Consider the following 124,476-nt stretch of genomic DNA (forward strand, 5'->3'; position numbering starts at 1 on the left):
TATTTGTCTGTGCAGAGAGTTATAAATAACTTCATGGAGGCAAGTACTTACGTTTCTAAACCTCGCACGTCAATTCTATCAGATAAAAAACACGCAACATCATCAGCCAGAGTAAATTTCAGAGTAACAGCCTCCAAACTAGCTGAACCTATTGCCAAAAAACTTGAAAAAAAATATGTCCTGATACTGTGGGGAAAATTTTGAAGAAGAGCAAGTATTATACTCGGGTTATACAAGAAAGAAACTATGCATATCCAGAAATAATAATATAAAACGATTTAGCTTTGCAAGGGAGCATATAAATAAACCTATAGAGTTGTAAAAAAGATTTATTTTCTCCCATGAGAGTATATTCTGCATATTTGAAATCAAAGGTAGAAAACTTCTGTGGAGAGAATCATGTACAGCTTATAATAAACAAAACTTAATTCCAGTGGTAAAACATGGTGGTAGAGGCGTGATGGTTTGCGGGTGTAAGGCAAGTAATGGTGCAAAGCTGGTTAAGTCCATGCAACGACACCTAAAAGAGGTTACTAAATGCAGAGGTTCTGACACAAGCTATTAAATTTAAGATTTCTGTGAATTTGATTTGTTTTAATTTAAATATTAAGAAGAAATTGGTTTTGCATATAATTGTTTTTAATTTTTTTTTTAAAGAACAGCAGTTATGTTTTAACTTCATTGTTGTTTTTTTGGTTAAAATGAATCAGAAAACAAAAATAAATTATAATAAAAATTAAATGAGTTATGCGAAATTTAAGAAAAATTTTGTGGGTGAACGCAGACTTTTTCTCCTAAGTGTTTATTGCTTAATTGAGTTTTAACAAGAACATATAAATCAGAACTTATATGCATATAGATATATATATGCATATATATCTATATCCATATAGATATATATGCATATAGATATTTTATTTTATGCCATTAAATAAATTTATTTAAAAAATTAATGTCTTTTCTTTTTAGCTTACCAATCAGATATCGTAAACTAATCAGTATTTGATTGTATCTCTACAAAGTTAATTTAAGCATCTTCAGTATCTTGAGATTGCAATAAATTACTACAAATATTTCTTGATATTCGTAAGATTATAGTGACCCACGAAGCCGCTGCTGTCCACAAAGCTGCCTTGGTATTCAAAGATTTGATGAATTGTCTTCTATTATAAATGAACACTGTAGTTTTTTCCATGAACTTCTTATATTTCATTCCATTTCTGTTTAATTTCAGAAGCGAATTTTAGTTAAGTTTCCTAAAACGTCTCAATTCGGTATGACTTACCTGTAATTACTGGAGAGTTACTGGAGTTACTTTAAATATCTCAAATATTCGAATTTTTTAGTACACACCTCTCTTTAAGGTTAGGAAATGAACAACATCCAGTGCAAAACTTAAAGCTTTCTGTTCTGTTTTTTAATAAATCTTATACAATTCCTATGTCAGAAGTATATTTTTCATACAATGAGCGGATATGTTAATGACGATTGCAATAGCCATTAATCAGTTTCATTTTTTCTATAATTGCAAGAAATTCTCTTGCTTTTACGTCGATTTAACCTTTAACGGTGGCATTTTAAAAAACTAGATTTATTAATCAAATTTGCAATACAGAATGAATGAATTAAATGAATAAATTAAACAAACAGTTCGTTGCAGTAACAAAAATAGACGGAATCTTCGAATGCAAATTTGTGTACATATGTAAGTATCTATAGATGACATTATTTTAATATTTTATTTAATTCATGTCTTTCAAATACATTAAGAACTGCAATCAGCTTTCTTTCTTTTTTTAATTAAAAATGGAGACCAAAAAATATATAATAGAGTAGCGAAGTTGTACCGTAGACTTCCCGCATTTTTGAATTTAAGAAGCTCGGCCTAAGTTTTTCAAGATGTATACAAAAAATGAACCTTCGCCAAAAAGTAAATATCTTACGTACAAAATATTGCAACGAACTGATAACAAAACTGTATCACACCGATCTCAATATCTTTACCATTCCCATTCCTTGAATTAGAGATTATAATATTTTTAAATATATTTATTAATAGTGAATTCAATTTTTTTATATTGCATATAGTAGAAGCTCAAAATTTAGGACTCTCGCAAATTCTACTTTTCCAAACTTTCAATACATTGTATGCACCAATAGTTCTAAAATTAGAATTTTTTGTTCAAATTATTGAATTCTCCAGTCTGTTTTTTTTAAGTTTTCACCATTATTTTCTGAATTATTTACACTGTTATTATAAACTTTTTTATTATTGTAACGAAATAAATTGTTGAACAAAGTTTCCAAAATGCTCATTACCCTAAATTCATCAAAGAATTTTACTATTTTTTTCACACCACTTGCGTGTTATTTTTTTTTTCAATTTGGTTGAGTGAAGTCATGTTTTTTTTTAATAAAACCAAAACAGAGAAGCAAAATTGCTTTCTAGTTGCACTTTTTTGTCAACAAAATCAAAATTGTGACATTAAATTCTTACTTAAACATCTACTATATTTAGGTTGTCTATAAGAGTTCACAATTTGTTCTGCATAATACATATTTTATCTAAATCAATTTCAAGTTTTATAGAATATATCTATAGCAAATAAAATTAGGATAATATTTGAAGAAACAATTTTAAAAACTCAATAATCACGTTATTTTACTTCTGACTTAACAGTTCTTTAAGTGGCGTAATCTTGTATTTATCACTCCATCATCCATATCATATATGACATTTTACAGGTACACTTTACCGCGATCAAACTGTATATTGAATTCCATTACTTTTGCTAATATACCTGAAACTTTGTTGAAGTTTCATATATCGGTACATAAAATCAAACTTCATGGAAAATGTCTTACTTATGTGAAACGAATAATGCATTTATGCGATTTCGAACATTATTTTGCATAATTTTATTCCTGATATTACAATTTATAACCTATTTGTTATACTTAACCCGAAGCTCTAATATTCAATATAATCAATATATTCTTACCTGTTTTTGTGTGATTTGTTTGATTGTCGGTGGACTGGATATTGTGATTGTAGTTGTTTTGTTGGTCAAGTCCTCATTGTTTTTATTACTTTCAATTATTGGCATCTCTATAGTATCTGTATTTCTGACCATCATTCTTATATGAGCAGTGGCAATATCATCTGACGAACTTACATCGTTACTAGCGGCATTATTCGACATTTTACATTCAGTGTATATTTATATCCTACTAAGGTTATGTTTCAATTATAGTCCTGTTTTTTCAGTATGACGATCAATTTTTTCACTATTTATGTTTGAAGTAGTTTAATTACTAGATTCTGCAATGCATATTTCTGAAAATATTAAGTAACTTATTTACATTCAACTTTATTGCAGTTTTCATAACTATAAGAATAGTCCTTTATTCAGTCTAACTTGTCTATATATTTAGTATTAGCATTATGAAGTCTGAAGTCTGTTATCTACTAGTGATTTTCTTATTAGACTTTCCGTTTTCGTTTTCAAAAAGAAGACAATTATTTTGAAAAATGTTTGAAAATAGTTTTAAATAAAAACTAATTCAATCAAATATTGTGTATAAATATGTGCAACGCATTAAGTATTACCTTAAATATCAAAATTTATTTAAATGTAAGATAAATGTTTTTACAATATTTTAATTCCGACCGGGTATTTTTGAAAGTGTAATTCAGGTAATACTTGCTGTTTGGATTTGCAGAAAAACCCTAATCTCTGGCTCACAAGACCCAATGTGAAACGAGAAGTGTTACCGTAACTTAAATACACATTACCACTGTTTATCGTTGACTCATATGGAAATATCATTGGTTTATGATGTCCGAATAACTTAAAAAATCACATATCTATGGATATCATTTTTTATTTCACAATACATTTATTCAGCAATGCTTAAACTTGTCACTTATTATATATATGATTATATATATGAAGCTTATTTTGTGATCCATCGGATCATATATGTGTACATATTAGGAGTATTTGTTATTGATACTGATTGGGACATACGCGAATATATATATATATATCTTATATACGTATTGATGACGATTGATGACGATAAAATAACTAATTGTGTATCATATACTAATATGATATTTTAGATGCTGCAATATACACACACAAGCTGTTAACAATAGCATTTCTTATATTCGCTATATTAAATAAAATTCTATGTATTTTTATTTATGATTATATCAAATTATATAAACTAAACCCATAAGGACTAACTAATGCGCGCTTCCAAAGCCTTTGACTCGAAAATGTTACTTCGATGACACTGCTCTCACAACTGATCACGTATGACTACTGAGATAAATAACAATACAAATCCGTTTAATTTTAATACGCTTAATTTAAAAGTTACTAATCAATTTAACATTTCTGAAACGAGGGTGAATAAATTATTAGGTACGCATTATGAACTAAGCAGATTTTTTTGTACACATGTATGTCATTCAAATTTATTTGAATATAAGTGGAAAATATAAATTTTGTAAGTTTTACATTCTAGTAGTCGTCGGGTCAATTTTATTAGGAACTTTATGAATGATAATGGCGAAAAATTGTGTGTTCCACCGGTACATATGTATTTATATGGGGCAAAATTTTGTCAGCGATGTTAACATAGCATTCTCTAATTCGGAATAATATTATTACGAGTTGAGAAGTACTTAGTCTAAAACTGCATTTTTAATGTAATATGTTAATATTATATAACCCAAAAGCAGTACTATTTCTGTACAAGCAAGAGAAATTAGATTTAAGTGAAATAACTGAACTGTTTAAATCAATTATATTCATGCTGTTTCACTTAATTGAAATAAATAATAAATATTAAATAACAACTGAGCACCCAGCCGTATAGTTTCGGTATGTGTTTCCTGCACACAATTACGCTGAATAACGGTTTTAGGACGATTGTATTTTTCAGAATAAAATCTTAATTAATTTTTAGGTTATAGTCCATTTTTAAATACGCCATTATCCTTTGGCTCTTTTGAAGTCCAATATTTCCTCATTTCAAAAGGGATATTTATGACAATGTGCATATGTATTGATTGCTTTTAAATGCTATAAAATAGTTTCAGATTTAAAAATGTTGCATATTCGTCCGATCTGTCATATTTCTGACGAAGCCATTGTTTCTTTATTGATACATTTTGCGGACTTAGCTTCGGAAAGGCAATTTTTTTGGAAACCTTTAGAAATATTTGAAAGATTCTTTTTTAGATCAATTAACGCTAACAAAATAGTTTTACAGAAGTTGAAACAAATACGTTGATAATATAGCGTCAGAGATATAGATTACCCAGCGAACGCAAGAAAAATTTTGTTTCTTAACAACAGTGATTCCCATAGGGACGGTTTCTAATCAAATTTATATTTATTGATCTTTAGGTAATGAGTTTTGACGCTCATGCATTGTTTACCATTCTCTACTACCATACCAGCAGGTACGTGTTTATTTTGACATTTCTGATCTATATGTGATTTTTTTATTAAGAAAATTAAGTTCTGGCCATCATACTTCTAATGTTATTTCTAGTGACTGGAATTGAACCGAATCATCTCAAACATGAAATACTAGTGAAACAATCTCCATATTAAAGCTGGGCAAACCAAAGACCGTTGGAAAAAGGTATTGGAATCTTTAATTCTAAAACAGATCTCACAAAATATTCATCAGCTTTTTGTGAGATCACATCTCAAATCGCCAATGACCTAAAGCAAAAGTTAAATGTGGCTGCACAATTCTTGTAAGCCTCTGTCTTATAAGGACAGTCGGAATCCTACATATCTATGACTGACTCGGCAGAACGGTGGATTTGTAACTATCTTTTAGGCACATTATCCTTCATCGATTTAAGAGGTATGATGTCGAAAGCTATGTATTGGAAACAAGGAACTTTAAGAGCAGTCTTCTTTCATGAACTCTCCCGAAGTTCAGTCTTATCTTATGTCAACTATCACACTATTCTAGCTACGGGCCAAGACCTTAAAATGTTATGCAACAATATAAACACAAACCTCACTAATGTGGGCTCATTCCTCCGAGATACAAATTTTCACTTATCATCAACAATATTTCTCGCCATCTCTTTTACTTTCTAGATTGAAGAAGTATCCTTAAATCTACCTTTTGACCTATTGCACTAATGTGTGCAGCGAAATCCCCCCTATTGATATATAAGGTTATACGTCGGACTTGGAACGCACCAATTAAAAACTCCTTTCAATGGAAATGTCGAGGCAGCATCAGATAAGGAAACGAACTACTAGTGACAACAAACGCAAACGTTATAAGAAACACGATTTAAAAATATGGACCTGAGTAGGTGCATTTATACAGCTGGTTAATGTCCTCAAGATATATGAGGCTGACATTACCGTCCTGCAGGAAATGCAATGGCCGAGGCAAGGATGCTCTAAACCAGAACATTGTGACATCTACTCCAGCTGCCATGCAACAAAGCACGAATTCGGAACCGGATTTGCGGTAAGCCGAAGGTTAAGAAATTTGGTTTCAACATTTACACCAATAACCGAAAGGCTCGGCAAAATCCGTATTAAACAAAATTTTTCTACGTTACTTTAATTTGTGTGCATGCCCCGACGAAAGATAAAGATGACGACAACAAGGTAACTTTCTATGAACACCATGAACAAACATATGAACGCTGTCTCCATCATGACATCAAAATCGTTGTAGGAGACTTCAACGCAAAGGTAGATAAAGAAGCTATCTTTGGCGCTACTAGCGGAAAGTTCAGCCTTCACACAAAAACTTCTGATAATGGAAAAAGGCTGATTGATTTCACAGCGGTTAGAAACATGGTGGTTAGTAGTACCAGATTCCAGCATCTCAACATACATAAGGCAACATGGCTAAAACACAAGATATAAAGTTGATCTCGTTGTGATAGACGAAAGGCATGCTTCAAGTGACTTGGATGTATGTAATATCTGAAAAGTCTGCATCGACTCGGATCCTTGTCTTGTTGCAGCCAAGATCCACACACGTTTATGTGCGATGAAAAAGTAAGTACGCTTCAAAAAAGCGATTGGCTATCGCCGTAGATAAACAAACAGCTGGTATGACCAAGAGTGTCATGACGCTACTGCAGAGAGAGACGCATATCAGCATACCAAGGCACCCTGCGGTCAGTTGCAACGCACGCTGCTAAAAAACGATTTCGGAAAAATAGAAGGCAGGAGAAGCGCCTTTGCAGGCGAAAAAAGAAAGAAGCAGAAAGGTATAATTACGAGGAGCTTGAAAAGCTGGACGACAAGAATGTGGCTCCAAAATATAAACCCAGCAATCGAAAGCCTGACAAATGGTTATAAACCCAGAGTTAATTCCTACAAAGATCTAAATGGTAATCTGGTGATAGATGTTCAAAGCATGCTTAATATTTGGAGGAATCACTTCTCGAACCTACTAAATGGCAATAGTAGTGATGTGACTGAAAGCGAAGATGATGCCGAATTTGCAATCGTTGACGATGAAATAATAATCCCGCCTTCCGATCATAATGAAGTTAAAACAACAATAATGAAAAGGCCCACAAAAACAAAAAAATCGCACTTTGTGTACTTCTGAATATAGAAGGAGCTTTCGATAATACGAGTTTTGGCTCGATTACGAAGGCTTTATCTAACAGGAATGTTGATTCTGATATTATTTCCTGGGTTGAGGACATGCTTCAATATTTTGGATATACCACGCAGTAGTACGTCCTATTATGACATATGGTTGCCTGGTCTGGTGGCAAAAGGTCACACAGGCTGGATCTATTACTGTTTGCCCGAAACTTCAGAGACTCGCGTGACTCTTAATGACTGGTATACTTGGGTTGACACATCTGCACATTAATATTCAATCTACGGCTGCGTTTAGTGCACTCCGATTGAAACCCCGCATGAATAACGTTTGTCCTGACTATGGTCATGAAATAATATTAAAAGCATTTGGAGCACATAAAATTCCTCAGTGCGATGGAGACTATATAACAAAACTCCATTGTTTTGGCAAAAAATTTGAAGTTTACATTCCTTCACTTCCAACGTGGAAAACGGAGCCCCACAGGTTGACCCAAAAAGTTTGGTTTGGTACACAGAGGGATCAAAAATGGATGGAGGCACACCAGAATTTCGGAGGCAATGGGCAAATGGCCGAGCGTCTTTCAAGCTGAAATTCAAAAAACCATATGGCTCGAGAATTGTTATTTACTTCAACAGCCAAGCTGCTTTCAAAGTTCTGTCCTCTTGGACTTTCAAGTTAAAATGTTATGAATGTTATGAGCTCTCTCTCAACTCTGAATAAGGTTAACCGGGTCACAGAGAAGTTTTGGGAAACGAACAAGCCGATGAGCTAGCCACAACTGCATAAAAAACGGCTTTTACAGGAACTCAATCCCTTTGTGGGATAAACTGGGCCAGTACAAAGCGGATAATCAAGGACAGGGAAAATCACATACGGCTGGAGTACTGGGAAAGCTTACCAGAACTTAATAAAGCAAAGCACTGATATCACCGTACTCCTACAAAGGCAACCTGAAGTTCTCAAAATGTAATTTTAGATTGCAAACGGGTTTCTTTACATGTCATTATGTACTAAAATACCACCTTCATAAACTACAACTATCTGCTAATTCGGACTACAGATTATGCCTCGAAGATGAGGAAACTACCATGCACATTCTTTGTGAATGCCCAGCTTTAATATCGCTCAGAAGAAACTTATTTTATATGGAACTTCTGTCATCAGAACAGATTAAAAACTCTTCTCTAGATTTAGTTCTAGACTTTATTTACAAAGCTGTAAGGGGCTTTGTGTAATCAATAGTGAAACTGGCACAATAGGACTCTTCTGACCGTAGTCCCCCCTATCTGTCGATTTCAAAACTGCTTTTGACACTATGTCTGAATTTGGTATCCCAGTAAAACTTATATGGCTATGTAAAATGACGTTGAGCAACACTACCAGCTCCGTTAGAATTGGGAAGAACCTCTCCGAGCCGTTTGATACCAAACGAAGTTTCAGATAGGATGACTCCTTGTCGTGTGACTAACTTATCCTAATATTGGAAACGATAATTCGAGCAGCAGATTCAACCTGTACTGGCACAATATTCTACAAAAGTGTAATGTTGCTTGCGTATGCCGATGACTGAACATCCGCGTCGTCAGTGCGGCATTTTCTAACTTAGAAAAACAATCACAGCAAATGAGTCTTGCAGTAAATGAAGACAAAAGAAAGTACTTTCTGTCAACAAACAAATCTCCTGAGCATCTTAGGGCCCACGTCACTGTTAACAATTATAAGTTCGAAGTTATAAAAGATTTTGTTTATTTAGAAACCAGTTTAAACACCAAAAATGACGTCAGCCTAGAGATTCAACGAAGAATCACTCTGTCCAATACATGTTACTTTGTTCTAAGTAAGAAATTGAGAAATAAAGCCCTCTCTTGGCAAACAAAATTCACGCTCTACAAATCTCTCATACCTGTCCTGCTGTATGGTGCAGAATCTTGGACACTTTTAAAGCCATTGCTGAGCTTGTACAGTATTTTGTTTGTATCAAGAAGCAATGATAAATTAACACACGAAATTGTTTTAAATCCATTGTTTTGAAAATAACAAAAGTAGCTTTAAATGGTTGTCACTTTTTTCTGACTAATCGAAATGTCATGAAATTTTACACATAGTCGTTTGAAGGTTGGTACCTCAGAAACGTCATATGGATTTGACAATGGTAGCGCCATCTATGTGTCAGTTACACGAGTTAGTGAGTGATGTAATAACTTTAAAATATTGGTGAACGTACCTGAAGGTAAGTATGGATTGAAGGTAAGTATGGGCTGTTTAACTGTCATTCTAAGAGTTTGCAATCCGATTGATGAATCAGTTCGAAGTGTTATAACGGATAAGTGGATAAATAACATTAAGCTAATCGTACAACTAATAAAGAAATATTTGAGTTTTAATGGAACAATAAACTAGTCTAAGCTCCAAGATGCTGCACAATTTAGCAAATGTGAGAAAAAGATTTAAACAGCACGCACTTCGGATTGTAACGACACTTTTTGGTGACGTTCAAAAATATTTAGTTTTTGCTGGGGTATCCTCAGCCGTCGTCCAGAGTCATTACAATGAATTTATATTCGCGGGACGTAGGTGTTTTAAAAAAAAAGAAAGAAAAGGAAACGTTCGTTTACTAGATTGAATTGTATAGTTTATTTACTTTGAAAGACAATATTCCAAAAAAATTATTCCAACGTATGATAAAGTTATTTCAATTACAATGTGATTATAAATAAATTTATAGTTTATTTATTTTGAAAGACAATATTCCAAAAAAAAATTATTCCAACGTATGATAAAGTTATTTCCATTACAATGTGATTATAAATAAATTTATAGTTTATTTACTTTGAAAGACAATATTCCAAAAAAAAATTATTCCAACGTATGATAAAGTTATTTCAATTAAAATGTGATTTTAATTCAATAAAATAAGAACAAGAAATGTGCATCTTCTTTAGCTCAGGCTCCTGTTGTATTTCCTATCGTACTTGTCGATGAGATCTTCACTTGCAGTGGTTTCCCGAATTTCCTCCTCTGTTGCATAAGATCGACTCCTTTTACACTACTGTAAGTTACTTTAATTTTACAATTTAAAATTGGAAAGGAAACTGATTACAAATCTATCCTAGAAGAAGAAAGATATTATACAACTTGATATGTATTATTAAAAGAAGGTATATATATATGTTTCATAGACATATAATTATGGCCGTTGTCGTAACACCAACGCAGGACTTATATATTTCTGATATATGTTTCATAGACATATAATTATGGCCGTTGTCGTAACATCAACGCAGGACTTATATATTTCTGCTATATGTTTCATAGACATATAATTATGGCCGTTGTCGTAACACCAACGCAGGACTTATATATTTCTGCTATATGTTTCATAGACATTTAATTATTATAATTTTTCGGCGTAATACCACCTTGACGAATGTTCATAGACTCGCCTCTGCTTCATAATTTCGCTGTCTCCTACTCTAAATACTCTTACGCCGGAGCTTTCGTCTAGCGTATTTTAAATTCTTCCGTTCGTTTACCTGCTGTGTTTTGCAGCGTAAACCGCTGTGCTTTTATTCTTGGCCGTGTAGCCGCTGTGCTTCTGATCTTGCCGTATTTCGCTTTGACAGCTGCGTATATATACAAAAAACGTGCAACATAATATTAAAAAAATAACAATAAATTATTAAATATAAAAAACAAATAAGGAGAACTCGGCTTTGGTAAAGGGAAGTATTCAACATTTTATTATTATATTTCTTTATAAAATTCTAACAATAAATTTGTTTAATTTTTAGCAAAGGCGTCGCACCGAAACTTGGCCTTGTTTACTGATGCGCACCAAATAAACGATGTTGTTGACGGTGCGTCGATGATGTTTTTTTTAGTGTAACTCGTTCAGTGTAATTTATTAAATATTTCAGTGAAAATTTATTAAATATTTCAGTGTAATATATATTTTTTTTCCTATAAAAAAAATAATAAAAGTTTAAAATAATAACTATTTGCTATTTAAAATTTTTTCCTTTTGTTTAAGTCAAATTTAAGAACTTTGTGTAACTTCAGTATATGTAAGCGGAAATTTAGTAGACAAAATTTCCATCCTTACAGGATTGAGAAAAAATGTTATGTTGTTATCTTATGTTCCTAAAAAGGCAAGTGTGTTTTCGTGGCGTCGAACCTACATAATTAAAATCAATCGAATTCGTCTTCACATGTGCTTCACATTTGTTCAACTTCCATTTGAATATACGCCAGGAATCGATTATCCAGCACATTGTAAAATTGCTTTTGGCGCAGTGGATATTAACACGCGCATAAATGTCGGATTAAAGTATCCGACATCCGTGACGCTTCAGGAAAAAAGGGCTAGCTATGCATTTTAAATGTAAGTCAAAGTCAAAGTAATTTTTCCTAACAACGATAGAGATTTCTACCAATTTCCAACCTACATAAAATCAACAAAAATATTTTACACTTAACAACAGCACAATACAATTTCTACAAAGCCGCAACGCTACTTCTATTTAACACATAATAGAACTTCTAAAATACGTTACTTACTTTACATAATTGAAAACACATGAATAAAAAATTGTTTAATTCATTTTTAATATAATTATTATTAGAATCTTATAAAAACCCACTCCTGCCACACTAGAAGTAATCTGAAATTACATGAAAATAAACATTTAATAAATAGAAAAATATATTTAAATAAATGAATAATATACATAACATACCTCATCCCTTCAGTTTTTATATATGGTATATAACTTTTATTCACGGTTTAATATATATTTTATATTATAATAAATGAATATATATATTTAGATGTATGATTGTTGGTCTTTATTGTCAATATATGTTTTTAAAAGGTATAAATTAAAATAAAAATCGAATTTAGAACTCCACACGTAAACTTAGCTGTAACCACGTTCACTGCCTCGTAACACACACTGCCTCTGACTCTGCTCTACATACACTGATTCTTCTTCACTCGCTGAAGTTTACCTGGGTTACCGTATCTTACTACTGTTTAGAGTTGCCGATTACATATATACTGTATATAGTACATTAAAAACCATCACTGCTGACATTTATTTAATAACACGCATTTGTTAGAATCAAAACAAAATAACAACAGAAGAAACCTCAAAATATTCGCCGCATGATGCCTGATAAGTAAATCACTTTCGCACAGTTACAAATGATTGTGTGTGCGCTACATAAAAAGCTTGTCTAATCAGTAGAAAAATAATGCATTTTGCAGAAAATGAGTGTTTCTTGTATGATCACTCGCTCTATGCGTATATGTCAAAGGTTATATATAATATAAGACAACACTTCTTTTATAGAGCATTTATTTTCTTATAAAGAAAAAATTACGGCTATTATCTGGGATAACGACGATATTAGGTCAAAATGCATAAAGATACTATACAAAATATGTTTATAGCGATTTCTTTGTACAACTGTGGTCTTGCCATATAAATGTTATCTCACTAATTTCGTTTTATCCACAGACAGGAATCCCAACGCAATCACCAAATCCAAAGTGCCAATCTGTACCATCATTCCACCGAAGCCGCATATTAATAACTCATACATTTTTTATATATAATAAAACTTAATTATTTTTTTTTAATAATTAATTTTAATTACTTTTGCATATACCATATTGTAACGTCACGAATTTTCACATTTCGTTATTACACATTACTATTCACATTTCGTATCTTCAGCCTCTTTCCAACGGTCGCTACAATAAATTTGTATTCGCGAGGACAGGGCTTCTCAAAATAAAACTAATGTGTTTAATTTTACAGAGAGATTTATTTAAAATTTCATTATTTCATTAAAATAATATTTTAAAAACAAAAGAAATTAGTTAAACAGAATTAGATATAAGCTTGAGATATAGTATTTAAAAAAAAACAAAAGAAATTTACTAAATTACTAAACGATTAAAAACTAAACGATTAAATATAAACTCAAAATTATTTTCTGGTGCCACGTTGTCACTTTAGGTGATCCCTTTGAAGTTTGGACCTCTGTATGATTACGGTGATTCACTTGCTCAATGTGTAACGACACGGATTCTCCTGCTTCGTTATAATTTACGCTGGGGTATCCTCAGTCTCTTCCAGGGGTCGCTACAATAAATTTATAATCGCGGAGATTTATTCAAAATTTTATTAATTCAATAAAATAGTACCCAATAAAAAGGAATTTAATTAATTATATGAGTTTTAGGTTAATAATGTGTTCAATTCAATGAAATAGAATTAAAAAAAAAAACAAAATAAATTAATTAAACGTGATTAGATGAACTGGAAATTATCTCCTGGTATTCTGCTGTAACTGGAGTTTGTTCCTTTGTATCATTACTTGCTCAAAGCGTACGGAACATATCCTTTGGGGTGCACGATAATCTCTAACCGGTTTCCGTGGTTTGTACCTTTGTATGATTACTTGCTCAATGCGTACCTGTTTGGGACATTAGGGTTAGTGGATACATAAAAAAATATATTTATTTGTTCGTTTTTTTGCGGAATATATATATAATAGTGTCCAAGCGCCTTGACCTAAAACCGCCCTTACGCTTGTTAACTATTGTATATATATTTTAAACAAGTTATACACTTTGGCTTAACATCGCTTTCGTGTCAGATAGTATTTGATTATATTTAATTTATATTTTGGCATACAATGCCACTCAGTGATCATACAAGACACACTACCTTCTTAACAAAATGCGTCGTCTTTTATACTGATCAGACGAGCTCTTTGTGTAACGCACATACAACGTTTTCTATTGTTTGGTGATGATTTGTTTATTTTCCCGTTCCCGTTTTTATACTGTTTTTAAAGTTGTGCGCTCAGCTAATTTTGATCATCTCTTTGCGGCGAATTCTCTCGACGTTTCTGACGTTTGCCTGTTTTGTTTTGATTTTGTAACAAAACGCCGGTGCTTGTATTTATTATTTTAATTATTTATAATAATAATGTGAAATTAAAATTTGCGGGGATAAATTAAGAAGGTATGTATTTATGACTTTACTGATATATTTCTTCATTTAAATTTATATATTTCTTCATGGAAATTTATATAAAAGATATATAAAATTCCAACGTTGGTCAAGTAAAATAAAAAAAAATCTTTAAAGTATGTATCAAATATTTCAAATAAAATCTATTTAATTTATTTATATTTGGTTATAATTTATTTCAGTGAATTCGATTAAAATAAATAACGTGTAGAATGTTTGTTTAAGAAGGGTAAAATTTACTTATGTAAATTTAGCCCTTACAAATGAGTACCTGGTTGGAGAAGAATTGGGTTAGTGAAATATATATTTTGTTTAGAATAGTGTCCATGTGCGTTGACTTAAAACTGCCCTTACGCTCGTTAATAATTTTATATATATTTTGTAATATGTTATACACTTCGACTTAAAACCGCCTTACCTGATGTAATAATCTATATTACTATTTTTTGTTCGATATACAATGCCATCACTGAATTTAATACTTTTGCACAAAAGCTTTATTGTGCATTTCTTGCGGCGAATTATTTTAACGTTTATATTTTCCAAGTGTTTGTTTTGTTTTTTTTATGAATCGCGTTTCAAATCGTTAATAAAATTTTATTTAAATAAATTTATATAAATAATTAATAAATTAACATTTTGTGATGTGCGTGCACAGGTATTTATTATTTTCCAAATTTCCTCCATAATAATTGCATTTAATAAATTCATTTGGAGGAACGTCAGCAAACAAAAATATGCTGTAGGTAAGCGTGTTGGGAGATAATTCCAGGTAAAGTATTTATATCTATGTCGCTGTAAATTTTAATGTACTTCATTTCTTACAGGTAATTCGACAAAAATTAGATGTAGGTTGGAAACTTGCACAAAATTTCCATCTTTACAATATATAATTTAACTTGATTGTGTTTATTATATTTTTTAACTTATTTTTTTTGTATAATATTATTTTAGTACGAGGTAAGCATTTTCAAAACATACGAACATACTATCTTTTTTTTGAGAAGCCCTGTCGCAACCACTGAGTACACCCCAGCAAATTGTAGCGATTTTCTAAGTGCTTACCATACTTTTATTCAACCATATGCTCTATTTGATGCGGACACCCTTTCAGCTTATCGCCACCAGCCCTGAACAATTCCACAGGTATGCCATCTGCGCCTGCCACTTTGTTTTTCTTCACTCGCTGTATAGCAACACGTACTTCGTTATAGCTAGATAGTGGAATTTCAACACCATCATTTTCAAATAGTATTTTGAAGAAATGTTCCTTCCATACTTTCAGTACACTCTGTATCCGTGACCAGATTTCCATTTTCGTCCTTAGAGGTAGATTCTCCAGACTTAAAGCCTTGAGTCAGACAGTTGACCTTTTCATAGAATTGCGGGCATCATTCCTGTTTCCACATATCTTAAATTCCTCTCGATCGCGCCTTTCTTGATCTCATTTCTTCCATCTGAATATGCGCCTCTCTACCATACTCATCTCAGAGTATTTTTCACGACGGTTCTCGTAGCTGCTGAGCGTAGGGTCCTTTTATAGGCGGCGTTCTTCGCAGCAGTAGTTCGGCGACGTGCATTGCCGTACCATTGCTTTCACCGCGGGTGACGTTGGACACCAAAGACATCTTCCGCTGTTGTGCGTAGGTAGTGAGAGATATGTCCCCATTATCTGCCGGCATTATTGGGACGGGAGGGTTGGTTGTTTAATCTGCTGGATTAAACAGCAATTAATTTCCAGCAATTGAACCAAAGACTTCTTATCTCCCGACCTTTGTATTAAAATCCCCGAGAACAATTTTAAAGTTGTGGGCGGGACTGCGGTCATAAATAACCTCGAGTCTCGCGTAGAAAATATCTTTGGTTAAGTCGTCTTTTTCTTTTGTCGGCGCAAGAGCGGGAATTAATGTAATGTTAAAAAATTTTCCCCTGATACGAATTGTAGCAAGCCTATCGTTCACAGGTGTGATTCGCTGGACTGATTTTGATAGTCTCTTGCTTACCATAATCCAAATTCACGCCTATTCGCATGGTAACTGTAGTATACATCACAGTTAGCTCTTTTAGAGCAGGCTACTCCTGTTCATTGTATTTCTTGAATGGCGATGACATCAGCCTTACATTTATTGAGGGCTTCCGCCAGTTAGATAGATGCACCTTCCCTATAGAGGGCCCAGACATGCCAGGTGCTTATCCATAAATCGTAGTCTCTTAAGCGTTTGCATGGATCGTCAACATTCGAGTTCCAGTTTCGAGGCATCCTTACGTCATTCACTGGCGACTGATCTTACGTGACGGATGCCAAACCCTGTGCAGAATGAAAATTTAAAGTCCTGGGGATGAGACTCGCTATACGCACTATTAGTTCATTACTCAGCGTGTGTCAGGTAACTATCGAGTGGTGCCGCGCCGCCCCAACTCCCGTGTGCCCTGAGAGTAATTTATTACTATTTTTTAATGTTTATTTCATTAAACTTAAACATTTCGATAGGATCAACTATTATATTTGTTTTAGTTATAATTACAAGTTTTTCTTAAGGGTTTATGGACTTAACACGTTTTATTTTAACAATATTTCTTAATCTTTATTTCATTACAGTTACACATTTTAAATTAAAATAAATATGATTAGAGATACAATTATTTTTGTTTTAGTTATAATTACAAGTTTTCTTAAGAATTTATGGATTAAACACGCACATCCACTACACTATTCGACGCATTTCGAACAACTCTTTCTTTCAGTGCTTGCACACCCACTGACCGTTTAGCTTTTACTTCAGCCCGGACAATTGGATCACGTTGTGGTGATGCAGCATTTCACCCGCTTTGAACGCCTGTATAGGTCATTAGTTTGACATAAGTCATTGCACATTGGAATTTGGTAAAAGTGCATTGACTTAAGAGTATCAATTATTCCAGCACTGCCATAATCGACGTATTCAGTTTACAGATACAACATATGTAATAAAAAATGTTTCACATTGTACTCACACACATGATTGTAGATGTCAGTGCGCGAGCAGTTTACCATAATTCCATAATTTCACGTTGGATGACTTGACATAAGTCTGTAACGATTAAAATTTTTACAATTTAATTGTTACAACGCCGCAAAAACAAATACAAATTTCCTAGCAAATTTCCTAAACGGAGCGAACACAACACCATCACAGCAACACTCACTTAAAGTTATTAAAGCGAAGGCTCCTTTATGAAAACAATTTGTTAATAAATACAAAAAAAAACTATTAACTAAACCAACTCACCAAAATCAACTACCGCCAGCAACAAAACTTTTACACTGGAGAAGTCCTGAAATCGTATGCAAATTATTGGTTAAAGCGTAAACAAATGTACTTGAATAAGACAATAAGGCATATACCTTGAGCTATCGTTGGGCGTTCGATTTTGCTGGAACTTGTTGAAAATATAAAATAACTTTAAAATAATTTTCTGAATTAATAGAAGGAAATAAACACTTTCACCGGCACGTCACATTGTTAAAGGAAAAGAAACAAATAAGATCAAAACAAAACAACAGAACGAGCTGTCAAATTAAGAAAGCTTTTGTGCAAAGATGTGGAACTGAAACAAAGCTTAGTCAAGAACAACTCCTAACTTGCACATGAATAAGAGCTAGAATTCGCCTTAAAGCGGGATTTTCACTAGTGCATTGCAGTGGGATCAGCTAACGAGCTTCGATCAACGGTCGTTAAACTCTAACGTAGTTACAGCTGATACCGTTGATCGTTGACCGCACCAGGGAGAAGCGGTCTCTTGTTTTGTTATTCTTGGACGCGGTATAGTGCAATATCAATCAGAACTTTGGAAGTGTATTAATTGTTTAATAAAAGAAAAACTCGGAACATTGAAAAATTTATTAATTGTTTTAATAAAAGTGAAACGCAGAACATTTTGAAAATTAGAAATTGTTTTAATAAATGAAAACTCAAAACATTTGGAAATTTATTAATTGTTTAATAAAGATAAAACACAGAATATTTGAAATTTTATTGTTTTAATAAAAGTGAAACCCCAGAACATGTGAAAATTTATTAATTGTTTTTTTAATAAAAGTAAAACTCAGAACATTTGGAAATTTATTAATTGTTTTTTTTTTTGTTTTAATAAAAATAAAACTCAGAACATTTGGAAATTTATTAATTGTTAATAAAAGTAAAACTCACAACATTTGGAAATTTATTAATTGTTAATAAAAGTAAAACTCAGAACATTCGAAAATTTATTAGTTGTTAATAAAAGTAAAACTCAGCATATTTGAAAAATTATTAGTTGTTTTAATAAAAGTAAAACGCAGAACAATTGAAAATTTATTATTTAGCATTTATAACTAAATTTAAATAAATAAAATTAAAATTAAAATATTTCATTGAAAAACAGTAACGTAAACATAAAAATTAGAAACTTTGTAATTATTGTGTCGAATTAATGCTGAAAGTCTTAATGATAACCTCTGTACGAAAAATTGTAAAGCAACTATATTACTTCCTGTGTCATACAAAAGTACAAAGGAAGTTTAAATAAAGATTAATAATTATTTAAAGTGAATGTTTGTTTCATTAAACTACAAGGGGAAAACTGAAATTTAAAAGAAAGACGAAGAAGTTTAGATGCAAACCGAATTGTAATTGCTAGCGGCATTGAAATTTGAAGGAACCTTGAGTGTAGACAACGGCAGTTTTGAGAGATTTAGGTAAGACGCACGTAAACTAGGTAGCTGTGGCGCATAGTATTGAACGACTGAACTGAAGAGTGGTTTAGATAAACAAGATTCAGGGCTTTAACAGTTACTGAATCTGGGTTGCACGGGGTATAACACACGTAGCTTTAACAGTCACGTGTGTCTATACCATAGTGTCGGAATCTGTAGGTGGCTTTTAACAGTAACCTAACGCCTCCGGCCCCTGGGCGCTTTAATAGTGAACAGGGAAGGGCGTGTTAATTGCTACCTACAATTCAGCACACGTAGCTTTAACAGTCACGTGTGTCTGTGTTATATCGTGTCGGCTGTTCGGCGAGTTAGCTTATTTGCAATTCCGAGTACCTTCAGTTCAGTTTATCAACGATTTAGTTTGCTTCGGTTCAGGCGTTAGGAGTAATCAGAAGTGACAGACTCACCAAATAAATTTCTTGTGTGGAATTTGGCTACGGCTGAGTTAAATCCCAGCTTTATACGAACCACAAGAAAGGTTCATTACAAGTCATTTCACGTTGGACTTTCGAAAAAGTACACTCCAGGATTTCCAGGATTTTGAGCTGAGACTGTGGAAACTTTTGTCCGAATGCATGCATGACTCAATGAGTCGGGCATGAATCGAGCCATTTGAATCTTTAAAATAATTTTTCTCAAAAAAAATATCAATATAACAAGAAAAACATCAAAAACAAAATTATTGAAAACGTGTTAAACAAAAACTAACACAAAACCAAGCCTAGAATACAACACAACTCACCACAACACAATACAACATTGCAACACAGCGCAAGACAATAAAGTTTACTTTATTTATTAACTGCTACTTTACTCATTTATTTATTTCAAAATAAAATAAAATATTATATACAAGGTGAGATGAAAAAACTGCAACAAAGTAAAACGCCATAATTTTTTCATTTTTTTTAAATTTTATTGAATGAAAGCAAAAAATGTCGGAAATAACATCAAATTTGAGAATCGGTTTAGATTTGTTCGAATTGGCCACCTTTGGCACGAACTATGGCCTTCAAACGGCCAATGAAACCATCACACGCTGCCCGAAAGTGGCTCTGCGGTATTTTGTCCCATTCTCGGCGAAGCGCTTGCTTGAGATGATCGACACTTTGGTATTTTTTAGTTCCAACCTTGCTTTCCAAAATACCCCAGGCACAATAGTCCAACGGATTGGCATCCGGAGATTTTGGTGGCCATTGTGCGGTGGAAATGAAGCGAGGAACCTCATTTCTTAACCATTCTTGGATGGCGCGTGCTGAGTGCGATGGTGCTGAGTCCTGTTGGAATGTCCAAGGTCTGCGGCCGAAATGTTTGCGTGCCCAGGGCTTCAGAACTCCCTCCAAAATATTTTCGCGATAGATTTGCGCATTTAATTTGACACCACGGTCGATGAATACGAGCGGCGAGCGACCATCGGCTGTTATGGCGGCCCACACCATCACCATGGCCGGCTTTTGAGTTGTGATGGCCAACCGAAGTTGCAAATTTTCAGCTGACCTCTCTGGCAAGTAAACACGATCATTTTGTTTGTTTACAAACTGCTGGATAACGAATGGTTTCTCATCGGAGAAAACCAAATTCGGCAGTTCACCACTTTCGGCCAAGCGAAACAACTCTTTAGCTTTTTCGAGTCTAACTTTTTTTTGCGCATCAGTAAGATCTTGCACTTTTTGGAACTTGAATGGCTTTAGTCCAAGCTCATTTTTCAATATTTGCCGAATGGCATATTGCGATATGTTCAGCTCACGAGCCATTTTTCGTTCACTGCGACGCGGATTTCGTTCAATTCGCTTCTTCACTTTTCGAACCATTTCTGCCGATGTTGCTGTTTTTTTTCGTCCACTTCCTTGACGTCGGGCTACGCTACCAGTACCATGGTAACGAGCGATGGTACGAGACACAAAAGATTTATTCACTTTTAAATGCTGGAGGGCTCTAACGATAGCCACTTGTGGTTTTCCAGCCAAATGCAAAGCAATCACACTATCACGCTTGAATTCCATCACAAATAACTTTTTTTCTGAAAAATTCCCACCAAAATGCTTGTAAACAATATAATGAGCTGTCACTAGAATAAATCTGACAGCTGTGGGACGAGCGGTTTAGAAATGACAGCAGTCTGAAGTTGGTTGCAGTTTTTTCATCTCACCTTGTATATTTACCTCTCTATATTAATTAAACTTAATTTTACTTATATGTATATATATATAATTTAACTTATATATATAGGTGTATATAATTTAACTTAATTTCATTTTATTTTAATAGTATTTACAATAAGTAAATGTTATAGCAAACCTGATATTCGCATACATATCAACAAATGCAAATTCGTAATGCAAATCCTCCAGAAGAAGGCAGAAGACATACGATAAGCATCCAAAACAAACGTATTGCTTATCTGATAATAGACGCATCAAACACGTTGCCCCTGAAAACTACACAAATTGATAAAAGCTTACCAACCATTGTAACGTCCCTCTCACAATAAATAGCACCGAGTTATTGCGTGTCAGCAGTGGCTACAGGCGAGTGAATTATTTGAACGCCAATGGAAAGAAATCGACGGACTAATACCATATGTCGAAACACGCCGCAATGTTCACGGTGATATATATTAACCACTGTAAAGCTGCCCAAAACCTTCTTTAGCAAACATTAGCCAAAAATCATGTGGTTGTAGTCCTAATATCGGAACCATACCATATTATTGAGTCGCAAATCTTGGCGACAGATTCAGAGAGTTGAGCGGTGATGTGGATAATAGGTGGAAAAATTCCCCAGAGTAAGGCGCGATATTCTATGCCAAGATGCAGATACAACAGCAACTGACTCTTGCAAAAAGTAAGAAGTCATGCAAAAAGTAAAAGGACCGCGGTCTCCACAGCCCACATGCCCAATTTTATTGAAGAAAGTTGTTCTGGTACTTTATTCTCCACAGAAAAAAATAACCGATAAGGTATATCATGTCGATTGAAATATCAACATACCACCAGTAAGATTAGAAGAAAACATTGGGTCGTATAAAAGATGGAAAAGCTTCAGGGCCGGATGGATTCCCCAATGTGTTATTCAAGGCTGCGGTACGAGCGAAACCACACATATTCATGGATATATATATCTTCTTTACTGAAGGCATATTTCCAACGTGATGGAAGTTGCAGCAACAGGTATTGTTACTTAAATCCGGAAAACTACTTGTCCAACCACCAGTATATAAGCCACTTTGTATGTTGAACACAATAGAGAAGATTCTCCAACGAATAATAAGCGGACGTCTTCAGGAGTATCTGGAACGTTGAAATGGCCTTTCTGATAAGCAGTACGGTTTCCAGCGGGCAAGGTTAATGGTCGATGCGATTAGAACGGTAACAAATATTGCAAAGGAAGCTACCAGCGGAGGACACACTACAATGAAATACTGTGCAGTCACCACGATAGGCATTAAAAATGCTTTTAATTCAGCAAATGGTCTGAGAAACTCAAAAGTCTAACAATGCCTGAAGATTTGTCAATCGAATACTGTCATACACTGAAAAAGGTAAAAAACGGTATGAGGTTACTGGCGGAGTCTCACAAGGATCAGTTCTTGGACCTACACTATGAAATATTATGAACAATGGAGTCCTGAAAATAAGACTTCCTGATAAGGCGACAATTGTTGGATATGCTGATGACATTGAAGTAGTAGTGGAACACAAAAGGCTTTACCACTTAGAAACAAAATGTAACCACTCAGCAGCAAGAGTACAACAATGGCTTAATAATGCAGGACTGGAGTTGGCGGCTCAAAAAACAGAAGCAGTAATGATAACCGCAAGAAAGCAAAAGAAGAAGATAAATAGAAAAGAAGATTGGTGGGCAAAAAATATTGTCACAAGAAGCCATAAGATACATTGAATTTATGATCGATGCAAAATTGAGTTTCAAACAGCACCGAACTCCTTACGTGACCTCTATGGTCACGGACTCTATTATATTTTATACCGCTCCTATATGGACACCAAATATGTAGATATGGAGCACAAATATGTAGATGCAGTGCGTTACTTGTGTCCTGCTCTTATAGAACAGTCTCCGATGATGCAATCTGTGTTATTGCAGCAAAACTTTCAGTTGACATACATGCACAAGAGTTAAACCGTCCTTATGGCAGGCAAGGCATAACACTTACCTATACACACTGGGCCTATACACTAATTCCCAATATTATAGAATAGGTGTCAAGAAAACATAGATCCATGGGGTCTGGCTTACAAAACTGTCAACACCGAAACTACTGGATAAGGCTCTAAGATATCTACCATCTTCTACCAGCATTCTACATGAAATGTGTTTAAGTGGCTTTGAATGAAAGGCAGTAAAAATCTTTGCAACTCAAATTACCGGCGCCTGCGACTTTGAGAAGATGAAGGAAGAACTGCTGCAGTGATACACCTACAACGATGAAGAATACAAATATACAGTCTAAAAAACGTAGTTAATGGAAATGACAACAAAAAACTGACATTTGAGCTTCTTGCCCTGGACGGTCTCTTGACAAAATACCAAATCGGTGATTCCGTCAGACATCGGGGTGATCTTAGTGAGAAGTCTCACACTGACTGGGTATTTTAGTAAATATACAATGATCTAAAATTGAAAAAATGGTGGTCCAAACATAATTTTCTGGGTACGTACGCCCATAATTATATGCAAGCCACATCAGTATATCTTAAGCACAAAGGAAAAAATTTTAATTTTTCAGCACTTTACTGCCAGCCTCATTTCAATATTACTGAGTCTCAATTTACGGACTACTTCTTAACTCTTGGTGACAGATTTCTTGCAGCCCCAAGTACAAGTATTGAGTTTCATGGCTCTGTAATCCAAAAGGTAAACAGCTTTACAATTTCATTCTAAATAGGAAAAATGCACTTGATGCAATCTCTCCTGAACATCCAACATAGTGGCCTGCCAATAAGAATAAAATATCAGACCTAATATATGTGACCAAAGGCATAACTACAAATTTTATCTCAACATACACAAGTTGCGATTAGTCTTCTGACCATTCTCCAGTTATATTTTGCTTACTTGAGGGTCACAAGTTACACGACTATTCCTATAGTCTAACAAGTCGTAGAACAAACTGGCTGAAATATGAAAATTACATTAGTTCACATGTACACACAAATTATAAGATAAAGTACAAGTCTCATATTGAGGATCCAACCTCGGTTTTAAATTCAATTCTGATTTCAGCAGCAAAAAAAAAATCCACCCCTAAAGACAATAAAAAAGAGTAATATAGAGAATATAGTTTTACAAAAGCGTATGTTGAGGCGTGAATGGCAAAAATGTAAGTCTCACCATTGAAAATGAAGAATGCCCATGAATATTGCGGCCAATAATCTTGTTCAAATAATCAACAGCAACTTAGACTGATCACATCTCACCCAACAAAGTGGAAAGCATCCATGATAATAATTATTCATAAATCAGGCAAAGACACCAGACTTGCCTCTTCATACAGGCTCATAAGCTTATTGCCATGCGTTTCTAAACTCTTTGAAAGAGCACTGCTGGCTTGGTGGATTTGGCTCAAGTACCAAATTTACACCACATAAGCGCCTAATCACTGGATTTAAGTGTTCAGTGTTTAGGATATTTGAATGCAATCGTCGAAATTACTGGATTCAAGTATTCAGTGGGTTTTAAGTTGGTAGAATCAACAGAAGTACTGGATTAAAGTGTTTAGTACTTGCGAAGAGTTGATTCCAACATTTGATCATACATTTGATCAAACATTTTTGGTGACACATTTGATCAAACACTATCAATATATTTGAACCAGAATACGATCAGAAAAAATTCATTCTTAATAAATTGTTATCAATTGTTATCATGTTGGCCGTAAAATTAAGAACGATATCATACCACGTGTAAAAAATAAGGAAGACTTGATTATAAGACTTGATACTTGGAAGACTTGATTGATTATTGATTATAAGCTGAAAATCAATTCATAAGCACCAGAAAGATTGCATCGGACCTAAGAAATGACTGTGGTATAAACGTCTTACATGATACTTTTCGAAGAGTTATTTTAAAGAATCAGTATTCATGTAGAACTTTTGCGTTCATTTCTCAAATTTAATTTTTTGATCTGTCCTTTGACTTCTTATAATCAAGTCTTCCTTCTCTTTCTACACGTGATATGATATTGTACACCGTTCTTAATTTTACGGTCAACATTTCCGAAATTTCTTTGACGGATATTTCTGAGTGAAAGAACTCAAACGCTCTCATAGACTCCCTAACACAAAGTATTGGAAAAGATTCATTCCATGTTGTGCCTCTTCGTAAAGGAAATGTCGATGAAACAAAAATTTCGATCAACTAACAAAAACATCACAGAACAGTTGTAAATATCCTCGAAGAAATGGTAAAAACTTTTATACATATCAACTGAAAAGTGCTAAATGATTAACCGCGGTTATAAGAGAAATAGAACCGAATCGAAACACAGCAAAAATTAAAGAATCGCTCGCAGAAAAAGGGTTTAACCACACCGCTAATTATAAAGGATGTGTAGTATATATTACCGAAAAACAGAGAATGTTTCCAGCATTGCGTCCCCGCTCTCAGTCAATAGTCCCACCACAACCTATACAAACGCGATCTTAACCAAATACTCCATCCGACTCCAACAATACAGGTTCACGAATGTCATATGCAAACGCTGTTAGAGAATTCGCTGGCTCAAACAACGCCCAAAATGAAAGCTCTACTAAGTCACCACCAAATATCGAAAACATAATATAACTGTTTATGGAAAATATGACGCAATCTATGAACACCATGCAAAATATGATGCAGGGAATGATGCAAAATCAAAATATCCTACTTTTAATCCTATCCAAACCATGAATGCAATCAAAATTTGCTTCTGGACTGCTAACGGCTTAAGCCAACATAAAAACAAACTTGTATTTTTTTACAATCGCATCAAATTGACGTCATGCTTATCTCAGAAACCCATTTTAACGAAAAAAACTACTTTAAGATACCTGGTTACATACTCTACGATACAAAACACCCCAGTGGTCGAGCACGAGACGGATCTACTGTTCTCATGAAAAATAGCATTAAACATTTCCCGACTCACAACCTTGAAGCAGAATATATGCAGGCGACAAGCATATGCTTAGAAAAGTACATAAAACCTCTGACTATAACCTCAATTTATTGTCCACCAAGGTATAACATAACGGAACACCAATTTGAAGAATACTTTACAAAGCTAAGACCCAAATTCATAGCGACCGGCGACTTCAATGTCCAACATACATTCTGGGGCTCAAAACTGAATTGGCTAAAATTTTAAAAATATATTAGCTCACATATTAACACCAACACTCCCCTAAAATCAAATGATGAAATAGGCAAGGCCGTACAGGACTTCACAGCTCTACTAAAGCAAGCTGCTCGAATATCAACCCCAATCGCAGTACCCATCAAACCTATAAACTACCACACATCGAACGAAATGGCAATCCTTATACAGGGAGAAACGACAAGTACGACGCCAATGGCAACAACAAGAATTAAAAAACAACTTAAGAATCTGACGAGAGCACTTCAGAGATTACTCAAAGAAAAAAATCGCATAGAACACGAAAATTTTATTTCGCACTTGTCTCAAACGCAAACAACAAACTACTCTTTTTTAAAAGAGGAAACTGGGCTAAAAGCGATAAAGAAAGAGGACTGCTTTTGCAAATCCAAAAGCAGTACTACTTTAACAAAACCTTCTCTAACACAAAACTACAATATGATTACAATATGACAATTTCCTTCAGTAAAAAACCACTAAAAAACGAAATAAAAATTTAAATACCAAAAAGCCCCAGACTAACAGCGAAATAACAGCGAAAATGTTGAAAGAGATCCTACAAATCGCCAAAGACCAGCTAATTTTCATTTATAACGCTATTCTAAGGACTGCACATTTCTGAAACGGCTGGAAGTTATCCAAAATCATAATGATACCAAAGCTTAAGTCACTTCATATCGACCCATATGTCTACTCCCAATTCTCTCAAAATTATTCGAAAAATTTTTTATAAAATAGCTGATGCCTCTTACTCTACCTGATTTTCACAGCAGATATGCCAACCAGTGACTATTTAACAACATCAACATTTGCGGCCACAAAATCTGTCCAAGATCACCTCAACAAACTGCAAAAATGGCTCGATCTCTGGAGAATAAAAGTTAATGAATTGAAAAGTGCACACATAACCTTCACTCTACGACGAGATACCTGCCCTGCCCTTCGTATTAATGTGAAACTAATACCCCAATACAATGACACAAAATACTTAGAAAAGCACTTCGAACGAAGGCTTACCTGGAGAAAGCATATAAAAACCAAAGTAACTCAATTAAAACTCAAGCAACAAGAACTAAACTGGCTGATAAACAAAAATTCTAAATTTAATCTTACCCGTAAAAACAAAACCCATATGGACCTACGGAATTGAACTCTGGAGCTCTGCTTCAAAATCAAACTCAGGAACCACTAAAACCCACTTGCCCACTAAAACCCAAAGCATATCCAAAGCACTGGAACCCAGCGACTTACACGAAACTATATAAACCCGGCTATTCAAGAATAATGCCCGACATGGAACCGAAATTAGACGAAGCTTTGGCTAATTATATATATTTTTCTCTTCTAATACAGCAATTAGCAGCGATAATTTATTGTTAGCTCTAAATTGATTTTTCAAGATCCAACAAAAAGTAAAATAAAATTCAAAAAAAAACTAAAATATAGGCACGTCATTTTTAACTTCAATCGGAGTGTATATCCAACAATTTTACTAAATGAATTTTCCAAACCACATGCAGCTAATATACCGTACTTAGTTATTCACCTAAGTAGGTGACTAACCAAACTTAGATAGGCTTGGTTAGTCATTAATAACAGATACTTCCCTGTACCCAAAGTATAAAGTACTCTTGTATAATAGCATCATAAAACCAATATGGACTTAAAATATCCCCCTATTTGATAATGGTAGTCCTTCAAATATTGAAATTAAATTATTCAAAGAGGTCAGTCAAAAATACTGAGAACAATCACAGGTGCCCAATTATATATTAGAAATGAAAGTATCCACCGAGATCTACAAATACCCTTAGCTAAAGCAGAATTTGACAATATAAGAAAAAAATACAATAAAAAGTTAACAAAATATGTTAATTCCACGGAGATTCTACCAAAGAATCTCGCCATTAATTATAATTCAATAGCTTCAGGAAAAACCGCATTGATTTGACCGAGCAGCAATTTCATTATTATAAGGGTCAATCTCGGAAACTACAAACCTCTTGCAAGGACTATATATGAAAATGAAATGGCTGAATGATGTTGTGTACCGTATCCAGCTGCTAAATAAAAGTAGTGCATCTGAAGAGACTTTCTCCGTACAGTTCCAAACGAAGTATGACGGGCAGTATGACGAACTTGGTTGAAAGATTAATTACATAAAAATACAGGGCAACCCTGACGCGAAGAAAGAAAAAGAAACATCAGAAATAAAACTGCAAAAAGATGTAAAATGATAGCTTTTGTACATAAGCGTGATCTTGAAATTTAGTACAACGAACCAAAATAATAAAGATGAATTTTAAATGACAAATTTGTAACAATACAATAAACACTATTACGAAAATGGCCGACACCCGCGCATAACCTCACTCATCAACTATTTTTTCGGAACTAACTGCAATATTCAGTCCCATGAATTAAAACGTTGTAAACAAACACCGCACATACTCTTCTTTTAACAATAATTTAAAACAGAACAATGTAGTTTGAAATTTCAAATATAAAACCCGTTCAATATAATAGGTAAATGCAACAAAATTGACACTATTTTAAGTATAATAAATTTTTGTTGTTCAATATTTAAATAAATTTGTCTAACGAAATATATTAAATAAATTATGCTCTATTGTGTGCTTAAAGTGAATGAGACGTCCTATTTAATTTTTTTTCTGCTTATATGTCAATTTGTTAAACTAAATTACTATTAGGCCTTTCCTTTTGTAAGCATATCACAAAAGAACAACTGCTTATTTTAAAAATAACATATGAAACAACAACACTGATGGCTTATTTAGGCCAACCTTATTGAAATCGTTTAACTAATAATCAGGCGAAATCGCATGGTTGCCAACACTAAATATTAATCTATTATGAACGATTCTTGGAATTTCCAGTAAACTGTCAACGAATGATTTCGTTAAATATTCGTATTTCCTGTCGTCATTGTTCGTAACAAATACGTTACTTTTTCTATTTATTATATTACTGTTGAAAGGCATGAAAATTCATATTTTATTCAGAATCATGTAAAAAAAAATTATTACTACCAATAATTGCAAAGAATTATTATTCATTTTCGAAATTTCAACTTTAAATTTTATTACTATTAGTATTAGTATTATTTTAGTGTTATTTTATATTACTAAGGCCATGTGCGAGTTCGAGTAAATTGAGGGAAATTGTAAATTATGTCGATATGGCAGCGAATATTGGTATTTACCAGAATTTCGAGTAAGGTAAATTAGATAAAAATTAGGCAAATTAGGTGTTACCATTGCGAAAATTTTATAAGATGTTTAATAAATAAATACATAAACTTGAAAACTTTTAACAAAGAATTAAGGAGTAAGTGCAATAAATAAATATTTACCTAAGTGCAGTGCAAAAAATCCCTAGGAAATTTCAATTTACTTTACCTCTATTTACTCGAACTCGCACACGGCCCAAAAAGTAAACAAGTATTGACAAATTTTTATACTGCAGTCCCAAAACAGTAAATTGATGATATCTCGGTAAGATCACATGTATTCAATACATGTTTCAAAATGTTATAAAAACTAAATTTTCTTTAGCACTTTCTCTTCATTATGCTCGAAGTGGGCGGACTTTTCGTTCTTTGAAAAATATTCTTTGCGTGTACCATTATATGTTATAAAAAATAAATTTTCTTTGATAATTTCTTTTTAAATTATTCCTTAGTAGGAAACTAAAATACAAAATATGTACGAAACGGGTTAATGGCATATTTTTTAATTTACAGTAAAAAATGCTGAAAAATCAGTAAGTAATCCTTACATACAGTTATCAATTGCAAATATACACGAAATTAATCCGCACTTTTGATGCTAAAAACATTTTTTATTAATGATCAAGTAATAATTTTAATTTGATTATCGAAATATAAATGAGTGAAATAACCGCATTATTTTAAAGCGCGTACACCAATGCAAAATTAATAAATTATACGAATTCTTTATGTACATCATTAAATTTAATTAAATTAGATGTAATAAATATTTCGTAAAAGTCATATTATATATAGTATATATACATTATAAATCATATTAGTATATAGAATAGTAAAAGTAAATAGGTTATTATTATATAACATTGACTTTTTACCCATCAACATCTAAGTTTTTATATCTCATTATATCTTTCAATCTTTCATAAGTGACAGCTGACCGTAAGGGTCATGTAATGATTGCCCTTTCATTCAGATGCCACAGTCACACTCGTTTTTCCCTGTTTCTTGTAAGCGGCATGTAACGATTGCAGTTCTTACTGTTATTATTATTGCTAGAGAATTTGGTACAGCGACCATCGGGTCTATTATGGCCTCTTATAGTTTTAGAGTAGGTCTCTAAGCCCTGTTGCGTCAATAAAAAGTAGTATAGAACCTACTTTACAGAGCTTTAATGTGTCTTCCGCAAGAATATACATTCCTAGGAGCCTATTCCGTATGTGCATTAGTGCAGGGCATTCTAACAACACATATGTGGCCGACTCCTCAATCTCTTCACAGAATCTACAGTTTGCATCCGTAAGTATACCCAGTTTTGTATGGTGGTATTATAGTTTACAGTACCCTGTTAGGATTTTAAGTTTTTCTTTTGATAGGTTCATATAATCTTGATAACTCTAATTGTTATAGGTACCAAAAAGTGATTTGGATTGTGTTAATCCTGGTATAATCCTGGTATAGTCCACAAAAAGGTTCCGGCATGATCATTATTGGTGTAGCATGATTGCAGTTATGTGACCGCAACTGCTGCTATTCATGCAAAATGAAAGTTTAAGATTGACAGCTCACTTCATTTTGTATTGAAAGCAACACCAAAAACATTGCAACATAACTGCTATTACAACAGCCCCTAAATGATGGAATGCTTGATATGATTGCAATCATATACCTCATGGGAAATAGCTATCAGCGTTTCAAAATTATAACAGTATTTTTTTTTGGCAAACTTGATTGCAATTATGAAAAATATATATAGTTGCAAAAAATGGATGGAAGATTAAGATTACTTCAATCTTTTTTTTTCTTTTTTTGATATTATTCTAATAATATAACTATCATAGATATCTTAAAACTTATCTTAAATCATCATTTAAGATAACATGTTAATATTTTTAATACATTACATACAATTTCAACATATACATAAATACATTTTTTTGTCTTATTTTTTTTTTTAAGGAATTCAACGTAGTTCCAAGGCAGGGAATTTTCTCATTTCCAAATTTGTGTGCTACAGCAATTTAGATATATGGTTAGAACTGCTTTTTTTGATTGTTTTATGTACAGTATTGTTTTTCAAATCTTTATGAATGTCGTCGTTTGTAATATACCATCTATTACCTACTATTATTCGCAGGATTTCTGATTGCAGCCTCTGGATAGTTTTTATATTTGTCTTACAGATATTCCCCATATTTCAATTTCGTATTTCGAAATCGGAACAATAACTTTTTGTAAATTAGTAGTTTGTTATCAATTGACAGACTGGAATTTTCACCAAAGAGCCAATATAGATCTACAAATCTTCAAACGGCTTCCTTTTTCTTCTATATTGTGTGCTATTTCCAAGTCAGTTTTTTAGTTAAATAGCATATCCAGCTATTTGACTTTCTTGCAGATTGGTATATCAATGTTTACAATTTTCAATTTCTTTTTTCAAATTTTCTGTTGCTAAAAATAGCTGGGACAAATTTTTAGACGTTTATTTTATCCCTCAGGTGTCAGACCATTTCGCCACTTCGTTCAGATGATTTTGATTCAATTTTATCAATTCTTGAACATTCAAAATTCATAAGAAATGTTGCATTTTAGCCAAAAAAAATATAAAAGAAAAAGCTTGTAGTAATAACCCCGGTTTTTTATTTGTACTTGGTAAGTGGTATGCCCAAAGTTAATTATGTTAATAGGCAAAAAATGAGAATTATAATAATTAAGATTTTTTTTTATAGAAGAACTATAATATAGCTTGACGAATGTAGTAAGCCATAACAAAGTCAACAAAAGATTCCGCGAGTTCGGGTGAATTGAGGTAAAGTAAATTGAAATTTCCTTGAGATTTTTTGCACTGCACTTATGTAAATATTTATTTATTTATTGCAGTTATTTATTATTTTTAGTTAAAAGTTTTTAAATTTATTTATTAAAGACCTTATAAAATTTTCACGATGGTAATACCTAATTTACCTAATTTTTATCCAATTAACCCTACTTGAAATTCTGGTAAATACCAACATTCGTTGCCATACCAACATAATTTACTATCTCTCTCAATTTACCATCAATTTATTCGAACTCACACACGGCCTTAATATCAATTAATAGTGTATACTCAATTGTTAACATTTTGTCATTAAAATTATTCAATTTTTCCTACGTATCACAGGATGATATTATTAAAAATATAATTACAACAATAAACGCCTGAAATTTTATACTCATACAAATTCCAGAAATGCAGTTTTTGTTCTGTCAAAGTACTATTTTCAGAAATCTACATATATTCATATAATATTTATTAATATTGTAAATTTTTTTATATTATGAAATGTTCAGTTTTACTAAGAATTCACAGTTGCTGTCAGTACTTTTCTAGTAATTGTACATACTTTTATAGAATATTTTTAGTATTCAACTAAAAATATTTTACAAACTACAATTTGAGAATTGTCACCGTAGAACCCTAATGACTTAGGGAATAGAGGCTTGCAGAGGTAAAATCAATTACCCTAACTAGGTACTCATTAAATTTTACTCTCTTATTGTTATTCTCAATATTGTGCCTGTGACTGCGATCATAACAATATCAAACAGTGTTAAATATCTCAAGAGGCTTTGACGCTTAAAATTGAGCGTCACTCATAAGGTTAATATTGTGTACAGAATATAAAATTCAGTAAATTCGCAAGCATGCATGAGTCTGGCGTATCAAAGACAGAAAATATTAAAATCACATTTCTTATCGGTTTATTGAGTTACGATTTTGAAATCGGTCCTTATAATATTTTTAAATTAATTGTGCGTTGTAACTGAAGCGCGATGCAGATTTGTAATATAAGGAACACATTTGTTTCCAGATCCTAATTTTTGTCTCACCTACAGAAATCAAATTTTTATCGAAACCTGCTGCAAATGTCAAAAGCAATCAGATCACCATTAAAATTTGTTTGTTTATACTCTCACTACCTGTAAAAGACAGCAGTCCTTTTTGTTATTTTCGATTATATGAAATTATCGGCATATTTTTGAATTGTAGAATTGTATTTGCAGCATAACGCAATTATTGCAAATTTTCTTACGCTTCCTCAATCGTAACAAAATAGAAAGCGAGAGTAAAATCATCCTCGAAAAGGATGGCACAGTAACGCAATACTTATGGAACTAGTGCAGTTTATTTGTAATGTTAAGTATTCCAGATATACTTTCTTCAGCTGATTTATGGTATTAATATGTTGAATGTTTCACTTTAAAGTCGTTAGTTGTGGTAAGATTTTCATGCGGTTCGGATTTGTGTTCTTAGTTCGTGCGGCGTAAAAAGTGAATATCTCGAACTATTTCAAGTTTTAAATTATAAAATATCGAAAATATTCTTCTTTAATATTTTGATAGTTTTGTGTTTGCATTGCTTTAGATTTACCAAAGTAACATTTTTTTAAGAATGGGAAATGTTTGTTTGTATTGTGAACTGTGATCAGTAAATTATTTCCTCCAGAGTACAAAGTAGAATTCTTTAGAATTTTGATGCATTTAACCATTTCCGGTTAATTTATCTTAGTCATATTAGTTTTCAATATCGGTTGTAGCACATATGTATGTATGTACATATAATTCATAATAAAGTATGAAGTGCATAAAAAAACTGGCGGAACGAAACCATGGAGTGATCAGTGAATTTGTTTTATAAATACTGAAATACTAATTCAAATTTTGTAGACTTTCCACCTAGTCAGAATTACTCACTAAATTTAGTAAAATATTTTACATTTAAAATTTTCCAAATAAAACTGCTCTACACAACGTACATCCATACATACATATATATGTGTATATAGTGATGCAAAATATATAATTAGGAACTCGTAGGCATGAAATGTATAAATGTTTATCGACTCTAACACAAGCGTGTATAAGTATATAAACATTAATTTTCGTAAAGATTTAGAGAAGTAAAAACTGAAAAAACATGATTCTTACGTAAATTTTGTTTGGATTATGTATTTTCAATAAAACATTTATCATTGAAACAAGAAAGATGTGTATTCATTTGTTTTAATTCTGGTTTTAGTATCTAGTAAATAATTTCGAGTGTTTTGAAAAATGAAACGCATTTCTACATTACAAAATTTAATGCATTTATTTAGAGAACTTCAGTATAAGATAAACAAATGTAATGGCCCATAATAATTAGAGGGCAAAAACAAAAAAATAAAAGAAATTCATATATTGAAAAATGCTATTTTCAAGTCTAAACAATAATTTATATATGTTTTTTAAAAGAACCAGTAAGTTAAATAATAAACCAAAATCAAAAAAACTTAAAAGAAATATCAGAATTATGTTTAATGATACGTTTGGTTCTTCAAAAACTTATAAATGTTCGTCGATTAGTTATGATATGTTATGTTGTTGCTGTGTTAGAAAATATGATGCCTTACACATTGTAAATACCACACATACCACATCATTTTTGGATACATCAAGTGATAAAAACAATGTATCACGAAAAAAAAATGACACTAGCACTGTTAAAATATATGCAATAAGTATCTCCTTACTCTTAATAAATATAATACTATTAATGTCGTTATTGTCTATAACAAAGATAACAACAGAAAAAACAGCTAAACAACAAATTTATGAAAATACAGACATATATGTCAGCAAATTAAAAAATATAAGTAGTGCCGATTTATCCAATTTCAAACTAATTAATATAACTAATGTCAACCTTGGAAATGCTACTGAGGCCATTCACAAAAAATCAGTGGACGACAGATTCCTCTATTATTATTTCAATAACTCAATCTATAAGGAGGACAAGCAAAACGAAACAGCCTCATATAAGAATAGTCTGTTGATTTTAAATAAAATAATTTATAAAAGGTCTTCAAACGACATGAATAATGTTGATAAACTGCAGCCGGAGTTTGAAAATATGACAAACATTGCTTACGAGTTCCAATCATTACACAACAAAGTGAGTGGTCCGGATTATAACAAAATCTCCAATTTAAATAGCCAAGTAAATAATGCTAAACTTCAAACAACAGCAACTTTACAGCTGTTGTGGCATAATTACCCACAAGCTCAGCGAAATGATAAAATAACAAACCCAATAAGTGATAATGAACCAGACGACTACGATGATAAAGATGAAAATGGTAATCTCAGTAATCAAAAATTCTTAAACTCCAATAATATTCGAGACAAAGAAGATAATCAGAAACTTATGAGATTAATAATGGATGGATTAGGCTTGCAAAAGCTGCCAGATATGTCGAAGGTAAAATATGTTTTTTTAAGTTAAAACATACGATTTTGAAAAAATTACAAATTTATTTATTATATTTTAAAAGACAATATTTTTCATTTGCAAGCTTGACTTTATAAAAATTACAGACAGCAATAGCCTTCTAAATAAATATTATTTCGCCATATTTTCAGTTAACTAAAAGATAAATTTCTGTGAAGTTACTCAACAAGATTGTTATTGCAATCTGAAAATAAATCCTAAATATGACATTTAACAAAAGACATCTGACATATGAGTAGACAGCGTATAAACTTTAACGTACAAAAGGAAAAACAAAAAAATTGTATGTGACAATAACAGAACACAAGTTCAATCCGAACAGCTTCCAGTCAAAGAAATTGCTTCGTTGGAATAGAAAAATTCAGTTTCTTACGATTCTCTCTATTTCTACTTTCAATAATCGATTCACATCAATAATCGATTCTGCTTATAGCTGGCAGGCATTACAATAAGAATTTCATATACAGTCACGAACATAATTATTGGCACAGTAAACATATTGAACTTGAACACTCTTTTAACCCCGTTAATGCAGCGATTTTTAATTAAATAACATGTTTTTTAGATAAAATGCTTAATTTCCAATTAAATTCATTTAATTTCATTATATAATCTCTAATATTTAATTTTTTAAAATCAAAAAACCGAACAAAATTATTAAATTCCGCTGAACAAAATTATTGGTACACTTGCGTTCTAATAAACTATTTTAGCATAATTTCATCGATCTGACAACTTTTTCCTGGAAACACCCTATTATTTGTACATAATAAATAACATGGTTTCTATCCTATAATATTAATCTAGCCTTAATCCATTTTAAACAACATGAGCAGTCAACATAAAGAAATCACCGAATCTCAGCGGAAAATATTTCAATATTTGCACAATCAAGCCATATCTCATGCTGATATTGGGGAAATGATGGTTAGAAGCATTGAGCGATCGTGGACACCAAAAATATGGTCATCCCAAAAATATGTTCAATTCAGATCGCAGCTGAAGTTAAGTTAGAGTTTAGTGATATTCACCGCATAACGATCAGGGAGTATACCCCATGAAACCAATTACTAGATGAAAACCGTTTTTTTAAGTTTCTAGTAAACCACTAGAAGTATGCAAAAAAGTACTTAAGCAATCGAATAATGTAATCTTTTTGGATAAAAGAAAATTTAATATCTTTTGATCCAACGGTCGCCAAACGGTTTGGAGAAAACTAAACACCGAACTGATGTCTGTGAAACAGGGTGTTTGTATTGGGGGTGCATATTTGCTACAGATCAGATGTAAGCGAATTGAAAAGTGAAGAGTTTACCAGCCTCGTTTAGCTTCCAATATGACAATGGCCTGAAACATACGGTTTATGGTGTGTTATGTCACTGTATCAATGTTGGAAAAACATGCATTGCCCCATAGTTCAGGGCCATACTTCCAGGTTGGCTTAAATAAACTATTATAGAGTAACACTTTGCGGTTTAGGTGCTACTTGGAGTTTTTGTTTAATGACCAATGAACTTTTTCTGCCTTTAGCTTTATTTAAGTTGACGTAACCTCAAGATGCTTGCATCAAGTTAGTCTCACCACGAAAACCAAATCGTTGGTGAGGTAGATTTGTTGGTATTTTTTCGAAAAGCATTCGCTCAAAATTTTTGACAGTATTAATAAAAGGCTAATTTTAAGTTTTTTTCCTGTTTTTGGAATCATTGTGATTTGAAAAAATTTCCCACTTTCGAGTTAAATTTTTTTATCAATAATTTGGTAATTAACTTATTAACACGCTTTTGCATGCTGGATCTATTTGGTTTTGAGTTTGAGACGCCAATAACTAACTAGGAAGAACTGATTTTGTAATGTGAAGTTATTAGTCGGGAGATATTACTATTTTCCATCTTTAAGAACAATGCATTTTTCAGACTTTGTTTAGCTGTTTAATTAGAGAATGTGTCCTTCCATTATTGAACTGTAAAAAATCGTTAATGATTGCGCATATGTTACAATAAAAAAGATTGCTTGAATACCTGCTCATAATTACAAAAGATTTTTTAATACATTTAATAATCCATTTATTATGTAAATTGGGTTCCTTTTATTATTCTATTGTTTTAAATATTTTAAACTAAAATTTAGAAAAAACCCATGCTATCATAATGATCGGGAAAAACCATAGTCATAAAAATATTGTGAAAGTCACACATTGTGAAAATATTTTATAATTTTCATAACATAATAATAACATAGAATGTGTAACCACATTCGTTTATTGTTCCACTGACAACGAACATTCACGAACGAAATCAAATATTTCTTTTCATACAAAATTTCACATCCACATGTAAGCAAACTCTACAAATGAGTTCGTTCGCATTTGCTTTATCATCTAGACCGCCTTTCAAATTTTCGTTCGTTCGCTTAGTTTGCTATAAAGTTTTTCCTCGTCCACTCCAAAAATAATACAGACGGAAGTTTTTTTACTTGTCCACATCAAAACTAATTCGGACCGATGTCTTCAGATGTCTTTTTTTTCTGATGATATTTTCAATTGCATCTGAAGATTTTCTAGAAGAGCTAGAGAATATTGTCTGGTCGGTGAAAGTGATGTATTTAGCAGTTGATTTTAAAACTGTATCGAACCTATTAAGAGCCCAATCGATTTCGCTAAGTTGTTATTGAGATCGGCTTATATCTATGTGACTACTAATACAATGACGATATTTGAGCCAATTAGTTTTCTTTGACGTCAGTCTTGTTGTACTTTGGCTATTTTTAGGTTCTTTAAACAAGTTTATTATAACTGGAGAGTGGTCAGATGATAGTTCCTCAAATGCGCAGATACTAGTTTGATGTCCACAATTTTAAATCCACAAAGTGAGCTTCAGTTGCAAGAAATCTGGAGGACAATAGACAATACTAAGGGCGACTTCATCTCCAATGAATTTAATGCATATTGTCGTAGTTTGAATATAAGCTCTATAATGTTGTTCCCGGACATTTTTCTTAGATGTAGTAATTAATTTTTGAGCTTATTAGAATTCCTGTTTCACCATGGGTCTACCTAGAAATTTAATTAAGGTAGAGAAAAATTGGTTTTGCGTGATAAATGAGTTTCAGATACTAGAATAAGATCAATGTTAGGTAAAAGAAAGTTTATGACTTTAAGCTTGTGCTGACGGATGCCGTTGGCATCCGTAACACACTGCATAATTTGATTTTGGGATTTTATTATATCTTGTATTAAGCATTACAATAGGGGTTATAAAATTCATCATAAGTTCGATAAGAAGTACTAACAATGTTTGGTCGTTTGGTTGATATTATATCGATTTTAAATAGCTTTAAATAGTTCTGTTCTTCATCTTAATATATATTGGACAGCCACGGTAGATTACAGTACGATTACCACCACAGTTGTTTTCTAGAATTACCATTATTTCTATCTGTACTGCATTGAGTGGAGTGCTGAGCACAACCACAGACAACATAGATCGTGTGCTGTGTACAATACCTTTTAGTGTGCTCAAATTCTTGACAGTTTAGGCACCATACTGGAGTTTTCCACTTATGAGGTTCTTTAACTGTTATCTTACGATAAGCGCAAGTGCTGCTAAATTGGATTCTCGTTCTTTTATAATTTTTAAATATCTGCTTCTAGTTCGATTTTATGTAAAGGTTGAGGAATTTTATCTTTGTTTTTTTATTTAAAGTTAAATTTACTTCAAACCCTGCATTTTCAACAGCTATTTTTGGTTATTCAGTGTGTGCATTCGGTTCAATTCTTTTAATAACCACTAATATTCCCTTTCTACTTTTAAGCTGGTTTGTATAAAAGTTTTTAGATTTTTTTTAATAAATAAACGTTAATTTTACGAAACTGGTTTTTGTTTTCAAATTGTATTTTCGTTTCCTTAATTGCACCTTTTTAAGAGGAATAACGTAGAAAGCCTTTAAGCCGATTAGTCTAGTTAGATTATTTACAAGAGTACATGAGCACTTTTCACATAAATAAATTGGAGATGGCCGGATGTTTTAATTTCTGCTGTTGTTGCATGTTCCAATTGCTAGCGCGGCAAAGCGTTTAAAAGATTTTCGCACAATTTAAACTTCGCAATTACTTACGTCGGCAAAGAAAGCACTGGTATAACTATTATTAAAACAAACTGATATGGTTTTAAAATATCTTTGTCGTTTAAACTACCGGCATATACCACAGACTACTATCACAAACTAGAGATTTCTGCAATAACCCATAGCATACTTCAATGACTTTGAACAATATTTCTTCTGTTTACAGTGCCGATACACTCGACACTCGACAGAACGTTGCGTTTTATAATATCAATTGAAGGCGAAAGAAGTAATTTAGCATATGAAAATATAGCTTACAGAATACTTTTTAATCCGGGATTAGAAACAAAATTATCGAAATCACAACACTACACTTTATAACGAAATAATTTCGTTACCTTAATTGTTAATTAACTTCTATTATAGTACTTTAAATAATATAAATAATAAATAAATAATAATATAAATAATATAAAAAATATATTAAAATAAAACCGCTAAATTTATTTGCTAATTTCAAACAAATATTTCGGTGCAGTTTGTAGAAGATCTTCAGTATTATTTAAATTTTTTTTTATTAAATTAGAAAAAAAATAACATCTAAAGATCGTGTACAAATTAGACCGATATGTTATAAATAAATTAACTAAATTATCCTGAAGGCAGATAATATCGTTTGGTGTACTAGTCCTACAAATTGTTTTCTCGCTCTATTGTTCATACTTTGTAGAAATTTGGTTCTTCTGTGGCACTGTTGAGATCGCCACACGAAAATTTTTCGACATCTTTGTATAGACGCCAAACAAGAACTAATCGTACGATATGCGTTCAACTTTGACAGGATATGTTTAATAAAATTAAAAAAAAACTGATTAGATAAGCGCGGGAATTCAAAAACAGGGCTCTCGTTCTTTTTTGATCAGAAGGTATAGTGTGTTTCCACTGTTCAAAAAATTGGGATTTGGTTTTAAAGACATATTTTTTGACATATTTTTTTACAGTCACTTTATTACATTATTGAAGTATTTAAAATTCAACTGTAAACAATAAGTTGACATTATCAGCAGATTATTTTTTAGATAAATTGCGTATTTTGCCGAGTTCATTGGTACTCAAAAACTTTATATAAAACATAATCCTAAATTATTACTTAAAAAAGAATTGTAATTTGAATTTACGTGAACTGTGGTTCGATCATGTGTATTTATCATTATTTTATCTCGAATGAAACATTAATTTTTACCAGTTACTCATTTCAAGTGTTTCAAAAATCAAAATTCAAACAAAATATATATATATCAGAAGAACTTCTGAGTATCTGTATGAATTAATTGAATTAATTAATATTGGAGATCATATAGCCATACACATAAAAGGAATTACAACTACTTATTCATAGGTTATTGGAGAAGCTTGGGTGGGTGTGTCTAAATTGAAACAACTCGAAATGCAGAAAAGTAGTTACTTCAATAGGTCAACGCTAATCATCAGTTGGTCCCAAAATTGTGTATGCATAATGATAAAATTGCTGTGAACAATGTTTGTTATTTTTAGAACAGAATGAATTAGAGCGTAATAGTACTCTACAAACTAACATAGTAAGAGTTACAGTTAACCTAATGTTCCTTTTATTTGTTACAGCGGTAGTCATCCAACATTTTTCTGATGCCGCTAATCAGACTAGCAATGGGAGGATTTTATAGGTTCTATCTGTGAATGTAGCAGTAAGAACTGTTATGGCAGATAACCTTTTGATAATTCTGCGAAATTATATCTCAGACTTATAAATCAAATCAGAAAAATATTGCCGAAGTTGTAAGCGCAGATTTCTTGAAACAAGACTCGGCTCATCTCATTTGAAATTTATGTAGGTTTTTTTGTCAGCGTCGATATGCGCTTTGAAAAATAGGATAGCAATTGTTACGAAAGTGGGATCAGAACTTAATGATACAACAAGATTTCCGGGGGCATCAGGGAAATTGGAGCAATCGAGGGTTATCTGGTTGGTGAATTCACATTTAATGTATCAAATATGGAGGTGTCATTTTGTGTTGCCAATAGTAACTGCTCTGACCTAATGGTAGCATATAAATCTACAGTAAATATCGGTCAGTTAAATTTTCCAACACGAAATGTAGGATATACTTTGAGTATGCCGAAATAGGTAGGTAAAATTACGAACTAAATAAGTATTTTTGACTTCTAAACTATCTTAACTATATGGAAATGTTCATCCCTTTGACGTCCAAAAACCTATTACTTGTAGTAAAAAGAAATTCATTATTTTATTAATAGATGGCTTAAGTTTTTGTATTCCGTGTTGTATAAGTCCGATCGGGTTAAGCTCTAGAAAGATGAAAAATTGTACTAAAAACTTTTGACAGTTTAATAATGGGTTGATTCAATTTTGTTTTAGTGCGCGTCAAAGATAGACTGTGGCTGAAAAAGTGAATAGTGTTTACGGTCCTGATACTGTAACAGCCAACCATGCGCAATTTTAATTTTGTTGATTCCGTTCCGTTAATGCGATGTCAAAGATGCACCACGCACTGGAAGCCCAATTGTCGAAAATGTCATTGTCGAAAATTTTCGAGTCCGACCGTCATTTTTCGACTCAAGTATTGTTCCAAATGCCCACGAGCTAAAGATTTCACAAAAAAAACCATTTGGAACCATTTGAATAAGGTTGTATACCCATTTCTGAAGCGATTGGTGACTACTGATAAAAAGTCACTTTTCGCTACACGACATTTATTTTTTGAATATGATCTCCGGCATATGACCGCCTCGGCTATGAGGCGGCTCGGCTATGGGTCTGAATCGACCCATTTCTGAAGCGGTCAAGATGGTGCTTCACGACACTATCAAGCGAAAACGACTTTTTTTTTAATATAATATCCCGCATATGACCGCTTTGGCTATGAGTTACATGGTCCGTTCGATAAGTCCAATTTTTGACAATTTTTTGGAATAAATGTGGCCATGTGGCGTCAATGATGGCAAGAATATTGGCTAATGCTTTAAAAGTTGCAGGTTTGTCGACATAAATTAATCCTAAAGACAGGTCCATAAAAAGGAAAAACTAGGGAGTGTAGATAAATCGCACGAACGAAGGGGCCAGTTAACAGGACTATTTCCAAAAGCATTTCGTCGATGTTTACCTGATAACTTTTGGAAACAAAAATTCAATCCTGGCTCGATAGCGCCACCATTCACCATATCAGCTATTCCTTTCTTATTTCGAAAGAAATAAGGACCGATGATCAATTTTAATGGATACAATGGTGATTTGTCAACGTTAATGGGGATTACCTATGCTCCATAGATGGCAATTTTGTTTATTGACGTAGTCATTTCATCAGAAATAAGCTTCATCACTAAACACTATGCACTCTATGAACAGATTTATTTTTTTCGAAGTAAATTTCCGCAATTTGGAGGCGTTGTTTTAGCGTTTTACGATTAATAATGAATTCCCAAACCTTATGGAAAAGAAATGTCAACACGGTTTGACATTCTCAGTTGTCCAACCATAACGATAACTACGATATCGATAGTTTTCATGCAGCTAAAAAACACTATTTATGGATTCATATTTTACTGGACGTGGCCATTATTTAATTGTATATAATATGAAAATAAAAAAATACTTATTTCAATGAAATAAGTTTTCATGTTTTCAATGAAATTTTTGAAACGCAATAATTTTACCACAATATTATATTAGCATACCTCTTTGAAATTGTTCCGGTGGTTTGGACTTCCAAGATCGTTGTGAATATATACGTCTTTAAGATTTTTGTCTAAGTAGTTTATTTTGTACTCTTTTTATTTTATTGATATTGGAGGAGTACGACGATCTGATTTTCCAAATTTTAATTTGATTTCCTGTTAATAAGTCGGTGTGGTTTCTTTGATTTCACATTTATTTGAGCTTTCGTAGGAATTGTTTTATTTTATAAACAAGTTTATATAGTAGCGTACAGATATTTAGCGGATCAATAGTTATTGTTCTGAAACTTAGTTATATGTATTTCAGAACCAAACTGATGATTAGGTATAACGGGTCTACGGGTTATTAAAGTTCACTGCCTTGGTGAGGCAGAAAACTTATAAGTCTATATGATGATGGCAAATAAAGATCCTTTCCTGGCATTGGAATAATTTTTATTTAAGAAATTTTGTGGACAAATGACCGTATCAGTTTGTGCCAAACAGTTATAACTTAATTGTTGGCCATCTAAAACTGTAATTGTTTATATTAAGCACAGGTCTATGAGTGTTTTGAATAATATTTTATTTACTATACATAAACGCACAATTTCTAATTTTTTTATATTTAGTAAACCGACACCCAAGTTTCACCTTTGTGGGTGTTTATCCTCGTTCTTCTTTCCTACTGCGTACCTAAAAACATCTATACGTACCTAAAAATAAACCTCTTTAACAAATACATCACTATTACCTATTACCTCAGGAATGATTTTTAACCGATTTAGTTCATTTGTTGTATGAGTATTTTGTTACTACATTAATATATTTTATTTTATTTTAACTTGCACGTAATCAATTCTTCAAAATATTGACATACGCACATAAATTGTATGTATGCGATGCATTTTGTGCTTTCCCTTTAACATTCACTCATGAAGTTTGTGAATAATTGCACAACAAATAATTATCGCAAACTCGGATATTCGAAAACTTCGGATTCACTAAAAATTGGTTTTTTTTAATTTCAAAGACTGCGTTGCTATCCGATTAATCAAATAATCGAATAGTTTTGGTTTCTAAAATATCCGAATAATATGAACAGCACTAATAAACCTCAAGAATCACCAATCACAGTGCACATTGAAATAGTGCATTTTGAAATTATTAGTTTGCTTTACAATAGTAACCAGAGTTCGTATTTGCGTACCCATGAGCGGCCCATTTTGGCTCATTCTGCTCACGGCTCATGAGCCGGCAAAAAACTCTTTTCATACGATGGCTCACGCTCACGAGCGAGCCCAACTAAAGAGCTCACGCTCACGAGCAAGAGCCGCCATTAAGTTATAAATGGGTTCACGCTAGTGAGCAAGAGTATGAGCTGCGGCTCATGAAATCTTATACGCCTAATTTAAGATTTTATTATTATTTTTTTTTTTTGTGAAAACATGTCATTAAAAAAGATTTAAAATATTAATAACTTTGAACTAACTATAATATAGAAATAATAAAAGTTCTTAAAATAAACAATAAATATATTTGTATTGTTTATTTGTGGAAAATAATAATATTTTATAAATTTGTTTTTCAAATTCCAATTATTGTTTCATTATATTGTTTTAATATAAATAATAATAAGCTAAGTTAATTTCAAATAATATATTTTCACATATAACGTTTATAAAAATAAATAAAGCAAATAAACTAATAAATCGCTTTTTATTACACAGTTGAGCTCGTGAGCTCTCGGCTTGTGAGACCTCATGAGCACCTCTTCAATATGAGCAACGTGAAGGCTCACGCTGGTGCGCAGCACTTCAATATGAGCCAATTTTAGGCTCACGCTCATGAGCCAATTTTGGGCTCACATAAGAATTGGCTCTTGCTCATGAGGCTGAGCTGCTCATGAGTGAGCAAATACGAACCCTGATAGTAACTAATGTTTTAAAGATATAAAATTTTCATTGAATCAAAACTGGCTTATTAATCCTATGTTTATAGAAGAATTTAGTTAAATTATAGCATAGAATACCAAGCTTATTAAAGACACACATTGTCTCTAATAATCTCGAAGAGTTGAATCTGTTCACTTCAATGAAAACATATACTCAAATAGTTTAATGATTTAAATTATATTGTAAACATAAAAAAATATACAATAAAGAAATTAATAAAGTATTAGTGTTGCTGTAAAGCTAGACTTACTTTGTATAGTGACAAAGAAGCTTTATTAAATTTTTAGAAGGGTTTTCGAATAACAAAGAAAGAAATAAAGAACAAACACAAAAATTTATTTTTTAATTTTTATTGAAATTTGGCTGACCATACAACGCTGTTTCGAGTATTGCCAAGTACTCTTCATCAGTGGTCTTTGGGAATAATCGAATTTTATTTAATTAGTTTATAGTCCGTATATAATTTGTTTGGACTGCAAGTGCCAGGCTTAGAACTCGTGCCTGTCAAATTAGAAGCGATGACTAATCGTGTTTATCCACAAGAAGCCAAGGCTGCACAAACTTTCAATGCTCAAGTTCCAGGTTTTATTGTCACTTATTTTTATTTAATTAGTGACAACAACCAAAGCACTTGCCGTGCTTTTAAATTAGAACGAGCTTATAAACTACAGCTTTATTTTTGGAAACACAAGTTCAACGAATTGAAAGTTTAACTTTTGGGTTTTGCCTATTCTTTATTTCTTTTCAAAGCTACTCTTTTTGTAGAGACATTTTGTAATGCATATTGTTTTACTTACTATATGTAAAGCGACCATTCTGGTGCTTTTTACAAAGAAGCTATGCTATGTTATTCTACAAATCCGCTTTTTGCGGTTAGGAAAAGCTGAACAATATTATATTTTAACATATTGTTCTTTACTTTTCATAAAACCTGGAACTTGAGCATTGAAAGTTTGTGCAGCCTTGGCTTCTTGTGGATGAACACGATTAGTCATCGCTTCTAATTTGACAGGCACGAGTTCTAAGCCTGGCACTTGCAGTCCAAACAAATTATATACGGACTATAAACTAATTAAATAAAATTCGATTATTCCCAAAGGCCACTGATGAAGAGTACTTGGCAATACTCGAAACAGCGTTGTATGGTCAGCCAAATTTCAATAAAAATTAAAAAATAAATTTTTGTGTTTGTCCTTTATTTCTTTCTTTGTTATTCGAAAACCCTTCTAAAAATTTAATAAAGCTTTTTTGTCACTATACAAAGTAAGTCTAGCTTTACAGCAACACTAATACCAAGAACACTAAATACAAGAGGACTTCTCAACTGAGCTTTTGAAAAATTTGTCTCCAAAAACATTAGGCCGATCAAGAGGAACGCTTTGTGTTCTCTATTTTTGCTTTTGTTTGTAAATTTGATATAAAATGTATGCATTTTTAGATAAAGAAAAAAAGTGCAATATTTGTTTACCTTTGTTTTTATTTTCTTTTGGAGATATTTTAACACGGTGCGTAGTCAGAATTCAGTTAAACATTTACATCGTTTTAAAATATATATCTTGCATCAATATAAAAACCTTTCCTTCGTTTGAATTAATTAAATTACTGATTAAAATATGTTTTAATATTGTAATTGCTTTTCGTGATAAGGTATAAATGTATATAAGAGGAGGTAGGAACCCTTTTAATCACAAGCTACGGTCCCATCATATCTTACATTGATAGGAGTAAACGAATTTAAAAGTATTCACACAGCATGAAAAGGTTAACATAAACATAACATTGAATATGCGTGACAAGCTGAAAAAACGCAGTAAATTTCGTTGCTTGAAATTCATGAACTCACATCATACTCTTTTCTCTCTCTCATCTATCGGTGATCGGTTTTCAAGTTCATGTTCATGTTACGTTCATGATAATGTAAATTCAGACATTCAAGCCATGTCCTTAGTGATAAGTTAATAATAATTATTGTAAATAGGTCGTAAATAGTTCGTATATTATATAAGTTATCATGTAAGATTAGATTTAAGAATAAATGCAATGTTTATAATAACTTGATGATAACTTGAACTTTAATAATAAAGTATTTTAAAAAACAATATGATGTTTATTAATATTAATATACTTCATATCATTGCTACTATAGGGCACAGTACTGTACTACTGTCGGTGCTCACTAATCTCATAATAGACAAACCTTATATATTTGAATGAGACCAGAATAAAATTTCATCAGAAATCAAATTTATAGTAATTTGAAACTACTTGTGCATTACATGCATACAAAGTCAATCATATATTTTAGGAAAAATATACAAACACAAATACTATGCATTAACTTCAGAAATATTGCCTCACCTACTCATGCATACGAAATAATTTAGTAAGTGTGCAATAACAATGAAGAATAGATGTGTAATGTTTTTTGTCTATTGTGTTAGTTAACTAAGGCAAATTGTTATTGGAAGCCTCGAGCATTGATTAATGCTTCATTTGCACATGTAGCACTATGTAAATAAAAATATGAACTATAGAGAGAAATCAAAATCTCCGCGTTCCTCTTGAATGGCCTAATGTGTGTAGAAATAAAATCGCCTGAGTTGAAAAGTCCTCTTGTATTTAGTGTTCTTGCTAATACTTTATTCAAATATTAGACTTGTGAAAAGTAAAGAACAATATGTTAAAATATAATATTGTTCAGCTTTTCCTAACCGCAAAAAGCGGATTTGTAGAGTAACATAGCATAGCTTCTTTGTAAAAAGCACCAGAATGGTCGCTTTACATATAGTAAGTAAAACAATATGCATTACAAAATGTCTCTACAAAAAGAGTAGCTTTGAAAAGAAATAAAGAATAGGCAAAACCCAAAAGTTAAACTTTCAATTCGTTGAACTTGTGTTTCCAAAAATAAAGCTGTAGTTTATAAGCTCGTTCTAATTTAAAAGCACGGCAAGTGCTTTGGTTGTTGTCATAAAGAAATTAAAATAAAATGTTATCAGGAATTTTATTTATTTGAGTAAATTCGGACTTATCGAATGGACCATGTAACTCATAGCCGAGGTGGTTATATGCCGGAGATCATATTCAAAAAATAAATGCAATGAAATTATTTGATGAAAAATTCATTCCAACAATATTTCTGTCTTGTATTATCATTTTAAATTCTTATGCAGCTAAAAAAAACACCCTATATATAAAATATAGGGATCGTAACAGTTATTGTTAAACTAGGACATTCTGCCTTTTGCAATATTTGAAAATTTCAGTCGTTAGAGTAATAACAGCTATGATTTTTCCTTCTCTGACATAAATTGACATTCCTTGTTACTGATTTCTGTACTCTAATTTTACTGGTGGATTAGCACTGCCTGTGCATCAACTTCTATTTTGGATCGTATTTGTGGAACCAAGCCTTCTATATCTATTACAATTTGATTGAACGTGGTGTATCATTTTCAAATTTTAGAAACAAAATCGTGGGAAAAACACTTCACTGTCCACTGAAAAATACCCATTTTTGAAATTCCGAAACCACTTCGACGCAGTCACAAGCAAGTCTATCTATATACTATTTTCAAGTCAGTAAATATTTCCACTGGCTTAAGATTACGTCGAAATCCGTATAGGATGGCAATCCGAATCTCTTGCTGCGATGGGTGTGTAACTTGAATTGACTTATTGTCATTAAATTTGCGTTATCTTGCCATCATTTTAAATGTTTGATATGAAACTTCAAATCAAATATCGTAATCAGAGGCGAGGCGTCGAATGGTTCAGAGTGTTCACTGAACACCTTAGCAAAGTTTCCTTTTTAGATCTTTTTTTTTATTAGGTAAATAATTTCGCTATGTTGCTACTTAACATTTTTTATAAAAGTTTTTCCAAACAGATTAACATAAACAAAAAACATATAATACAAACAAAACCACACATACATATGTTAGTTACACCCAACATTACTTATAATTAATGAAAGAGAAAATACATTCCTCTTAAAATATACTAAGGTTCATGATAAAAACTGCACCACGCTGCTTACAAATCATGCAAATGAAATAACATTTACATTGGGACTATGTTCAAACAAATATAAAAATAAAACAGAGAACAAGCCCCGCAAAATATGTACGTAAAATAATCATAACTCTTAAATTAATGCGTGGTTCAATAAAAAAAGTGAACCTCCAATGTAATGCAAATTAAATACAAAAGAAAAAAGAAATGACTGAGCGAAAATCGCTTTACATTTGAAGAGAGGTTCAGTCGACCAAATTGAACCCCAAGTTCATACAAAGCATACAAATACAATCAAAGTTACGGTTGCCGTTTTATATGGGCAAATGGTTCAATAAAAAAACTGAACCGCTCATATTAAATACAAAAAAAAAAGAGTAAATGAATGCATGAGAGTTTCTTACTCTTATGTAGAGGTTGGACATAAATCAAAAACAGCCATTATTGCAATTTAATACTAGCAAATGGTAAAAGTAAAGAAAAAAATTAAAGAAATTTGAACTGAAAAATAATATTTAGAAATGGATAAATGGGTAATTAAAGATTTGATTCAAATATCTTTTTTGAAACGATCTTCTGAAAAAAAGGTTTTAATTCATAAAATGAATAGACCAACTCCAGATATGAAGAATTTGGTACCTGATGTAAAAATGTCGAAATCTGTGGTAAGTCGCCGTTTTCCTACAGTTATTTACTATAAAAACCAGTGGATCACAGGCTGTGAACATTTAAATAAATTGTTTTGTTGGTCTTGTATGCTATTTGCTTGTGGAAAGGACAAAACTCAGAAGTTGGGGGAATACGTTACAGTTGGAATTTTGTTTTGATCAAATTGTGAACACCTTGCCAAAAAGCTGACGCCTCGCTACTGATCGTAATACTATACCAAATCAGCCAGCATTTTTTGTTCTATTAAAAACTTGTTCCGCATTTCCAACTAAACCTATTTTTGTCAGTGCCTCCGAAAAATTTTCGAATAACAGTCTCAGATTATGGTTATTTTGTAACTTAATACTTTAGTGAACAGCTATTTTAATTATTCATCACATAAATAAGCAGCTTGATAATTGTGACGATTTAAATTATATTTAATATTTTTTGGCAAAAAAGCGTTTTTTTGCTTTTACTTGATACTTATTGTCCAGCATGTTTCCCAATATTTTTATACTTTCTAAGTAATAAGTATCCTAAAGGTTCTTATATATAAAATAAGCGAGTGTTCACTGTTCATCTAACCCAATTCTCTTACCGACGGTCAATTTCTTGAGGTTACCAATAATCGCATGGGACTAAATCATGGAAATATATTGGATGAAGTGATAATTCGTAACACAATTTATAGTTCTTGCCATGGGAATTACACACGTGTTTGCACCCGTACTTTTACTTTTTCATGGAATGGTGTAATTGATACTGGGTATATTCCTATAATTAAAAGACTTATGTTGGCCTTCTTTAGTCCACGTTCCGACCGAAAAGTTCACAGCTTTGACTTTTTCTTGATTTTTGGAGTGTTGTGATGGATGCATGGTTCGTTCACGATTATAAAACTAAGTAAAAATTCGTTCTGATTGTGGTTATTGTTCGCCGTATCAATTGCATAGCTTTCACAAATTCATATTGATAGATCTATTTCATATGTAATATGGCATGCTTCCCAGTTGTACTAGCAATGTGTTCGACTAATTTTAAGGCACTTACCTTTGGATTTTTGTCAACTTCTTTTAAAACCAAGCTGACATCCCTACGTGTGAGTTGCCTTAGACGGCCACTGCGAGGCTTATTTTCAGTAGAACCAGTAATTTTATAATTTCTTATTATCGTCTGAACTGTTGATCGAATCAAATTTACTAGTTTTGATATTTTTTCCATAAGGTTTTTTCTCATTTCTATACTTAATAACCAGATTTCGCATATCACTTGAAATTTCTTTTCGTGGACCCATCGTGTCAATTAAATACCACTCACAAAGCACAACTTAATGCGTTATATAAATGTATGACTCATGCCACAAGCAGGAAATATGAAATACGGTACTTTCCCGTTTAACATTTAAATTACTGTCGACTATATGTAACAATTAATGAAGTGTATGTAGACTTTTGTCAATTATTTTTTTAGGTTTTTTTCGAATAACTTGTTAATTTATATTGATGAATGAATTTTCTTTTGTTTATTATTATTAAAAAATAGTTTTAAACAAAACTGTATCATTACTTTTTTCTATTATGTCTTTGGATTTACGAGCTAGCAGAAATACACCCCCCGTTTGTAGAGTATTGTCGCTCACTATATATGAAGTCAAAATCATCAAAATTTATATAAAAAAAATTTAATATATATTTAGTTAAGTAAATTATAACTGTATTCTTGAAGATTTCTGCAGTTTCAAAAACATTTTTGTTAATTTATTTTATTAACTCTATTATTTTAAAAAATATTTTTATTGATTACAGATAAACATAAGCCAGTTGGAATACACTAGTAAATATCAAGAATATTTGCGACGGATGCACGAAAGAAAAAAACGAGAACTTTCATCTCAAACAAGCGAAGATAATCCATTACATATCATTAGTATTTTAACTAATCCGAAAAAAAGTAATTCTTTGAATAATACAACACAGCACCGACAAAAAAGGGATATGATGATGTTCGGTTTAGGAAACCTTAATAAGCAGTCACGTAACGTCAGACATGCCCGTAATTATGTAAAAACTCGTATTTTGTTACATTTTTCTTTGAATAGAAATTTAACAAAATTAAGCCCAGAGGATATTGAAGAAGCAAATGTAAGACTGATGCTTATACATAGCCCAGCACTATCAACTAAATTTAGCAAATCGAATTTTAGTATTCCGAAAAAAAACTGTGGAATTCGAAAAAATTCAGTACACGAACGAAAAATAAACCAGACACATAGTCTTAATTTGAACATCTTGCATTTACAAAAACACGGCAAGAGAAAATGGCTTGACAGCCATAAAGTCAATATTGTGATAGATCAAAACAAATTAGATGAAACACAGACACAATGGCTACAATTCGATGTCACAAAAGCAGTGATAGCTTGGATAAGTGACGGAAAATATTTAGAACCTTTAAGTTTTGAGGTCCAATGTCCTTATTGTAAGCGTTTTGGTGCTCGCATTTTAAATGACTTACCTCTATTTTTGTCATCAGTTAATCACGAAATTGAAGAGCAAGCAATCTACAATGAAACCAATAACACAAAATCATTAATGCCGGTATTGAATATCATTGGTCATTTATGGGGTATGCAACAAAAACATGAGACCAGAAAACAACAACATAACGTCAACAATCAGTCTACTGAAAGTAATGTGAAAGAGTTAGCGAATCAAAAAAATTATTGTACTGATCGAAATCAACGATGTTGTAGGCATACAATGGAAGTAATTTTCAAAGAAATAAAAGGATTCGAGTTTATAATTCAACCTAAAGTTTTTGATGCAGGCTATTGCCATGGTCGTTGTCCTCCCCGATACAATCCTGCACACCATCATGCAATGCTCCAAAGTTTAATATGGAAGCAAAATAGAACACGTGCTCCACGTCCTTGTTGCGCACCTTCAAAGCTTGTAGAACTGGAAGTGCTGCATGTTGATGAAAAAGACAGTGAAAAATTAAAAATTTCAACTTGGACTGATATGCGCGTAATTGAATGCTCATGTTCGTAAAACCAAATTTCCTTCAGAAGAGCAACACATTCCTGCCCACCACTTAGAGTACTGAATAAGTCAAGTCATAAGCGCTATGAGTTCTACTAGGTTACTTTCATAGATTCGTTCTTAGCAATTCTAGAATAAATTTGATATTAATTTATTTAAAAAAATTAAATTTTTTAACCCCATACAAATTTCTAAAAAATAATTTAATCTTTCTAAGTTCAGCACACTTTTTTATATTACGTAAAATATCGGAAAAAAAATAATTAGAAAAAACTAAACTTATATGTTTAGTAGTTATTTAACTACTTAAATAACACTAGAAGCCAATGTTTTTATTTTATTACATGACATTTAAAAATGACTAAACCTGTTAATAAAGATACTAACAAAATATAATGTTTGTATATAATAATATACAAAAAGAAAACAAGTTTTTTAATTTAAAAAATTATAAATTTTATAAATATTCTTAACAGAACAATCTGTTAAATATATAGATTTGCACATTTCATAAGCAGTTTTACTAACAATTTTCTTACTTTTACTAGTAATCTCTTATCTTCGTATTTTCAAAGCGACATAGTCGAAACTTATGTATATTTTTTATATATAGTAAATAGAACAAGTTTGAATAACTTGTTTTATTGTAATTCGCAGCATTGTATTCTATTTTGTTAACATTGTTCTTGCCTAAGAACTAAAATGAATAGTAAATGTATAAAACTATAATAGTAACAATAATGAACTTAACTTTAACATTAAAATAATGCTTACATATCATTATAAAGCATATACGCTCGAGTTAGTACACAATGCACAATATTTTTGAAAGATTATATATGTATGTATATAAATTTTACACAATTTTTCATTAAATAAATTTCACAGCCAATTATAATAATTTTTTCTTTTATGGCTTGTTTACAAATTCATATAAACCTTAATGTTATATCTAAAGTATTATTGACAGATTTAAAACGACTTAACCTAAATAGGTTCAGAGTTATAATAGTTAATATACCATCACATCTAATAAAAAGTGTTTATTTGTAAAAGTAACAAAATTGTTTTCATACATAACTTGATGCTAACTGACCAGGTTAAGCAATAAATATATGTATGGTTTATTTGGTTTTCTAGAATGCGTTAAGCGACAACCGACTTTATATTATTTCAATGCATACCACACACTTTTCAGATTTCATGACCAAGAAACTACACTACCCTACACCAAACACTGAGTTTGGTTTACACTGAGTAGCACCGAAAAATGTGTATGCCGCATTAATGCTAATTGCTATTCATATTTTATAATTATTGACATAAATAGATCATCACATAATCTCTCCATAGTAAATAACGTGTACCACAGATGTTTAAAACACTTTTTACTTTCAGAAAGGTTAGTGTTGTAAGATCTCCAATCATTTCAAACACGCAAATACTATAGGAATTTAAACGTCTTATCAAATAATAATATCATAATTGTACTGTGTGACAATAATATTAACATTATGTTATAGTATGTTAAACCTTAAAAGTTAATTGTAACAATATTAAAATTTAAAATGGGAAGACAATATTTAAATCATATTTTGGTAGAAACTACATTGTGTAATATTTAGATTTTATGTTAGTAAAAATACCGAAGGCACAATACTACCTCATTCGTAAGTGTATAAGTAATATTTTGTTGTTGCTTCGTGTTTATACTCGTATAATAACGTAATATAAATATGAACAAATAAGTACTATTTAAGATTAAAGGTTTCAGCTAGGGACACTTTTAATTTTAGCAACTTAATTCTATATAAGTACAACGAATATACAGTTTATATCAATATACACGTATTTTCCAGCGTTTTTGTTTCTTTGGTTATATTATGGTTTATATATACCTTATACATATGTATGTATATTATTTCATGAATTAATTTTTCCTATACATATCCTATTTTATGAGTAAAATATTTATATTTTAAACTTTTATTGCAGAGTTCATATATTTTTTTATAAACTACTATTGTCTGATCTTGTCACTATCTATGTAAAAATATATAAGTTTAAATATATTAGGAGTTTTACACAGTTATCTTAAATTTAACGTTTAAAAGTAAATAAATTGCCTCTAAAGTATATCATATATATGTGAATATATATTTTTTAAACAATCATTTATGCAACAGCTGACTGTAGGATTCGCTTTTTTATGATTACTTGTAGTCTGCTTCTTCTTCTATGCTCAACAAAAAGAAGCATATTATTAATTTTTTTGTATTAAGTGAGCGCACAGAGATATTAGAACTATGCGATAAATAGTGATAGTATTTGGATTAATAATCTATTTATTGTCTGAACAAATTCTCCGAAATACTAAGTTCAAAATTTTTTATTTAAATACAATGTACACTTTATATTAATAATGTTACGAATATGTATATCTATACAGACTGCCTTCTTGTTAAATTACATAAATTCTGAAAATAATAAGGGATCAAGAAGCTATTTTATTATTTGAGCTGAAACGGTTAAAAAAATTGGTTTCTACCACGAGCTGAGAGCGTAACACAAATAAAGTGCCAAATTACGCTCTTTACACAGATTTTCATGGAACAGCTTTTTATAAAGTCTTATGAGAACTCTAGTGCCGCGTAAATGAACAATACAAAAATTTAAATTCAAACCAAAACACCTGATTTACACATCAACACAAACTGTATATACTTGAAATAAACTGTATGAGTAAAGTCTGTGTAGCATTTTCAATTCTCTATCGACAGGGATGTTACGCTCTCTCAGATGCTCTCATTTATTCGAAAATTTGTTGGTAAAACGCACAGTGTTACTCAAAGTTGCTACGAGCATCTCGTGGAACAAACCTAATATGTGTTTCCAGTTTGGTTGATCTTAAGGTCTTTGTCAATTCTTTCTCTTATTGTGTGATCATTAGCGCCTTAGTTTCTTAAGCATGATATAGAAGATGGTACATGTATGCACACTAAGTTGTAGACCAACTATGCGCTTTGCTATACACTTTGAAACAAGGTGTAATTTTACCACATACATGTCTGCAAACCGAAATTTAGTATGCATACTTGTATATACACAGTGCGATTTGGTAGCACCGCATACTTGGTTTGCATATACGTAGCATCGTCTTATGCATGCTTAAGTTTCAAAAAATTTATTTATTCAACGATCCACACTATGCAAGTTAGTATAAAGAACATGTCGTCATTAATCATGAACCAATGTATTCACTATTTGTGATCAAATGACCAAAAAAGAATAATTTTAGGAAGATATTTGCTTAGTTAAATGTTAATTCAACTTTAAGGATAAATGAATTGTACTGTTAGAGATTAGCTGACCCGTTCTACGTTATGACAACCAAATCAATCAATTATTCATACCGAAGTGTAAGTAAGAGAAACGTAATAACGTATTAATATATGAATATAAACGAAATCTTATATCAGCTGATACAAACATTGAGCAATTTCATTGTATTTCTGTATGTGCGAAGTATATGTGATCGGGTAGAACTTATAATATTTGTATTTTTATGCTGTTTGGCTTTGTCGGCACTCTGTCATAACTTATGACATTTTCTGCGTTTTGTCGCTTGCCGTTTACATTTTTTACGTTCGCTTCATCTACAGAAATTAATTTAGTCGATTGTATCTTGTATTTGCATCGGCACAATGGCTTCAGTGTAGGATTGAAAAGAACATTACTCTCAATAATTTTATAAGTACTATACGGTATACTATAATCAAACAACAAATGAAAATAGTGAGGTAATATTAGGTGTTTTCGGTCGCTCCGAAATGTGACAAAAAAACAACAAGTCGTTTGCTTAAAGTGACTTATTTGTACGTAAAATAGCAACACTACTCTCTCTATATAGCCGATTAATTAGAAAAAAAATGTCACCAAGCCGATAAGCGATCTATTGTGAACTTTCATTGAAAATTTCAACGAATATTCCAGTCACCTGTTAATGTTTGTAAACAAAATTTTAAACAAAATTCAAAAGTTTCACAAACTTGAAAATTGTGGAAATAAAATACTTGAAAAATACCCAAAATTTTGGAAAATAAATAATTTAAAAATATATACATAATTTAATATGTACAAAATTGTGTATATAAATTATAAAAAAAATTATATTTATGTAATTGAAAAGCGCTTTAAATTGTTAAACTTATTAGTTACTAAGAAGTTAATTCTCATTCAGGCTTAGAATTTCTTCGCGAACATAAAATTTGACAGATTGCAACATTGATATTTCACTTAGCGGCTTTAAGCAAGCAACTTGTTTTTTTTTTTTGTCACGATGCGGAGTGGCCGAATACACCTATTTTAAAAACCAATAAATTTTAATATCTGAACGTCAATATGACACATGGAAAATAATTTAGTTTTGAATATATAAAGAGGAAGTATGAAGAAGAATTATAAAAAGTCATGAACGAATTTTGTAGAAATCATGGAAAATTTTGAAAATATCACAACTAAATATGTGAAGCATATTCAGTTAAGATTGGTTGAATCAGTGAGTGATAGAGAATTATTACCCACTTAAACTACGAAAACTTTAAATTATTTAAAATAACTATTTGTGATATTTTTTTATGTTTTATATTCTGATTGCATTTTTCTGACGGAAAATATCTCAAAATAAAATCACTTTCGAACGCGCATAAGTCTATATCGCATTAAGAAAGAATAATAAGTTATGACTCAAATTGAAGTATATTTAATTGAATAAAAACAAGTGTGGTGAGCGATTGCTTTGATATTAAATCTTTTAACTGAAGATTTCGAATCAACCCCTTTTTGCTTCGACCAAGAAAAGTCCTTGTAAATAAATATATTCGTAAATATGTACATGTGTATTAAACAGTTTAAGAATACTAAGTATTTGGTAAGGTTTGGCATATTATAGTGTTTCAAGTGAGTATAATTTGATATACTTATATATTAACATAAGTATGTGTTGCATTAGTTATACATGAAGTAATACTTAAAATATATCTAATATAATTTACAGCCTTTTTGTGAATTTTCTTAACTAATTCAAATAAACTAAATAATAAAATGATAAACGATTGACGCATATATGTTATCCAACTGGTGCAACCGGATATGGCATCATTTCCTTAAGATTTTAGAATAAATTATTACGTACGTACACATAGCAAAAGTAATAGTATTAAATGCGAATAAAAGTTTTTCAGTAACAGAAAAACTTACATTTAAAATCATGCAACGTAATCACGAGTCGTTGCGTAGTCATCATTGAAGCGGCCAGATGCTGCAATGAAAAAAAAAATTATTGTTACATTAGTACAAAAACTTGTTTTATTTTATTTTTTAGTTCAGTACATTATATTTATATTTGAAATCTTTAAATCAATTTTCAGCCTGTAGTTCTTGTTATTTATTGTTGGTATAATATTCTCACTATATGGGCTGTACATTGCGCCCTGAATATAGTCTAAAATTCTATACTGCGCCAAAAGTGCGGCAAAAAACAACAAACCTTTTGCTAAAGTTTCAAAAGCCGTAATTATTCTTTCAGCGTAGCAAACAACTACACGAAAGTTATGATAGAGAACATATGAAACAACAAAAATGCTCTAAATATCACTTTATTTCTATATATCTTAATTATGTTATACAATATAATAAAATATAAAATATGTATATCGTCATCTTTCTGACAGCTGTGTCATAACTTCCTTTAGTGTTGTACAACGTCCGTTTACTACGGTCCTCCGCTTTTAATATCGTTGGTACTCTTGATGCTAACGTGGCGTATGACCCTATGTAGCCCTTTGAGACCGTCTTTGTTATGTGTTATAGTCGGTATTTTCTGGTTGCTATTAACATCATTACTGGAATTAGTCTGCTACTCAATACCAGAAGATGGAATCTCTTGCGCCACATAAGCTTCATTGGGAACAATGAATGGTTCAACTGTAAACGAGTATTAAATGAACCTCAATCAGTTCAGTTCGTTTTTTGTATAACAATACTTCAGTTGGTTTACATGTGCTTTAATAAAGCGCTCATTAATTTGATTATCAGTTTTTAATTCATAGTTCACTACTCCAAGTTTCTTTATGACTACAGCACGTATCTGAGTCCATTTATTATTAGTGGAATGAAGTTTATAATAAACGTTATCTACAATAGGCATTTTCTGAAATGCGTATTGAAATTTCGATAATAAATAATAATAATTCTTTGCAATTATGGATGAAAATATTTTTTTTTTACATGATTCTGAATAAAATATAATTTTTCGTGCCTTTTAACAGTAAAATAGTAAATAGAAAAAAAAAACCTATTTATTACGAACAATAACGACACGAAGTACGAATAATTAACGAAATCATTCGTTGACAGATAACTGGAAATTTCGTAGGTACTTCCAAAAATCGTTCACAATAGCCGAGTTTTTAGTGTTGGCAACCATGCGATTTGACCTGGTTATTAGTTAAGCGATTTCAAAAAGGTTGGCCTAAATAAGCGATCAGCGTTGTTGTTTCATATGTTATTTTTAAAATAAGCAGTTGTTTTTTTGTGATATGCTTACAAAAGAAAAGGCCTAATACTGAGCTGTTTTAATTTTGTCTCCTTTTTCGATTTTTACTATTTGATGTAGTCAAGACGAATTTTCATTTTTCTACCATTTAGGAGCTCGGTGGTGATTTCATTCCGAGATTGTAGGATGCTATTGATAACAAATAAGAAATTCGTTGAGCTTCTTGTCAATAATACCCTTTGTCGTTTTAAGTCCCGATTTAAGAGGATCAACGATTCGTTCTGTTTAGCCATTTGATTGTGGACTATATGGAGCTGTAGTTATGTGAATTATTCCTTGGAATTTGCAAACATTTTTGAATTCCTGTGAGACGTATTGTGGAGGATTATCACTAACGATTGTGTTACAAAGGCCGTGTGCGCAAAAGCTCTCTCAATGAACTTAATATTTTTTGTTGCAGTGATAATTAAAATTTTGAATATTTCTGGCCATTTGTTAAAAGCGTCTATGATGACAAGGAAGTAATTGACGTCGATTGGACCGACGTAGTCAATATGAATTCGTTTCCATGGTGCAGAAGAAAATTTCCATTGTGATGAACTACATTTCATTAGACTTTTTTAGGCTCTAGCGCATGTGCCACAATTTTTTACCACATTTTCGATATCAAGGTTAATATTTTAATGTTTGGCCAAAAAACTTTAGTAGCAGCAAGTAGTTTCATACGACATTAACCTGAATGTTCGTTATGGTGATCTTCAAGGACATGCTGATGATAAATTTTGGGAATAACAATTCTATCACCAAAGAAAATATTTCGTTGTTGGATCATAAGATGATATCGATGCTGGAAAAATCCCGCTACTTTACTATATTTGATTTGTTTTTTTTTTGAGGCCAACAGTCATTTTAAATGTAGAAAATTGACCTTATTGAGAGTATGGCAGGCTTTAGTTGCTAATTGAATATTAGTAAAAGTGATTGAAAGTTTGGTGGATGTTTCTAACGCAAAACAATTGATTTTCATGTCCTCTTCTTTTTATAATTGAATGGGTGCTATGACGGTGTCATCAGGTTTTACATTGTTTGCGATTAATCAAAAAATAATGTCGGCATATTCAAAGCTGTCAGTATTAATGTATTTAATAGAGAAGTCGTATGACAGAATAGTGGTATCATTCAACAAAGTGATATCATTCTTCGGATTGAAGTGGCTTATGGTCAACAGGAATGGTTAGGCTACGACCATTAATGTAATAGTGACATTTTATCTTTTGTTGTAGAATTTGATTGTAATGACTTGTTTTTGCGAGAAAATCAATGATGAATTGCTAAAACTTTTGAACTTGAAGATGGCTCGACGACTGTTCCTTCTGCTCTAAAAGTACCCAGATTTTGTACATAAAACACAAAAATTTAAATTTTATTCCAAATTTATTTTATCTCCTTCAAAATATGCTCCTTCTGAAGCTATACACATATGCCAACGCTTAACCCAATCTTCCATACACTTTTCGTAGGCCCGTGCAGGTATGGCTTTAAATTCATTTAGCGAATACTCTTTTACCACTTCCATCGACTCAAAACGCTTACCACGAAGGGGCAATTTGAGTTTCGGGAACAGGAAAAAGTCGCACGGATACAGATCTGGCAAATATGGTGACTGAGCGATGGCAGTGGTGCCGTGTTTGGTCAAAAAATCGCGTACAACAAGAATTTTCCAAAGTAAAAATCGCTAAATGCACTTGAGGTAGTCTCACATTAACAGCTGCTGTAAACAAACTAATTGACAGATGGCGCTCAAATTTGTACCATATGTCAAGAAAGGTACCAACATAACAAAACAAATTTTTTGAAAAAGGTCTATTACTTAAGAAGTAGTTAACAAACAACAAAATCCGGACACTTTTTGAGCAGAAGGTATATTAAATATATATAAACTCATTTATATATTCTTGTATATCAATTATACATGTTATGTACATGTTATACATTATACATGTTATTATACATGTATATTATGTATATTATACATGTTAAAAAAGTTCTTCCCTTTTGTTTGTTTGGGATTTTTTTTGTTTATTTAAATTTCGTTCATGTGCCTAATAAGTAATTTCAATCACTTAATTTTGGGACACATATTTTGCAAAGTTGCATTCGACAATTTTACTAAGTTAACAAGCACATGCCCTAACGGAAGATAAAGATGACGACACCAAGGAAACTTTCTATGAACAACTTGAACAAGCATGTGAACGCTGTCCCCATCATGACATCAAAATCGTATCTTTGGTGCTACTGTCTGAAAGTTCAGCGTTCACACAAAAACTTCTAATAATGGAAGAAGGCTGGTTGATTTCGCCGCGCTAAAAACATGGTGGTTAGTAGTATCAGATTCCAGTATCAACATGGTGTCACCTGATCACCACACAAGATCTCAAATTGATCACGTTGTGATAGACGAAAGGTATGCTTCCAGTGTCTTAAATGTACATACTAACGGAGAAGCCAACATCGACTCGAATCATTATCTTGTTGCAGCCAAGATCCACACACGTCTATGTGCGATGAAAAAAGTACGTGAACAAGCACAACGAAAGCTAGAAGTCGAAATATCTGGAAAATTCATCTGAAGAAGCCGATATATGCGCGCAATGGAACCACATTTTAAACTCTATGCGTACCTCTGTAGAAGACGTGATTGGCTATCAACGTAAACAAAGAAACAGCTAGTACGACCAAGAGTGTCGTGATGCTACCGCAGAGAAAGATGCAGCATCTCAGCATACCGGCAAAAAAGAAGGAAAAAGAAACTTCTTTCAGGCGAAAGAAGAAAGAATCAGAAAGACGTTAGTACGAAGAGCATGAGAAGCCTGACAAATGGTTATAAACCCAGAGTTAATTCCTGCAAAGATCAAAATGTTAATCTGGCGATAGATATCCATAGCATGCTTAACATTTGGAGGAATCACTTCTCGAACCTACTAAATAGTTATAGTACTGATGTGACTGAAAGCGAAAATGATCCCAAAATCGCAATTGTTGACGATGAAATAATCATTCTGCATCCCGATCATAATGACGTTAAAACAACCATAATGCGGTTCAAAACCAAAAACCTGCAGGCACCGGCTGAACTGTTTAAAGCTAGAGGCGAAGAGCTATTAAAATGTATGCTACAGCTGATTCGCAACATATAGTCGGATGAATGTATATCCAACGATTGGAATTTAAGTGTGCTTTGCCCAATCCATAAAAAATGTGATCCTGCAGACTACGCCAATTATCGCGGGATCAGGCTTTTAAATATCGCATATAAGGTTCTATCAAACGTACTAGGTGAAACATTAAAGCCAATCGTCAACCAACTAATTGAACCTTATCAGTGTGGCTTCAGACCTGGCAAATCCACCCAAGAGAAAAACAAATAGACACATATCACCTATTTGTCGATTTCAAAACTGCTTTTGACACTAGGACTAGAAGCACTCCTCTGCCCCTATATCTGAATTTGGTATCTCAGTAAAACTTATACGGTTATATAAAATGACGTTGAGCAACACCTCCAGCTTCGTTATAATTATTATATAAATGAGAACAAAACAAAGTACTTTCTGACAACAAACAAATCTCCTGAGCGTCTTGATATCCACGTAACTGTTGATTTGGAAAAGGCGTACTTTAATATACCTGTTGCGGAAGAGGATAGAGAAAAAACAGCAATAATTACACTTTTCGGCCTGTATGAATTTAATGTGATGACTTTTGGACTTCGTAATCCAGCACAATTATTTCCAAGGTTCATGGACTAAGTTCTCTTCGGGTTTAACTTTGCCATATGTTATATTGATGATATTTGTATCGCATCCGATAACATAGACGAGCAGATACAACATGTGCGCAGCATGCTACAAAGACTACAGGAACATAACCTTAAAATAAACATTGCGAAATGTGTGTTCGCACAGAAAGAAGTTAAATTCCTTGGTCATCTCATTAATCATAAAGGAATCCGTCCACCAGGCAAGAAAATTGAGACGATTGCAAATTTTCCAAAACCAAGGGTAATGCATGAGCTATAGCGATTCATTGCAATTACCAATTTTTATCGACGTTTTATTCCAAAAGCGGCAGAGATCCAGGGACGGCTTCAAAACTTAATTAAGGGTAACAAAAAACAGGACAAAGCTGTTATTGAATGGACCGCGGATGCAGATAACGCACTTGCGGGATACAAAGAAGCCTTAATTAATGCATCAAAAATCGTTCACCCAATTCCAGACGCAAACCTCGTACTCCACTGGATGCCAGTAACGTAGCTGTTGGCGCTGCAATAAATCAAACCAACAACGGACAACTCGAGCCTTTAGGGTTTTACTCAAAGCGATTGACGAACACCCAAGTCAAGTATAGCACGTATGACCGTGAGTTGCTCGCGATTTACCAATAGGTCAAATATTTCAAATATGCGATTGAAGGTAGACGTTCCACTATTTTCACCGATCATAAGCCGATTACGTATGCATTTCGACAGAAACCGGAAAAGGCATCGCCACGCCAGCTAAGACATATAGATTACATCGGTCAATTCACAACTAACATTATGCATATAACTGGCAAGAATAATTTTCTGTCACGCATCGAAGCTGTCAGCAACGAAGACCTAGTTGACCTTGACCAATTAACAGCAAGCCAGAAAACCAACATTGAAACAAATGGTTTTCTGTATAATACGAATAAATCTGCACTTCAATTGGAATGGATAGTCATTCCAAATTCATTTAAGGACGTTGCATGCGATGTATCATCAAATCATTTTCGTCCTTTTGTAACTTAACAAACAAACAAGGTGGAGCGAGTTAAATTATGTCTTCAGTGCCAACGAGCAAAATTCACGCAACAACATTGACCTCATTGGGCCTCTACCATCGTCAAACGTTTACCGATATTGCCTGTATGAATCGGTTTACCAGATGGCCAGCGGTAGTCCCTATCGAGGATATACATGCCAGCACGGTGGCCACAGCGCTCATCAATGGTTGCACCATGCTCTTTGGCGTTCCGAAGCAGATCATAATAAATTAAGGAAGACAATTCGAATCAGCACTGTTCAATGAACTGGCGAAACTCATTGGTGCCAAACATGTCCGAAGTAGTCCATGTCATCCTCAAGCAAATGGTTTGATTGAACGACTTCACAGGACTCTCAAAACTGCAATGAAATGTAATGAGCATCAATGGTCTGACGCAATACCATTGATTGATTTAGCACTTAGAAATATTTTTAAAGAAGACCTCAAAGCAACTCCAGCAGAAATGGTATATGGGACAACATTGCGGTTGCCGAGCGATTTCCTGGAGCAAGATAATAATTACAAAATCTTAGAACATGAATTCGTGGAAAATATGAGCCAGATGATGTCCCAAATACCACTCAAATACCACTCAAAAGAAAAGGTATTCTTACAGAAGCAACTGCAACACGCTACTCACGTGTTTTTGAGGGATGATAGTATCCGCCCACCATTAAAAACACCATATGACACCGCGTTCAGACAAGACGTATGATCTTCTAATCAAAGGAAAACCGGTGCGGGTGAGTGTTGATCGAGTAAAGGCAGTATTTTTATCAAGTGACTACGAAGACTTAAGCTCATCACATACAGAAACTATGGCAGATACTTGAATGGATACCAAATCCAGTAATGTAACACGAAGAGAACGATTAGTGCAGGTTCCAAGAAGATACGTTAAATTTGACTTAACGTGACATCGCGCCTGAATCAGTCACTGCCAGGGGAGTGATGTGACGGTTGCATATTCACCACTTAATATTGAAAATGAGATGAGTTGACAATGCAAGAAAATTTGTAAAGAAGCTTACAATATTTTTATTTAGAAAAAAAAAATGGTCATTCTATTAGCGATTCGAAAACTAAAAATCGAAAACGAACACGTATAATTTCGTCACACGAAATTGAATTATTAGTTCTTGTTTAAGTAAACAAATAAACAATTAAATTAAGTAGGATAAAGCCTACAATTTCTCTATAACGAAGTTCGTTGCAGGCACCAACGACTTCTTTATAGAGAGGTTTGACTGTATATTAAATATATTAAAATAAATATTAATCGGCAAAATAGAAATATTATATTACTTGACTATTACTAAATCATTTGTGTAATATTAATTTTTCCTCCTTATTAATTATTATATTATATACTTACAATCTTCCATTAAAATAACTGAAGACGTTTCAGGATTTGTGCTTGCAATCGTGTGTGACATCAAGTTAAATTCGTCATCCATTAAAAATGACGGATTCCATCGAGGTCTTGGCGTTGTGCGGTGTATTGTTGTAGTTCCGCCTACTGACGGTGTTGAGTACAAGCTTAGATTTGTTGGACTTATAACACCAGACATAGATGGAATTGAACTGGAATAACCTAAAAGCTGAAATGTAAGTAATAGAAATTTAAATCGATGACAATAAACAATTTTCGGTTGTTTTATGTATTTCTGTATAGCCAAAATTTTGCGTAATCATAAATAAATGGAAACATCAACAAAATTGAAACATCTACATTTTTACTTTCATCAATAAATTACGAAAATTTAACAGCTATTTAGTTATACATAGAAATCAACTTACCGGAGTTGTTTGCGCATGAAAATGATTAAAGTAATCACGTCCATTTGATCCCGGATATGATTGAGATGAAATACGGGTTAAAGACTTGCAGCGTGCAATATCTATATGCATTTGTGGACTTAGTGGACAAGGAGGTGGGGGTGAAATTGTGGCAACAATAATATCATTTGAGCTAGAGCAGTTACTGGCACTAGTACAAACAGTTGACGACGAGGCAGTGCTAGTTATTACTTCTGATATATTGCTACTGGTATTCGAATGTACCTCATTTACACTGGCACTACTGACAATTGTTTTTGTAGAGTGTTTTGTTAATGTTTCTAAATCATGTGAATTGTCATTTGCGTGCTGTTCTGGGGTTTGAGTATTTTGAGGAGGTGTTATCGATATTGGTGGTGAATTTATTATTGTGAGATCACCAGTTGAACGAATAATAGCAACAGGACGCGCCATTGGTGGTAGCGGTGGTGGTGGCAGCATAAATGAATGCGTTTGTTGATAATTAGCAGACGTTAGTTTTGAGTTGCGCAATGTAACGCTATCTGTACTATTAATATCATCACTGGAAGTTATGTTGCTTGTTGCAGCATTCGGTACTGTCTCATGAACATAAGTTGCGTAATCTGGCATATCCTGATGAGGTTGTTGTTGACGGTGAACTTGGTGATGTTGATGAGCTGTTGAAGAATCAGTAACCTCGGAATTTGTATTAGGACTGCTGTGCTGCTGATAATATAAATCACTTGGACTCACTGAATTACTAACTAATGTTGTACCTGAGCTTTGTTGTATGAATACTAAAATTAAATTAATTAAATTTAAAAATAAAATATTTATTTCAAACGTATGTACCTTCATTGGAGCGCATGTGATTCATACTGATAAATGAACGATTATTTGAAGGAGTAAAACGTTGCAGACTTATATCAGACGAGTGATTATTTTCATTACTACTAGTGTTTTCATTTGGTCGTAATATCACTGAAAAACTGCAATGGTTGCCAGCCGCACTATGATTTGCTGGTGAAATGCAAAGATCACTTTTACATGGACCAACATTTTCACGTAGTAGTGGTGAAGTGCTTAAATGCATACTTCGTGGATCTACAAAATCAACTGTCAAGTAAAGTTTTTCAAAATAAATGAAAATTAAGTTACAAGTAAATATCCAATGTTTACTTAATTAATTTATAATATTTACTACCCGAATTTTATCTTAGTCAAATTATTTAACATGGAAATAGAACAACTTAGTTATATTGTTTTAACAGTTTATCTAAGATACATTGCCAAATTTTCTTATTGCATACTTTTCATTTAATATATTTATTTATTTATTTATTTATTTTTCATTTCTTTATTTTTTTTTTATATTACTAACAGTAAACAAAAAAATATTAAAAGAATCACAGAGTTCTAATACAATCCAATAAAGCCTGAACTAATAGTTCGTACTGCAGTTTCTATCCACAGTGAAGGACGTAAGAATGCTTCGGATTTGAAAACCCTTCAATGCTGATAATCAATGCAATCGCTCTACTCTCTACGGGAACGGTGACTCTATTCAACTTGGAGAAGCCCTCAATAACTGAAAGGCTGATATCAACGCCATTTAGGAATTTCGATTAACAGGCTGCTCTAAAACAGCAAACTGCGATATCGACTAAAGATGTCTTTCAAATAGGCATGAATTTAAATGCGGTTTTTTGGTTTACAAAAGACTGTCACAGTTCAGCGGTGCATATCAGTGAACGAAAGGCTTGCTACAATCCGCAACAAGAAAGATGTGCTCTCAAAGTCCCTAATCGAAAATGATGGTGTTGAAATTCCACCACCATAACGTTATAACGAAGTGCATGTCACTATATAGCGACTAAAGAAGAACAAAGAAAAATAGTCTAGCGGTCCACATCAGTGAACGAAAGGCTTACTACAATCCGCACCAAGGAAGATGTGCTCTCAAAATCCCCAATCGAAAATGATGGTGTTGAAATTCCACCACCTAGTCATAACGAAGTGCGTGTTACCATATAGCGACTAAACAAGAACAAACCAACAGGCGCAGATGACCTACCTGAAGAATTATTCAAGAGCAGTGGCGATACTGAATAGCTTAGGGAACATGTATCAGTTTATCTACAGAATATGGTTAGATAAAAGTGTGCCCAGCAATTGGAATTTCAGTACCTTTTGTACAATTTTCAAAAATAGCGACCGAGGATTTGCGCCAACTATCGCGGAATTAATATAATACCTGTCGAGCTCAAGGTCTTTTCGACTTTACAATGTAAAAGATTAAAGCCACATGCCAATTCACTAATTGAATCTTATCAGTGTGGCTTTCGACCCGGTCATTGACCAGATATTCACACTGCGACAAATCCTGGAGTAAGCCCACGAATAAAACATCGACACTCACTAACTTTTTGTCGATTATAAAGCAGCTTTCGATAGCCCCATAAAAGATCGCATTTACGCCGCAATTTCTGCGCTCGATAGACCTGAAAAACTAATACGACTTTGCAGAATGACACTGAGCAAACAGCCCTGAAGCTCGCTCAAGGTAGGGAGAAATGAGGGAATGAGGACAAAGCGAAGCATATGTCGGAATCTGTCAAAGATTTTATCTAACTTAGCCTCGCTATGACAAGTAAGATTTATGTCAGCTTAGAGATCAGACAAAAAATAATTTTTTTGTGCTTCTGAATGGGGCAGAAGCATGGGCGTTATTACAGAATGATGAATCAGCACTGGGAGTGTTCAAGAAAAAAGTTCTTCGTAATGTCTTTTGTGAATAAACCACGAGCTCTACGAGCTTTTTAACAACATTGATATAAATAAGCGAATTAAAATCCAGTGGCTTCGCTGTACCAAGTATTGTTGGAAGAAGTTGGAGGAAGCAGGCGTAAACACAGACCGTGTCTCCAGTGGAGTAATCGAGTTAAGGGAGTACTAACCGGGCTTGATGTACGAGACTAGACAAGGTGCGCACACAGCCGACAGTGCATGTTACGTCAAGACGAAACTCGGTAACGGCCAAATGTGGGGTTTGAATGTTTTAATTTTCAATGTATCAAAATGCTGTAGTGATGGAGTTATATTAATATTTTTGATTAAACGCGGGCGATGATAACGATATTGAGTCAGCATGCTTTTCCGACAGTTGGACCGCATATTGCTTTTGTGGTTAAGTTCTAATCTGCTAATTACGGTACTCCTCTCCGCTGTACATACAAAAGGCAGAGAACGCGAAGTCGGTCAGACTATGGTAGAATAAAGAACTACCAGTAGTCGTAATGTCTTGTAGTTTATGTGTATTATATATAAGTTATGAAAGACTAGACTAAGTTATGAAAGACAGAAAGACTAAAGATATGAATGTGTGAAAGCGCGATAGGTGGAGATAGATGTTTTTGATAAATAAAGATCTATCAGATGTGGAGCCCTGAAATTTTAACGATCACGCTCAATTTTGATTGGCGCTATGTAAGTATGATTCAAGTAATCTTTCTGGAATACAGGCGCCTATTCCGGATGATCTCTATTTCCCATACACTATTGAAAACAGAAACGAATATTTAAAATTAAAAAAATTAACTGAATATCGGGTACCAGTTCTGAAGACGTATCACAGTCTTCTAGCCAAAAAATCTAGTCTCTACTATTAAATTAAATGATGTACCTATTAGCACCTATAGCAGGTGCTACCCATAATGCGCCTTCCGCAAAGATGAAGAGGCTTAAGTTATTAAACGGCTGTTTTCTGAAGATTGCTAAAGACGAGGAAATCACCATAAGTGGGTTACTGCCTTGATCACCGGACGACTCAATTTTTTCATCAATAGAAAGCTCCTATCAACGATTTGAGTATTTAAGACTAGAAGTACTATGAATTTATTTTGATTATTGCTGATATAACATTCCAATTTATTATTCCTTTTTATATTTTTTAGTCAATTTGTAAGAATTAAATTTTTTTAATATATATGTAAGATTTTAAACCATTCTGCATAATTTTAATTGGTTTGAAATTGCAAAGCTTTTGGAAATATCTGTTGGCTTAATAAGCTATTATTAGTATTAACGTTGGTATTGGGTACCTTTAAGTTTGTTGTAGCATAATATATCAATATTTAGTACTTGGAAGAATATTTTACATTCGCTGCTCTATGTTAATAGCTTCAAACTTGTTTGGCTGAAAGCAGTTACTGAATTTGCATTACGAATAAAATGAATAGAATTAATCGCGAATTCCTACTAGTAATTACTCCTGTCTTTATTTTGTTTGTGGGCCGAAGACATAGATCTCATTTATTTAATTAGTGCATTGATTGGGTCATAACATATTTAAAGCTCTAACCAATTTATAATTTATGGTATTTAGCAAATGTGTACTTATTGAATAATATGCAATTCTTCTACAAGCTGAACATATAATATCCATATATTATCACATTCATTCAAAACAAATGAGCAAATAGATTTATGTTTGCCTAAGTATTTTTCCGCAAATATTCAGAGTTATAGAATGCCAGCAACTACAAATTCTTCAACAGAATTTAATTCCTCAATAGTTATATTTTCTAAAGTATTTATTAATTTATTTATTTCGCTTTGTCTTGGCATTTTAAATAATATAAAATTATATGATAAATTTAAATGATATTAAAATTTAAGAATATTTGAGTATTTTACTGTAAACATATGTTTCGCTTTTGCTGTTGATACGAGTGCTTCTAAGGCATTAGCATTTTGGGTCGTTCAGGCAACAGATTATAATCAAGATGCTAATTTTTTTTATATGAAGTTTTTTAATCTGCTAAGCGGCTAATCTGTTGTCAGAATACTCCTAATATGTTACAGTTTTATTGCGAAAATTTCATACAAAAATAAAAATTTTAGAAAAAAAAATTAAACATTTATTGCAAAGGAAAATCGTGTAAACTAGCATTTGCCATGAATATTATAATAGGAGTATTCGGACGTAGCTCTGTAACTCAGTAACTGCGTATTCAGTAACGTTGTAGAATGGTAAACTTCTGAAAGCACTGGAACTATCAAAACGAATAATTTTTTTTTTATTACACAAAAGTAAGAAAAAAAGGAAAAGGTAAAATTTAATTTGAAGTAAAATTTAAGTGAAATTTGTTTTTTATATATTTTTTTATTTCTATTTAAAGATATTTAAGCAATTTTAAGCAAGAAGCTTAAAAATACATCGTTATATATATAAGCAGTAATTTTGTTATTAAATAAATGTATTAACCTTGCTTTCTAAAAGAATGAATAAGTATTTTAATTATGGCAAAAAAAACTACTTTGTGTACAAATACATGAAAAACATTAACACGGAACCGAACCGAAAACCGAAAAAAAACGATATTTTTGCCGGAACGAAAACCGGAATGCAAAAAATTCGCTTCGAAGCCCTGGTTATAACCAACTCTAAAATTTTCCAACAATTAAAAAATTTTGGATTTCTGAATTGATTAAAAACCATATTTTATGATTGTTGCCACGTTAATTTAAATTAAGATGTTACTTTATTCGCATAAAAACGACAGCTTGAGATTTAACGCATCAATTATTATACAATATCATTCGATGTTTTAAAATTTTTAATAAATAAAAAAAAACTGAAAACTGAATATTTAAAATATATATTACTTAGAAATTGCTTATTTAAAATATTAATTAATAACAGTTTGTTTTTTAACAGTTTGTTTTTAGTATTGGGGAATTAAGAACACAATCCCATATACTAAAAAGTCATTACAAGTAGTGAACTGATATGTTGTCTTAACGTAGAATTAAATGGTAAATTTATTAGTATCTCATAATTTGGAACTTACTGCTATAACCACTTGAAACAACCATAGAAGATCCAATTGGAGTACGAGCATCACTAGAACCGATAACTGCGCTATTTGCCGTTGCTAAATTATTTTGTGCTGCTGGAAGTTGATATGCACTGCATTCATAAGTGTTACATGTATTTTCCATTTTTATAGCATTTATATTGGCCTGTATTATTTCATTTGCTGTTTCATCCAATATGGAAGCTGTAAGAAAAATTATATAACCAAAGTTTGCAAGGTTTAGTTTTAATCATTTTTAACGAAAGAACAATACCTTTTGACAGTTTCCAAAGTTCTTTTGACGAAAACACTCCAGTTGCTAATATAATGTCATTACATACCACTCCATTATAGGGATTATGGTATCCTGCAAAGGAAATAACACAGTTAACATTCAAACTACCTTTTCTCATAAAGAAAATTTTAATTATTATCGTTTTTCTTTTCAATTTTGTGAAATCATACTTTCAACGTAATTCAAATTAATAAGTCAGTGTTTCTGAAAGTGTTGTGATAATAAAGTTCCAAAGTCAAAAATAAATACAGGTAATGATTAAAATCAGTCAATGCTCTTTTTTGTACTACATTGTCTAGACTTTGTATTTATCATTGTTTTCTATTTTTTAATGTCGCTTGTATTAACGCCTATTCGCGTGTGAGATAGTATTCGCCATTAAAGTTAACATATATTTTGCAAATGAATAAATAAGCAAAGGGAGATCTAAAGTTATGTAAAATAGAGAGTAACCCAAATAAATTATAGTATTGAAAAGAAAAACATTTAAAAATTGAAAGAGTCCTAATGATATAAGGAAAAACTGATATTTCACTATGGTATATGTGCGCAATCTTATCCAAAAAGGAACTCAAATAGTCTTTACCAAAAATCCACTCCCGTTGTTTTTCATTGGTTTGAAACCGTCAGATACAAATAGGGTATTTTTAACTGTAACAGCCTACTACACACAAAAATTACATTTAAAGCTCCACGAAAATATTGATCACTCTGTGTACAACAAACTCGAAAAACCATTTCTTCAGTCAATATCAATAAGAGTTAAAAACAATAAAAGTCCAATTTGTATAACCTCTATTTATTGCCCACCAAACTAAAAAATGAAAAGTCATCAGTTTGAGGAATTTTTCTATATGCTTGCTCAAACATTTATAGCTGCTGGGAACTTCAACGCAAAGCATACTCAGTGGGGCTCCAGACTAATCACACCAAGAGGTCGTGAATTGCTTAAGACTATACAGGCTAACAATTTGCTTCACGCATCAACTGGTGAACCAACTTACTGGCCAACAGACCACAATGAAGTTTCAGACGTGATTGATTCTTGCATACATAAAGGCATTTATAGCTCACTATTATTGATACATTATTGATACATGCAGACTAGTTCCTGGCATAGAGATCTGCGATAGGATAGATCGCATGAACATGGAACTTCGCTTCGGTAGGAAGTTCGAAGTCCTCATACCCGATCGATTGGACTGGGTAAATGGCACTCCTGGACTCGAACCAAAAGTGATATCGTGGTATACTGATGGTTCGAAAACCAAAGAAGGAGTTGGTGCTGGAATATTTGGTCCAAACACCAGAATCTCGCTCGCGCTGCGTATTTGGCCCACTGTCTTCCAAGCAGAGGTTCACGCCATCGAGGTCTGCGCTCGTATCAACATTAACAAGGGGTTAAAAGGCGCCCGGATCTGTATTTATTTAGATACTCAAGCAGCAATCAAAGCGTCATGCTCCTGGAAGTTTTTCTCAAAGCTTCTAGCAGACTGCTATGACACACTGCAGCAGCTGGCAAGCAATAATAAAGTGACACTGTGCTGGGTGCCTGGTCGCACAGGAATTAATGGTAATGAGTCTGCCGATAGTCTTGCATGGACAGGATCAGCCACTCTAATCTGTGGCCCAGAACCTTTTTGGTGATTAAGTTGGTCTACAACTAGGTCTCTAATCAATAATTAGATTTCAACCGAGAGAAGTCGCTACTGGCGCGACAGTCGAGGTAACCGTCAGGCTAAAGAGCTGGTTCTCCCCTATAGTTATAATAAGATATCCTCCTTTAGCAGAACAGAGATGAGGTTGCTAGTAGGATATCTAACGGGTCACCATGGGCCACGTTACCACAAAATGGGCCTATCCGAAGAGGAGGCAGAGGAGACAACCAGCCACATTCTATGTGACTGCCCAGCTTTGATCTGGGCCAGGAGGAGATCACTAGGTCGGGAATTGCTAGCACCTTCCGATATTAGGAGCTCCTCAACAACCGACATTTTGGCCTTCATTCGAAAGGCGGAATGTCTTTTGTTCAGTCAGGGTCTGTTGTAGCACAAAAGATCAATCATGGTCGCGGTGCTCTGCTCAAATGGGAGCTTGTACCTTGTTCTTTATTATTCTTATTATTATTGACACATTCCTGATTAGACCTATCCTCAGACCATTCTCCCCTTATTATGGAGATGAACTCAAAAATCTTTGTAAAGAACAAAGAGCCTCAATTATACAACAAAAGTACAGACTGGAGTATTTTCAAAAGCATTATAAATGAAAATTAAACAACCAACATCCCACTCAAAACCGGCAACGATATCGAATCTGCGGTCGAGCAATTTAATACAACCGTACAGATGCCGCGTGGAACTCAACCATGTATTTCAATGAATACAAAGAAGAGCACATAGACATAGGCATAAAGGAACAGTTATAAAAACGTAAATTACACAAATTTGACAAATAACAAATAATCGTGAAGACAAAAGACGATTGAATGAAGCGATAAAAAACCTTAAAAAACCCTAAAGGAGAACAAAAACAAAAACATTGGAACATACCTATCTGAATTGTCTCCCACTGAACTGACTATTCATTATGGCGAACCACTCATAAGCTGAATGAATAAACGCCACACATTCCACCACTCAAAATGTATAATGGACAGTAGGCTAGATCCAAAATCGACAATGCTCAAACTTTCGCAGAGCATCTCCAAGGTGTACTTCAAATTGAGCATTTCCTGCAACCATCGCATCAAATGGATTTTCCGGTTCCAAAAACCGCAATACTAGAAATGAAATGGACAATTAAGATCAAAATTAAAATCAAAAAGGCTCCTGGGTACGATTTGATCACTGGCAAAGTGTTCAAAAGGAGCTTCCAAACATTGGTCTCGTGTTCATCAACCAACTTATTAATGCCACAATTAGTCACGAATACTATCCAAGTCAATGGAAAGTAGCCCAAATTATTCTGATACCAAAACTAGGTAAACCATTACAGATAGTTACATCTTACAGACTTATAAGTTTACTTCTAGCGCTCTCCTAAGTGTTCGAAGAAATTCTTTTAAAGCGTATTAACCATATCATCCAAAGTCGCTCACTAATTCCTGTCCACCAATTCGACTTTCGAAACCGACATTCAATCATTGTACAGGTAAATCGAGTTTATCAATACGCAAGAGATGGTCTGGAAAAAAAAGAATACTGCACTGCAGCATTCATCTATATAAAGCAAGCATTTGACAAGGTATTGCACACCGGACTGCTCTACAAACTGAAATTACATCTACCACACAGCTTCTATTTGTTCTTAAGTCTTATATCAATAACCGATATTTCATGGTTAAAATAGAAGACTATAATACGAAAGTATTCCCAATAAAAGCTGAAATGTTACTAGTGAGTGTACTAGGTCCAACCCTCTACATACTGTTCACAGCTAATTTTCTACTTAATCCATCAACGTATACCGCAACTTTTGCTGATGACACAGTGATCATGGCTAAAAGCAAAGGTCCAACAGTCGCTACGAATCAGTTGCAAACAAACTTAGACAGCATCCATGTATAGCTAAACAAATGGCGCATTAAAGCTAATAAATCTAAATCTGCACAAACCACATTCACTCTTCGAAATGGTTACTGCCCACCCGTCACACTAAATAATAACGTACTACCACAATCCGATCACGTTAAGTATCTAGGTGTTCATCCTAATCGGCGTCTCACCTCGAAACACCAAATATTTACGAAACGCAAGCAATTGGGTCTGAAAATGCACTCTATGTATTGGCTTCTTTGCCAAAATTCAAAGCTATCACTAAACAATAAAGTATTTTTATATAATGTTATTTGAAAACCAATATCTCGATCTGGGGAACAGTTGCAAAATCTAATATAGTGATATTGCAGAGATTTCAATCAAAAATACTTCGTTTATATGCGGCTGCTCCATGGTATATCCCAAATAGTACTTCACAGCGCGATCTTCACGTCCCGTCAGAAACAACACAAACAGTCAGCAAAAACTGCCGTATAACGCTATCAAATCACCCGAACTCACTGCCACAAGAGCTGTTATCAGATATCAATCATCCACGTCGACTAAGAAGATTTTCTACGTTGGACTTGCAAGTAGAACCACAAATACGTGAATCGTAATTGTAAACTCACTGAAATTAAACATTTATAGCCAACTATTTACTCATTATTAGTTGTAATTTAATCATTAGCGGTGTGTACTAATGAGTGTCCCGCACATATCTACATGTCATTTTATTCTATTTTATATCAATAAGTAATACTGAATATTCTCTTACAGATGTTTATATAATAAATAATAAAAAAAAACAAAAAAAAATAGTCTTTCAACATTGGCAGAACAACATTGGCATTGATGCCTACAAATCAGTTGAATAAAAAATGATAATATTCAACAGATAAAATTTCAAACATATAATATACATTATTACCACAATATAACTAGTAAATTGGATACAAATAAAAAACATGTTTTATGTAAAAACTTAAAAAAAGTCACGAGTTTTATAATTTGCTATACTCCTATATCGGCGTATTTTAATAGAGAAATCACATAAACGAATAGGTGCCGTGCAGCGTCATAATTGTCAAAAGTTTGGGTAAAAAACTATCGCAGCTTACTTGATATAATTCCGAATCCTAGAAATGCACAAACTATGGCACAAATCATACCGCAATTGTCAAAAACGAAATAAATTAATCAGCTATTAAATGTTCAAATGCCAGAAACCGCGAAACTGATTAGAAATACACCCCCATAAGCACCAAACGATTTATATGCCCATGTACTGAAAAGAAATCAACAAAATCAAAAACATGTCCTCATGAAGCTCTGAACTTAATCTCGAAAAACTCTAAACAATTTAAGTCATATGGTGGAAGAACATATGACCATAATGCAAAACACGATGTAGCAACTAATCAGAAATCAAAGTCTTATATTGCAAACTATTTTATCGAGACCATGAACTCTCTCAACGGCTTCTGCCATCACTAAAATGAATTGATGGTCTTTCTAGAGAGGCTAGCGATTGACATAATGCTTATATCTGTAACCCACTTAACTGAATGTAACTAATGCAAAATTAAAGAAATTGAGTCTTATAACTCCAATTATCCAGAGGGTAAAGCCTGCGACGGATATGAACACTTATGAAAAGTGAAATAAAAGACTATGAGATAAAAGAGTATATAGAAACCACATATATTGCAGTTCAACACATATTTTTGGTCTAACGGTATATAATATGACATTTCTCTCTTACAAGCAATTTTGAACAGCAGCTTATTGCTGTAGACCAACGCACAAACAGAAGCAATACAAATTCAATCCGATCACCAAAGTATTCCAATGCATTTACTTAATGTTTGTATCGTGTAATATAAGATTTCTCTTACGTTTACTTCAAATACCAAAATTCAATTGGTTCTAATGTTTTTTTTTTGAAACTAATAATCGAATATACTGCCTTCCATAGGATGGGTCACTTGATTTTCTACAGTACAACTTATTTAGCATTTAAATTTAAGTCACAGTATATGTGTTTGTTATCGTAAGTAAGTTATGGCAATATCTAACAAGTTACCTTTGTTATCTTTTAGATAAAAGGATAACAGTAGTAGAACCTCTCAAAAGAAAAGATCCAATACAATGTACGAACTGGCAAGAATTTGACTACACTCGAACATATTGCACCTTACCAAGTGTAACATATGTGGTATATGTGGAGATCTACACAAATCCTCCATATGCCCAAAACCCAAGGAAGATGCAATTGCAAAAAATTGCAGCAATTGCGGTAAAATACATATAGTAAACTATAGAGATTGCACTGCATTTGTTGCAGTTAAGCAGAGAACACTTCCCAAAAATTAGTTAAATGTTGTGCCACCCAAAAATTACTATCAGGTACAAATTAGCAGTCCAGAAGTAACAATCTCTCAAGGCAAAAGTTATGCAAATTATTTAATCTCTAAGTAGTTTTTTACAAAGCAATGACCTAGGAAAAAATAAATTTAGTTTTTAAGATTTGATCCACTGATTGTTAGTTTCAAAATGAAAGATAATAAATAATTTATAAATTTAAAAAAAAATCTCACAAGTTACTGTAATTATGTCCCGTTTAGGGATTGTTCTACTAGGTGCTTTCAATGCAAAAAAAATTTAAATGAACAAACAAAAAACATATTACTTTTAGTCAACTACATTTCTTTACTTAAAGGACAACCTAATACATATACTCAAAATTTAGAATTTCTTAATATAACTTTAAAACTTACCTTTTTGTTTGTGCTCATGCAAAATTTCTTCCTTTTTGGATACACTTGAATTATTTCGGCTAGTGGAAATCCTGTTGTTATTTAAATTCCCTTGCTCGTTTCTTTCATATAAAATAAGTGAGGACGTAGGAGATGACGATGACTTTGGTGAATGTGTGTTTTGGAATACATCGTGTGTATTAATAAAGTTGGCTAAGTAAAGATCCAGCTCTCTTACGGAAACATTAATATGATAAGGATTTACGCATAACGTAGGGTGCGAGCACTCTGGATTTTTTTCTAGTCTTTCACCATCTGTGCTTTCAAGTGGAATTGCTTTAAAAAGTATAACCATGACCAAGTCCAATCGCCATACTTTATCTGCTTGGCGCAAGCAATCAATGCGTCTCATTTTGCCCTTTTGATCAGGGTTAGATAGAACACATATTGATTTACGTTTTCCGGTTATGGATTGAACAAAATCTTCTCTACATTCCTGAGTTATGTCTTTACGAAGTTTACCGAGTAAACGTGATGCCCATTTCTGTTTTACCTCCGCTTTTTCATTCTGTCGTACAAATTAAATAAACAATCTTATTTATGTTTATGTTTTGTAATAAATAATAAGAAACCTGTAACTCATCCTTGCAGTGTCTTTCTTCTTCCAACGACATACGCTTCTCATGCTTTTTATAATATTTTCGTTTAGCAGCTTGCAAATTAAACCATGAATATGAGAAAGATTTAACAAATGGTAAAAGCGCCTCAATAAATGGATGGAACTCATCCTAAATATAAATATAATATATGTATACATATATATTATTTATATATATATATATATATATATATATGTGTATTAATAAGCATTTAATAATAAGGTCTTTGAATAAAAAAATAACATATAACATATATACTTTAATACACGTACAAATATAATATTTATATTATTTAAAATATATTTATATTATTAAAAATATTTAAATAAGTGTTTTATGGAAATATATATATATATACATATATATATATATACGGTAGTTTCATTTCAAAACACAATAACTGGAGGTGGTGATTCCTTGAGCTAAGAAATAAAAAAAATATAATTAAAAACAGGCTTCATTTTCCATATCGACACAACGAAGAAGGTGCCGAAAAAATCGTGCTTCATTAAAACTATTTCAAAAACGATTAATCTTTAAGGCTTTTTTAGACGCCAGTTTTTGACCATAAAATGTTTTTTAGTATTGATGATTAATTTAATTTTTTATTTTAATGGATTTGGATGTTATAATGGTTCAAAATCATAATAAACCCAATACAACTTAATATTTCTTTACATTTTTTATTTTTATATGCGGTATATTAGTGACTTACTATTTTGCCAAATTTATTTCTTGTTCTCAAACCAACCAGAAGAACAGAGCGAATCAAACATCTTAAAAGTGCTATTGTAGTAAAAAAGAGCACTCATACGAAAATGAGTAAAATCGAAAGTCTGTCGATGTACTAGTATGGAAACTAGCAGTTAATAAACATTGGGTCTGTTTTACGAGGTACAAATTAAGAGCATTACACATATAAAATGTCAGATTACGCTCTTTGCACAAATTATCTTGGAACAGCTTTGTGTAGTCTGTTGAGAAACAGCTGTTTTTTGAAAACAAAACAGAAGTAGAAATTGAATAATGAGATCGCGAAATAAATATTGAAAAACAAAAAGTTTTATAACTTGCAAATATTTTTAAACACCTTTTATTTTAATAAGGTGAGTTAGAATTTTGTTTCAGTGAAAGTTAGAATGAGTTAGAATTCATAAAATTTTATTTTATGATATTTTTATAGACGTAATGAAGAAAAAGAAGAAGAATCTTTTCTGCAGTTGCAAAACGGTAAAAAGTTGTATTAACTCATTGTATACTAAATTGCAATTATTTAATGCATTTTTGAATAGATGATAAATTTGTGAATAGAGTATTGCAGCGGTTTGTTGCTGATGAGAAGAAATGACTTTTGGATATCTTGTCATCATATTTCAAAACAACATCTTGTATGTAATTTTTTTCTTTTTTCTTTATATAATAATGCATTACCAATTTTAAATCATTATCAGAGTTACTATCTCCAAGTATATTAATTACAGTCAAACTTCCATAACTCGAAGTCCAATTTTGCAAAGAAAAGGTTCGACTTATGGATACTTCGAGTTAGAGAATATTTTTTTTTTGTTTTTTATTTTTGAAAGAAACTAGAATTACATTTTAAGATATTTATTTATTTATTTAAAATCAAATACTGCACAGAAGTTATAGTGAAGTAAAATAATCAGAAATTAGTTTTGGGATTTTAATTTTTTTTGTTATTTTCAGTAAGAAGATATTCCATTTTATTTAAAGCCTTATAGTGATAATCAGTTTTAGTATCATTCGTTTGCAAATATAAATTCAGAATATTGAATGAATCTTCTACTTCATTCTTGGAAAGCTAATAAGCAATTACATCCACAGAACCCTTATCATCACTTTCCGTTGCGCTTAGAATTGGATCCAGTAATTTAGAGCTATAGTGCTCAATAATATTGTCATCTGTAGGAAAGCTTGATGTACAAATTTTATTGTCAAGCTCAATATAATCGTTAAGAGTGGCATTGGAAGTTATTTTATTTACTTTAAACCACACTGCCAGCGACTGGCATTTGCACAAAGAAGCAACATAAGAAAGAAAAAAATTAAACATTTGGTTTCGAAAAAGGGACTTCCCCTAGCAGCAAAATGCATTTATACTTAAAACAGAAATTCAACTTATAGAATCCACTTTCCCCATATTCCCATCGGTACGAGAAAAAATTTTTGTTCGAGATAGAGACAAATTTGAGTTACATAAGTTCGAGTTATGGATGCAGAATTGTATGTAATTTGCTCTCTAAACCCTTGGTGCACTGTTTTTTATTTGAGTTATAGAAAATTCAAGTTATGGAAGTTCGAGTTATGGAAGTTTGACTGTACTTTATATTCTGCCTGTGTTGTAATGCTTAATTCACTCAACAAAATATTTATTATGTTTTATCCATTTCACTATTTATTTATAACAATTGATACAATTAAAATTTCAGCATTTTTTTATTTTCACCAATGCCACGCAAATAAACAATTCGAATATTTAAATTCAAACCAAAACAGCTGATTCACACATCACACAAATTTTACTTGAAATAAAATGTATGAGTAAAGTCTGTGTAGCATTATTAATTCTCTATCGACAGGGATGTTATACTCTCTCAGATGCTCTCATTTATTCGAAAATTTGCTGGTGCAACGCGCTTGTGTATATACACAGAGTTACTCGAAGTTACTTAACTCGTGCCGTATGACCAGCACATTAAAAATGATTGCAAAAATGGTCCCTGCATATGGTATAATGGTGAAAATCGCAAAAACAAAAAATTTGTAATAACATACTTTTTATAAAAGTTAGTTTTGAGATTTTGCGATCTTATCCTTAACTTTGGAATCACATTGGAAACACCTCGGATATATCCCGTATATATATATATATATAATGATTTTTGCGTAAACTAAACATACAGTTACAGTTACAGTTACAGTTACAAAAATGTGATATATAAACTTTTACTTTACACACATATAAATGAAAAACTTTCAAAACAGTCAAAATTCCGTGTATACAATAATTTTAAGCATAGCCAAAAAATAAGAATACAAAATGTAAACAATTATTTAAAAGTATGACTCTTTGCTTCATTTAGAGTTGAAAAAATTTAGCTAGCAAAACATTAGTGAGGTTTAACTCGATTATTTAATATTATTATTATTTAATATATAAATACTGAATTGCAAATATATTTTGTAATGAAGACACTTTTTTCGACACTAAATGTGCTAAATCGATTTTTTAATTTTTTTTATTCAATTCGAAAGTTTTTATATGGTTTAAATATTTAATTAGGCCGTGTGCGACTTCGAGTAAATTGAGATAAAGTAAATTTTTTGCACTGCATTTATGTAAATATTTATTTGTTTATTTATTGCAGTTATTCATTATTTTTCTGTTAAAAGTTTTCAAATTTATTTATTAAACATCTTATAAAATTTTTACAATGGTAATACCTAATTTACCATACTCGAAATTCTGGTAAACACCAACATTCGCTGCCATACCGACATAATTTACTATTACCATCAATTTACGCGAATTCGCACACGGCCTTAATATGCTTATAGGAGTATTTCAAAAAATACTGTTCAACTTTTTAATATACAGTTACCGTTCACGTGTATGAATGATGCCTATGTTTTTGATCACTGCTACGAAAGTACGCACCAGATTTTATTCAATTTTGTTTTGTTGTTTTAATTGTCTCGCTTTCAATTGTGTTCACTATTATTTTTCAATTATTTACCTTTATCAATATAAATGCGATTTAAAATCAAGTGAATGGCTTTTTGTGATCATTATTTTTATCTTCAATTTTTATATACGCGTAGACTCTTTTAATATTGTTTCTTAAATTTTTCTGACACAATTCATCATTTCTTTTTATGATTTATTATCAGTGCAAAATAACATCTATAAAAAATAGTGGAGTACATTCAGCAACTTATAAGCAATGGCCAAAACTGTCGTGATATTTCAACACAGTTTAAGGTAAGCTGTGGTAAAATGTCGGTAAATGTTTAAACTATTGTAAATTTTTGGCAAAATTAAAATTTAGCTACACAAAAAATTATTCACAAGACCCTAAATGGCGTGTGTGAATGCATACTGATAACGATGTAGTTGCGAAATAGTAGTAGCAGTAATCGAGAGCAGATAACAATTAACAGCAATTAAAACAAAAACAAACATTGAACAAAATGAAGTGTGTTTTAAGTTGCAATGATCATGAACATAGGAGCCATTCGAACACGTTAACACTTGTTTGAATAACTGTATCTTCCGAAATCCAATGTCAAACGATAAAGTAAAATATTTGATAATTCTGTTTTGCGAGCCTAACTTTTTTGTTAAGACTGCAAGCTATGGTTTTCCAACTCTAAATGAATTGAGAATGCCTAATATTAGGAACATAAAAACTAAACTAAAACTTCAGGCATATGGATTCATACAGATGGATAATTTCGTGCTCCGTTTATTAAACGTATTAACAACACATCTCCAAAAAAAAACCGACAAAAATAGTTGCAAGTTTCAAAAATAATGGTTCACATTTTTTTAAGCACGATACTTGCCCTAGAAAAGCTCTTTATTTATAAAGAACAAATTTTTATATTATATTTGAAAATTGTTCGTAATAAAGTATACTTTCCATTGAAAACATCTCAAAGGTATTTAAAATCAATTGCTAGTAGGTATTTTACTATATTCCTCGAAGTACCTTATCTATATTTTCATGCAAAATTGTTACGCGTAAAAAAATGTTAAATATAAATTACAACCAACAAAAAAAAAGCCATGCACCCTAATACCAACCATTTGACATATATATAGAAAAAGTCTATGTAGTATAATTAATGTTTTTAGTTTATACGACTAACGTAAAATATTGCTATCAAATTTTATACACTTTAAAGTGTAAATTTTATAGTTGCTTATATATATTGAACGGTTTCTCTTGTATGTTATTTTAGGTTTCTTTGTAAGATATTTATACATGGTACTGCCTGAAAAAAAACAACATCGTACGGGAGGAATGAGTTCATGTGTAATTTTAAGCAGAGATCGGCAAATCATAGTTTTAGCTTTTATGGGTGAGCTTGGGTTCTTATTATCTTATCTTTAAAAAACACTGCGAAAACACTATTATATTTATAACGTTTTTTATATTTTTAGAATATACAATTTTTATAATAGTTACATTAACAAATAATTGCAAATGATAATTTTTTAAACAAGTGTATTTTTTTACTTGTTTTTATTAGGTAATTGCGTACAATGCAATATTCCTAAAATTATATCAGTTATCAAAATAGGAAATAATTGAAAAACTGTTTCACTGAAAATAGTTTATTCGTTGTTATTATTTCTAAAAGAATTAAATATTGTTTTGTTATTAGAAAATACCAATAAGTTTCACATGAAGTTCAATTAGCAATTATAACATATTATTTAACTCTCGTATTGAAATTGAGTAAAATGTTTATATCACATTTATTTCTCGCTGTGTATTAAACTAAACACACTAATAATACACATTTAAAAATGGCAATGGATTCTTTTATCAATCCCTGAAATTAAGATTGATTTAGTTGTGCCGTAAACAATTCTCTAGCAAGCAGGAGAAATCATATATTAGCTGATACAAGTATTGAGCAATTATTTTAGTGTTGATCGCATTGAACTAATGATTTGCGTTTTTATGTTTTACAAAGTATTCAATTCGTTATAACAAATTACTTCTGCGTTGTGTCATTTACTTATTCTACATTCGGTAAGTTAATAACAACTTATTCGGTCTTTTACCGCAATACAGGGTGACAAAAAGGTGTATTCGAAAAAAATGTCCATTAATTGAACATTTCTTAATTTAAAAATTAAATAAACAACCGTATGACGACTTTTGGGATAAGCTTTTGTTTGACACTCTTATCTCAGTTCATATTGAAAATGAACTCGTTTCCCATGGAATATTGTTTGTTGCATTTAAGAGACTTTCCCAGATAACACCCTGTATAGAATATTACATAAACTACAATAAATAAAATTTTTATCATGCAGTAAAGGAAATATTGAAGACAATTCTGAGCCTGAAATTTGTTTTGTGGAATTATTCAGAAAGTACATTCAACATTTATTAAAATGACAGAAATATACAATACTTTTTGGGTTTGTTGAAAACAAAACCTATAATATAAAGAAATTACTTATTGCTTGTAATTTTACATATTTTTTGGTTTAATTTGGTTAAGTAAATATTACTGTATTCCTACATCTCATAGGTGATAAATACACTTAATATCAAAATTGAGTTTTCTTCATTGTTTACGAAGGTATAAATCGTCGCTCAATGAAGATTGGCAAATTTTGTTTAGTATTTTGGACTTAGACATCTCTGTCATACGTTATGATGTTTAAGACTAAAGTTCTTATAGGCTCTTTCGCATTTAACCACACCTTCACCTAATTTCGAAATGTTCAAAAATGCAAACTAAATAAAAGTAACTATATTGTGCTAACACAGTAATGTAATACAAAAGTAAGTTTATACTAGGACGTCCTTTATTTTCCGAAATAATTCTTTCGATAGACATTTTTTTATGCAATCATTTTTAAAAAAAATATTTTTTATGTTAGAGTAATTATTTAACACAAATTGTGTACAGAAAGATGTCAATAGTTCCCGTATAACAAAAATACGAGTTAATTTATATGACGTAAAATCTATAATAAAGATGTATGAAATCGTAACTATTTTTAAGTTTGTTATCAAAAACTTTTCATACAGTAAAAAGTAGTATTCCAATGTATTTAATTATATACTATATTTTAATATCTTTCTATTGTAAAAAAGTAGTATGTGCCGTCGTAAATTTATGACGCCCATCATGCTAACACTGCACTATATCCATGCCTTTGTACTTTTATTTTTCGTACATGCTTTTTTGTATATAAATAACATTAACTTTAGCATTTCTCGAAATTCAATTAGGGGCCATATTATATAGTGTCATGGGCTCTCTGCATAAAATTTAAATTGTTGTTGCATTCAATGTAAATTAAAAAACTAATAATGAAATAAAAAAAATTCGTCGGTTCAATTTGGTCATGAGAGCCCAGCCTAGTTTTGAAGTTTTTAAACGCTCAGTTAGACGGTAGGTAACGTAAAGAATTTATTCAAAGCGGAATGCACAACCCACTAAACCTGAGTATTTGATAGGATCGAAATAAACAAAAACCGTGAACTTTTTTTATATCGTTCCTATCAAATACGCAGGTTAAGTTGGTTCTTCATTCCACTTTGAATTAATTTCTTACGGTACTTACCGTCTAACTGAGCCTCAAAAAAATTTGATGCCACTTTTAGAGAATGTTAAAGGCAGATATTGTTGATTATGAAAAAGTGATTGCAAGGGATTGGCGAGCAGAGTTCGCAGTTACACCCTGCCTCCTAGTATAATATCACTTACAGCTAAAGGACCATACTTTATATTGCAAGTTTGGCTTTTATATTATTATAATAATATTATAAAATATATTGAGAAATTTATTGCTAAATATACGCATGAATAGTGACAGTTCAATAAAAATTACTTTTCAATTTATATGAAATATTACATTTCGTCGAAGGATGATTCGAGCAATTTTTTATAGATAAAGTTCGTTAACTTTTATTTAAGTACTGGTTACAATAGAATAAGAATATACAATTTACAGATATCTTTTCTGAAAATATCTTTGATAACTTAATAAAAATTTTAATAAATTGTAATTTTATTTTGTTTAGTGATGAACTTGAAAATTTTGTATATGTATGTATTCTCTAGAAATTTTAATTAAAAACATAAATGCTAATTTGTGTGAAAGCAATGATTGGGAAATATGACATCAATCAGTATTTTGGGTGAAATCGGAAAATATTTGGAAAATATGCACATCTTTATCGAAAAAAATTTGCTGGTCTAAATATGGGACTCCATAATATATACTCAAAAGGTGTTTCCTTTCAACATCCAATAAATTTGTTAGTTGTAAAAACGAGAATAATTGCACGGGAATAATGGGGCATATTTTATACATTACTCTATATTCACAACGTTGAAAAAAATCTTTATATAAAAAATATATTCAGCTATGGAAACATAAATAATTTAAAATCGTTTTATTTCAGAATAATAATTCTTATAACGAAGAAAACGTCTCTGAAGAAACTCCACAAATTTACACGATGAAAGGAAACATCCTATATAATACACCACAACTAAGGACTTAATATATATTACAAAAACATTACTTTAATATTAAAGCAAGAGTTAGGTAAGAAAAGTAAATATTTGTATCAACATCAAATGTAAAAACCTCTGCAAACGTCTTTTAGTCAGTTGTTGTTGATACATATTTTACACACAAGGGACTAATGCACAAATATTCAAAAAAATATATACATAGAAACACGTAAAAGTAATATAAATATAAAAAGACTCAATAAAAATATACTATAAAGAGTTAAATTAATTACTTCTTAATTTTGTATCGAATTTTGCAATGATTAATCGCATTTACGTATATTGAGAAATATACATAAATTACATATATGTACATATGTATGTATATATCAATGTCTATATAAAAATTTTTGATTTGGTCTAAGATATGCTTTTTAATTAATTTTGTCGAAGTGTTGTCGCTGGTGTGGTAATCTATAGTAATGAGATGCTTAAAAGTCAGAGGTTAATTTTTAGTAACGTTCCAAAGATGTTTAATAATTTATAGTTTGGACTATTTTAATTAACATCTATTGCTTCATACTTTTTCACAATGTTTTTTAATTAAGTTATAATACTTTAGCAGCCAGCGGCTGGTTCAACGTTATTTATATTTTAACAAGTATGTACTCGACTAGTTTTGTACATCATTTGAATTCAAATTTAGCACCTGTCCTGAAGATGATGTTTGGAGATAGGAAGAGACGTCCGACTCGATCATACAGCTTCTAAGTGTATCAGGTATAAACATGCCTTTGCGAAGGCCTTATTTCAAATTCTGCTTACGTTTCTTTGCAGCTTTGTTAAACGCAATCAAGTATAGTTATTTAAATTTATTTGAAATGATTAATAGTGTCGCTTAAGGTTGTAATTTTCTTCTTGTTAGAGTTGTACCTGTAAAACGTAAAACGTAAGATTGAGTTACAAATGGTAGTTTTAAAATCTTAAATGGTGTACTTAATAAAATAACAGAAAATGTTTTAACTGTACGCAAATTTCTTGTAATTAATTAAATACTGCCGAATTCTGGAAATCCAGACAAATTCACCATTGTCAGTGTGACAATTTGCCAGAAAATATGTTAGGAAATTTTACAAATCTTGAAAGCTGTTTACAACATTTTTAGAGTTTGTAAGATTTCTTTTTTTATTGTAAATATGCAGCCGGCAAATAAATAAAATTGGAAACTTTATAAATTATATCTTGCAGTTAATATAAAAATTGTTTAAGAATTAGAAAGTTGCAACACATAAAGTCTGCATAAATAAATTTTGTACTTTCAAATTATAAAATTGCAAATGGGTAATATCTTTAAATATTGTCCGTGTTCATCGTTTGCTTCATATGTTTTTTTTTTGCAACCTTTCTGACCTCATTTTAACATATGGCCCAGAGCCGATCAAATGTTTTGCTTTGTGTTGTTCTATTCTGTTTCCTAAAGCGCGGTGCAAACTATCATACTTGTGTGTCATACGAGAGAGAAAAACGGTGTGTGACACACAAGTATGATAGTCTGCACCTATCACCAACATGTTTGCGTGCTCACCAAAATTTTGGTTTTTGGTGCTCACCAACTCGCCAACGTGTTGTGTATGGTAGTCTGTTACCCAAAAAGATTCATACGTCATACAAGAGCATTTTTACCTTACAAATTTATTGTAAGCAGGCGATATACAGCGACTCCATCGCATAATCGGACAAGCATTTGTTCGATATAAAAGTGCTCTAAACTTTAAAAATAATCCTAAAAATATGATTTTTTTTTGTTTTAATTAATACTTAACATACTTATCTATCTAAATTATAAAAAAAACTAAAACATTTCTCATAATAACATTTAATTTAAAGTAAAAAACAGAACCATCACAATTTTTTGGACTCAACGTATAATCGGACAAAATTAAACATCAATGTTAAAAATGCTGAAATGTGGCATTTAATATTTTGTTGCATATCCTTTGTAATCCAGAACGGCCTGAATACGATTTGTGACTGATTTTACCAAGTTTTGGCACACTTCTCGCTCAATAGAGTACCATGCTTCGAGTAAAGCCTCCTTTAGCTATACTATTTTGTTAAATTTTTTTTGGTACACTCTCCTAGCTAATTCCTCCCAAAGATGGGCAATTACATTAAGGTCTAGGCTCTATGCAGGTGCGTCTATGAATTTGGGGCAGTTTTGGATCAACCAAAGCTTTGCTACGCCTGACGTATGCTTCAGATCGTTGTCCTGATAAAAATTAAAATTTTCTGAGATACTCCATTTCTCTGCACTTTGCTTTATATTCTGTTTCAGAATGTCGAGGTATTCAGATTTGCCCATTTTACTATCTATAAAATGCAAATTACCCACTCCCGCACTCGACATACAACCCCAAACCATAACAGAGCCTCCTGCATGTTTTATAGTGATTTTTGTATTGTGATGATTGAATTCTGCATTTGGTTTACGTCATACAAACATCTTACTATCAGATCTATTCAGATTAAATTTACTTTTATCAGTGAACAAAACCTTAAAAAAATGAAAATTATCAATGAAAATGTGTTTAAGATGATTTACCACCAATTTACTTGATTCCAAAAGCTTTCTCTTTTTAGTAAATATTCCTTAACAAATTTTATTCTTTTGTTTTTATTTTCAATACTTATAAACGGCTTCTTTCTGGCAATTCTTTCGTGATAATTAAATTTATATAATGTATTGCGAATAGTATTTAAGCATACATCTTTCCCAGAGCGGGATTTTAATAATAATTTAAGATCTTTCGCGGTTTTAAAAGGATTTTTCTTTATTTCTTTTAAATTCGAACGCTCTTTTCGATCATTTTATATTTTGCCTTGAGTTACTCTGATCTTATTGGTCAGCCTAAATTCATCATGGGACCTCTGGATAATGTCTTGAATAGTAAATTGACTTATTCCAACTAAATTGACAATTTCTCTAACGGTTTTACCTTCGAAATTCAATTTAATTATTAATTGCCTAATTTCGAGAGTAGATTGCTTTCCATTTGGTGCTATTTTAATACTAATTTATGTTACAATTATATAATTTATAATTTATATTTACCTTAATGTAAAAAACATTGTTCTGACAATTATTATTGTAGTTTTGAAGTGCATACATATTTGTAAAATAACAGTATTTTTATCATGAATGCTTAATTTTGTCCGATTATACGTTGAGTCCAAAAAATTGTGTTGGTTCTGTTTTTTACTTTAAATTAATAGTTATTATGAGAAATGTTTTAATTTTTTTTATAATTCAGATAGATAAGTATGTTAAGTATTAATTAAAGCAAAAAAAAAAATCATATTTTTAGGATTTTTTTTAAAGTTTAGATCACTTTTATATCGAACAAATGCTTGTCCGATTATGCGATGGAGTCACTGTATGTAGAATTGTAATATAAATTTAATACGTTTTTTATTTTATTATTAATGTATTTATTATTATTATTTATTATTATTAAAATTACACTTATAAATTTGTGTTAAATATTTATTTGAATTTTAGTTAAAAAAATATCAATTTTTATGTAAAATTCTTATAAAAAATTAAATACAATCAAATATTTCATTTAATTTATTAAATATTTTATAAAGACGTTTTTTCGAACAGTAGTGAACTACAACAACAAAAATTTTATTTTTTTTTATATATTATTTTATTTAATTAAATTTTTGGCTGACCATACAGCTGTTAATTGTATTTAATTATTCGTAAATAATTATTTTTGAGACTGCAAGTACCAGGAATCGAACTCGGGTCCTGCCAAATGTGAAGCTCAGAATCAGCGCACCTTAACCAACTGATCCAAAGCCGTACTTGACTTTTTATGTTCGCTAATTTTTCTGGAGTTTTGTTATTTTGCTATGAAAGTTTTTATTAACAATTTTACTTGCTGTGTTTACCATATATTAGCTGTAGAATAATTGAATTAATTAATTAATTATATTTTTATTTTTGATTGTTAAATTTCAATACTATTCTGTTCGTAGAGGCAATATTTTATTTAATTTTATTTTAATTTATAAACGATAATTATAAGTAATTTCTTATTTAAAAAAACTTCTAAATATAAACATTGTTCAATTAACAATCTAAGCCCAGTAATTAAAAAACGTGTTGAAAATTGGTCGTAATAACAATTAATTAATAATATAAATTTATGATATAATACTTTGTATTGTAAATATGCTTTTCTTCGTTAAAACTTGTTATTAAAATAAAAGAATTGTTAATGTTAATAACCTTGAACTAACAAAAATATGGAAATGATCAAATTTCTTGAAAAACAATGAAGATATGTACATTCTTTTATTATTTGTATGGTCTATTTATGGAGGTGAATAAATAATTTAGTGAATGAAATTAACTACGGTCCTTTACTGACCTTCCCATTTTAACTACTGTACTTAATGACCTTTGGACTTTTTACTATTTAAGGAAAGATATATGAATTTTTTATTTAGTATTAAAATTAAAAAATCGATAACCCTAAAAAAATATGAATATGGATACAGATAAAATATTTTTAGATGCTTATACGCTGCATATACTGAATTAATAAGCATATATAAAAAATACAAATTTAAATTCAATTATAAGCAAAGCGCAACCAAAACGTTAATTATCCATTTTTTCAATATTACTATTTTAAAATTTTATTTTAAATTTCACACAAATTTTTACAGCGTGCGAAAAACACCCTTACTCTTCAAAAATTTTGCGTAAATAACGACTCTTGTGTGTCATACCTGTTCAAATTCGGTCGCTAGAAGAAATTTGAGCAAGAGAGAGCGCAACTTGTGTGACACACAAGTACATATGATATTCTGCACCGCGCTTAAAGCGCTAGTTTTTATACCAATAAAATTTGCTTTATTTTCGTGTGCATTTCCGGAATATTCTATTTTATTTTATTTTATTTTATATTTGTTTACTTTGTCTTTCGGCTGAATAAAGATTTGTGATCATTTCATTGTTGATTATTTTAGGTGCATTTGTGCAGTATTTGACCTTAATATTTTTAAATATGTGCGCTGGACGATATCAATATCGATATCGATATCAATACTGGATGGGCAAGCTTTTCCTTATAGCTATATCACACATCCAAAAATTTAAATTTGCGAAACATGAAAAGAAAATCTAAAAGGCTGTGGCGTTAAGATAGACAAAATACTATTAATTTTTATTAAATTAAATGAGTTTTGTAGAGTAACAGTTTAGGGTTGCCATTTACGTTGATTACAAAAAATTAAAGTAAAAAGGGACAAGCATATGAAATTAATTATAAGATAATAAATCGAAACGTAGCTATATATGTCGGCAAACACTTTTTCTTTTACATACATTTGTGACAATAAATATGATTTCGGTTACCCTGATAACAGCACAGCTAATTAGTTAGAAATTGACGACTGTAATTTGGCTATCCACCACCATTTCCCAAAGATCACCAAATTGTGACGAACCAGGAGAACCCATTATATCATTATTATATTGATTATGTACTAAGTCTCAATGTGTTTGAGTGTAGAAGGACGACATACCGCCCGAGAACGCTCTTGAAAAAGCCTAAATCCGTCCAATCCCTACACAATAGGCAAGAAATACATTCAAGAAAAGACCAGCCATTGAAAATAGTTCAGCTGAGGATAAGTGAGCCAGAAGAAGCAGAACAGAATGCGAAATGCATTCTGTGCCAAAAGGAAGTTACGCCAAAAATACTGCAACAACCGCACCCAAAAAAGAAGTAGGAACCAGGACACATTTTTTAATGCATTTGCCAAGAATATATGCGTTTCGAGAGCGACCTAGTTTAATGTATAATTCCATATATAAGTGAACTGGATATTATGAATTAAACTATTTAATTGCGGTGGAATACAATATACTCACTTGGAGCGCTGAAGATCTGCAGCCGATAAGCGTTTTTTCAAACATTTTGTTTTTTAATTTCTAACTTTTTCCATTTTGGTTTTTTTATTAACTTTTTTTGTTTTGGTGTTAATATTCTGCTTTTGCAAAAAAATTGCACATACATATATAAAATCAGCTGATAGAGACAGCAATTAAATTTATCAACACAAAAACAAAACACAGTGAATAAGTGTTGCAAAACGGTCAAATAATTAGACCAATTTTTATAGTTTGTGCAATTGCGTAATTGTGCTTATACATATGTAGTGTACCCAAAACAACAATTTTCAAAAGATATTGAACTATGAGTAGGCATAGAACATCAGCTAATGAAAATAAAAGTTCCAGAAGATATTTTGAAAATAATTATATCATATTTTAAAGACAGACTACTTTTATATGATACAGAATCTGGACCCAAAACAAGGTTGCAGAAGAGTCACACAGAGATCAGTTCTAGGGCAATTATATGGAATATCATGTACGATGGTATTATTTGAACCAAGTCAAAATCAGCTACGAAATAAACGTAAGTGCGTATGTGATATTGTGATAGTGGTGGTTGCTAAAACAGTAGACGAAGTGGATGGAAATGCAACGCTATTATTGTAGCAGTTAAATTCTGCTTGCAATACAACGGTTTCGAGAATGCTGAACATAAAACGGAGATGCTTTTAATCAGCAGTAGAAAAAGGATTGAACCGCTCTCAGTTAAAAATTGTATGTGGCGCAGACATACAATCTAGCCCCTAACTTATACATCTCGGTGTTACCCTAGATAATATATTGAGTTTCAACACACACCTAAAGCAATCGGGAAACAAAGCCTTACGTGTTGGCAATACATTATCCCGGTTAATACCAAACATAGGAAGCTCCAAGGACACCGCTAGAGGTCTTTTAGCATCAGTTTCGAAGTTGGTGAAAAGTTCACATAGACTAACAAACTTACGCATCTGTAGTGCTTTCCGTACAGTATTGAACAAAGCTGCGGGAATATTGGTTGGTCGTATGCCAATAGACCTTTAACCGCTCGTGGCCAGACACCGTTTTTTTCTGCGATCTAGACTACAAACTACTGAAATTGAGCAATCTTTGTCAAATTCTTATTTAGAAATAAATACAAGTACCTTAATGAATAGCAAGTACCTTAATTAATGATCATTTCTTAAAATCAAGATGGACGCATTAAGATTCGTAGATACTAGACAAAATTTAGAGACACTACTCGGGGAAGCCAGACCTTCTTCTATGATAAATTAGATGTTGACATGCACTGAAGGATGGAACCTCTATAAGTGCATAATCTCTAATGCAATATACATTGTTAAAGCGGATGAAATATTTAGTACACAATTGGAGTAAAAGCACTCTAAGTGTTTTCCTAACCTGACATGTAAAAAGAATACCTTAACTGGTCGCATCGCAGGCATCTTCAGGATTTTAAGCTTACTCTGTGGGGATCGACCCCGAGGCCAAATTACTAATGGATATGACTATATGCATCGAATGATGAAGTGGTCGAGGAAATCAGTGTTCTGCCGCACACTAGGGCAGACCTTGACGGTCTCTATCTAATCCTTCTTGTAATTTTATTAAATTTATCATTTCATTTCAATATTAATAAAACTAGCTTATACTAATATATACGAGAGCGTCTTGATAAGTCGGTGACTTTTTGAATAAAACAAATTTGTTTCGGCAAATTAACATTTTATTTTTCTACATAATCACCTCTTAGCTCTATACATTTAGTCCAGCGTTTTTCTAATTTTCTTATTCCCTCCAAATAATATGTTTTCTCAAACCTCTCAAAATACGCGTTTGTTTCGGTAATGATTTCTTCATTCGACTTAAATCTCTTACCGCTCAGCCATTTCTTTAGGTTTGGAAACAGAAAATAGTCGCAGGGGTCTAAATCTGGAGAATATGCTGGACATCTGCACATCTGAGTCAAATAGGCAGACAATACAACGATATCAAAACAACATCATAAGAACAATTATCAATGCTCCATGATATGTCCATGACCTTCATCGTGACTTGCATGTTCCGACAGTTGCTGAAATAATCAAGCTTCAGATCGAAGCACATAAAAAAACTTGAAGTTCACTGCAACACAGAAGCTTCATCACTCCTTCAAACAGAAGACCTCGTACGACGGCTTAAGAGAACCAAACCGTCTGGTTTAATCAATTAAATTAAATATTAATCATTACACTATAATATTATAGATAAGGATTAATATCGACAATTTTAAGTCCCCGATATATTATTTGTAACTAGGCGCAATTGAATATATAATAAAAAAAAAACTGACTGAGTCGCAAGAGATTTGTAACACTTGTCGAGCAACATCCTGAAATCTTGATGCCATGGAACACGGTAAACTAAGAGTTTAGCTTTACAAATTCTTTAAACGCGGGAAGAGAATAGTTAAAATCTATAAAATAAACCAGAATACGATATTATGATATCGTATTCGGACGGCGCTCTTACATATGAAGGTGCCAGGGATGGTATAGTAAGACTGTCGAAAAGACTTTGGGAAGCACTGAGCAAAAATACGACCATATTCCAGGCTGAATTTAAAGCAATAGCCAGATGTGCTCTATTTAACATCGAAAGAAACTACCACAATCCAAATATCGCAACACTAACCGACAACCAGGCTGTCATTAAGGCATTTAACTCTCACTATATAACATCTAGACTGGTAATGGAATGTTCCGATAGGTTAAGCACTCTAGACCAATACTAATCAGGAATTGATTCAGTGGGTACCGGGGCACGTTGGAATACCAGAAAACGAAGATAAACTGAGAGTGCCATCTTAGCGACTAAGGGGTCCAGAACCGTTCTATGGCGTAGGCCAGACCCACTTCTTCTCACTGCTATTAGAAGACGAAATCAAACAAAGAATGGTATACTGGGTAAAACTATCAGGACTTCTACAACCCAAATCACTTATAGATTTATACAATCATAGTAAGTTCAAGGATTGTATGTACCTATCGTAGATAGCTTAAGAATTATCACAGCAATCCTAATCTAGTTACAGATAAACAGAGTTTACTTAAAACATGGAAGGAACATTTTTCTAAATTACACTCTGGCAATGATAACATCAATTCTGATTTTAGAGTAATGTTCTTAAAGTCCTGCATCAAAAATTATGGTGTTAAAATTGCACCACCTAGCCATAACGAAGTGCGTGAAAAAAAACAAGGAAAAACAAAGCGGCAGATATACCCATCATATTTTCTTATATGATATAAGCTGATCAGGCATATCAGCTGTGTAGAAAACATAATACTATGGTCCCAAGAAACTGTTTTGAGGTACACCAGTTTCTATTTTGTGATTTTCAAAGCAATTACATTTTTTTTAGACATAGCAATACCTGTCTCTAATATAATTAACTGCATAACCCCGCGACACTTTTGCTGCATCTAAATATACGACTATACAAATAACTTTTTTTTCAAATTTCTGATAAGATTAAATGGTTAGTCTGTGTATTTATTCAACAGTTCAGTGTTTTTGTATTCATTTTTGTACTATCTGATGATTATGCACTAAGTTTCTGAATATTACCCTCAGAAAAATATGCTCTAACCACATACAAGTTAAATTAACCTGATCAATATTGTTGGAAAAATTTCAGCTCATGTGGTAAAAAAGAAATTTTTTTTTTTTTTTTTTTTTTTTAAATCCATTTATTTATTACAATCTGTCAGGAATGAATGACAATAAGTAATATATATAAATTTAAATCATAATAATGGTTATTACGATATAAAAAGAAAGGCACGTATGGACTATGCCCAGTGACATATCCATATATATTTAAAATAAAAGTGTATTGTCTACATATACATATTTAAAATGTCTCGCGATGTTTTTCTTCTCAGCCTTGTAAAGGTATTGGAAGGGGACATCAGTTGAGTAACCAGAGGGTTTGGGTGCATATATAAGCGTTGAGCGTAATTCTTTAAAATACTTGCTATTTCTTCCTTGATTGTTCGAACATGTAATTGTTTATGTAGCTGTTCATTCGTTGTATACCAAGGTGCGTTTGTGATCATTCGTAGTGTTTTAGATTGGAAGCGCTGTATAATTGCCAGGTTTGAGTCTGCTGCAGTACCCCATAATTGGGCCCCATAACTCCATATAGGTTTAAGTACAGATTTGTATATAAGCAGCTTATTGTCGAGTGACAGTTTGGAATTTCGGCTGAGGAACCAAAATAAGTTTCGTAATTTAAGACCCAAGGCTTTACGCTTTTTGAATATGTGCGATTTCCAGGTTAGCTTACTATCCAGATGTATGCCCAAGTATTTTGTTTCTACAGCTTGTGGTAATTGAGTATTGTTAATTAAGACCGGCGGGCACGTAGAACGTTTTGTAGTGAATGTTACCTGGACAGATTTTGATTCATTCGGTTTAATACGCCAGTTTATCATCCAGAGAGCAACATTATCAAGGCAGGTTTGAAGTTTGGTGGAAGCACGGATTGGGTCACTGTCAACTGATAAAATAGCTGTGTCGTCTGCAAATGTACCGATTACACTCTCATCGGTAAGGGGAAGATCCGCAGTAAATAAAAGATAAAGCATTGGTCCCATTATGCTACCTTGAGGTACTCCTGCTTCTATATCATGAAGTACTGTAGTTTCGTTTCCATGCTTAAAGAAAAAGTGCCTAGCCGAGAGGTATGATTTTATAAATATGAAAAAATTTAGAGGTAGATACAGTTTTAGTTTGAACAGGAGGCCCTCATGCCATACTCGATCAAAAGCTTGTGAAATATCTATAAATGCCGCAGTGCAATATTTTTTACCATCTATCGCATTATGGATATGTCTGACAAGTCTATGAATTTGTTCTATTGTGCTATGTTTTTGGCGAAAGCCGAATTGATGGTCAGGTATGAGTCTGTTTTGTTGGATAAACGGAGTAAGGCGCTTTAGAAACAGGATTTCCATAACTTTTGACAGGATCGGAAGTAGACTTATTGGCCGATATGATTTGACGTCTTCTGGGCTTTTCCCTGGTTTCGGTATCATGGAGATTTGCGCTATCTTCCACTGTGGCGGAATAAACCCCCTTATTATCACAGCGTTAAATAGATGAGTGAGAAATACAAATCCTTTTGGTGGGAGCTGCTGCAAGGCCATGCCTGTGATTAAATCGTATCCTGGAGCTTTTTTCACTTTTAACTTTGTTATTACATCTCTAACTTCATTAATAGTATATCTTTTAATTGGAAGTTCCAATTGATAAGGCTCTTGTAGAAAATTAATCCTTTGATTCATGACATCAGGCATATTTTGGTTATCATTTGATTTAAAGACCTGGTCCAAATGTAACGCGAATGTTTCTGCTTTTTCAATATCGCTTTTTGCCCATGAGTTGTCGATTTTGCGTATAGGTGGTTGATAGACAATCGGTCTGTTGTTCTTTTTTATGGCTTTCCAAAGGGAATATTTTGTATCACATGAAGCACTTAGGTTTTGAAGGTATAGCGACGTGCGATTATTGTTATACTTTAAAAGAAGGGCTTTAACGAGTTTACACAGTTTGTTTAAGCGAGTTTTATCCGCAGGGAATCTCGACTGTTGCCAATGTTTTCTCATTCTACGCTTTTCTTTAATCAGGTATCTAATGTTAAATGGATAATCTTGCTTAACACTTTTAGAAATTGGTGGAGTTGATTCCCATGCAGACATTTGGACACAAGAGTTGAAATGCTCTACTGCTTCAGTTACGTCAGATTCAGTTTTTAACCTGACTTCGGTATTTAGACCAATTGAAATTAGTTGACGGTAACTATTCCAGTCAGTGTTTTTGTTATGAAGAATACATTTTTCCATAATTTCGCAGCAGTCATTGAGAGTGATTATTATTGGCGAGTGGTCAGATGACAAGTCGAAATTGGACTTACAGGTAGTTGTTTCGATACGTACCCCCTTTGATACCGCAAAATCAATTAAGTCAGGTATTTTTCTTCTATCCGTTGGCCAATATGTGGGTTCACCTGTTGAGATTGTGTGGAGGTTGAGTACATTTATTGCTTCGAAGAGTTGACGTCCTTTTGGAGATATTAGGCGGGAACCCCATTTTAAGTGTTTAGCATTAAAAACTCCGCCTACTAGGAAGCTAGATCCAAGCAGCTGAAAAAATGATATGTACATATCTTTCGTGATACTGTGGCGCGGTGGGCTGTAGAGTGATGAGAAAGTCATGTCGCCTTCTTTAGTTTGTACTACAATGTTTGTTGCCTGGATTTCATTCTTGCAATATGGTTTTGCTTCATAATGTTTTATCGAGTTCCTTATGAGGACAGCAGAGCCACCATTTCCTTTACCACTGGGATGCATTGTGTGATAAAGTTCGTAGTTCGGAATTTTAAAGAAACTACGCGTCGTGAAATGGGTTTCTGATACTAGCATTATGTCGACCTGGTTTAATTTTAAAAATGCTTTTATTTCGATAGCATGTTTTGATAGACCATTAGCGTTCCATATGACTACTACTAAAAGAAATAAAAAAATATTTTCGTTTGTTTGCTTACTCCTTTCGTGAAAGCAAAATCGAGAAAATATCCAAAAACAAAATTGGGTTCTTAATGATATTGACCTGCAGCTTCAGTAATATTAACGCATGCGTTCTAGTTACTATAGTAAAGATATCACTAAAAATTTTGTGACTGCGCTGTGTTTGTACCAGAAAATAATCATTATGCACGGAAGTCTTGACAGTCAAAACTCTATCTGCAGACTAGTTCCTGGCATAGAGATCTGCGATAGGACAGATTGCATGAACATGGAACTTCGCTTCGGTTGAAAGTTCGATGTCCTCATTCCCGATCGATTGGACTGGGTAAATGGCACTCCTGGAGCAGAACCAGAAGTGATTTCATGGTTCACCGATGGTTCAAAAACCAAAGAAGGAGTTGGTGCTGGAATATTTGGTCCTAACACCAGAATCTCGCTAGCGCTGGGTATATGGCCCACTGTCTTCCAAGCGGAGGTTCACGTCATCGAGGTCTGCACTCGTATCAACTTAAACAACAGGTTGAAAGGCGCCCGCATCTGTATTTACTCAGATAGTCAAGCAGCAGTCAAAGCTCTATCTTCTTAGAGGTTTTTCTCAAAGCTTTTACTAGACTGCTTCAATGTCAAATAAAATATAAGTAATATAAGTAATCGTCAGCTGATGGATGTCCACACAGGAAGAAATATCCTGGACTACACTGCAGTGGATGTTACCTTACCGGTGAATTCTAATTAGCAATTGCCAGTGTGTCAGGTGCTTTCTTATAACGTAGCTAATTTAAAAAGTAAATTTAATCATAAAAATGTTTTCACTTTTGCTAACTTATATGACATATTTTTTCTATTTGAAACACATGTACTGGTCGAAAACCAAAATAACTTTACTTATTTCTTTCAAGATTATATATTATGCTGGGTGGGAGCGTCTAAAATTCATAATGCTGGCAGAGCGAGCGGTGGTTGTCTTTATGGGTATAAAAAATGTTTAGAGAAGATATATTCTTTTAAATTTCTAAACTTTGGTGATAATGTTGTACTATATTCTTGTGCTAACAAAGTTGACTGTTTCTTCATTCCACGTTATTTAAATTGCACAAAATGGGAGGAAGATTTTTCTAAACTGGAACAATTTTTAAACGATTTTAATAAACCCGTTTACTGTATTGTTGGCGACTTAAATGCCCATGTAGCAGATAATCAAGTAGTTGACGGTAATTTATTATCTGATTCTCCACTTATTGCGGTAAGAAGAGTATCAAAAGATGTGAAACTTGATACCAAGGGAAGAAAACTTCTAGGCTTTCTGGAGGACATCGGTGGTGTTATAATTAACGGCAGGTGTCGAGGTGATGAAGATGGAGAATTTACATATGTGGGTCCAAACGGGTCAACTGTTGTTGATTTTGAAAAAGCGTTTTGACCCAAAAAATGAATGGTTTGATAGCCACGTCAGAAGTAGAGTCATTGGCCAGAAGTAGAGTCAAGCTTAAAATAAATTATTTCGGAAACTTTTAATAAATAAATTTTAAAATAAAAACACAACCAACGGTCTTTTAACTTTCCTTGGTTTACCAGCTTCGAACTAGTCAATAAAACAAATTTATTGCAACGACCCGGACCGCGACTGAGTGATACCTCAGCAGAATTAAAACTACGAACTGTGTAACTGTGTCGTTACAACTCGACATGGGCAAAATATTTGTCTAATCCTAAAATAACTTTTAAAATTAAATTAAAAATTTTCTACTCGGCAGCACGTTCGATTGTACTTTACGGTACCCAAGTTTGGGGTTACAAACACTATGATCAAGTGGAAAAACTTTTTAGATTTTTTATAAAAAAGATACTATTTCTACCCATTAACACCCCCAACTATATGTTCCACTTAGAAACGGGTTTACCGACGCAGTTCTTATACACAATACAAACACATTTCGCATATGTAAGAAAAATTCTTAATCTCCCCCCACAAGGCTTCCTCGAATATTAGCGAAACTTATAATTAGTAAAGGTATATATTGGGCCAAAGATTGGGAAAATATGTGTTTAGAACTGGGTGTTTCAATAACCAGTTTTAGGAAAATGGACCTTAAACTATTGCACAAAAATATTATAACTTTATATGAACGGAGAGAACACGATTCTTTTGTAACGAATGCTAGGTCGGGATCTCATGACATGTACCCACAGCTACAATATGACATTATGCATAATTTTTATTTCGAAAACACTCAGCACATATCGAGCCTACTTTTTAAATGTAGAGGCGGTCTTTATAATCTGAACGGTAGAGAGTTTAATACATCTAATCGTGATTGTTCTTTGTGTAATCGTCATGAAATAGAAAATATATGTCATATTATTGGTGTATGTCCAATTTTCAGAGAACATAGGCGTATTTTTTTTGATAAAAGTGAAAATCTTATTAAACGGTAGCAATATTTATAAACTGTATAAATTTATGAAAAGTGTTTTAAGTTACAGAAAATTAATTATTGAAGAATTTATATAAATAATAATGTAAATATTATGCACCTTGTTTTGTATGCCAATCTGACACACAACAAATATGTTATTGTCAATTTAGATTTTAAGTAAAATCCTATAATTTTTGTAAGTGCAGTATGAATTTTTTTTATAAATCAATAAATAATAATAATAATACTAGACTGCTTCGATGTGCTGCAGCAGCTAGCAAACAAAAACAAACAAGTAGAGGGTAATGAATCTGCCGACAGTCTTGCAAGGGCAGGTTTTGCCACTCAAATCTGTGGACCGGAACCCTATTGTGGATTAAGTTGGTCTACAACTAGGTATCTAATTGATAAATGGATCTTAGCCGAGAGAGATCGCAAGGCATCCCTCCTTAGCAGATCAAACTTGAGATTGCTGGCGGGATATTTAACGGGTCACCATGGACTGCGTTATCACCTTAATAATATGGTTCTGTCCGAGAAGACAGATTGTCGACTCTGCTTAGAAGCAGACGAGACTACCAGTCACATTCTCTGTGACTGCCCAGCCTTGATCTGGGCAAGGAGGAGGTCACTGAGAGGAGGGCTGCTCTCTCCTTCTGACATTAGGAGGTTCTCAACGGACAACATTCTGGCTTTCATTCGAAAAGCGAAATGTCTTCTGTTCGGTTAGGGTCAGTTGTAGCACAAAAGATCAATCTGGTCGCAGTGCTCTGCTCCATTGGGAGCTTGCACCCCGTTTATTTCTATTTCTATTTCTAGTTTTTTGTTAAGATAATAATAGTTTTTTTTAATTTTTTTTCCTTTCAAATCAAAGTTAAAGTTTTTTTAAGAAGGCATTCCCATTTAGAATATTAATTGTTTTTTTTGTTTCTTTCAAAAAAAGTGGGATGTCATGACAACTCTGTAAAATGAAATAATAATACACAATAAAAACATGACAATTAGTCTTAAACATAACATCGATGTGTTTATACTTCAGTGGTCCATGTGACACAATTCATTTATATCCTCAGTTTCTTGTTTAAAAAGAGTTATCACTCAGTAACAAAACAAAATAAATTAAACTGTAAATAAAATTAATTAAAATTACATAAAAACTAACAGCAATCAAAAGCACTGCTATTCACACTCATGTGATGCTTACGAATGATATTAACACATATTTTAAATTATACAACATGGAAAAAACTGAAACCAAGTTTTGTGACGTAACTTACTGACTTCCAAATGAACAAAGAATTCAATATTAAGGTTTTTGTCTTTAATTTTGACTGACACCAGTAACAAAAAAGTGAAGATAAGGATTATATGCCTCGGTTATTACATATGGGTAAGGATTATTTTTTTTTTTTCAATATGCAATGACTCTAATAGTAAGTAAAAATTTGATATTTTTAGGACTATAAACGTTAGATATATGAAAATAAAAAAGTTGAGTAATATAAATTTTTAAAATTTGCTTTAAAAATTAAATGTTGGTTAAAAGATAATAACGATCCGGTTTAAAGGTAAGTGGTGGCAAGTAACAACTTCAAACAACATCGATCAAACCAGTCTACCACATTCAAGATGTTTTACAACATATGCTAGCATTGCCCATTATTAGTATAATAAGCGAATTTGGAAAAATTTGGTGCCAAATAGCGGCAAGACACAACAGCCAACAATAATTCCAGTTTTCGCGCATATTGTTAAGTCAGAATACGAGGACTGCTGTATATATTTCTGGCCTAGGCAACACTAAGTGTTGCCAGGTACAATCTGACATTTTCATTAGAAAGGTTGACATTTTTTAGCATAACATCAATCAGAATGTGTTGTCATTTAATAGTGAATTGTTTTATTTACAGAGATTTGAAAAAATTTTTTCGCCCAAAAAATGAAATGAACACGTGTACATTTTAGTAAGATCGTTTTTCACAACTTTCGACGTGGATTATCACGACAAAAATGCATTGATGAATTTAAATCTTTGTATAGCGATGAAGCAGCATTCTATAGCACTGTGAAGAACTGGTTTAATGAATTCAATCGTGGCCAACGCTCGCTCATCGACGAATTCCGGAAAGGTCGTCCAAAAACGGCTGTTGTGTCAGAGAACATTGATGCCGTGCGTGAACTGATAATGCAAGATCGTCATGTGACATACCGTGAGATAGAGGCGTCCTTGGGCATTTGTCCCACCAGCATACATTCGATATTGCATGAACACCTGCCCGTAAAAAAAGTTTGTTCTCATTGGATCCGGTACAATTTGACAATCGCTCAAAAAAAGGCTCGTGTCGATTGATGCAAAGAAATGTTGAAAAAATACGTTCGCGGCGCATCAAAAGACGTTTATAAGATCATCATAGGTGCAAATTATGGATCTATGCATATGAGCTCAAAACAAAACAACAATCGACCGTGTGGGTTTTCGAAAACGAGTCAAATCCAACGAAGTTGTTCGTGGAAGAAGCACTTCGAAGCAAATGGTCGCCTGTTTCTTCTGCAAAACTGGTCATGTGGTGACTGCGACTGTTCCGTTTGAGCAACGAAGGACGGGCACTTCTGAGTGGTACACCACAATTTGTTTGCCTGAAGTCTTCGGAGAAATTCAAAAAACGAACAAGCGAAGACAAATCATTGTTCACCATGACAACTTTTTGAGCCTTTTTGAACAGCCACAACGTCGAATTGATGGGCCATCCGCCGTACAGCCCTGACTTGGCACCCAATGACTTCTTTTTATTCCCGAAAAAAATGCGTGGTCAACGATTTTCGTCGCCAGAAGATGCTGTTGAAGCGTTCAAAAACCATATTTTGGAGGTGTCTCAATCGGACTGGTTTGAGCGCATGCAAAAGTGTATAAATCAGGCTGGAGAATACTTTGAAACACAATGAAACAATTTTTGATGATAAATATTCAAATTTTCATTATTAGGCCACAAAATATATATAACAGCATTTGTAGACAAGCGTAGCACTAATGAATTGTAGCTCGAATAACGTTTTGACGCACATAATAACAAACAAGATTCAGCAAAAGCTACATGCATTTTAGAATGATTTTACAAAGAAGATCTGCATAAGCTTCTTGATGGTAAGATAAGGGAAAAGACATTCAAAGACTTCACCGACAAATGATTATTTTAATGAAAAATAATGGCTAAGTACGCGATTTTGTTTTAATGGTACTAGTGTGGAAGAAGAAATGCTTACTATGACTAGTTGGTAAAGCTTATAGCTGCTGCAACGGATTGTGTTATCTAATGTCCTAAAGATCAATATTCTGATATGTCAAAAAAAATATGTCATCAAAATATAGTTACAAAAATGGCAAAGTCCCACAAAATAAAACTATGGTACATGTAATATAGAGTTAGAAACTATAACCAACATTTCAAATTTTGCTCAGAATGAGACAAATCTTATATTCGTATTGAGTACTCTTATTTAAAGAACAACACAATTTGTAGTTTTTGTTTAGAACTGAGTCAACATTGTTTAGTATGTGAACAAAAAGTAAACATTAAGAGCATATTGTCAAACCGAACAGTTGTTGAAGTGTATTTGAAGAAATTGATATGAGAAGTAGTTGTGTGCGTTGATGCCTTCGCAATGTATTGCATATAATCACAGCGTTATTATGGGTGTACCGTGTACTTTTATCTCGCAACAATATCCAATATTGTATTCACATATCAACGCTAGAGTTATTTTCTCTGATGAGAGTAAATTCTGCATATTTGAAATCAGAGGTAGAAATCTTGTGTGGAGAAAATTATATTATGTAATTTCAATGGTGGTGGAGGCGTAATGGTTTGGGGGTGTACAGCAATGGTGCTGGCAAACTTGAATTTGTACAAGATAAAATGGACAAATATGGGTATTTAAATATACTAAAAACAAATTTGAAAGAAAATGTTAGAATGTTAGCGCTTGAGGCAACCTTCTTGTTTCAGCAGGATAATGACCCTAAACATACAGCAGGGATCGTAAAGGACTGGCTGCTATACCACGCTCCCATGCAACATGAGACGCCACCAGAATTACCAGAACTTAATCCCGTAGAACATCTGTGGGATTATTTGAAAAAGAAGATTCGCCAACAGACGATTTCCAGCAAGGATATTTTAAAAAACGTTAATTTTTTATGCTTGAACTTCATTATTGTTTCTTTGTTTAAAATAAATTAGAAAACAAAAATCAATTTGAGTAAAAAATTAAATAAGTTATGCGAAATTTAAGAAAAATTTTGTGGATGAACACACTTTTTGTTTACTGTATGTATAAGTACATATAAAAAAAATTAAAAAATACAATAATGTAAAGCGAAATAAAATTCCTATCGCCAAGAGTAAATAAATTAATTAATAGTACACAACTCATTCAATTGAGAATCATGAATCTTGATTCCAGTAAGTGGTCCAGACCCATTCCAGACAAAAAAATTGAAGTCGGCGTTTGGTTACAATAACAACTACTAGAATTGCTTGGTAATGCTATAACGAATAATAATAATTCATATGTATATCGTTACAGTAGTTCAAATGAATCGGATAAATTGGATATAAATACAATACAACTACTCTATAATCCTTACCAATAAATCAAGCGAGTAAATAATATCATACCATTATTGAACCGCCTAATTCAATTAACAGGCAATGATTTCTAAATTAAATTTCATAATGGTGAAAGTATTAAAGTCTAACCAAAAACTAACATAAGAATATTCAGTATTGACTCTGATGGAAAAGAAATATAACATCCCCAAACGCACATAATTTTAACCAATAAGAACACACAGAAAAGTTATTATCACATTCCAAGATGCGTAAAATACGCAGGGAATCTCCATACTTGAAGTTGTATCCATAAAACTAGAGAGGTGATGACCGCAAGTGCGTATATTGAGAACCAAATTGCCCAGCCGACTAGAAAGTTTGTACAGTGTATAAGGAACTGCAAAAAAGCAGTATCCGACTTTTAAATAAAAGAACCGACTGTTGACTATGCAAAAGGAATCGCCATCTCAACACACACAGCAAAAAAACTATGCTGAATAGAAAAACTTTCTTCTAAATTTAGTCAATAACCAGAAAGTTTCAAAATGGTGACTGTGATTTGACTCTTGGAAGTGAACTATTCAAAAAAGAAAGTATTGAGATTGAGAGATCTTAAATTCTTACATTCTCTTATGATGTTATGTTTTGATGTTATCTGTGCATAGCTATCTTCAAATGTCTGAAGCGAACCATTGCTTTAGTTATTCAAAGATAATATAAAGAATAACAATTCTAATCAAAAAATGGCAGAAGGTGCCAAAAAAGTATTTTAAAACTTAATGATTTTTAGTATTTTAGAAATTGTTTTCAGTTGTTTTTAGACGTAAAATTTTTCTTAACTAATCAGCAGATTTTATTTGTACTCACCTTTTCTTATAAATATTTAACGGTTTTATGATGTTTAAGTTTTGACTTCTTAGGAAGACATTTCACAACTATTTATTCGCATCTTCGTTATTGTTACGTATTTGTACATAAAAGAAATGCGGATAAGTTTAGCATAAACGAAAGTTCCGATAAATTATTGTACTTCATATGCAGTGCGCTTATAAATTAAGTGTAAAAATGCAGTTCCACATGCTTGTAATTCTTTGTTAAATTGCACTGAAATATAAACTCTAAATTAATTACGAAAAGACAGTCAGGAATATTAATAAATACCAACTGCTATGTTGCACCAAAATTGCTAAATATTTTCCTTTTAATTCAACACATTGTGAAAACAAATAAGTATTTTTAAATTTGGAATACGAAGAAAACTTGTGGATGATTTGTTACCACACAAAAATAAATCCTACACACATGTATGTATGTTCTCTAAAAGCATTGACATAACAAACCGTACTACATCTTTCAGTATGGAAATTACACTTTGCTTCAGTTATTTATATAACAGAAAATTGTCTGGAACCATATAAAGCACAAGTACCTTAAAAAGTTTTTTTTTTGTCATATTCATATTTAATTAAAGTATTTTCACCAACTTACGTATTTGTCAATTTTGAAATCCAAAAATCCATGCTAAAAATTGCCAATATTCTATAATTTATCATAATTTTATATAATAAATTTCTTTCATTCGAAATGTATTTTGGTAAGGACCTCTTACAAAGTGGATAGCTGGGGATGGTATATTTATACATATATATTTTGAGGTTAAGTTAAAGAAGCTCCGGAAAGAAGGATGAAAAAATACATGCAAAGTACGTACCTATTTAATATTACACAACCGCATTTAGAAAATTATGAGGAAAACACGTTGAAGATTATGTTTCGACCCATTTATCCGCAGACACATTTTTGATAAATAATGCTATATAATCATTAAGTATACAAGTCTGCATTCATGGTATACAATATCGTGAAATACGCGTCAATACAATATCAATACTATGACATGACGAAAACACCATCGATTAGATCTCGTGAAGATATGTATTGTTTAAATTTATATTTACGATAAATAAATTTGTATTACGCACTCTTTTATGCAATATATCTATAGATAAGCAAAGATCTTACACTTACAGACAAAAACTAAAACAAAAGTTCACAAAAAACCTAATATTTTGTAATGGTAAAAAGAAAAGAAAATTCTTCTGACAATGTTTGTTTCAACTGCATATGAACACCATTTACAATGTGTTCAGCGACCTCTAACGGCAGCCAAAGCTCTATTTAAAATTCTGCGCATGAACTTATTGAACAAATGCTCTACATGTTGCAGTGGCGAAGTTCGACGCATATTTAAATTTTTTTATTTATATGTTGTAACATGACCAGATGGTTCACACAACTAACCAAAGTAAATTAAATCTTTATATAAATTAGATGAATTCCAAAATTTATACCTACAGTCTTTGAAAATACAGTTTAACAATTCAACCTAAAGTTCGTCTATTTATATATAATTTCCTTGCATATAATTGTACTATATTTCTAATAATTATAAGAAAAGTAAAATATATGTAAGTTGAATGTAAGTTGTCTCATCACTATGAGCCGGTTTTTAAGCTCTTACTCGTAAGATAAATAAAAATTTAAGAATTTTAATATTTTATTATATATTAAATTAAATAACTATAGTTCAACATATATTTATACAGATGGTTTAAAATCTAACTTAAGAAGCTTTCTGCTTTAATATTAAAAGTGTCAAGAAATATTCCCATGGGCGTTGATGTGTTAATGTTTAAACTTTCCATTGTGTTAACCACTTTGTTTTTAATATTCCGCAACCGTAACGAAGAGTGTAAAAAAATTACTGAAAAAGTCTCAACAGTTAATAGATCAATATAATCATGTTAACTTACTTGAGAAAGGAAAAAAGAAGGCAAACATCGATACCAAAATCGCCTCAAGCCAATACAATACAAGATAACCACAAATCAATCCGATCGCCATGAAATACCACTTTAATTGCGGATTTGCCTTTACGGGTGCATACCGGCTCGCAAAATTCAACTTAGATATAGAACATACCCGAAAAAAGTTTATATATATAGCAATTGTCACAATTTGTACCATAAGACCAGAAAATATTTTTAGAGGATTACATATTAAAATTATACCATATATCGTTACAAACATTAAAAAGTAATTAGTTTGATAATAAAGAAGATTTTTTACAACTCGATTCCCCCATTTCTCTAAATCTTGGAGATTAGGTAGCTGAAATCGTGCCGAACCTAACACAAAATCATCCAAGGAACGCAATGGAGGCAACTGCAAAGTTTGTGCTGAGTCAGACGACAATCCAAAATTACCACTATTAGTCATTATTTATTTTGACTTTTTTACTTATTATTGGTCTTCAATCTTAAAAAACAAATTTTAAGCAAATTTCTTCGTACAGAAACAACATATGTGTTTTAATAGATGACGCAAAACACTACATCAAACTTAGCAGCCCATCAATAGTCAAACTTTTCAATGTTTTACAGCAAAGAATATCCGAACGACCTAAATAAGCAAAATATAGAACGAAATTAAGATTCTGTTCGCGGTCTGAATGGGTTTCTACACTTGTTAATGTTCACAACAAGTTTTAAAATTAAAAATGAACCTTTATCATTTTTTATTAAATAAATATTTTATTATCAATTTTTGTAGTTTTAAAAATGTTATTGAATTTGATAAAAATTTATAGCATGCTTAGTGGGTCTATTCCACTGACACAGAACTTTGTTTACATTTCGTTTTTGCTATTCGTCAACTGGGAGTAAAGTTTTTCTGTCAAGAAGTATATACTTTTGTTAAATTTTATAATCGTGAATTTGACTGTGAGTTTTTAAAAAAACAGGTTAAATATAATATTGTATTATTATTTTTTACATATTTTAAAAATAGAAAATTTTTACCTTTTTGCAGAGGGGAGCAAAAATTTTTACTCGAAGATCAATATAGAATTTTCCGACGACAGGAAAACTGTGAAACTTTACATTATAAGAACTGTAAAAAAATTATAAAATAAAAATGTTAATTATTCATATTATTATAAAATTGCATATTAATTAATATAATATGTTACGTGTCCTTGCAGTCTCAAAAATAATTATTTACGAATAATTAAATACAAGAATTATGTTGTATGGTCAGCCAAAAATTCAATTAATTAAAATAATATAAAAATAAATTTTTGTTGTTGTAGTGTTCACTACTGTTCGAAAAAACCTCTATAATATGTTATATAATTTACTTATATTAAATAATTGAATTTATTCAGTACAAAATAAAAATTTTTTTCACTAGGAGCTGTCAAATAACATTCAGCACATCTTAATTACAATTTCAACACAACTCACTAGCACTTGATCAATAGTATTTTACAATAAAGTGTGAACTGTGGTGAGAAATGAGTTCTTCGTGTAAGCAACACTTTTTTTGCAATTAAGGAATCGAAGTGCCAGAATTGGTAATTATTAAAAAAAATTATAATGCTTGCTGTTATTGTATATATATTTTGTGTTTTAATTATTTATCCAACTTTGTAATTTGACTTGGTATAAAATTAATACAGAAATATTGCCACAAAAATTTGGTTGACTTTGTTTTGACATGTTAAAGTCTGTCGCTTATAAACCATGATTTTTAAAGCCAAAGGTTACAAAAACAAATTTTATTGTTAATATCTAATTTCATTTGCTTTTAATTATATATCAATTAATTAAAAAAACAATTGGGTAAAATATTCTACGACAAAGTGGATCATTTAGCTATATTTTTTGTTCAAAAAAGAACGAGAGTCCTATTTTTGAAATGAGACAGTTGATGCTATTGCTAAGAATGGCGCAAAACTTTCAGAGAAACAAACTAGCGAAGTACTCAGACCTCTGAAACAAATACATAAACTTCTGGACGAGCACATGATAAGGAGAGCAAAGGTAAGGTGGTGAAACTTAACCACCTGTAGAACAGCTAGAATTATGTGTAGACACATATACGAAGAAAAGTACACCAAGAATGTTATATCGTTTAACCGAAGGAACTGTAGAACATTAATTGGTGTGTTGACAGGTCACTGTTTGGTTGCATCACATGCCCGAAAACTAAACCTAATTCACAACGATGCTTGCAGGAAATGCAATGAGCCGGATGCAAAGGAAACTCTAGAGCATCTGATGTCTAATTTCCCGGCTCTCTCGAGAACTCGACAAAAATACTTGAGGGCTTTCAGTTTTGCAGGACTGGAGTACATTCCTGAGGTCTCTGTTGGAATCTTAATAAATTTTGCTAATGAAACGCGCATCCTAAGTGATGCATACAATCGCTAAAACAAAATTCTGATCTGGTAACGCGTGGCCTTTTTGGCCTGCCAGCATAATCTAATCTAATCCAATCGGTAAATTTTTTTTTATTTTCACGCTGGAAACACTATTATACACATTCTGTCAAAGTTTAATGCATATCGTACGATTAGTTTCTGTTTGGCTTTTATACAAAAAGTCGAAAAATTTTCGTGTGCCGATGTGTGAAAAATTGTGTGTTGCCAGCGTAAAAGTAAAAAAAATTTACCGATTGGTTAAACGCGGAAATTCAAAAATTAAAAATTAATGTTCTTTTTTGATCACAAGATATATATGGAACCGCTAGGTCATCTGAGAAATTATATGTTAAACATCGTTAATAGTAGCTATGTTGTCACATATTGCATTTAGTGGTAAGCTTTTAGTTTTTGACACTCGTTTGGATTTTTAATTACTTATTATCGGAATTGCCATCAATTATGTGTATCTCTAGGGCGACTACTACATATAGTCGATGACATTCATAACTACCATATTTCAGGATAATTCCTGCATAACATACAGTGGCTCTTTTATTTAATATTATAAACATTTATTTGATAAAATTTTATTATAGTGGCTGTTTCCAAAAAATCTGGAATTTCTTTTCGTTGATTTGGCAATACTGTTTTGGTAATTTTTGACATTTGAATAATTTGTTTGTATTCAACATTGTTTGTAAACAATTTATATATTGAGAAGGTAAAACAACTTGATTCACTTTGGCAGCCAAAGTTATAAAGTGCACAGAAATGTAAACCTGCCTTTAGTTGGGTAGTTCATTCCACTGAGCTGCCGATAAATGATGTAGTACAAAAAGCTGAACATGAAAAAAATGGTTTTGACTGGTCAAAGAGGCCAATCTTGAAGGTTTTGCAATTTGGTGACTTTGATTGTGTACGTCCTTACTATCATTTAATGCAAATAGCAAACTTATTGATCCAAATGATAAAACATGTTAGGATGTTACTGACAATAATGATATTCGTATGCTGTTGTCTTCATAACAAATACAATTTTTGACTTACCTTTTAATTCAGATCTTGTAATGATTGTAAATACGATTTTAGTAATTCACTAATAAATAAAATAAAATTTCATTAATTCAACACAATTATTTTCTGAACTTTTTATATATAAACCTGGCTAGATTTAAATTTACTTTATGACAATAACTCTATATGTTATATAAATAAGGGTATCATTAAGACTGGTGGCCTGTAAAATATTGAATTTTTGCCTTAACAATATTATTTGTTTAAAAAATATTGGTACTACTCTTTTGCTGGTTTCTTTTTTTTTATTTTTTTGGTCTGCAGAATGTTTTGAGTTGAGAGTCATACATTAATTGGCCAAGTTACGAATATCAAAATGATTTTTTTCTATATTTAATTTTAAACTTAATATGTCACCAATATAATTCTATCAAATAATGTTGGTGACATTTTAAAATTTTTTATTAATTAAAAGATATTTTAGACACGATTATTTACATATAGGTAGTTCTTCCTGTGGAGAGCTATTTTTTTATATTACGATTTTACAACATCTGGAATGACGATTTTTTTTAGCCTAGTAAAAATTTGTTAAGTTGCATCTGTACTTGTTTTTTAGTTAATCTTTCACCGCCATTAGCCTGACGTTATAATAGTTTTGGATGTTAGTTATTTACTGTAATGATCTTTTCCGACCTTTTCCAGGACAAGAGGTATACTCAGGGTATACCAGGGCACAACACAAGATTTAAAAAATAAAAATTTAGTTAATTTATACAGTAAAATAATATAAATTTAAAATACGACTAGATATATAACAACTTAATTTATCATAGTGTAATAATATGAATTTAAAATACTAGATATAAAAAACAATTTGATTTATAACAGTGTAATAATATAAATTCAGAATACAACTAGATATAAAAGAGGTACTGCACAAAGCAAAATATTTTTTTTCATGCATCAAAGTAGAAAAATTTTGTAAAAAAAAATTTATACCTTATCATGAGGAACTATGGGCTTTATCACGCGTATCAACACATCGTGTATCAACACACCGCTTATCTGAAGTCAAATGGCAAGATTGAGTAAGTACCTGAATAACTATCTTTACCACTTTGGTAAACTGGCCCAACTTACTGCGGAAGCAGAACGATTAAAGTTTTCCATTATAGGCTGGAACTGCAGCTGTGAATTATCGACTTCACTTTGACATTACATACTCTATTCAGGTACGGCGAACGATACATACATCTACGGCGCAGCTCTCTTTATTAACAGAAAAATCCGAAACTCTAGGTGGAGAGTTTCAGAGAGAGTAATAAGATAAGAGCCGTATCAGAGAGAGTATTAACTGCATGAATCAATGCAAACATTGGCAATATCACGATCGTAGAGTGTTACGTTGCTACAGAAGTAATTGATTTACAGCTCAAAGAAAACTTTTGTGATTTGCTTAACAGCATGTTAGATAAAGTCGACCGAAATAATCTTCAAGTCGTAATGGGAAATTTCAATACGCGTATCGGTAATGACAACAGCGGAATGGAACATATTATGGGTATCCATAGCCTCAGCGATCGCACCGAAAATGGCAGTCTATTGTTGGAGATCTGCACCAAATACAAGATTTCTTTTCGCATTAACTTTGCCATAAAGTATAATACTCCCAAGCTAAATACAGAATCGACTAGAGACGTCGATTCTCTGTGGAGGTCATTGGATTCCCAAAAAAGGAAGGCAAAGAGTGGAAAACAGTAGATGAAAGGCGACAAAATGAAGCTTGATGCTAAAACGAACCCTGATAGTACTATACATCTTCAATAGCAACTACAAAATCTAATTATCTAACTCAAAAGACAAGTTACAAACGAGAAGCGTGTCTTTTTCAACAACCTAGTAAGTGAAGCAGAAAATGCAACCGCACGCAGTGAGATGAGAACCCTCTTTGATATTACATGAAATCTTTCGTGTAAAAAGTTCGCACAAAAACAACCGTTAAAGAACAAAAATGGAGGAATACTCACTTCACTCGACGAAGAGTTTGAACGTTGAAAATAATATTTTAGGAGCCTCTTAACTCTCCTTCATTGACAGTGACTCAAGAGAAGACAATTTTTCAAACATCAGCCCGACCTTATCGTGCCTTTTCAATTGAGCGGGCCAGTACGTGCGAAATAGCTGAAGACATAATTAGTTAGTCAGTTGAGGTGGAGGGAGGACGTGTCTTCCTCAATTAGCTAAAAAGCCGTTTTGAATCCACAAAAACCTAGTAATAGTGAGTAGTAGAAACTAGAACCAGCCAGAGGCATTAACAAAGGCATGAATCTGGCTAGTGCTAATGCTAGAGATATCGTCAAGTGAATTAAAGAAGAGGGACCCTAGAAACTTAAACCTAGTTTTGGTCAGACCTGGACAAAGACACATCAGGTGTTCTGGTGTCATTTTCTCAAGAGCTGGTAAACACGCACTATAAGAGGTACCACAGGGTAGGCCGAGTCTAGTTCCATGCCGTCCTATGGACTAGCGTCCTGTAAAGACAGATATTAACCTGGATACCTCAGACTTGTTTCTACAGATTAAGTCAGAGGTTCTATATTTGGAATAGATTGGCCAAGTAGCCATTTATCTGGCTGCTGAGGCAGTAAGGGTTCACTCACTATTTGTCTGTCGCAAAAAAGGGTCTTAAATCAGCCTACGACCATAGCTGACAGGGGCAGGGATTGAAATAGGGATATTCGTGGAAGAGGTGCCTAGTTTAGCAAGCTCGTCAGCGCGCTCATTTCCCACAATATTAGAATGCCCGAGAACCCAGACTAGAGTTACCTTGGACCTCTCGCTTAGTTCATTGATAATTTCCTTATATTCTTGCACTAATCTCAATGACAAACAGACTGCTGATGTAAGTTTAATAGCTGTCTGACTGTAAATTAGAATGTAGACCTCTTTTCCGTGCAAGTCCATATTTAAAGCAAGAACACTTACTCTAAGAATGGCAAAAACTTCAGCCTGAAATATTGAGGTGGAATCTGAAAGATGGTATGACATACTCATCATTAGGTCCGTATAAAAGATTCCGGCTCCAACCTCCTCATCCATTTTAGAGCCGTCGGTATAGATCGCTATCTTTCCTTGTGTTGTAAGCAATCCCGTCTTCAAATCCCCTCTTGAAGAAGTTTTGGTGCGAAGTTATTGTCGAATTGTAACCGAGAAGATAGGTAGTCTGAATTTTTGCCATCATCTATTGGATAGATTGATGCAATATTACCATGTCCCAAAGCAATTGACCGCCAGCAATTTAGATTTTTAAACCTCTGTGAGCTAAGAGTAGCAACTTGCTTGATGTAAATATCAATGGGTAGCAAATTAAGTATGACATTGAGCTCACTGATGGGGCACGATCTTAGAGCCTCTGTTCATAATCGTCCACCTTACCCGATAAGACAGGCGTGGCGGACCCGAGGATAATTGGACGAAAGAAGCGATTGGTCTCTTACCCGCGGAGTTATATAAAGCCGATGCTTATGTCCTGAAGGATATAAAGTACCGACGAGTGCTTTCTTAAGCATTGGAAAGAAAGCCTGATCATTGAAACACCTAAAAGGGATGACGTCATAGTATGCAGCAACTGGCGAGGTATATCGCTTACCTCAAGAACTAGTAAAATTTTCAATAAAGTTATACTAAATCGCTGATTCTCTGATTTACAGGATTCATAGTACACTGTAAATCACTCCAATCGGGGACACTGTAAATCACTCCAATCGGGATTAATGTTTTTTTTCGGGGTTAACAGACAGTATTCTAGCGTGCATCTTACTGATACTTGTCCGCCTCAGTGAGTAACTGTAGGCTTACTTTGTTACAGGGGGACATACTTTTCTTTCACACTTGTGGGATATTTATGAGGAATATAAAACAATTAAATAAACCAGCACGATTACATACTGCAACCAAGCTGGCGAATCAGGCGGAGTCTCATATCCAAAATATTGAACGCCAGGCTTTAACTCCTGCACGAAGACTACAAGAACGTAAGGAAGACAAAAGATCCAAGAAAAAGAAACTTGGTCCAGCGCCTTCAGCAACAACTGCAAGTTCAGCAGGTAAAAAATAGAAAGAAAGTTACAAAATTTTTGGCTCTAAAGATGCTTCGAAACCTAAGGAGACTGTCCCACAACCATCGACCAGTACTGGACGAACATCCTGGCTAGCCGCCTGTTTTGGTGATGCCAGGAAATTGACAGGTCTTAGTGGCACAGCTACCAAATGGTATCTCAAAGTGAGCTTAACGCCCGAAGATGAAAGGCAAATGCTTTAAACTGCCCAAAGAACATCTCAGAGCCGAGGAAAAGACTCGCAGCTGAGATAAGTCCAACGGAATATAATACTACCAAGACGAGCAAAGGCGACAGTAAGACACAACCAAAACCTGTGCCTAGTACATCAAAAACTCCTGTACCCTCCTGTGTGTGGAGGAAGACAGTAAATACTGGAGTGAGCTACGCAAGCATGACCAAGGGCATAATATTGGCAATTCTTCCTGCTTATACCCGGAATTCATTTTAACCCAGGAAGAGCAAGAAAGAATAGAAGACCATCGAATGGTGGAAAAGTACAAGAGTTGGAAGGCTAAACTCAAGTTCGAAGGTATCCACTTTCGACCAGACTGGTAGACTGTGCGAGCAAAGAAACGGCTGACTGCGTCTGTGAAGTAATACTACAACTTAAAAACTGGGAAGATACTTAGCTGATCACATGCACCGGGGAAAACATACCCGCTGTTCACATTAAAACAGCTTACTTCCTCAGGGCAGTAGGCGTCGAAAAGGATAAACTGCTAAAGAATGGGAAGGTGCTAACGTGGGTTCGACGACCGATCGCTAGACGCTATAACAGCGGCAAACTGTAAAATCGCCTACAGGTTCAGCTCCATCCCTGTTCACCTCCATAAGAACAGGACAGGTAAAGACACCGTAGTAACCGGAAATACCGGAGGTGGTGGTTAGAAGTATTGAAGTATTGAAGAGGCTACAAGGAGCGAACATATTGAGGAAATCAGCATCCTACCTCATGAAACAATCTCATGGAACAACCTGAGTGTAATACTGATCCAATAGAATTTTTAAAAATCGGATTTGTGGCCTAACCGCTAAATACACACAGGTTATATGGGATACCAGACATGAACACCTCAGAACTTGTATGCTATTGTATAAAAATTTGAACTATTAAGTCCTACAGAATTTCTCTCCAGGGATCTAGTAGCAGTCCCATTATCATCAACGAGAATCCTAGAAATATCGTCTTAGCAGCCGGGTATCTACCAGGTAACGAAACTCAGGTACCAACTGAGGGTATATGCATACTGGTGGAATGCTTAACAAATAAAAGCCTACCGCTTATACTCAGCTGCAACGCAAATGCACACAACGAGGTTTGGAAGAGCACAGACACCAACAAACGGGGTGAGTACCTTCTAGACTTCATAAATAAAAATAAATTAGAAATATATAAATATAGGGAATATGCGAGTCTTTGTAACTAGGGTGTGCGAAGAGGTTGTAGACATATCACAAGCAAATACTCTAATTAAGAACTGGATAGATTCTAATGAACCATCGATATCAGACCACAGAATTAAAAGGTGTGACCATATCAATAGAATAACTATGAACCCTAACTGGGAAAAATACCAGACTAACCTTGAGGTTAACCTAAATCAGTTAAATATAGGGTAAAATATGTGTGGTGGCGGGATAAGAAAACCACCTCAGTTTGTCTCTGCTTGTCGTAAAAGGCGACTAAAAGAGAAAATGCACAGGTTAAAGTAGAACTTCTACGTAGCTTGCTACGATTCCTGATAAGACGACCCTTCTGCTAGCAGGTCGGCCCGGCATTTGCTCAGGCCCTGCTAAGTTGACCAGCCTTCGGGAAGTACGACTATCTATCAGGTCAACTGTCAAGCGATAAGTACGGTCATGTCTCTGCTTATCGTTTTGACGCAGATAGTCGGGCGGGGTGAAGGAAAACACCCTTTTAGTGAATGAGCAGTGAGAATGATTGTATGAATGTGTGAATAAATGGATTGTGTGTATTAGAAATAAAACCCCCCAAACTAAGATGGAACAGCTACGCCTTTAGAATGGCTGCTGGGGTAGAAGCAGTCTTAGTAGCGAACTCAGGATACCTGGCGACCTCCTGTTTTAAACAGCCTTACCTGTGCAATGCGAAGCTCTCCGCAGGTGGACATATCTCTCTTCGCAACTCGTGGGAATCAAAATTGACAAACAAATTTTAAATATACCAACTCAAGGCGAAGTGGTTGATGCTGATAAGGTGGACAATGAGGCCTCACAGGCCGAGCTGATAGCCTTAGCTTCAGATACCACAACGCATGACGGTCATGAGACCAACAAAATGGTGGACGAAGAAGCCCCGCAAGAGGCTGAGCCGTTAACCAAAACAGTTGGAAACATGACAACGACTGATCTCGACTTGGCCGAGCGTATCCGTCTGAACAAGAGGGAGAAGCAGAAGCGAAGAAGAGAGAGGCAAAAGGCTGCAAAAGCCACAAGATCGGTTGAACAACTACCCGATCGACTCAGCGGACTATCGCATGTGGAATCATCGCTGGAGGAAGAGCAGCTAGCAAAGAGGTATAAGGGCGGATGCCCGGAAGCTCCGACAGCAAGCTCAACTCCGTCAGCTAGAATCACAGGCGATAACTCTGATGATGGACAACCAGTAAAGGATGTCAGCCAAGCTGAATCGACAGTCAAAGATCCAACCAGTGCACGAGGTGGAGTACCTTATCAGGCACTCAACCGACCCGCATTGGTTGGTAAAAGGACTGTTGGTCGGCGTGGTGGACAACCTTTAGCGGCTGATAACCAGAAGAGAACGCAAAACGGATATGGGGTTAAAAAAGGCGGACAACACATACAGGGTGTTAACCAACCAAAACAAGGCAAACAACTTATAACTGTTGTTAACCAAGTGGGGCCCCAGACCAGTACAGCGGACCATCTACCTAGCACAAGTAAGGCTGCAAATAAACAGAATTACGGCAAGCGGGCAGTAGGAGCCGCAAAGGATGGCCCTGCCCATAAGAGGTCCTATGCCCAGTTCGCTGGGACGGATCTCAATATGGGCATCACCGATTCAAGAGTCGAAGGACCTCTTGGCGAGAAACACTTAATTGCTTTTAAAGCATCGTTGTTGAACGCCGTGGAGTCCTTAGATGGCGGAATAGGTGACATAGGGTTTGTTGGCAACGCTCGCCTTGAGGATGGGTACATTACCATTAAGTGTAAGAACCAACAGTCAAAGGCATGGCTAATCAGCACGGTAACTAAGTTGGAAGGCCTTTGGCCTGAAGCTAAGCTGACGGCTGACACGCTAACGGCGTTGCGCAACGAAAGAAGATTACTTATTTTTGTGTACGACTCTACCGTAGGCAAGGAAAGTATTCTTAGCAGACTGCAGAAGCAAAACAGCTGTGTTAAGGACACTTCAAAGTGGAGAGTTACTAACTTCAACAAGTTTGGCGAGGAGAGCAGTGCTGGCGTCAGGCTCACAGTGTGGTGCCCGAAAGAAGACGCGGAGGCGATTAAGACCGCAGGGGGTAGGCTCAACTGTGGTCTTGATCAAGCCAAAGTGAAATTCTAAAGGGATGCACGACGAGCAAGACAACGCCTCTGGTATGGGGCTAGCGGGTCTGTGTAGACCATTAGGGAGGCGGGTGGGCCCATACCAGAAAAACATAAAGGTTGAACAACTGAATATTCATCACAGTAAAGCAGCATCAGCAATGATGCGACACTTTGACGAAGAAAAGTTGGACATACTACTGATTCAAGAGCCCTGGATTGTTCAAAACGCTATTATGGGATTTGGTACATCAGTTGCCACGCTGTTCTTTCCACAGGCAGCTGGTAAAATAAGGACATGCATAATGGTGAGGAAGGGGATACAATGCATCCAATTGCCTCATCTATGCTCACCAGATCTTACTACGGTAAGAGTAGGGAGTGATGCAAATACCTGTATCGTGGCGTCAGCCTATCTACCATACGACTCTACTGAACCACGTCCCAGTCAGGAGGTAATCAGACTGATGGAGTATTGTTGGACGAAAAGGCTAGAAATTATCATAGGATGCGAACGCACACAACATTGTGTGGGGTAGCAGCGATAGTAACAACAGAGGGGAATCTCTCCTCGAGTTTGTTGAAAAATACAATCTGATGATTGTAAACAGGGGGTTAGAACCTACCTTCGTTGACGCACGAAGGTCAGAAGTTATTGACCTAACCCTGTGCTCAGGCGCAATGACACAGAAAATTGAGAAATGGAAGGTCGCTGATAGACTAACAATGTCGGATAATCGGACTATACACTTTGAAATACTCTGTCGTCCGAAACGCACTAATAGTCAGAGGCTAGTAAGAATTCCTGAGAATACTAATCAGGTAACTTACTTGACGTTGTTGACGGAATTATTACAAAACAGGCCGTTGAGGAAACTCAAGACCACATGGAATGTAGAGACAGAAGTCAAAGCAATTACTGCTGCGATGATTAATGCATTCGAAAACGCTTGTCCCCAAACTAGCATTGCAGAAAAGTCATCGACACCTTGGTGGAGTCAGGATCTTGATGTAATAAAAAAGGAGACAAGAAAAGCCTTTAATAAATACATGAGGGAGAAGAACTCCGAATCATGGGACTTGTATAAGGCCAAAAAGCGTGAATTTAAGAAAGCACTACGCAACCGGAAACGGGAGTCGTGGAGGAATTTCTGTTCGAGCATGAAGAGGACCTCTGAAGTAAGTCGGTTACAAAAAATGGTCACCAAAGATCCGGTCTCAAGACTTGGTTTAATCCGAAAGAAGGATGGTACAATGACGGAAACAGTAGGTGAGTCATTGAGTACTCTCATGGAGATCCATTTTCCAGGAAGCTTCAAATTTGATGATCACTGGCCATCTCCCAAAAGGGGAATGAACAGAGAGGAAAGATTTGATGCAGAACGGATAGTGACCATAAATGCAGTTAGGAATGCCATTTTGACATTCGCTCCATTTAAGTCACCGGGGTTCAATGGCATATTTTCAGCACTCCTGCGATGGGGAATTGACCTGCTCGCAGTTAGGCTCACGGAGATATTCAGGACGTCACTGGCAACAAGGTACGTCCCTAAAGCTTGGAGAGAGTCAAGGGTGACTTTTCTACCAAAGCCAGGAAAAAAGGATTACACAGAAGCAAAGTCATTCAGGCCAGTTAGCCTTACCTCTTTCATGCTTAAAGCTATGGAAAGGGTAATAGTGGACTACCTAGAATGCACCACGCTAATGAAATATCCTTTAAGCAGATGTCAACATGCCTATAGGGCGGGGAGATCAACAGAGACTGCCCTGCACGAAGTCGTGAGGACAGCTGAGAGAGAGCTGACTTCAGGAGGCATTTCGATGGCCATCATGATGGACATCGAAGGAGCCTTTGACAAAGTAAGCTTTGATAAATTAAAATCTGCTCTAGCTGACCGAGAAGTCGGTTCAATCATTATTTGATGGATAGATTTCATGTTAAGGCAAAGAGCAGTAAAACTACAAAATGGAAGACATAGACTGAGAGGCAGAACAGTTAGAGGCTGCCCACAGGGAGGGGTGCTTTCACCATTTCTGTGGAACGTGACCATAGACTCTCTACTTCAACAGCTTGACTTCAAAGGCATACAAACAATTGGGTATGCGGACGATATAGCACTGATGGTGAACGGCAAGTTCCCAGACACCATTAGAAACGTGATGACAGGTGCTCTCAAATGCGTCGAAAAATGGTGTAGGGAACAATGGCCTGGCCATCAATGCCACGAAATCAGACACTATCCTCTTCACGAGGAAGAAAAGTCTGTCAATGGAGCCTTTACAACTTTTTGATAATAACATTCGCATATCAAAGTCGGTGAAGTATCTAGGTGTTGTCCTAGATAATAAACTGACTTGGAATGAACATGTGGATGAAAAGATCAGGAAAGCGAAAAGAGCTCTATTTCAATGTAAGAGAGTGTGCGGAAGACGATGGGGGATATCCCCAAAATCGATGCACTGGATCTATACCATGATGGTCAGACCTATTATAACATATGCGTCAGTCGTCTGGTGGTGTAAAGTCACCCAAAAGACAATAAAGACGAAGTTAGATAGAGTCCAGCGACTAGCCTGTGTTGGAATAACAGGCGCTATGCGAACTACACCAACACCGGCATTAGAGGCGATGCTAGGCTTGCTTCCG

The 124,476-nt window shown here is 32.9% G+C and overlaps 4 protein-coding genes across 6 annotated transcripts in view; 1 reads left to right on the forward strand and 3 right to left on the reverse strand.

Moving 5' to 3' along the window:
* The window catches only part of LOC119681411 (sodium- and chloride-dependent GABA transporter 1-like), a 12,805-nt gene extending 8,483 nt beyond the window's left edge, over window positions 1-4,322 (reverse strand). Inside the window, exons 1-2 of the mRNA XM_038094595.1 lie at window positions 4,254-4,322; window positions 3,003-3,337 (exon numbers count right to left, since the gene is read on the reverse strand). Of these exons, the coding sequence (XP_037950523.1) occupies window positions 3,003-3,203 (201 nt within the window). The 5' untranslated portion in view covers window positions 3,204-3,337; window positions 4,254-4,322. The remainder of the gene's footprint in view (window positions 1-3,002; window positions 3,338-4,253) is intronic.
* A 31,002-nt stretch (window positions 4,323-35,324) lies between these two features.
* Window positions 35,325-53,981, forward strand: LOC119678916. The gene is made up of 2 exons (XM_038091006.1): window positions 35,325-36,315; window positions 52,544-53,981. The coding sequence occupies exons 1-2, from the start codon at window positions 35,368-35,370 to the stop codon at window positions 53,786-53,788; spliced, it is 2,193 nt and encodes a 730-aa protein (XP_037946934.1). The 5' UTR covers window positions 35,325-35,367; the 3' UTR covers window positions 53,789-53,981.
* Window positions 53,982-57,937: 3,956 nt separating this feature from the next.
* Window positions 57,938-110,208, reverse strand: LOC119678915 (nuclear factor 1 X-type). Of its 3 annotated transcripts, none has more exons than XM_038091005.1 (14): window positions 109,606-110,208; window positions 109,383-109,415; window positions 109,056-109,323; window positions 108,762-108,998; window positions 89,046-89,269; window positions 80,072-80,227; window positions 79,461-80,007; window positions 73,121-73,213; window positions 72,841-73,050; window positions 67,841-68,104; window positions 66,989-67,785; window positions 66,564-66,789; window positions 59,039-59,099; window positions 57,938-58,943 (listed from the first exon to the last, which is right to left on the reverse strand). In XM_038091005.1, exons 5-13 carry the CDS (start codon window positions 89,124-89,126, stop codon window positions 59,047-59,049), a joined length of 2,427 nt encoding a protein of 808 aa, XP_037946933.1. In that variant the 5' UTR covers window positions 89,127-89,269; window positions 108,762-108,998; window positions 109,056-109,323; window positions 109,383-109,415; window positions 109,606-110,208; the 3' UTR covers window positions 57,938-58,943; window positions 59,039-59,046. The 3 variants fall into 3 exon arrangements, with proteins under 3 accessions (XP_037946933.1, XP_037946932.1, XP_037946931.1); XM_038091004.1 differs by having other exon boundaries at window positions 109,383-109,433; XM_038091003.1 differs by having other exon boundaries at window positions 109,383-109,514.
* Window positions 110,209-110,457: 249 nt separating this feature from the next.
* On the reverse strand, window positions 110,458-111,438 carry LOC119678917 (PRA1 family protein 3). Its single transcript, XM_038091007.1, has 2 exons — window positions 110,708-111,438; window positions 110,458-110,658 (listed from the first exon to the last, which is right to left on the reverse strand). Exons 1-2 carry the CDS (start codon window positions 111,171-111,173, stop codon window positions 110,513-110,515), a joined length of 612 nt encoding a protein of 203 aa, XP_037946935.1. The 5' UTR covers window positions 111,174-111,438; the 3' UTR covers window positions 110,458-110,512.
* Window positions 111,439-124,476: the final 13,038 nt, after the last annotated feature.

This window comes from Teleopsis dalmanni, chromosome 2 (genome assembly GCF_002237135.1).
Source record: "Teleopsis dalmanni isolate 2A chromosome 2, ASM223713v2, whole genome shotgun sequence".
Taxonomy (NCBI): Eukaryota; Metazoa; Arthropoda; class Insecta; order Diptera; family Diopsidae; genus Teleopsis; species Teleopsis dalmanni.

Coding starts and splice junctions, on each gene's coding strand:
- LOC119678915 (XM_038091005.1), bottom strand. CDS start 89,126: ATGTTTATACCTGATACACTTAGAAGCTGTATGATCGAGTCGGACGTC. Junction 80,228..89,045: donor AAACATCATCTTCAGGACAG/GTGCTAAATTTG, acceptor ATTTATATTTAG/GATGAGTTCCATCCATTTAT. Junction 66,790..66,988: donor TTCATGCGCAAACAACTCCG/GTAAGTTGATTT, acceptor CTTACATTTCAG/CTTTTAGGTTATTCCAGTTC.
- LOC119678917 (XM_038091007.1), bottom strand. CDS start 111,173: ATGACTAATAGTGGTAATTTTGGATTGTCGTCTGACTCAGCACAAACT. Junction 110,659..110,707: donor CTTCTTTTTTCCTTTCTCAA/GTAAGTTAACAT, acceptor AGACTTTTTCAG/TAATTTTTTTACACTCTTCG.
- LOC119678916 (XM_038091006.1), top strand. CDS start 35,368: ATGTTTAATGATACGTTTGGTTCTTCAAAAACTTATAAATGTTCGTCG. Junction 36,316..52,543: donor AGCTGCCAGATATGTCGAAG/GTAAAATATGTT, acceptor TATTGATTACAG/ATAAACATAAGCCAGTTGGA.